General features: G+C 40.7%; 4 protein-coding genes across 4 annotated transcripts in view; 2 read left to right on the forward strand and 2 right to left on the reverse strand.

Annotated features, from left to right (window-relative positions):
* The first annotated feature begins 19,968 nt into the window (after window positions 1-19,968).
* On the forward strand, window positions 19,969-68,158 carry JAK2 (Janus kinase 2). Its single transcript, XM_084278166.1, has 23 exons — window positions 19,969-20,203; window positions 30,745-30,868; window positions 31,545-31,662; window positions 32,217-32,362; window positions 33,611-33,932; window positions 35,858-35,977; window positions 39,368-39,525; window positions 40,884-40,995; window positions 43,265-43,451; window positions 44,894-45,021; window positions 45,525-45,659; window positions 47,214-47,301; window positions 49,336-49,463; window positions 50,189-50,327; window positions 51,661-51,812; window positions 52,846-52,996; window positions 53,647-53,783; window positions 54,865-55,054; window positions 55,939-56,063; window positions 60,320-60,492; window positions 61,949-62,066; window positions 65,430-65,543; window positions 67,568-68,158. The coding sequence occupies exons 1-23, from the start codon at window positions 19,984-19,986 to the stop codon at window positions 67,673-67,675; spliced, it is 3,393 nt and encodes a 1,130-aa protein (XP_084134292.1). The 5' UTR covers window positions 19,969-19,983; the 3' UTR covers window positions 67,676-68,158.
* Window positions 68,159-86,271: 18,113 nt separating this feature from the next.
* Window positions 86,272-89,270, reverse strand: LOC311203499 (relaxin-3-like; the record flags this gene model as incomplete). Its single annotated transcript, XM_084278222.1, has 2 exons — window positions 86,272-86,639; window positions 89,039-89,270. 2 exons carry the CDS (start codon window positions 89,268-89,270, stop codon window positions 86,272-86,274), a joined length of 600 nt encoding a protein of 199 aa, XP_084134348.1.
* Window positions 89,271-95,255: 5,985 nt separating this feature from the next.
* On the reverse strand, window positions 95,256-121,522 carry PLGRKT (plasminogen receptor with a C-terminal lysine). The gene is made up of 5 exons (XM_084278785.1): window positions 121,464-121,522; window positions 121,110-121,196; window positions 101,970-102,100; window positions 100,873-100,982; window positions 95,256-96,216 (listed from the first exon to the last, which is right to left on the reverse strand). Exons 2-5 carry the CDS (start codon window positions 121,188-121,190, stop codon window positions 96,095-96,097), a joined length of 444 nt encoding a protein of 147 aa, XP_084134911.1. The 5' UTR covers window positions 121,191-121,196; window positions 121,464-121,522; the 3' UTR covers window positions 95,256-96,094.
* A 16,037-nt stretch (window positions 121,523-137,559) lies between these two features.
* The window catches only part of LOC311203908 (programmed cell death 1 ligand 1-like), a 10,307-nt gene continuing 3,687 nt past the window's right edge, over window positions 137,560-144,179 (forward strand). The window contains exons 1-5 of the mRNA XM_084278700.1: window positions 137,560-137,654; window positions 139,455-139,523; window positions 140,140-140,493; window positions 141,414-141,695; window positions 142,894-143,013. Of these exons, the coding sequence (XP_084134826.1) occupies window positions 139,469-139,523; window positions 140,140-140,493; window positions 141,414-141,695; window positions 142,894-143,013 (811 nt within the window). The 5' untranslated portion in view covers window positions 137,560-137,654; window positions 139,455-139,468. The remainder of the gene's footprint in view (window positions 137,655-139,454; window positions 139,524-140,139; window positions 140,494-141,413; window positions 141,696-142,893; window positions 143,014-144,179) is intronic.

Here is a 144,179-nt window from a genome sequence, read left to right on the forward strand (position 1 = left end):
GAAATTTTTTCTATTAATTTGTGACAAAAAGGATTGTGTTTGTATCAGTGGCTCAGCATAGACTTAAGCAAATAGCTTGGATCCTCGTACTTCTGTTACATCTGGAAAATAAGAAAGGTGACAGTGTTTTATGTAAAGTAGTACTGAGGCAATGCAAACTAGAAAGGTGTTGATTACTTTGCGTAGTTACGAAGTTGTGCAAATAGGCAAAGATTGCCTAGAGTAGTGGAAATGATCTCATGGCACTGAGGCTGAGTTTGTCAGCGACAAAAGCATTCTCTGTCTTCTACAGCACAGCTGCATTGTTGAGTTTTGTTTTAAAATAAATTTGATAATAAAGAATGCTATCAGTAATCTAAAAAAATTAAGGCTTCTACTGTTGCTTGGGTAGGGCTCTTTTAACACTTTTTTTTTATCTGCGAGCCCATCAGAGGGATTTGCTTTAACAAAATGAAACTCAATTATTTGATGAATTGGCAGACAAATATCTTGATGTTTAGTTTGGATCTAGGTGTGGGTCAGCTGTTTCTTGTATGTGCTAATGGTCAAAGTCCTTACTATGTATCAATTAAGGAAAAAAAATACTTTAAAAGACCATTTACTGGTAGGTGAGCGGATGCGGCAATTGCTTAAGGGCAGGAGGGAGTGGAGGGGTATCCATTTTTAGATACTGGAATGCCTGGTCAGGAGTACCCCCTTCAGACATTTTTTAAGTTCCTGCTTAGGTTTTTTTTTTTTTTAAAAATGAATTTAGTTTACTTGGAATACACATTTAACAATTCCACTAACTAGTAGTATTTTTAGTGATTTGTAGTTTGTTAGGGTCTACTTTCAGAAGCTCAAAGCGTGCATAAAGAGAGGAGAGACCACAGTCAGATTTAAACTTGTAGTTGATTTCAGTGGGCTCAGCAGTTTGTCATATACCTGAAAGCCTATGTGCTAAAAACAATTAGTTTTTAGCTAGTTCAGCTGAAGACATATCTTCTTTGGTGTAGTTTGCAAGTTGTTTGGCTGCAATATGCTATGTTTCCCTTGTAGTCTAGACTTGGTTCGAGTTTATCTAATTAAAGTACTTTTATATTCAATAAAATAAAAAGTGTCAAAGAGTAGAGTATCTTCAACAGGACATTTTTGGGTCTAGCTGGATTTTTCCATTGCTTCATGGTCATAGCTTGTTTTTGGCATCTCTCTGTTAGTGGAATACTTAATCTCCTTTTTTTTGTTTGTTTGTTTTATTTTGCATTGGGAAGTAGTTCTTGAGGTCCACAGAAGTCCATGCAGCTGCAGCTTCCAAACTCTGGCAGAGAGCTGTGAAATTCTTAGTTTGGCAGAGTTGAGGTGAGGCTGCAAATAAATATGTATAATATGCTGAAAGTTCTGTAGAAAACTGAGGTGGTTTGTGAGTTTGATCTAGGAAAAAAGACCATCGTCTTCTGTTGTTTAGAGAGTATTCTAAATTTGTAACAGATCACCTTTGGTAGATTTGAATTTTCCATCCAAAAACGGTTGAGAAAATACCAGCTGTAGGCAAGATTGAAACAGTCTGATTTTTCACTTGGAGTGGGGTTGAGCAGAAAGAAGTGATGTATCTTGGTTTGCATTACTGAGTGGGTACATCCGCAGAACTTTCTCTAGAGTACTGAGAACTCATCTGAGATTGAAATGTAGAGGAAAGCCCTAGGCTTAAGGGCTCAGAGACAAAGCTTGGGTGGGAATTTTACTTCTGTAGTGAGAGACTTGAGTGTTTCAAGTTTTTTCTCTAGTTTTCTGTCATCAGATACTTTTGAGAATAGTTGAATAATTGTTTGGTGGGAGTTTTGTGATGTAACTTTTTTATAAGCAACTTATCAGTTTAAAAACACAGTCATGCTATAAATGTTTCATCTTTATTTTATAATGCCTTCTTGTAAAGGAACTGATAGTGGCACAATCTATAGCAGCACATTTTGAAATCCAGAAAAGAACACTCTATCTTCTTATCTAATCTATATATCACAGACCAGTTACATTTTGGCTTTCTTCCTCCACCAAGTTCAGCAACACAGGTTTATCTACAGTCTATTTTGTGACAGCGCATCTGCTCTTAATAGTTTAAAATCAAGAAGTACTTTCTGGACTTTCTGTTCCAGTAGTTATGTAGTCTTGTTTCTGAGAGAGGAAAAATGTTTCAAAACCACATTTATTCTACAGCTATTGCACCCCCTATTAAAATCATTATCTGTTTTTTTCTTGAATCCATGTCAGGTATTCTGCTTGAGTTTTTGATCTGTTGGGTCACAATTCTCATACTTTTGCTCTTTGCAATTTACTTACACTTTCTCAGGATATAATATAAAGAACCGTGAAAAAAGTTTTCTTATTTAGGAACTTGGGAAAATACGCCAGGGAGCTCTTTAAGGATATCTTAATTTGGAATATTTTTCTTTAAAAGTAAAACATACAGTTAACTTGCATAATCATACTCAAAACAGTTCTGTAAATATTGGGCACCCAGAATGGTCATTTGACTCTTCTCCAGTGGGGCAAGGGGGGGAACACCAGTCTCTCTTTCCTTTTTTTTTTTTTTTTTTTTTCCCCAAACATACCAAAGGAACATATAACATCTGAAATGTTGCTTTGTGAAGATATGGTGGTTTTAAGTAAACTTTTCCCCTGTAATTTTCATTAGAGCTTTGCTGAATCTCCGCTGATGACATGTTTTATGATGAACCTTTGTTTACTTTCAGAGCCCTGGGTTTTTTGCCTTGCTTTTTTTTTTTTTTTTTCCCCCCTGACAATCTGTGTTTATAGAGATAACGTGATCTTGGCAAAGCATGTAGTGCTGTATCTTTGCAAAAGCTGGCTGGTATTTAAGATAGGGAATGAGTGGAGAGCTCACAGGCCATTGATGAAGGAAGCATTAAGTAAACTATCAAGCAAGTACATTTTCCTGAATTATAAAGATAAAATGTCAACATTGCTATCTTAAATTATTCAACAATATAAAGTATTAAAATAGGGTTTAAAGAATGAATATTTCAAACCTTCTATCAAAGAATAACAAACCGCACTATATATATGGTAAATGAACTCTAAGTCATGGATAAGCTTGTGAACGCATTTATACGGTTTTATTTTTTAGATTATTAGTATTTAATTAAACTTCAGTTTACAGAAATCACTTGGCCTCTTATTTCTGTGTCACTGTCTCAGAAGGTTGTTGCTTGGATGTCTGAGGGTGTTTTTTGTATTTTGCTTTATTGCATTATGTGACCAAGCCTTAATTCTGTAAATTTTAGTTTGGGCACAATGCTCATTTGTAGCCTTGTTGAATCTGTATAGTATATGAGTTGGGAAGCAAGGAGGGGGAGGTGTGGTGTTTTTGTGGGGTTTTTGTTTGGTTTTAAGGCAGGGTTTTTTATTTACTGCTTTAGAGCTGCAGGCTCTAATCTTGCCTAGGTTTTTGGCTGCTCCTGCAATATCAAAGGGAAAATAAAAATGCAACACCTGTTCTATAAATTGCATTGTATGGAATTACATTTTCTACAAGCCAAGGTAATTTGTAGTTAAGCACTTCTAAAATAATGTTAGTGTTCCAATTTTCTGGAACTGCTGTGTTACTTGTAAGGAGCTAGCTTTGCTTCCCCTCCAAAACACCCTTCTGAAGGTGGTGGTGGTAGTGAAACAGCACCAAAATCCTCTAGAGACTGGTGAAACAGCACCAAAATCCTATAGAAACCTCCACACCATGGGGAGGGAAGTCATAACATTAAATTGCATCTGCCCAAGCCTATTCTAAACTGAAGCTGAAAAAGCATGAGGAGCTGAAGTTGAAGAGAGTCTTTCTGGAGAGTCCAAAGGAGACACTGGCATTACTGCTCTTGGCGGTTTGGTAGAGATTGCTGATTCACTCTGACTTAAATGTTATCCTGTTTACATGCTGAACAGTTATTTCTGTGAAGGGCTAATTTGTTAAAGCACATGTTTTCAGATTCTCTTCAGATCGTGTAAATGCTGGCATAGAAGGGGATAACTTCATCCAGAGGTTTTCACATTTTTGAGGACTCCGTCACAGATTTGTTAGTCTTTCCCTCCCCCACATTTTTCACTGAAAAAAATGATACAGGAAACAAGGCTGCGCATGTTTTATCATGCAGTGTGTTATGCAATGTTCTTGTCCAAGACCACTTTACCCTTTGCTTTTGTCCAGCAGTAAAAACACGGAGAGGAAAGAAACCAAAGTACCCACAAAAGCGGGAGCAGCAGGGGTAACACATAATATTGTAAAGAGGGTAGTAGATCTCTTTCTTTTTGTAGGCAGAAAAGGGTTTTGGGGTGGTTGTTATACTTTCTATGGTGCTTTACCTTGTATGGTAAGGTGTAGAGATTTAGAAGTTTGATGGAGTAGTAGTCTGTTCTGGTTGTTGAAACAGGAGATGCTTTTTCATCAAGAACAATATAGCAAAGAGGCATAGTGATACTTTGCTGTGTAATTATTTTTCACTATACGTAAGGGGACTGCAAATTTATTTAATCTGTCTGAGATTTGAATAACAATTTTTTCTTAAACTCTTCTGATACTTGGTCAGTAAACAGGATCTTTCTATACTTGATTCATTCTCCACCCTCTGCCCTTTTCTTTTTTTTTTTTTTGGTGCTACTAAATTCAAGCTGTGTTAAAGGACAATAAACTACAAAAGAAAAGTGAGTGACTTAATCCATGGTAGAGAGAGAATTTTTAAACTGTGTTTTAACACTTTTCATCTTTACTTTGCCTCTTCCTCCTTCTGTGTACCTCTTACTAGTGTTGTCACTGACCTTAACCTCCCTCCCCCACCCCCACTCAATCTTCTGCTTCTGGTTCAGAGGAAGAAAATTCTAGCTTTTCAGCCCTCTTGAGTTTCAGCACGCACCCAGTGTAAACACGGATGACAGTTACTGGAGAGGCAGAAAGTAATTTTACTGACCTCTAAGGAGGGAAGTTGCCAGACTGGGGAAGTGAGATAAGAGAGCAAGAAGGGAGATGACAGAATTTAGGCAGAAAGTCCCAAAGGGTTTTACCTTTTTTTAAGTACAGGTCTTGGGGAAAACCTTCCTGAACAACAGCAAGCCAGGCAGTTCATCCTAACAGCCAATGGCAAGTGGGAAGGGTTATGACTGGTTTTCCTCATGGAAATGATTGCTGTGAGAAACCCTTTATCTTCTGTGAAGGAAGAGAACCTTCTGTTTTCTACCAGAATGTAACTCCGCTTGATGAAGCCTGCATTTATTTATTTTTTTTTTTGCCTAGAAAATACGTTTTTCTGTAGACTTGGAGCTCCAGAGCATTCCTGTAGTAGAGAGGATAAAGAACTTTGTCGAAGGTCTGACGCCCTTCAGAAGTATCAAACAACGGCAAAGTGGTGGGTTTTGGCTGTTCTCTTTCTTCCACAGTTCACCTGAGACATCCCAGCCTGCCACAGGAAAAAGGACAGGTCTTTGGAGGCTAAGAAAACAGTAATAGTTTTGAAACCTTTTCCATTGCAGTGTGCCTGGTGTTGTCTGTCTGCTGTGCCACTCTGCAGCACTCTGCAACGTGAAATGTGTGTGACTTCTTACAGCTTAGTGCAGCCTGCATGGATCTTGACAGCATCTGCTAAACTGGCATCTGTTTTGTAACTGTTGATGCTATCCTTTGACAACATAGTACTATAGCAACAGCTGCTGGTTCGTGTTTTGACAAATGCCTCTTCAATTATGACACTGGGAATTGCATTTGGAAGAGGATAGCCTGCTGTCTTCAAAAGTCTCCCAGCATCACCTCCTTGCTATCTCAATATTGCGATGCTTAAGAGAGTAAAGCAATTTGACATACACTTTTGTTGCTGTTCATGTTGTACTCTTTGCTTCTGTGTGTACTTTCAGTATTTATTTTTACTTGGGAGTGTAGCTATAACTGTCATGTGTTCTCTAGAAGCTGGGGAAAAACCCTTCAACTAGATGGTGTTTTCAACCAAAATGCCCTTTAATAGAAAAACACTTCTTGTTCAGTGACGAATTTGGAATATTTTTTTCCACTTCGAAATGTGATCTCTTTATAACCTCTTATATTGTCTTTTAATTCCCTGGTAATGCACTGATGTTTGGGTTAGGGTTTTTTTTTGTTTTGGTTTGGGTTTTTCCATAGTGCTTTGATTGTTCAATGTAGGACAATATTTCTCCATTATATTGTAACCAAATTCACCAGGCACAACAGAACTAGTAGCTAGAACTAGACTTCTTTCTGAAATAAATCAAAGGATCAGTTAAGGAAGCCCTGTGCTCTGCTCTTTAACCATTGTTTCATGGTCTGAGCTATTAAACAGAAGTCAGTTTCCAGCACAGTTCACGTAACAGTCTAGTATGACATGGTATGCTTGTGAAAATACCCCTCAATCCTAGTTTCATGGTTGTTATCTTCTGTTGCATCATTTCAGAAGAGTGAGACACATAAGGGAACCTGGAATTGGTGATGTTTCTCAAATGCTTAATGCAAAAGGTCTTTCTGACCTACTGTGGTTACTTTTCCTGTGTCCTCTGTGCATACGAAGCTGTGCAGATAATGGTGCTCTGAATGGACTAAGGATACTCAGATGCCACTGTCTCCGGAGATAATCTTTGCCAAAACAATTGGGCAACAATTTGAATTGCTTGGAAATTTTCTGATGAAATAGTCTTTTGCTGAAGTTTATCAGCATGCTGAAATTGAAATGTTTTTCAGATAGGGACTGACTTTTGCCAAAGTTCGGTGGAACGTAGGCAGAGCTCTTGCTTATGGGCAGGTCTGTGATTTGATTGCTTTCCCGGTAACTCACCTACGTGGCAGGTTACTGTGGTGCTGAGGCTTCTAGGATGTGTTGTTTATTCTACTTTTCCAACAGCACGCCCAGGTAGCTTTCTTCCTGGGATAAGCTAGACTGAGGGCTTCATTCTGTTGTGAAGAACTTAGCAGTCACGTATTTTTGTATTACTAACCAGAAGGAAAAAGATTAAAATCATCAGAATAACAGTTTCTGTCCACTTGGTTGCTGTGTGCCATGCAAGTGGATCAGGCCAGGATCATTACTCTTTTTTTCCTTGTGCAAAAGTTCATGGACTCTTGCTGAATTGCTGATACAGGCAGTGGTTTGCCAAGTAAAAACTGTAAGCAAATGTTATCTTTACTTCTCCACTCTGTTACTTATGTTTTGTCATTGATATGTTAGTCTTTTATCTTCCTTCTGTATCTGCTTGTTCCCATGTGCATTCAAACTGTGATGTATTAAAAATCCTTGTGTGATATTAATGTACAGCTGGTGAAACAGCAAAATTCCCTTGGAGTCACTTTTTGCAGTTGTTTGTGTGAGCCGTTGTTTTCTTGTGTTACCTTGTGGAAGGGCAACTTTTAAATCCCCTAGCAGGCAGAGCATCTTAGATCGTGAAAACTGAGCACACACTCTTTCACCACGAAATATCTTTAAATATGTTTTAAGACAATAGTTAAATTTTTTGTGAAAGCTATTTTTAAGTCAGGGCAAATACTACCTGGGAAAAGACAACAAAGTTTTTTAATACAGAAGATGATGCATTTGAAGCACAGATTAACTCTGTGTGTAAACTAAGCAGTGGAAAAAGTTCTCAGATTTTCCAGATTGCTTAATGTTTTTAAATGATTTGTTGAGTACTTTGATAAAGTTAGTCAGAAGAATGTTTTCTCATGAATATGTGGTGGAAAGATGTGAATCTGTTGCTGTTAATTTTTTGTGAAGTACTAGCTGATATAGTGTGTTCTGACTGAAAGAAAAAAAAAAGACTTCAGAATGTATTCAGAATCACTGATCTGTTCAGGAGCTGATGTTTTTAAAAATACAGTATTTTATTGCCTCTCAAACTAGTCTATGCATTTGGTTCCTTGAATTGGTATAGTTGTGTTTAAAATAAAAAAATAAAACATCCCAAGGCACCAAAACAAACCTACATAAACAAAGCAAATCCAACCAGATATGCAAGGAATGCTACTTGCATACAGAGTATGAATACTGTTGCTGTCTTAAGTCTGTAAAGTTTTCATAATATGACAGGCCATGCTGGGTGTGTGTTATGAGAAAGCTCAGTTGTGCTTCATTTGTCTGTATACTCAGACTGAACTGTAAAGGCTATAAGTATATATATTAAGTGTAACTAACCAAGCAAACTACCAAAACAGTTAGTAGGAGGCAAGTGACTTGAATCTTCTTAGTCTGATCTTGGGTTTATTAGTAGAACAGTTTGGTGGCCTCGTTACAAGGCACGCAGTACCCTTGAACTTACTAATATTCTCTCCTCACTATTGATTGATGTAAGACCAGTTAGCCTCTTGCCTTCAGGCTTAACTGCCTACCTGCTGTTATGTGGGAAAGCTTTCATGATTGATGTTTACAATGATCACTCAAATTCCTTGAAAGATGGATATGTGTATAAGCAGATGGAAAGTGTGCGCGTTTTTGTCATCCTCAGTTTACACAAGGTGTCCTAGTCTGCTGGAAATAAATGTTAGGTTGTCTTCTGACAAATTATGTCTCCAAGGCCTTAGTTGTCAATGGAAAAAGCTATTTTGATCTTTCTCCTCCTTTGATAGTAATTGGAGTATTCAAGTTACTCTGACACAGAGACAACAAAAGATAATTCTATTTATAGGAATTCTGTAGGCTTGCTGAAGAGTCGCAGTTTCAGGTTATATCAACCTCCTTTGCATCATGAATACTGTATTGTCATCCTCTCTGCAGATAGTGACAACTTGGAGATGATGGACTAATTTATTTTGGCTGAGTTTCATTAAACTCAAAATTCATTCTAGAATTTAGATGTAAATCCTTGAAGCTGACTGAAGTGTAAGCTGGTGTAAGCTTGAACAAAAGAGAGGGAAGGAGGAAATGGGGACACTGGGTCGCTGGCAAATTGGTGCACTGTCAGATTGGTGCAGCCAGGAATGTACGGGATGTTCTTTGTAACTTTGCTTCTAAAATAAGTTGTCAGATAAGACCTACTTAGCTTGAAAGTATGTAAACTTAATATTTCTTTATAAGATGTTGATGTAGATCCTGTAAATAGATATGTCTGTAAATGTGTACAGCAGAAAAAGTGTCTGACTCTAAAAACAAAAAAGAGAGAAATATGTTACTTTAACCACCACGGTCCTGTTCAGCTTTGAGTTTTTCATCTTCAAATTTCCTTACTTTTGTCCAAGGCTATGAGCTGCTCTTTCATAATAAGCCACCAGTCATTTTTCTGTTTGTTATTTGAAGGATAGACTTGATATTATTAAGCCGTTTTATCAAATTTTTGCATTTGAAATGCTAGCTGCAACATTACTGATCTTATTCAAAATGTTGCAACCTTTATTCCACTGCACTCTGCTAGGCAGAGAGTAGAAAAAGGGCTTGAGTTATTAGCTTAACCTGGTTTGTCCCATCAGTTAATCAGCATCTGTCTCATATAGCTAATGATGTTATGCAATTCCTGTGGCGTTTATGGAAAAAACACACAATCAACTACAATCAGCTAAATTGTCATGCAGTTTTGCTCAAAGTCAAGAGCTTGACCAGGAAATGAGGAATGTGATGTGGTTCTGAGCATGGAACAGTACATTTGAAATAGAAAATAATTCAGAATACCCAGCAGTGCCCCTTGCTCTGAAATCTGCATGAGCAGGTGGTGGTTCTGTGCTTCGTTTGAAGTCAGTGCTTTCATTTCAGTGTGCATGTAATGGGTCAGTGATAAACTGTTCTGCCCCATACACACGCCCCTCTTCCCCTGTGGCACCTTGATGCAGCTTGGAAAACTTGTGTTGACTGTACTGGACCTCATGTCAGATCTTAACTGGCTGGCTAGGCAGCATTTGAAGGAGAATCCCTGGAGGTCCATACAAAATGCACAGCTGTCTGAGCAATGCAGAACTGCTTATCTCTAAAGCCAGTATTGCAAAGGGAGAAACGCTAATCAGAAGTCTGACTTCTGTAGGAGAAAAGCTGAATTTGCTGCTCATTGTGATGGGTTCCTCTTCTTTTGTGCTGTTGATTTGATGGTAGACTCTGTAGACACAGCAAATGGTGCTGAGGATATTGTTGATTTCTTTCTTAACAGTTATCAAATGTAAAACTTGCAGAGTTCTATTCTGGTGTCTGTGCCCTTTGAACTTCCATCATTGAGTTTTTCCTCCTCTATTCAGTTTTTAAATTAACTTTTGGTTCTCTGTCAGGCTCTTTCCTATGTTGGGAGGGTCACAACAGGAAATTTACCACTTTTTAATTGATGCAGGAATCTGCTGTTGTGCTAAAGTGTGTTCAAGTACTGTGGTGTTTCTTGAAACCACAGAAATGTTGTGCAAAGAGACCCGGGGTGGGTGTACCCTTGTCCTTCCTGTGACACATTTGAAACATGTGGCTGTTGCATATAGAATTAATTGTTCTGGATAAAGGGAGTGTTACTATATGAAGTGAACATACTGTGTGTCTTTCACAGAATCATAGAATGGTCTGGGTTGGAAGGGACCCCAAGGATCATAGAGCTCCAACCCCCCTGCCACAGGCAGGGACACCAACCTCCAGGCCTGGATCTACACAAGGTTGCCCAGGGTCCCATCCAACCTGGCCTTGAACACCTTCAGGGACGGGGCATCCACCACCTCTCAGGGCAGCCTGTTCCAGCACCTCACCACTCTTCTGTATAAAACTTCCCCCTAATATCTAATCTAAACCTTCCTTCCTTTAGTTTTAATCCATTCCCCCTTGTCCTGCCACTGTCTACCCTTTTAAAAAGTTGATTCCCCTCCTGTTTGTGTGTTCCCTTCAGGTACTGGGAGGCTGCAATGAGGTCCCCCCCAGCCTTCTCTTCTCCAGGCTGAACAAGCCCAGCTCTCTCAGCCTCTCTTCGTAGGGGAGGTGCTCCAGCCCTCTAATCATCCTTGTGGCCTCCTCTGAACCCTCTCCAACAGTTCCACATCTTTCTTGTATTGGGGGCCCCAGATCTGGACACAGTACTCCAGATGGGGCCTCACAAGGGCAGAGTAGAGAGGGACAATCACCTCCCTGTCCCTGCTGGCCACCCCTCTTCTGATGGAGCCCAGGATACCATTGGCCTTGCGAGCTGCAAGAGCACACTGCTGGCTCATGTTAAGTTTCTCATCCACCAGAATCCCCAAGTCCTTCTCAGCAGGGCTACTCTCCAGGAGCTCTTCTCCCAGTCTGTATCTGTGTCTGGGATTCTTCTGGCCCAAGTGCAACACCTTACACTTGGCAGTGTTGAACCACATTAGGTTCCCCCGGGCCCATCTTTCCAGCCTGTCAAGATCCCCCTGGATGGCTTCCTTTCTTTCTATTGTGTCAACTGTGTGTCTTTCTGTAATTAATGTTCCTTTTCAATTTCTCTTTTCTTTATGTAGTGTTATCAGCTCCTTTCTTAAGTCTATGCTGTATTCACAGAAAAGAAGAACATGCTGAGTGCCAAAAAAATAAGAATTTGGTAATTATATTTCAAGTCAGGTGTCTGTTTTTGTACACACAATATGGCTGTTTAAAAAAAACACAACAGATTTTGTATTTAAAAACCCTGTAATTTTAAAAGGTCTTGGCAAAGAAAATAGGAATTTGAGCAAATGAGATAAGGTTGGATTGCTCTATCTGAACCTAAACACAGAAGTGAATTCTTAAATAATGATGAGGGGTTTTGTAATATTATGTGTTTTTATTACAGATACATTATGTTCTGCCACTGCCTGTGTGCCGCCTGCATTGTCTGACCTCCTGTGGATACCAGCAGCAAGTGGGTGACTTGTGATGTGCTTATTTAAAGGGCTTCATCACTTTCATGTTTCATACAATTTCTCAAGTGATAAAAGGTAATTACTAGTCAGGGATATATCTGTAGTGAGAGAATGTTCTGATTTTTTAATTTCCAAAGAGCTGGAGGTTTCCCCAGAAACCCACCAAACAATGCAAAAAAACAAAACCAAACAACCCAACAAAAACCCAACCAAAATTCCCAACCAAACAACAATACCTGAAGGGGGGAGGGGATTACTTTCAAGATGAAAGGTTAGATTTTGCAAAAGAGGTAGTTCCCATTGCTCAAGTTGTCCATAAGAAGAAGAAAAACATTGTTCCGAATGGAACTATGAATGTTGCATATTATAAAATCATGAGGATTTTGTGTGTCCTTCACATAGAACCATATGAATTAGCACTTCCCAGTGTGGATGGTAAAATTAATCCTCAGGTGCATTGGAGGCATTGCATGTAAGCATGTTGCATTGTAGATGGTGGTGATTTTGGTTAAAGCAGATAATGAGGAGTGATTAATCTCATTCTTTAGAAGCTGTGACTTGAAACATTATCCAGATTGGGAACATTAAAATAATCCTATTCGATGTAATCCTCCATTCATCACTAGCAGAATCAGGTTGTCTTATATTTAGTAGCTTTGATCTCCAAATCAAGATGTTTATATTCCATCTAAAATATCCATCCGCCAACATGTTCTTGTTACGTGAATAAATAATAGGCCATTTTTCACTTTCACTGAGTCTTGATTATGTCAGACATTCACTTTCAGATGCATATGGGCCTGGTACATAGTTCCACTTGGGCAGATAAATACCTTTGTGATACTCAAATTTACCTACAGAAGTCCCATCCTGACTATATTAAATCCTTTTACACAGCTATGGGAATTTTTTTACATGAGCACTTACGTTCTTTACACAAACACAAAATTTCTTTTGAATTATGCATGCATGATACCATGCATTATGCAGCATAACAAATCTGTTCTCTATACCCCAGAAAATTATACTAAAATGTTCTGCTCCCAGGTAATGTCTGCCAGTATAGAATCATAGAATGGTCTGGGTTGGAAGGGACCCCAAGGATCAGAGTTCCAACCCCCTGCCACAGGCAGGGACACCAACCTCCAGCCTGGATCTACACAAGGTTGCCCAGAGGCCCATCCAACCTGGCCTTGAACACATCCAGGGATGGGGCATCCACCACCTCTCTGGGCAGCCTGTTCCAGCACCTCACCACTCTTTCTGTAAAAAACTTCCCCCTAATATCTACTCTAAACCTTCCTTCCTTTAGTTTTAATCCATTCCCCCTTGTCTTGCCATTGTCTACCCTTTTAAAAAGTTGATTCCCCTCCTGTTTGTGTGTTCCCTTCAGGCACTGGGAGGCTGCAATGAGGTCCCCACGCAGCCTTCTCTTCTCCAGGCTGAACAAGCCCTGCTCCCTCAGCCTCTCTTTGTTGGGGAGGTGCTCCAGCCTTTATACTTAGTCTTAAATTGCTCAATTTCGGAAGAAGCTGGTCATAAGAATAAGTCATATTTTAAATATTCTGGATGAACAGCAACTAATATTTTTTTTTGCCATATTTGTTTTTGTTGTACTGATGCAATGGTCTGTAGATGGAACAAAGAAGGCAAAACAAATATGTCCAGTTGGAGAGTTCTCTGCTAAGAAACATGAGTGAAACTACTTTTGTTAATCATAAAACACCATGTTGGAAGGGACCTCAAGGATCCTCTGCTCCATCCATTTTTGGCAAAAGCTCCATCTAGGCAAAAGCACCATTGAGACAAGATGGCCCAGCACCCCATCCAGCTGATTCTTAAGTGCCTGATGTTGGGGAATCCACCACTTCCTTGTGGAGATAATTCCAATGGCTGATTGCTCTTATTGTGGAAAATTTTCCTCTTTTATCCAGTTGGAATCTCCCCAGGAATAACTTGCACCCATAACCCCTCATCTTTTCCACATTACTCTTTATAAAATGGAATCTCTTATCATCTTTGTAGCCACCCTTTAAGTACTGGAACATGGTGATGAGCTTTCTGCTAAGCTTTATTTTCTCATCCTTTCTCCATACAACAGGCTTCCCAGTCCTTTGATCATTCTGGTGTCCCTTTTCTGCACCCTCTCCACATTGTGGGGTTTTTTTGGGGGGTTGGTGTTTTTATGGTTTTGTTTTATTACAATAGGGACCAAAAGTGAACACAGTATTCCAGGTGTGGCCTGACAATGCCAAGTAGAGTGGGATAATGACTTTGTCTCTGCTGGTGATGCCCTTGTCACTGTAATCATGTATTCTGTTGGTTTTCTTTGCCACTCTAGTACACTGTTCACTCATATTGAGCTAGTTGTCCACCAGGACCTTCAGGTCCCTTTCCACAAAGCTGCTCTCCAGCCAGGTGGATCCTAGTCTGTGCTGCACTCCTGAATTACATTTTTCCAGGTGCAAGACCTTACACTTGTATTTGTTGGACTTAGTAAGAATCTTGCTAGCATGCTCTTAGAGCCTAACGAGGTGACGAGTTCTTCAACACCACTGGTGAGTGATGACTATGTGTTTCAATTACTGCACCTGTGAAGCCCTCTCCACACAACTGGTATAGTTGGACATTAGGAAAAGGCCAAGAAACTGCGTTTCTGTTTTTCAGTGAAGAAACTATTTAGGTACATCTCTTGCTTTCACCTGTATTGTTTCATCAGCACTTTGACATGAAAGACAGATTTATGTAAATTGAAGTAATGACACAGTTATACAAATAGTATCTCTGGAGATTTTTCACAGTGGTTGTCACATTGAACCATTTTGGCACAACAAAACCTGCAGAGTATTCTGTTACCATATTTGCTTTGCCCTTTTTACTGTGCTTTAATATTTCATGTTCTTGGGTATGATTAAGCAAGGTTCCCCTCTTTAGTTTATGGAGTGAAACAAGGAGTGAATGAGGAGAATTTTTCAAGTGGCATATATATATGTGTTTGTAAATACACAGACTTTATGAAGGACTTTTAAAATTGATCAGGTTTTCAGTTAATTCTATTAAACAGTATTTCCATTTATTGTTGGAAAGACATAATATCAGATGATCAAGATGAGAGGATCTGCCAGTTCAGTTGAAGATTTGTGTTCAACAGGGGGTTAATACTAGAGTATTTTAGAAAAAAAATACTCTAGTTATTAAAGAAGGGAATGAAAACTGTGAATGTTTTGCATAAACATTAAGGCTTACATACTCTTGACAGAGGTAGTAAGAAATTTTTTTAATGCGATGTTTTTAGTGATGGTATCATTTTTTTTCCTAGGAAACATGAATTCTTTGATGGGTTATGAGAAATGCTTTTCTTGTTTTTTCATTCCTTGAGAACTTACTTGGTACCTATGTGCTGCCTTTGTACCTGAAATCATAAATCTCATTTAAAGGTGGCTTACTCTGGGAATGAAGATTAATGAATCCATATGAATCCATTAATGAAGATTTATGAATCCATATCTCTCTAGATCAGATCCCAAGAAATATTGTGAGTGACAGATACATCTAGAAATTGATTTGCATGTTTGAGATACACAGGATCTATATGTTGCTTAGTTTGGGAAGTAAATTACTGCACTTGTCTCTTGGTGATAGTGTCTTTTTTTCATATCTTTACACTAGAATTACCATAATGGTAGCATAATTTTATCTTCCTTAATATGTAATAGAATATTTTTCTCCACCACATAGCTCATGAAGTTAATGTTTTCCTCTTTTACAGTGTTTAGCCCTTTTTTTTTTTTGTACTGAGTAAATTTTTTGATCCATTTCTGTAGCACAAGTAATTTTCAGCCCGTTTAACTGTATGGTTTTATACTCAGACTCAGTAATTGTAAGCAGAAAAGAATAGAAAAATATGACAAAAAATTCTTTTTTCATAAAACAATATAAAGTCACAGAATCATAGAATGGTTTGGGTTGGAAGGGACCTCAGATCATCTAGTTCCAACCCCCTGCCATGGACAGGAGCACCCTCCACTAGACCAGGTTGCTTAAAGCCTCATCCAACCCAGCCTTGAATACTGCCAGAGAAGGGGCATCTGCAAATTCTGTGGGCAGCCTGTTCCTTCCCTCACCACCCTCTTAGAGAAGAATTTATTCTTAATATCTAATCTGACCTCCTTCAGTTTAAACCCATTGCCCTTGTCCTATTGTTCCAGTCCTCAATAAACAATCCTGTTACAGCATTCCTGTAGGCCCCCATTCAGGTACTGGAAGGCTTCAGTAAGATCTCCCCAGAGTCTTCTCTTCTCCAAGCTGAACAAGCACAACTCTCTCAGCCTATCTTCATAGGAGAGGTGCTCCAACCCTCTGATCATCTTTGTGTCCCTCCTCTGGACTTTCTCCAATAGCCCCATATTTTTTTCTACTAGGGACCCTAGAGCTGGATGTAGTACTCAGGTGAGCAGGGTAGAGGGGCAGAAACACCTCCCTGGACCTGTTGTCCATGTTTCTTTTGATGCAGCCCAGGACATGGTTGGCTTTTTGGAATGCAGGCACCCATTGCTGGCTCATGTTGAGGTTTATATCAGCCAGCACTCCCAAGTCCTTCTCCTCAGAGCTGTTCTCAAGCCCTCCTCCACCCCATCTGCAGTTGTGCTCGGGATTGTGCTGACCCATGTGCTGGGCCTTGTGCTCGGCCTTGTTGAACTTCATGTGGTTCACGTGCACCCATCTCTCAAGCCTGTCAAGGTCCTTCTGGATAGCATTGCTTGCCTCCAATGTGTTGACTGCACCATGCAGCTTGGTGTTGTTGGCTAACTTGCTGAGTGTGCACCCAGTCCCACTGTCCGTATCTCTGACAAAGATCTCAGTGCTTGTGCCAGTACCGACCCTTGAGGAATGCCACTCATCACTGATTCTTCCAGTCCCTTTCTTTGCCTTCTGTGTTGTGAGTGGTGTGGCTAGAGCCCTGGGTGGTAAACGCAAGCAAAACATTCCATAACTTAACTGCCTCAGCATTCTCCATATCCTGGGTATCCAGGTCTCCCATAACATTCTGGAGGGAGTCCATGTTTTTCCTTGTCTTCTATCACTGACCTGTAGGAACATTTCTTGTTGCCCCTGACATCCCTGGCCAGATTTAATTCTCTCTAGGCTTTAGCTTTCCTTACCTAATCCCTGGCTGCTTGGACAGTCCCTGTATTTCTTACAGGCCTGTCATGGTTTATCTTAGCTGGTGGCCTTTTGCTTCCAGCCTCTTCAGGCTTCCTTTTTGTGTTTGAGTTTTCTCAGGGGCTCCTTGTTCATCCTTGCAGGCTTTTTCATGTGTTTTTGCCTGACTTCTTCATGCTGGAATGCATCACTGCTGAGCTTGCAGGAGGTGATCCTTGAATGCTAATCACCTTTCCTGACTCCCTCTTCCCTCCAGTGTTTTGTCCTGTGGTACTCTACCAAGCAGGTCCCTGAAGAGACCAAAGGCTCCTCTCCTGAAGTTCAGGGTAGTGAGCTTCCTGTGTGCCTTCCTTGCTGTCCTGAGGATCTGGAGGATCCCCTATTTTATGGTCACTGCTGCCAAGGTTGCCCTTGAGCTTCACATCCCTTAGCAGCTCTTCCTTGTTGGTGAGAACATGGTTCAGCATTACATTGTTTGTCATTGCCTCCTTTATCACTCTGAGGAAGAATTTGTCATCGCTGCCTTTCAAGAACCTCTTGGATTGCTTGTGCCCTGTTGTATTGTCCCTTCAGCAGATACCAGTATGGGTGAAGTCCCACATTGTGGACTTTGTGAATATGAAGTTACTTTTATCTGTCTATAGAGGGCCTCATCCACTCCATTTCCCTGTTTGGGTGGCTTGTTGCAGATCCCCAATATAATGTCCCCTGTCCCTGTGTTCCCTTTAGTCCTCATGCATAAGCTCCTGGTGGGCTCCTTGTCTATCTACAGGCAGAGCTCAATGCATTCCAGCTGGTCACTGACAAAGAGCCGCACCCCCTCATTATCTTCTCTGCCTGTCCTTCCTAAACAGCGTGTACCCTTCCATTTCAACAAGTTTCTCCATAATGCCAATAAGATCATAGCCCTGCAGGCATATGCATGTTTTATTCCTCTTGTTTGCAAACCACCATAACATGGGGGACATAGAGGCATTTCAGTCTGGCCCCCAGTGAGGCTGACTTACTGGCTAGAGTAGTTGGAATTCCTTTGATGTACTTTACCAGTGTTTCCCTGTTGGCTTTTATCTCAAGACCCCCTGCCTCATCTCTGTGAGACTTTGAGTGTGCTGTCATGTCTCTGAGCAACAGGCTAAGGCCCCTTGCTGGCACCATATCCCTCATCCTTCCAACCTTTTTGTGTCATCCTGGAACTTGTCGCAGGCAAGCCTGTTTTTAGCATACTCCTCCCATCATTCAAGTCTAGTTTAAAGATCTTTCAATGAGTTCCACTAGCTTCTGTGCAAAGTCCTCCCTTTCTTCTTTGAGAAAGGTGAATCCCATCTGAATTCATCAAGCCTGGTGCTGTATAGGCCATCCCACTGTCAAAAATGACAGAGTTGTGGCTGTGACACCAGCCATGGAGCCATGTATTAATGGGTGGTGTTTATTCTCCCAACAATGCATAATTCAATACAAACAAAAGCTGTGGAAAATTGCAGTTTAAGAACATAACACCAATCTGCCTATACAAAACAGTAAACATTTTTAAGTTAAATATTTTCATGCTCAATTTCTTTATTAACTGTTCCGTATTTTCAGTGGCATAGTGGGACAACCATAGCAAGTTTGGAGATGACACCAGGCTGAGTGGTGCAGTTGATACTCTACAGGGAAGGGATGCCATCCAGGGGGACCTTGGCAGACTTGAGAGATGTCCCCTGGTAAACACAGGAAGCTTAACGAGGCCAAGTACAAGGTCCTGCACAGGTGTTGGTGTATTTGCCAGTATTAGTGTCGGCTAGGGGATGAGACGATTGAGGACACCTGTGAGGAGATGGACTGGGAGACTACTGGTGGGTGAAGAATGACGTGGGCCAGCAACATGTGCTTGTAGCCCAGAAAGCTAACTGTATCCTGCATTGCATCAGAAGCATGGCCAGCAGGTAAAGGGAGGTGATTCTCTACTGTAAGATCCCTCTACTCTACAGCATGAGACAGACCTAGAGCTGTTGGAGCAAGTCCAGAGGAGGGCCACAAAAATGATCAGAGGAGCTTGTCGTATGAAGACAGGCTGAGAGAGTTGTGCGTGGTCAGCCTGAAGAAAAGGAAACCTTGAGGAGACCTTGTTGCAGGTCATATTTTTATAATTGGTCTTGTCTTTATAACTGTTCTGCATTTTCAGAATATGAAATGCTGATTTCCAGGTGGTAGTTACTTGGAATCAGTTTTAATAAAAGCAAGCTCTGTAGACTGTGATCACAGCTTTTATTGTTAACTTGGATTATACTGACTAAAATTATGATCGAGTCGCAGAAGAGCAAAGATGTTCCTCGACTGGCTTTTGGAATACGCTGTCAATCTTTTTTCTTTTTTTCCTTTGCATTATGAAACACATCTGTGGTTATACATTGAATTATTAGTCTCCTTATTACAATTATATTTATTAGTAAGGATTTTTAGCTCGAGATCCTTGTGAATAGACTGAAGTGATTAGTTTGAAAGGGGGTGTAGGAAGTCCTCCCGTTCATAAACACAAAGCAACTCTGTGTTGTCTCTACTCAGCACATCCTTTCTTTGAAGTGTCTGCTTAAGACTAACTCAGTTGAAATGTGCTACTCCTGCCCTACTCTTCATCAGTGCCAGTCTGTGACCTAGCTAGTTGTCTTGTGTTATAAGTTCTCAGTGCAATTTTTGTGTGTAAATGGGAATATGAGCTGTCCCGATGTCATTAAGGGGATTATTTTTGCTTTCAAGTTTAACTAGCATGTTTCAGTTGGACAAGTGAGCACACACTGAGCAGTAATAAATCCTCTATCTGGACTCCCAGTTAACAATTTTGGTTTTCCTGTCATAAAGGCTGTTATTTTTCAGACTAGGGCTGAATTAAATCTTTAGTGAACCTCTTCAGCAATTTTCTTGTCCTTAGCTGTTAATGTTTTTCCAGTGTCAGAACAATACTATCATTAAATAGGAGTATTACAAGCAAACCCAAACACCTTTAGTCAAGAAGTACTCCTTGTGTTTCTTACAGGCAAATGCTCTGAACAGAACCAAAACGAAAAATGGCCTGTCTTACGATGACAAATATGGATGGTACAGCAACTTCTACTGTTCACCAGAATGGTGACATCCATGGGAACACCAGTGCACCCAAACAGGCAGAACCATTGCTTCAAGTGTACCTGTATCATTCTCCTGGGAAGACAGGAGGAGATTATCTTCAGTTTCCGGCTGGACAATACGTTGCAGAAGAGATTTGTGCCGTTGCCTGTAAAGCCTGTGGTAAGTATATACGTAATGGTTTCAGTGAAATTCAACTTAATGCAATATTTTTTAATGATCCAGAGCCCATGAAAATGAGGGCATTTAAACTGACATGCTGATATTTCTGTCCTTTTAGACATAGTCATTAACCAGGCTACAAAACTGTTCCTATCGGAATAGTTGTGAGACTGGCGTTAAAATCAAGTGACTACTGTCTTTTTTTTTTAAAAAAAGTATACTATGCTATACCTGGAAGTCATCATTTGTTGAAATAAGATAATTTGGATAGTTGAATCACAGCAGAAGCTGGAAATAGCTTGAATTGCTTTCTGAGGAAACTCAGCAAAGCAGATTGGTCCTGGAAGTTATGCATATGTAGTATATTACAAATGCTTCACCACTTTGCAAACAGATAACATTCTATTACATAGAAACTGTTTATTAGATAGAACCAGTCTGTGTGTGTGGTTAATCCTGGTTAAATCTAAAAATGTCTTCAAATTGTTACATTTACCCAGAGTTTAGCATGAGCAGGCGATGAGACCCATAGTAAAGTAATTCAAGCATGCATTTTGTGCCTGTGTCTCTTTCATTGCAAAAGTGGTTTGAGCTGGTGATTAATGAATTCTGGTCAACTTCACCTATTAAAAATTCCGTCTTTTTTGCTCCTCATGCTCATGTGCACACAGATACATGTACTTAGTCTATCCATACCTTCTTTTGGGTTGTCTGGTACAAGATGGAATTCGTCTTTTTGCTTTCCAAGTGCAAATTTGCATTTCAGTTGCAAATGTATTTAAAAGAAAGGCTTGAAATTCCAAATCTTTCATTTTCAGTGTCTGTCAGTGTTTTCCTGTGCTGTTGAATGTCTTGCAATGAGTTGTGTGCTGTGAGTTGGTAATTTGTGTGTCTATGCTAGTTTCACAAAGATTCTTTTAACCCCTGTTTTTCCTCGCAGTTCTTTAGGCTTGGCAGAGTCTTACTGAGATCCAAGTTTGCAGAGCTGCTCTCCATGTAGTATAAGAACTTTAGGCAGATAAGCACATGTAATGAGTTCAGCATAAGTACTGCCTGGGATACGTTCTGAGACACAACGAGGAGGTGGTATCTGGATATTTATACAGTTTTAGCAGTGTGAGATTCTGTTGCTCCAATGACCCTGTAGATCTGAGTTTGTCAGATGGACCTGGGAGTGTTCTCAAGGTATCTTTTTGATCATGACTCAAATTAAGATACTCCAGTTAAAGAAAAAAATGGAATTGTTTCCCTGCCTTAGGAAATACATCCGTGGTCATTTCTGTAATAAGGATAGATGCCTGTGTGTTTTGGGCTTCGGTTTTGCTTCTGTTTGTCAGCTTAGTTCAAACCCTCAGGTGTAGCATCTAGAGATGTGTAAGGCTAGTGGGGAGGAGAGACTCTTCACTTTCCTTGTTAAAGTGGTATTCAATTTTTAGGTTAGAAAATAGTGAATATCTTTTTGTGGAAATAAATACTGTTGTTGTCAGTGGATATTGCTGAGCATATTGCTGAGCATGAAATGGAGAATAACTTTACTAGACAGTGATAAGAAAAAATGCTTCTAGGTTTACATGTACCAACTGTCCAGAATATTAAACTGATAAGTGCTTCATTCAGTGAAACTCAGTATGATTAAAATAATGTGGTATTTGAAAGAATATACTGTATCATCAGCCATGAAATCAGGTTTACTTCAGGAATATATGGTATCATCAACTATGAAATCAGAAAGCTTCCCTTGCTACTTATCTGAGTAGTTTTTTTTTTTTTCTTTTTAAATCACAAGGGAATAATATATCGTAGAATCACAGAATGGTTTGGGTTGGAAGGGACCTCAGAAATAATCAAGCTGTAAACCCCCATGCCATGGGCTGGGGCACTCTTCACTGGACCTGGGTGCCCAAAGCACCATCCAACACACTGCCAGAAAGGGGGCATCCACAAATTCTGTGGGCAGCCTAAATTCACATTTTCTCTCCCCTTCCTCTTATCAGTGACATTCCTGTAGAAACTTTCCTTGTTTCCCTTGACATCCCTGGCCAAACACAATTCTTTCTAGGATTTCCAGAAAATCTGAAAGTCTTAATTCACTGGAGTAGTAACTATATTGGTAGTTTGATTAGCTGTTTCTACTGTTACTGCTGGTCTGTCCACTTTTTACTTCTGTCTTCTCTGGTTTGAATTTTCTTTTCTTCAGTTTTCAGATGTCTGTTCAAATTGTGATTTTTCTTTTTTTTCCCATTCCCCAACCCTGGGGAGATGCTTATGAGCCATAATAAAATTATCTTTAGGACTTCTTTTTGATTAAACTTAAATTGGTGATTTTTCTTTAGCTTGGGTGGTGTAACTGTTTTAACAGTTGTGCTGTCTTCTGCACTCTCTCCACTTCCCCATGAAAATGTGCAGCCCAAGCCTTCTGTCATATTCTCACCTACATTACCAATCTAAAAATTCCAGCTCCTGCTAATCCACACACAGAATTAGTCTTGTTTTCCATGACATCTGAAGACTTTTTACTCTGTTGCTTGTTATGTCAGACTTTGCCAATCCTTCTGAAGTCTTTCTAGGTTTTTCTGGGGTACTGCTTTGTGTTTTGCTAGTATGGCTCCTACATGTGTCCTTTCATACTCGACGGTTTTAGAAATAGTTTTCTCTGAATAGTACTCCTTAACAAGTTGGTTTTATAAGTTTCTATTGATTCACCATTCTTCAGAGTTTCTAAGGTGTATCAGTAGTGATTTATACTTCCTTATATAAATAAAATGTTTTATCATATTGAGTATTTGTCCTTACAGATCCCAGGTAGCTAAAGTCCTCTGAAGAGTGCTTTCTGCCTGGCAGCTACTGTGGCTACAGAGGTTTTTTCAAAGGGAATTTGTAGTTTCCTTTCTTTCTAAATTGGTGGGAAAGGCTGAAAGGGCAATGGCAGTGGGTTTTTGGTCTCTTTTGTAACAGTTATTAGTGCTTGAATCACAAGGTATTCCTAGTATTTTCTGTTTTTCTAGGTTTTATAGTTGTACGTCAGAGCACATAGGTCTGCAGAGCATATGCAGTCGAATAATATTTATGTTGGCAAGACTAACTCTTTCAGGAGTTAGATATGAATCAGCATGCTTCATAAAGAGAGTGGTGCAGGTAATAGGCACGTCTAAAATATAACAGATTTAGTAATTGTTAATGAACTTTCTCTGTGATCTGAGCAATTGTAAGATCTCTTGATAGCAGAGCTGGTTACACCAAAGTATGACTGGTTGTAATTGGTGGCAAGCAGAGCCGGATACAGGCAAACATCAGCCGTCAGAGACAGTTGTGTTATGCACCTTTTACATGGTTCAAACAAGTGAAGGTTTTCCAGTCTGCGCTGACTTTAGATCTGTTATGTCAGACTGTTGGCTATATAAATGAGTCTGTCTAAATATTATTCTGTAGTTGCATACCAGTCTGAGGCATGGCATGCAGAATCTAAGCCTTTTCTTAGTTTATTTAAGAAACAACTTCCCATTTTTTTGAGAAACATAGTATGACACTTTTTGTAGATGCACGTTTCTATATGGGAAAACTGTCTGAATGTGAAACTGAATACCAGGTTTTCTAACCAGAAATGCAAGAATAAATAAAGTGTCTTGAAATTAAGTTTAAATTGACTAGTCACTGTTGTGGTTCAGCTGTTGTATGTTAACTAATATACTAATTGTCATGTAAAATTTACAAATGTCACACCAAGAAATGAACGAAGTTTTTGCTCTCAGCCTAAGAAAGTGTTTTTAGAGGAACAAACTGATGGTGGAAATAAAATATGATGGAGAAATTGTTCTAGAGGTTACAGAATCATGGTCTTCTGATTTCAGTATGAGGCTTGGTTTTCCAAACCACAAACTTAAATCCTTTCATGATCTCCTCTCTCTCAAATAAGCTTAAATTAAATTTCTCTAAGCTGTTCTTAATGTGTTTACATTCAGTTTATAAAAATATCAATGAGTCAAGGCTATTTGAACACAACTTGTAGTAATATTTCAGGAAAGCCACCAGGCTATGTGAGAGAGTGATAACACAAGCTTTGTGTGATGGTTTACAGAATATCTACAATCTTTGTTCATACATTTTTTTAAATTTGAAGTGTAAATTATGGGAGAAAAAGGGATAATGGGAACATCTGAGAGCTTTAAATTTGAGTCTTGGATGTATTTATTTGCGTACAGAAAAAAAGATGGGTTTTATGCTATGTTGTTATAATTTCATTGTTCTAATCAGTTTGCAATAAGATATAGCTCACTGTTTTGTAAGTGGATTTAAAAGTCTTTATCATCAAATAAAGTAATTAAAAAAAAAAAACCCAATGGAGAAAAAAAAACCCTGTGGACTGCACACTGTACCTGATCAGAAGAATACATTATACATAATACCAGTATTACATGGGAAAAAAAAATTCTTTTAACTTTTTGTGGTGGTTTAGCCCTGGCTGGAGGCCAGACACCCACCAAAGTCAGTCTATTACTCCCCTTCTTAGTTGGACAGCGGAGAAAATATGTATTAAGAGGCTCAGGAGACAAAATAAGGACAGGGAGAGATCATTCTGTCAGCAATGACATGGGCAAAACAGACTCAACACAAAGTGAAGAAGAGAGAAACTACCTAATTTATTACACTACACTGCAAAGAAGAAAAAAAAAAATGGAGTTGGGAGCATGACCAGATCTTAAAACAAACGCAACCAAATCTTAAAACACTTTCCCCTCACCACTCCCTTTTTAGCAGACTTTAGTCAGGATTTTGCTCCCTTCTTCCCCCCTGTTTGCAGTACAGGGGGGGGCAGGGACTGGGGAAAATGGGGTTCTTGGTTACTTCTTCATGAGCTGTTTTCCTCTTCCAGATCTTAAAACACGTCTAACCTCCCCCCCAGCTCCCTTCTTAGCAGACTTCACTCTAGTCATGATTTCATTCCCTTCTTCCCCCCAATCGCAGCACAGGTGGGCAGGGACTTGGGAGATGGGGCCTTCGGTCAGTCCCTTGCAAGTTGGTTTCCTTCTCCGCCAGGGTGGGTGTGTGTGGGGGTGTGTGTGTGTGTGGGGATTCATTCCACACCCTCCTCCTGCTGCACTGTGAGGGTCTCACCCACAGGAGACAGTCCTCCATGAACTTCTCCAACTTGAATCCTTCCCCACAGGGCTTTCTTTATCTCTTTCTCACAGTGTCTCTCAGTCCCCGTCCTCCACAGGATTCCAAGCCTCCCCCCAGCAAACCTGTTCTGACACAAATATTTCTCTCTCATCTCTGTGTCTCTGATTCTCCTCATGGCTGCAAGTGCTGGCAGGGGCTTGTTCCAACGTAGGGTCACTGTGTCTTCTCTGTGTCTCCATCTGCTCCATCCAGCATGGAGCCCCTCCACGGGCTGCAGGTGGGGTCTCGGCCTTTTCCATGGGTTTCTCCACGGGCTGCAGGGGCATCTTTCTCTCTCCGGCACCTGGGCCACCTCCTCCTCCACCCTCTCCAGCCTTGGTGTCTGCCCAGCTCGTTACATCTTCTCGCTCCCTTCTCCAGTGGCAAAATGCAGCTGCTTCTGGGTTGTTTTCTCCCATATGTGATTCTCAGAGGTGCTCAACCATCTCTTGGGCCGCGACTTTGGCCTTGAATTGCTTGTTGTTTATAGTTTAGGCTGGTAGAAAACTCTAACTGCTGCTTAAAAAACCCTTCTCAGCAGCACAGCCTCACAAAACTGCAACACTTTTAAACTAATGATTTGTTGATTTATTCTAATGGCTGAATAATAATGCATAAAAAATATATACAACTTTTGTACATATAATCCGAATTGTTACTGAATTAATGTTAACAAAGTGAGGATATTTTTATGTTACACTAGGCAAGAGAGTTTGTAAATCACAGTTATAAGCAAAGCATTGCGTTGGTGTTAAACCAATTAAATTTGTTCCACGTTCTTGAAAATCTTAACAAATTAGTAGCATAGTATGTGGAGTTTGTGACTTTAAATGTAAGTGTAACATTTAATTAGTACACCATAAAATACTTTCGGAAAGGCAACTGAGGAGCATAGTTTTGTTTAGCATTGTGGTTTTCTGCTATGGCTTGTGCCCTTGGTGTATATGAACCCTAAATTTCTTTAGGATGTCTCTCTTAATCTGCATTCTGACTGGCCTTTCTTCTGATTTCCCCCTTCCCCTTGTGTTAGGAGCATTTAACTCTTAAAGCTTAATTTTCTAAAGGAGTCAGAATCCCAAGAGGAACCAGTTTGGTAATCCTGACTGGGTTGCTGAGTTACAGGCATCTAGCAATTAACAAAAGACCTTGAATTTGTTGGCTTCTCTGGGTTTTTGTTGGATTTTTGTTTTTAATGTTGATGTCCTGAAACTCCACCCAAGAACCTTTTAATTCTTGCCCATGTGATTTGCAAGTAAATTGGGAGTTTCATGGTACTTTCCTTGAAAACTCCTGGTGCCTCTCTGAAAGTTGTAAGATACGTTTTATTATACCAAAGTAAAAGCATTGTTTCAAAACACTTAATGTGACTAAGTACTGACAGTGTCTGCAGCCAATTAGTTTTCAAGGAAGTGACTGCGTTGCATAATGTGAAGCTGGTGGTATTCTCAATTATCTCTCTGATTGTATGGTTCAGAGGAGACTCCTTGTTAGTGGCTAGAGAACGTTCAGCAGATTTATCCTTAACATACTGAATTTCCAGAATTCACGTGGCTCAGACTTGTCATTGGTTTTAACTGCTTACTGGGAGTTTTGGGGAGGTTTGCTTTATTCTTATGTGATGGCATTTCCTGAAAATCCTTGCACAACCCCCTTCACTCCCCCCACCCCAAGGTGAGGAATGGATTAGTCAGAATACTGAACAATAGTGGTTTGCCAGGAAGGGAAACATGATTTAATTAACTGCTCAGAAAATGGTTTTTTGACAGAAGAGTGACTTTGAGTGTTGTGTGAGAGTTTGGTAAGCCTCCAATTTGTATGAAAATCAGGGTAAGGTACTATTTTCTTGTAAGAAAAGTCAACTGATTTTCCTTCTGGTATTTGCAAGGCCTTGTAAGTCTTACATAGTTTACTGGACAGCTGAGCATGACGACTAATATTTGTATGGAGTTTGAAAATCTGAGATTTAAAAATAGCTTTTAATCCATAAATTCATGCAACTATTTGTATTTGGTGATTTTATTAATATTCTTAAACTGACAGCTTCATTAAACACTATTTCTACTGTAGACTGTGCGTGGCTCTCATGTTTCATACTAGTGTCACAGCTTTTGGAGGGTCATTTCCTAATCAATACATACTGTTTGGGTGAAAGAGTACCTAATGTCAATGAAGTAGGAAATGTGGAAAAACTGTATTGCCTTAGCTACTTCAGGGTAAACGAAGTAGTGTGACTTGTCTGGATGTGGAGCTCTAAAACCATAATGAGGAAAAGAAGAAACTACTATGCAAATCATACTTCATTTAGGCTTGAGGTAGAAATTTAAGGAATAAAGTTCTGCTGTGTTACAGCCTTTCATGGTATTACTTGACAGTCTGCACAGCATGGTAAGGATCCTTTTTTTAGCTTTATGTGCTAAACAAAATACTTGCCAAGAGATAGTCATGATTTTGTCTTTGTGGTAGTTCAGAAAATTTATTTAATAACCCTTGCTGGATAAGTGAAGTAGAGAACAAATCTGCTTTATGATGTCTGAGTCACTGTCTCCTCTCCTAATTAATCATTGATTGATTTGATTGTGTGGTTAGTGCAATACAGAAATCCAGGGGAGTTTTTCAGTACCTGTTGTGAACAGATTTTTTTTTTTTTTTACTTGTGTTGAAAACGCATTTCTTAGAAGTTTTTGCTATTGTTGACAAGTCTAGACTTCACCAGAAGACTGATTCCCCACCCCCCCACCTCCACACCCAGTCGTTTGGTTTTCATTGTTTCGGGAGAAAAAAACACTTAAATACTGCAGTTATTCACTTGAAAAGTCCCTGCAACTAATAGTGCTGGTAAGAATTAGATGAAAAGAGATGTTTCTGGCCTTTCTGCTTTCGTCAGACTTCATGGACAATTTTCAACACTCTGGTTAGGGAATTTACTCCTATTTGAAAAATCATTTAACTTTTCCAAGTGTAGCAATGTTCTGGGACAAATACATAATTCTTAAAGGGGAGAAAAAAAGGAAAAAGTCTAACTACATTTCTTAAGAAGCATGTGATCTGTATGTCATTGAGCATTGAAACATACAGGTTAACACTGAGAATTACAAAAGCTAAAGTCTGAGGGATGGATGAGTACAGTTTATACATAGGAACACAGCAAAGAGGATTTCTGTTTTGTTTGATTGATGCCTATGTTTCAGCTCTGTGGAGGGAATTCTAAAATCATGTCCCATGCTTAGTTAAAGTTTCTTTTCAGAATGGTCGTGATACATGTTCTGGATTGGTATGTCTGTGGGGTTTTGTTTTTTGGTTTTGAGAGGTGGAGTGGTACCAGTAGTGTGTTCAGTAGAACACAACAGCTAATATTTGAATTTAAGAACATGACTTGAATTTTTTTTCTTGTTCATTGTCTTTACATGGGATTAGTAATAGGGAAAACGTATTTGTGAGGCTAGGTAAGTATTCAGCGTTGCCTTGAATTGTTTTTAACATCTGGCTTGAATCCTAAGATAGGTTGATGATGCACATGCATGACACTGTAATTGATCTGAAATTACTTAGGATACAGCAGTTTCAACGCTGTGTGGTGTCTAAGTCAGTTGTTACTGCTTTACAGACAACTGATCAGTAATGTAATTGAGTCGATCCCACTTCACCTCAAATAAGAACCATGGCCAGTTGCATGTATTAGATTTCTTATTAACTCCATAAAATGGATCAATTTCATATGTCTCAAATCTGATGGATCAGATAGGTCTACTGCACCATAAATTTAGGATATCTAGATTTACAGCTAATCCTTCAGTTACTAGTCCCTTCAGGGTTATTTCTGTGGGGGTTTTGTTTAGTTTTGGTTTCTGTTTGGTTACTTTACATAATTCTTTCCATTTCTGTAGTTTCCTGTAAGTGTGTGACTCCTTTTCTTAGAAAATCTTGTGTTATGACCTGTAGTTGTGGTATATTTTGGTGCTCTTTAGTTTAAACAAGTATCAGATGATTAGCCTGTAGATTTCAGTAGTTTAATGTGACATCTGCACAATAGACCTTTTGTTCTTAGCCCTCTTACTGACTCCCTACAGAGAAAAACCTCATAATGTAACAAATTTAAGCTAGTTGTTATTTAAGACTGAATTACTTTTTGTTCCACAAGCTTACTCAGTTTTATATTTGGACTTGATTAGTTGCTTCTAGTTGATTGTCTTACATGCACTTTTGATGTGATTACAGAAATTTGAGTCTGCTCTCTTCAGTAGTTACCTAATGTTTTTCAGAACAGAAAGAAATAAATAAGGATTGTTTTATATTTTTCTCGTGGTTTCTTGTGTGAATTTCTATTATTTCATTCTGTCTTTGGGGAGGGTTGAGTACATTGTCTTTTCCTAGAATTCTTTTGTCTCTTAACGTCATTTTAATTTACTTTTGTTGTCTTTATCTGTTATTTTTCTCAATACTTACTGCCTTCATCCCCCAAAGTGTATTGCTTTAATGTAAACATAGTTTTCTTTCCTTATGACCTAATGTGATTTTTAAGTTGTAATTTTCATCTGATTCTCTGACCTCTACACCTGTATTTCTTTATGTCGTCAAAATGTTTGTCAGTGGTTGAAGTTCATCCTTTTGTGCCATCAATGCTCAAGCGTTTAGCCTGTTTTCCAAGTCATTGCTGGCATCTCATGGATGCATAAGGCTGCAGCACAGTACAGTGCTGTGGGTTCTATTTTATTTTACACTGTACTTTCAGCTGGGAGCTCCAAAACCAGATGAGAATTCTGGTGCTGAAGAGTTGATGCTCAACTGATTTCCATAGTTTGTGATTAAGTAGCATTGCTTGGCAATTCTCATTAACACAGTCCTGAATTGCTGAGGGGGAAAAACTATTTTCCAGTTTTGTTAGATTAACAGTATATCTATGGTTTGGTTCTCAGCTGAGCTACTAAAATGTAAATGGAAGGTGGTTCCTACTTATGATAACTTTCTTCGTAATGCTTCACTCTTAATTTTTCATCGATCTAAAACCCTTGAAATCAATGCCCGTATCTGCTTTTGGGAGAGGTAAGGAAAAAGGCAACAGACTGTTGTAACCTGCTGCTAAACTGAGAGGCTAAGAACCATTGTATTAAAAGCCATACAGAAAAAGATCTTGTCATTTAACAGTAAAGTGTAGGGTTGCAGGTGAACACAGTCTGCAGCCAGAGAACATAACGGCAGAATGAGAATATGAACCAGTGAAGCCAGTCTGTAGTTGTGGGGTGATGATTGCAGTGCTGTTGATGGTGAGAGCGCAGTGAATAGTGCCAGTGAACGTGCCAGATCTGCTGCTTTTTTTTTTCTAATAAGGATGATTCTTTGTGAAAACAGTAACCTATATGACTTTGGTTCTCTATTCTTTGTTTTAGGTATCATGCCAGTGTATCATAACATGTTTGCACTCATGAGCGAAACAGAGAGAATGTGGTATCCCCCAAATCACATCTTCCATGTAGATGAAACGACTAGACTCACTCTCATTTACCGGATAAGGTAATCTAAATCAAATTTTATGCACTTTTCACAGTAAAACAAAACTGTGAGGTAAAAACAAAAACCAACAGAAAGATACTCAGTTGAACCACAGTTTCACTAAGAATTTATGGACAATTTGTTGGTGATGTCTGGATAAGAGGTAGATAAAAGAATCAGAATTAATGGAGTAGGTTTGAATAATGGATTATATCAACTGTCTATATACTGTGTGTTTGCCATGTCAGATTGAAGAAGCAAACAGTTAAAAATACAGTAGAAGTAAAAATAGTATTAGTCTTAATAATGATAGATCTCATCTTCTCTCTGCTTGCCCATTTGGAATTAATTAGTGTTAGTGGCAGTTCTGAAATACAGAGTAGTTATCCTGTGTAGTCAGGTGGATATCTTTAATAGGACCATTTTTCTCTAACCTGGTTTTGTAATGTGGACATCTAAAGCTACAGTCACCGTTTTCCTTAGGTAAAAGATTTTATTTACATCGCATAATGTTTTAATGATGTAATAATTTTAAGATGCCAAGAACTGGATCCAAAGCCTTCCACTGACTACTGGGGCTTCATACTGGTCCACCAAACTAGCCAGCACTAATTACATGTTTATGGAAATGATAATGTCTGGTGTCGGTAAGCGAAAGTATCTGTTTACTGATGTTTGCTTAAATGCTTCCTAACAGGTTTTATTTCCCCCACTGGCATTGCAATGGCACGAGCAGAGCATACCGGTATGGCATTATTCGAGGTACAGAAAGCCCTGTTCTTGATGATCTTGTCATGTCTTACCTATTTGCACAGGTATGATTTGCTTGATTATTTTTTAATGCAAATTGGTAAACTTTGTTAGTATTTATGCCCTTTTATGTCTTCTTGTAGTGACTGTGTAGGCTTTTTTGACAGCTTGAAGCCCACTCAAAACAAAAATTAAGGTCCTTGTCATATTTTGTATTTGGAGAGGTGAAGCTCAGATGGCAGTTGTGGGGAGAACAGTGAGTGTGTGACTCCTTTCTCGTGCCACCACCAATTGGCAATCTTTCAGCGTGTCTTCCATTTTGGACTGGCACAGTATAGAACAACTCGCTCCCCATATGGACCTTTTTGAGATTTGAAACCAAAATATTTTTAAATTCATGTGAACGATTGCAGCTGGCATTCATTATGAACACATGCAACTTTTTGTGGATGAAGGGTTTAATTCAGAAGGCGGCAGTCTTTAAAAAATAAAACAAAGAAAAAAAAAAAACCCAAACCCAAGACAACAACCAAAAAAACCACCCCACACTCAAAAAACTTTTCTTGATGAACAGCAGCGCTACAGTTTCAATTTTCCTTCTTGCATTCTTCTTTCTCAGTGGCGAGCTGATTTTTTGGATGGATGGATACAGATGCCTGTTACTCACGAAACACAAGAAGAATGCCTTGGAATGGCTGTTCTGGATATGATGAGAGTAGCCAAAGAAAAGGACCAAACCCCACTGGCTATTTACAATTCAGTCAGGTGAGGCCATAACTGTGTCAAACTTACCTGATTATTTGCAAATTAGCATCTGGGATGAGATGTTCAGCTGTTGGCATTTGATTTCTTCTAGCATAACAATTCCATAAACTTACTGATAGTATAAACTAGAAATTATGGAAGACCTAGTATCATGATGTCTATTCATGTTTTTGGGTACATGGTTTTGGCTCTTCTAGTGAGAAGTAAGGCAACAGCTATTCATGTGGGAAAGGTTATAAACAATAATTTGATTTGGGAGAGACTCTCTGTACATGTCCAGTGATGGAGATTTCACCATATCTCTGGTCAACTTCATCCTGTATATGATTACCCTCATTGAGGAAGATATTCTCCATATCTAATCAGTCTCCTCTGTGATACTGTGTCTGTTGCCTTTTGACTTTCACTGTGCATGTCTGAGAACTCACCTCCATAACTGTTTGCTAGCTGAAGACAACTAGAACACCCTACTTGAGCCACCTCTTCTCCAGGGTGAAAAATCAAGTTTCCTAACACCTCTTTTATCATGTTGCATGCCTCAGGCTCTTAACAGTCTCGGGCAGATCTCTCCTAAACTTGCTTGAGTTTACCAATTCATTTTGGTTTATCAACCTAATTGCTTTCTACTCCAGCTGAGTTAATTCTGTCCCCGCTTAGTGCTTGATGTGCTCGTCTTTTAATGAAACTGAGCAGGAGTGAAAAACAATGAGACAACGAATTGGCCAGCTGATTGCAGGAGGCAAACTGCCCTTTTTGCCTTTGATAGACTATGAACTGTGATACAGGAACTTCAGTGAGAACCAATCACTGATACAATCAACTCTATTTTACTGCCTATATTTTCACGCAGGAAACTTGTCCTTCATCTGTGTAATTGCCTCCATCCATGCGGTATCCTCTTTCAACTTGTACACCAAACAGAGCAACTGTGTAACTTATGCTGCCCTACCTCAGAATTTCAGTAATGACTAGAAGAGACATGTCAGGATTTATGGAAAATGCATGATGTAATATATGTTGAAACTGAGTGAGGGGGGAAGATGGAAAAAGGGAGAAGACAGGGGTTTGGAAGAATATGCTACAGATTGAAGAAAGGAGCCTTATTATTCTACAGTTTAAAGAGTAAGGTTACATTTAGAGGAAAAGATATTTTTCATATTGTCTTGTTTAGTACAGAACTAATTATTTTTGCTGGATATAATGAATAAAATTACTCATTTTCTTTTTTTGCTGGTTATGTATTTGCAGCTACAAGATGTTTTTGCCTAAATGTGTACGAGCGAAAATCCAAGACTACCACATTTTGACACGAAAAAGAATACGATACAGGTTCCGGAAATTTATCCAGCAGTTTGGCCAATGCAAAGCTACTGCCAGAAACTTGAAACTTAAGTACCTTATAAATCTGGAAACCCTTCAGTCTGCCTTCTATTCTGAGGTTTTTGAGGTAAAAGAACCTGGTGGAGATCCTTCTGGACAGGAGAGTTTTGCAACCATTGTAATAACTGGAAATGGTGGAATTCAGTGCTCAAGAGGAAAGCTTAAAGAATGTGAGACACTGGCAGAGCAGGTAATTCCTTTTTCTGTTTTAATAATTGTGCAGTTTATTACATAACAGAGTGGGTAGCTTATGTGAGAAGTTCTGATTTTCCCCAGGTAAATTTATTATGTAAATTTTACTTCACAGTGATGATATAATTTCTGTATGACTGAGGCTCACAGAAGTGTATTATTGACTTAAACAATGTAGGTTTGCAAATTTTTTTTTTGAACTATTAGAAGAAATTCACTACTTGAGTATATAATACTTTCGTGCTTGACAAGTGAAAAAGTCAATGTCGGAGCTTTGTCACTATTAAGAAATCAATGGGAAAAATTTCACAATCCTGCCCCCAAGTGTAGGTAAAATACACAAATCCTCAGATTCTCTTTGAAAAGGTTTTAAGGATTAAAAAAACCAGGTGAATTTCTTTACATCTCTTTCTTGCTGAACTTAGATTCCTACCAGTGTCTGAGCTGGCAAATTTAAAGTGATATTTCTGTGGCTGCAGGTTCATGTACTCTTTGTTCAGGAATTAGATGCTGTATGGTTCCAATAACTCGCAGTAATCATGTGCTGTTGCATTTTTACTTATGAGTATTATTAATTATGTGTGTGATTCCCCATTTTGTCACATTTATGAGAATCTGATACAAACTCATAGCAGTATGCACTGAGAATATGGGAATTTTCGAAAGGTACAATTAAAGGCAAGGTGGAGTACATTTTTGGTAATAATACTTAGCAGTTATACTTCTGCTTTGGCAGAAGCTAACATAAATGGAGATTTCACAATTTTCAGTTTTAGGTGTATGGATGCAGTGCTCTTTGAGCCTGATGACAAAGCCTCTAGAAAGAGTAGCATTGAAACTGATCATATTTCCTATGGAGATTGGCAAATTATTTTTTCATAATTAATGTCATCGAACTTATTGACAAAGACATGGTGTAGATTGCATGTATTTTCACTGCTACAGAAACTGTTTCAAGAAATGGTTATAAAAATGTAGTAAATTAATAAGGCTGCTTATAAATGTGATCATAACTCTTGTTCCAGTAAACTGTCCTGATGAATCTTTTGAAGATATCAAATTAAAACATGATTGTTTTTGAAGGCAAGGATGACACATGTTGGGTAGATTGTGAAGTCATTTCCAACAACCAGATGGACAAACAGGGGTTTAGGGACTTCAGTGCAGTTGAGCTACTTTATTCTAACTGATGATAACCCACTGAGTCTTACAACTTTGGTTATTGCACTTAGTTATAAATTAGGATATGCTTGCAGCCATATAAAAGGGGTATTTTAAGATTAATAAATTCACTACTCACTTTCCTTTGATAACAAGCTGCCCTAGCAAAGAAAAATGTGTCTTAGATTTCCTGTGTAATTAAGATTGATGCTTCAGGTTACCTCACCAGTGATGAACATGGCTGATGGGAGAATCTTCTCTTAGATCCTTTGTTCATTAATGCTAGATCCATCTCATTGGTAACGGATTCGCAGCTTGTAGCACTCTGAACGAAGCCCTGGCAGTTTTGGTTATTAACAGAGTTTCTAAACCTCTTTAATCAGAATGCTAATAGATAGTAAGTCCTCAAAAAAAACCCAAACACACCCACACACAAGGTTAAACAAAATCTTCCATTGCTAATCCTCACAAAATAATACAGAGAAAAAAATATCTGCAATATAAAAAACCCCAACCCATATGTGGGTATTTCCATTCATGGTTCCTGGATCTTTGTGCATTTTTTTTTAATTCATGCTTCTAGTGAGTATCACATAAACACAACACAAAGTCCCTTTGTTTTTTGTGGCATATTTAAGATTTTATGATCCCCTTTGTTGCTAGCTTACAAGTTCAGAGTTGTAGGAATTCTAGTGCTGAAAATAGATGTGGATTTTTAGTTGCTATTTGTTATTGACATTATATAACCCACATTTATTGCAGGATTTACAAACGTACTGTGATTTTCCTGATATCATTGATGTCAGCATTAAACAAGCAAGCCAAGAAGGCTCCAGTGAGAGAAGAATCGTCACAATTCACAAACAAGACAGCAAGAATCTGGTCTGTTTACTTTGCTCACTGTTTTTTCAAGTAGAGGTCGCTTTGAGCAGACTGCACGATGGCTGTGGTATTTATAGTGTTGTATAACCAATTACCATGTTAAATAAGCATGAGGTAAAACTAAACACATTTCAGCACTAACAGCAGTGTATCAGAACACCAGAGGTCTTTTGCATTCAAAATTCTGTGCATAGGCTGAAGTAGGAATAGGTGTTTGTAGCGGAAGGTAATTTCTGATAAACAGATTGGTTCTTTTCTTTGTTGGGAACCTTAAACCCGAGTCTGTGTTCTTAGCTATGAAACATACTGTTGTCATGCTGTCATGGCAAGCTGTCTGCCACTGACCAACACATTTAAAAAGGCTTCAAAATTCTCCAAAGGAATGATGATATACAAAAAATCAGCACTGGGACAAAATAATTTCTTTACTTTTACATTTATTTTACTGTCTAAAATTATTGGAAGTAGATCTTAAGAGAGTATTTTATACATTAATGTAAAAGGTTGTTTCAGTTTGAACTCCAGCATTGCACTTGAGTCAGGCTTTCCAGGAGGTGTTACCATCACCTAGTTGTGTGGTGGGTTGACCCAGCCCCCTTCCTCATCTGGAGAGAAAATGTAATGACAAACTCCTGGGGTCGAGATGAGGACAGGGAGAGATCACTCACCAGTTACTGTCACAGGCAAAACCAGACTCAACTCAGGGAAATTATTTTAGTTTATTGCCATTCAAATCAGATTAGAATAATAAATAAAGCAAAATCTTAAAACACCTCCCCCCATCCCCCTTCTTCTCGGGCTCAACTTTCCTCCTCTTTGCAAGTGGCATCACGCTGCTCCTTCCTCCTCACATTCTTCCTCTGCCCCAGTGTGGGTCTTTCCCATGGGGTCCAACCTTCAGGACCAGACTGTTCAGTGTGAGTCCCCCACAGGGCCACAAGTTCTGACAGCAAGCCTGCTGCAGCATGGGCTCCTCTCTTCACAAGCCCACAGGTCCTGCCAAGGAGCCTGCTCCAGTGTGGGCATCTCCCTGCTCTGCTGTGGGGTCCTCTATGGGCTGCAGGTGGATAAAGACATGGGAAAGCTCCCAGCAGCTTTTTGCAGCAGCCCCCCCTCTAGCCCTCCCCTCTGCCACCAAAGCCTTGCCATGCAAACCCAATACAAGTTATTTCCTCTGTGACTGATCTGTGGACCTTCAGGGCTCCGCATTTCAGACATTTATGTGACCAGGGAGCTTCCTTCTGTGTGTGTGTGAAAAAGCTGCATACAGCTTGTGTACTACTTGTCTAAAGTAGTACACAAAAATTACTTTTAAGTAATTTTTAAAAATTAAAAAAAATATATTTGAATAAGCATTAACTAGTTTCATTGTCTCACTAATGGCGCTTTTAAAAAGAGGCATGTGGTTTACTTTCATTTATAGTAGAATTGTGATTCACATTCATTTACTGGATTAATGGCAGAGAATTAATGACTTGTTAAGAATTGCAAATTTTTAAAGGCTTTTTATTGAAACAAAAGAATAACAGGAATATCTGTGATGTGCATCTATGATGCTGAGAGCATAAGTTTTTCAGATTGGTGGAGGAGCCTTCCTTAGTTTTGACTTACTAAATTTCTCCTGGAAAATTCTCAGCAGCCATAGTTAAGTGATTCAGAGGGTGAAACTGGTGGTTTAAGAGCCTGTCTAAATAAAGCTTCTGAAGATTATGACAGTAGGAAAAAGCACAGTAGCTGCTGCTTTGTTTGTGATTTGTGTGTGGACACTTTACACGCCAGAATTAGCTGATGTGTAAATTAGAATTTGAGTTTGTTTAACCTCTTATATAGCTAGTAGAATTCATTATAGAAATGTACTTTACACAGTTCTAAGATACATGGATTGAAGAAAATGACCGGATTTCTAGGTCTGATGTTTGCAGGGGGAGGTTCTGATCTTGTTGAAACCACTAGAAAGATAATTGTTTCCAGTTCCTGTTTTAATAAGGAGTTTGAGGACTACAAATTCTTGGTACATAATCAAAAGCACCAGCTTTTATTGTTGTCTAACAAAGAATTTGCCAAGGAACTATGTTTAGCCACTAAGTGCATCCCCAGTGTCATGGCCAAACTTACGCAGCATGTGCTAGAGCCTGTTCTGTTAGGCGGTGCTACAGAGTGAAAGTGAGTTTTTCATGGAATCTTCTGAGGTGGAAGGGACCCATAAGGATCATTGAGTCCAACTCCTGGCTCCACACAGGGCCAGCCACCATCCAGGTGCCTCTTGAACTCAGTCAAGCTTGGGGCTGTGACCCCTTCCCTGGGGAGCCTGTTCCAGTGCCCGACCACCCTGTCAGTAAAGAACCTCCTCCTAACATCCAACCGAAACCTGCCCGGTCTCAGCTTCACGCTGTTCCCTCGGGTTCTATCTCTGGTCACCAAAGAGAGGAGCTGGGGGCCTGCCCCTTCGCTCCCCCTCGTCAGGAAGCCGTAGACCGCCAAGAGGTCTCTCTCCCCCAGCCTCCTCTTCTCCAGGCTGAAGGAGCCAAGGGACTTCAGCCTCTCCTTGTAAGACTCCCCCTCCAGACCCTTCACCATCCTTGTTGCCCTCCTCTGGACGCTCTCCAATGTTTCCGCGTCCCTCCTGTGCTGAGGCGCCCAAAACTGCACACGGCACTCAAGGCGAGGCCGCAGCAGCGCAGTGCAGAGCGTGACAATCCCCTCCCTGTACAGGCTGGCGGCACCCTGCTTGATGCACCCCAGGATAGAGTTGGCCGTCCCAGCTGCCTGGGCACACTGCTGGCTCACGTTTGACTCGCTGTCACCCGAGACCCCCAAATCCCTCTCAGCATGGTTGGCCTCCAGCATCTCAGCCCCCAGTCTGGATGTGTAGCCAATAATTTTGCTGATAACTATTTAAATTTTCAGGCAGATACTTTCCTAGAGGGTGGGGTTTTTTTTTTGCTACATGAAGACAACCCCATACATCTTTGATAAGGGAAGGCTTTTCTTTAGGAAATAAACTAATATAGTGATGCCAGTGCAGTAGGTAGGTGTCTGCAATGCTGAGTTGTATCTACCTGGTTTTTCCCTTTCAAATTTTCCATCTTGTCAGCAGCATTCATCTGCTGTTTCCTGTATTTAGAGTAAGAGGGTGTTTTTTTACAGCATATTTGTTTGGTTTGGATTAATGTGAACATTGAACATTTGCTAAAAAGTTTTTGGTGGCACCAAGAACATAGAAGTATACAAACAGTAGCCATAAACAGGCTGGATATCTTTAATGTATGCATATACTTATATCTTTTATACCATTACCATATCCAGGAATTTTGTTTTGCCTATTAAAAATTTAAATTATCTTTCTCTCTTTCTTCCTCCACTCCCCTTCTCCCACGGCAATTTGAACAGGAGGCTGAATTTCAGTCACTAAGAGAAGCTCTCTCCTTTGTATCATTAATTGATGGATATTACAGATTAACTGCGGATGCACACCATTATCTGTGTAAAGAAGTAGCACCACCATCAGTCCTTGAAAACATCCAAAGCAACTGCCATGGACCAATTCTGTAAGCAATTAGTAACACACGATACTATTTTTGAAAGATGAACTTGAGTTGACTCTGAAACATGATGGACGTCTTGAAATGTGGATTTATTCAATTTATGTAATGTAAAATGCTTTACTTTTTTCTTATTTTCCATTTTACAAAATACAATGCCTTCTTGACATATTAGGAAAATAAACTGAAAGATTCTGGTTTGAATTTTCTTCCCTCAGAATTCTTTTTTCTTCAAGAACAGACAGCAAAGTCATGACACTGATTTTACAGAGTTGTATTTACTACCATGGCAGCAACATACAGTGTCATAGAGGATCTCATGTTTTCCTGCAGCCTGTAGCAATTATATTACCTGAGTTGTCAAGGAGAAAAAGGCAAATTCACATAACACCATTTGATATTTGAGCAAGGATTGCAGCAAACTACTATTCATTAAAAATTGGAGAATTTGTTTTTAAGGAATATTGCCTCCTTTTTTAGGGTCTTTGTAGAGGAAGAATTCAGTACCTTCATTGATTATGTTTTTTAGTAGTTTATACAGTGTTGTTTATTGTTTGCAGAAGCACACTTGGGACCTTAGAAATGTTTTTTTAGACAGAATAAAATGGGTATTTGTTTTGGATGCAGAAAGTTTGAAAGCTGGTATATGCAAGATATGTTAGTTGCATGAAACTAACATTGACTCTTCAGGTAATACAGAATAGGCTGTAAATTTCCCAAGAGGGATGGGTGCTATAACCTTTAGAAGAGATGAGGGAAGAGTGGGATGGAGACCTATACAATTCCAATCACGTTTCTTGTACTGATGATTAATGCTGTATATTGACCTTTATTTAGGGCTGTTTAGAAGGATTTTCAATGCAACCTTTCTATTTCAGTATATTTCTCATTCAGTGAGATAGATAGAAATAATCAGTCAGCAAGTCTTTTTTAAGGGAAAAATTTTAAAGGCTTTATTTCAACTCCTCTTTCTTGTTAGATCTGCATTTTTCACCGACACAAATATTTTGTTAATTTTAATTTGTTTATTAGGCAGTTTGAGAACAGCTTCTTTCATAGTGGATATTGAAAGTCATATCATAAGTCTAAGGGTATACATATATATTTAGGCTGTAAGATTTGTGATCAAATAATTGTGGTGTATTCAACGTTAAGCATTTTTATATATTGCTCTCTATTTAAGCAGCCACCTGAATATTGGAAAATAAAGGGGAAAAAATTAACTTAAAGCTTTAAAAAATTGAAAAATTGAGAGTTTGAATTGTCACTGTATTTAGATATCTGATAATAGTGCTCACTGGCCAATCTCTGATATTCCTGGATTTTGAAATTAGGCAATATTAAACATTTTCTTTTTACTACAGCATGGACTTTGCTATCGGTAAACTGAAGAAAGCAGGCAATCAGACTGGTTTCTACGTCCTTCGCTGCAGTCCTAAAGATTTTAGGAAATACTTCCTCACCTTTGCCATAGAGGTATGTATTCTACCTTAGATAATATCTGTATAGTTTTCATTGTGTTACAATAATAAGCATGGGATGTTCAGTGAATGATTATGAATTTTCACTTCAGAATGTTTGTCTAATGTGTAGCTACTGCTGTCAGATTGACCAGCTTCAGGGTTGTGGGAGAAACATGAAAATACTTGTATAGTGAAGAATTGCTAATGACATACCATATGAGTAGGAGAACAAAATAGGTGGAGAGAAGAGAGATGGAGAGTTCTGGGGATGGTGACATGGCTTTTCAGACAGTAGTAAAAGTTTGGGTGATGGGGTGGTTTGATTTTTGGTTTGGGGGGGGTGTTAAGGTTTGGGGGGGGTTAGCTGGATTTTTTCCTGGGATTTTTACCCCCACCACTACCCCACAAACCCAAATAGGCCTTAGACTGAGTATTCAACCCTTGGTGATCCGAGAGTGTTTCTCCTTCATGGGGTCTTCTGGGTTTGGGTCCTGTCCCCATCCCTAGTGCTGGGCCAGCCAGGTTATTTGTGTTGTTAGGTCAGCACAAATCTCCTGCTGGATCTGGTGACAGCTAGAGAGTCACCCTTGAAATGCCTGTAATTCCCATGCAGCTGAAGAACCAGATGTACCTCTTCTGTGAGATTGCAGCTAATGATAATAAAGTACTTTAATACTGCTCTTACATAATAGCACGATCTTATTCCAAGTATGAGCTTCTCTTTAAATAACAGAGCTACCTTTAAGTTTTTTAACAAGGGAAGGTAGTACATGGGGTTTCTTGCTGATCTGCAGCAAGTTAACAAGTTCATCAAATACTGCCAGAGATACGGACATCTCTGAAAATGACATAACAGTGTTGCTGTGTGCATGGAGAAGTAAACAGCCATTGTAAGATCAGTTTCATAAAAAAATTATGTCCAATCAGTGAGGTATGTTTGATAAGGAATTTTTTAGGCTAAGAGACCAGCTCCTAAGCAAGCTTAGTGAGTTAAAAGTCTGAGAGTTAAGCTTGTGAGTTAAGCCTGCCATTAACTGACCTAGCCATGTTTCGTTTTGTTTTTTTCTTATTCTGATTCTTTCTGGTCAAGTTGTTAGAAGGCTTTTGAGATTCAGAGTTTGTTGGAACATTTTCCACAGCATTGACATGAAGGACCTTGAAAGGACTATTAAGAGCTCCTCTTGTTTAAAAATGTTTAATAGGAACTTTTCAAGACTCATTATAAAAATAATGCAGAGTGAAAATTTGTGCTAGGGGCTAGCTGCTTAGAACTGCACTGTAAATGGGAGAAAAACAGAAATACAGATGAGATCTTGTTCTGGGTTCGGCTAGGGTGGAGTTGGTTTTGTCTCTGGCAGCTGGTGCAGTGCTGTGTTTGGGAGTTGGGTGAGAGCAGTGCTGATAACTCACTGATGGTTTAGTTGTTGCCCAGCAGTCAGGGGCTTTTCAGCTTCTCACACTGCCCCGCTAGCAAGAGGGTGATGGGCTCTCAGGAAGCTGGGAGGGGACACAGCCAGGACAGGTGACCCAGACTGGCAAAGAGGAAATTCCTATTCCATGCCATGATGTCATGCTCAGCATAAATTTGGGCTGGTGGGGGAGGAGCACATGGTTCCAGGACGTGCAGTTTGGGGGCCGTCCTGTTTTGGGACAGCTCTGAGCTGTACGGTCTGAGCTGTGTGGTTCAGTGAGAAACTGCATTGTGTAACATCAGTTTTGTATGTTATGCTATAAAAGTCCTATTATTGTTATTCCTCCCTCCCATTGCTGTCACAGTAATTGTCCTTATCCCAAGCCACGATTTGGCATTGTTTTTTTTTCCCTTCCTGCCCCCCAAGAGAGAGCAGCTGCATAGTGCTCAGCTGCTGGCTGAGGCAAAACCAAAATGCTTACCAAATCAACACAGAGCGTGAGCATTTGGGCTGATGCTTCCAACAACATTTTGTTTTGCTATTACCCCCTGTAAGAGTAAATAAGCTAGTATTACTACCCATGAAGGATTTTTTCCCAGGATCTGTTACCTGTTTTCTCAGATCCATCTTTGTGGATTTCATAACACTTGTTGTTCCTTAGCATCAGCACACTTAATTCCTGTGATGGGAGTGGAATCAATCATGTTTTCTCAGAATCAATATTACATGGTGAGAATAACAAGTTATATAGTAGTATTTTGCTTGAGTATCCTTTCTTTAGTTAGTAGAGTGCTATACACATTTATATAAGCTTTGAAATACTAAGTATTGATAAATTTTATTTTCAATGGAAAAAAAAAATCTCTTCAGCGTGAGAATACCACTGATTACAAGCACTGCTTAATTACGAAGAATGAAAACGGGGAGTACAATCTTAGTGGAACCAAGAGAAGTTTCAGTAACCTGAAGGATCTCTTGACCTGTTACCAGACAGAAACTGTCCGTTCAGACAGCATAATTTTCCAGTTCATCAAATGCTGTCCTCCAAAACCAAAAGGTAAGAGAAAGATGATTTCTAAGCAACAGGGTTTCCAATTTTTAAAGTAAAGATTTACAAATCAGTGAACACTGAATGTGTCTCATGTAGGCAGAGATGCATGTTTGAGTCGTTTGGGTTTTATTTTAAATTTCACTGACTTACCATTTTAGTCACACCTTTCAGTTCTATTGTCTGCCAAATTCCGCTTTCTTACTGGTGGTCCCCCAGAAAGAATCAAGGTAGCCAGTTTCATGATTAGAAGAAAAACTAATTTCTTAATTGCAGTGGATTCTGTGCTGCGGTATTTTCTCTTCAATGAAGTGTTTTCATGTCTTGAGAAGGAAAGAGGTACTAAATGTGTCATTTCTCACTGAGGATAATTCCGTAAGGAAGGAACCAACAGTGCCCAAGAATTTCTTTCATTGTTTGTTGACATTTTAGCTGAATTACACCAAGGCTGTGGTGTGATTTCCGTTTCTCTTTAGCCCGAAGAAATACACATGGAATAGAGCTCCTGCCCACAGACTGGGTTTGTCTGAAATTTACAGTAGTTTTTTTTTTCCCAGCTTTGTTTTGCATATTATCTTTCTCCTTTATGAATTCTGGTAACATCTGATTTTTTTTCTTATTATAAGTAATACTACTTACAGTTAGTATTAATTAGTCTTTGTCTCTATCCAAGTCCCTATTTCAACAAAAACTTGAGAGAACAAACTATTTGATACAATTTATACCTCAAATTTGATTGAGATTAGCCAATGGATTCAAAAGCTTAGAAAAGGGATTTGACAAGTAACAACATACATTACAGAGAATAAATTTGTAAACTTATTTCCATCAAAAAGGCATATGCATCAGAATTTTTGAATAAATGTGATCACACATGCATATGTGTACCCACAAATGCATTCCTGTCAGCGTTAGTTTACTAACAGAACTGCTCTACCTTCTGGACAGGCTTTTTTCAAAATCACTCAAAGAATAATTACTCTGGTAAACATAAAGCAAATAGGATCACTAAAGTGCTGCTGGGGAAAAAATAATGTAAAAGCTTTAAAGAGAACTCAGAAAGATACACGTGGCTTCAATAGAATGACTTGATTATATAGAATAAGGTGACTTACATCCCCTTTTTCCATCCCTAATTGTTATTACAAATGCTGCAGAAGTTAAAATATGAAAGGAGGCAGGTATATTTTCAGAATATTTTTCACAAGTAGGAGTACTTAAGAAACCCAAATTAGCTCAGTGAACCTAAGTGTTTTTGCTGATTAGAAAAAAAATCAGACTTTGAACTTGTTTAATGAAATACTCTGTGACATTTTGCATAAACTGATCTCAGTTTGGTATCGTCTTTTTTTTATTAAAAGCTTTTAATTAATAATCTTTCTGAAATAATTTTGGTTTAGTTGTATAAATTTACTTTGTTTTGCTTTTCCCTATGCTTTTTCTTCTCCCAGATAAATCGAATCTCCTAGTCTTCAGAAGCAATAGTGTCTCTGACGTACCTTCATCACCTACACTACAGAGACACAATAATGTCAACCAGATGGTCTTTCACAAAATTCGTAATGAGGATTTGATATTTGTAAGTCCATTAGTAATATTTTCCTCTGCAGATGGTTGGTTTAGTACATGTGAGATTTTTTTTAAAAATCAATATAAGTTTTAAAAAGCCTTATCTGAGCTATAATCTTTCCTTAGAGTTATGAGACAAAAGGTAATTTTTTTTCAAATTCTGTTAATATAAATTATTTGGTTTTAATGTACAAGAAGTGTCCATTTGACTGAAGCAGGTGTTGTTTTCTTTAATTCTAGGGATGTCTAATTACATCTTCACAGCAATTTCTTTGTCTCTGGTTCTTGCAGCAAGTTATTTTTTATTGACTCCTCAAAGATCCCAAAAATAAGCAAAGATTTAAGCTGTTTCTGATATAGATGCTTCTCTGTCCCCTTAGCCTGACACACTCAAGTTGGGCTAGCTGTAAGGATTTGCATATGCATTACTTAGGGTGGGTGCTTGTGAGATCTTTTGCAAAACAGGTAGAGATGGCTGATTTTTTCCACATCTGTGTTCTTCCTGGTTTTTAGGAGGAGAGTCTTGGACAGGGCACATTTACTAAGATTTTCAAAGGTATAAGGAAAGAAGTGGGAGACTATGGCCAGCTCCATCAAACTGAAGTCCTTTTAAAGGTGCTGGATAAAGTGCACAGAAACTACTCTGAGGTCGGTGTGATCAACTGCTATAGAACATTTGTCCATGCTATGTTGGGCGTTGCTTTTCTTACACTAAACGAGTATTTGTTATATGGCAGAGGGTTGTATGTTGAACCAAGCTCATTCTTGGCCTTGTGACTCTGGGAGGGTGAATTTGAGACTGGCTTTGGGAAGTACACCTATGTACTTCGTTTCCCTTCTCTTCCCCGTCCACCAGAGAATTCAGAGGTACCCATGGAAAGCCAGAGAACAGTTTCTTGGTAAAATAAAAGTACCAAGGAGAGGTGGTATGGCCACAGAATTACCTTTACCAGCAAATTCATTATGTATGGGTGAGGTTCAACTTTCATGTAAAATTACTTTCCTTTGGTAGAGTGTCTTCAGTGTTCTGGGATCATACTGGTTCTCCAGTAAAAATCAATGTTTTACATCAAGTCATAAAAAATAGCAGTGTTTATGTATGAGAAACACTTGCCATATGTAGAATCATCTGTATTCACTTTTCACTGTTTGAGTGAAGCTGTGAGCAAACCCAAAATGCCTTTATGTAAAAACAAATATGCTCATAATGTAATTTAGCCCAAGATCATGTATGTGAGAATTTAATTTGAAAGACTTAAGATGTAGTAATGCTTAATGTATTAATACAGCTTTATATGACTGTTTATTGTTTACTTTGAGGATATAATTCTATTTAATTCCAAATTAATCTAGCTGTATTAACAGCAGTCCAAGAGAACCAGTGCACTGTTTGCTGCATTTTTCAGTTATTTAACACAAATCTGTATGAAAATATAAGCAAAAAAGGAAAAGACATTCTGTTTAGCTAATGTTCATAAGCAATGTAGGCAGACTCTTTGGACAATTGAAAACAATTAAGAAGCTATAAAAACCGAATTTTAATTTTGATGAGTAATACATTCTACACTTAAATGAAAAACAGGTGTTAAAAGAACTATGAGTACAGAAATACAAAGAGTCACCTGAAGGAAAATGTGCTAATTTTGACTATCTTTTGGTGGGTGAATAATTAGTACACAGGCAAGTGTAGTTAAGGATGCCACTGAAGAGAATTTAAAAAATGACTAAAAATCAAAACATCAGAAACCTTCTTGGCAAGGTTAGGTGCAGTCTTGGAGTAGTGGATGAATGATATAATACTTCTTGTCTTTTTACTTAACATGCTATTAAGAAATAAATTGGAAGCTGAACATTTTGAAAGAATAAATCAGAAACTGAATAGCGCATCATGAATTTATCTGATGTTTACATTACTGAATTAACTGGAATGGAAGAAAAATTCTATTTGAGATGTGGACATATACCTGCCTGCACAAAAAGATTGCTAACCTCTATGCAATGTGGATTAAAACAAAAAACCCTAAAACAACTGCAAACAATATAAAATAAGTTACACGGGGTCTTTGCAGCGTGGTAGAATTTGAAATGTTTTTTAAAATGCATGTGGTTTTAATAAATGTATTAGAAATCATGTAATGTTTTGGGGTTTTGTTTTCACTGGGTTTTATTCGCTCTCAATTTCTCTCCCTTTTCCCTCAAAAGTCCTTCTTTGAGGCAGCAAGTATGATGAGCCAGCTTTCTTACAAACATTTGGTGTTAAATTATGGAGTCTGCGTGTGTGGAGAGGAAAGTAAGTAGAAATTAGTTACCTTTTTGTACTAATTTTATGCAGCTGTCATTAGGATTTGCCATTATTTCTGGGTAAAAGCAGCAAAAATCCCAAAACAACCTGTCATACTGGCTGTTAACATTACAGTAGTGTTACTACTGAGATCTAGTAATATGGTGATAAAGAAAATGAAAAAACTGTGTAAATAGAGTCAGTGTGAGTGGGAACCTCTGTAAATGAATCAGTCGTGTGTGTTCTATCTGCGGATCTCACTTTTGGGAGCTTCTGCTGAACTTCTGAAACTAGCTTTTGAAATGCCATAAAAACTACACCTCTACGTAGTGTCAGCTGTGGTTAGCTAGAAAGGAAAGTGCTTGGCTAGCCAAGAAAGTGCTCACTTACTGTGATAAGAAACACAGAAACTGCCACTCCTGACTTTGTGAACATGAACACAGTTTTGGCGAGTTTGGGTCAGAGGTCTCATTCTGAAAACGTGAGGTTCCATTACTTCAGTAAAAACATTGCAGAATGTTAACAGGAGTAAAATCTTTGCATTGCCTTCAGCAGCTTTTTCGGTGTAGCTTACTACTTTGTGATTATTCATAGAAGAGGCTTTTTTTTATTAACACCTGATACACATTTATAACATCTGGTAATGAAATCCTAGTTTTTGGGCAGTTGCAGCATGCTTGTTTGGGCTGTCCTCGGACATGGCCTGCGTAGTCTCGCACTGGCAGTTTTTCTTCTTCATTCAGACTTCGGGCTGAAATGTCAGTTTACCCTAAAACCATGTTTTCTCTGTGATTAAAAATTAGTAACACATGGAAGCATCTTCTAAAAACTGTGTAAGCATGTTATATAGATGGTTGCCTGCACCAAGAGAAGGAATTTGCAAAAGGAGGGGTGGATTCTGTGTCAGGACTTTATCCTCTGAGGAGGCTGTAAAAGGCACAGCACTGTGTTTGGCCAAGAGCTCGTTACACCCCTTTCTTTGCAAAAATGACTATGAGTGTTCTTTCTAGTTTCTTCATTGTTCCATGCACAGGGACTATATATAAAATTTCAGGTAGATCAAGTATATAATTTAAAAATACATTATCAAAAGAGATACATGGTTAACTATTTATTCCTTAGATCACAGTTGCCCTCTATAGATGGTTCTGTTTCTGGAGGCAGGAGACCTGTTGCAGTTTAGTAAGAGTCAGTTACTAAGAAATAGGAAGAGAGGCTGGTTTTTTGATTGGTGGTTTGTTTTTTTTTTTGTGGGTTACACATTTGATGCATGGATTTGATTAAAATCACATAATTCTTTAAAAAAAGTTGTCTATAAAATTATTTTTTAAAAAAATAATTTTGACTAAATATAGTACTACTAGTTTCCAGAGTCTTTAGAGTCTAAATGTGAAGCATTGAAATGTGAGCATCTAGCAGCTGAGGGCAGGAGTTCAGTCATGCAATTTGAAATCAATGTCTTGATGCTGATGAAGACTGCAGTACTGTGAAATGGATCTTGGTTCTTGGGCTAATCACTGGATGACTGTATGAAGGCATATATCATATAGATACATAGACACACACTTTTTAGTGCACCACTTAGTCTGTTTTCAAGAAGAGCATCTTTTGGCAGCAAAGCGTCGTATTTTTCACTAAGAATATAGATTGTAAACGACTGTGATGTGGATGACTTGGCTGACAGTATTGGTCAACTTACACTGATATTTTTCTATATTACTATGCTTTATCTGGAGTTATGTTATTTAGAATGCCTTTCAAGTGAGGGTGGAGGGATACTGACTGAACTTAAGGTGGAAACCTATCTCTTTTTTTAAAAAAAAAATCTAGTTATTTTGTGTTTGAGAATAAATTAGGTGAATTTCCACACCCTGAAGTGTAATATAAAGAACACAGAGTATTTGTGGCTATACTCAGATGTCATATAGTTTCAAATTCATGGTTCACCGACAAGGTATCAAGGAAAGAGATGGGTAATGACACTGTACTGAAATTCTGTTTGTTCTTGATTGAAATTGTTTCTCTTTTTACCATTTTAATCAGACATCCTTGTACAAGAATATGTAAAATTTGGATCCTTGGACACATATTTGAAAAAGAACAAAAATGTTATCAATATCTTGTGGAAGCTGGAAGTCGCCAAACAGCTGGCATTAGCCATGCATTTTCTGGTAAGTAGTTTGTCCTTCACTTTTGTTAATGTCTGAATTCAAGCATTTCAGCCTAATACATGTAGAATGACTGAGCTATTACCCTAGTTCTTGAAACTCTGAAGGGTATTTGAAAATAAGCTGGCCATATACTAAATAGTGAATAGCCAAGGACAGACCTTTGTATCTTGTGTAATTGAATTTCCCAGTCTTTTTTTAAGGTTTTATGTTTCAGTACATAAATAAAGCCACATTTCCAGTATTTATTTATATTTCAGTCCTTCCTAGTTTTCCCACTTCAACTCATGATGCTGAATGTTAACTACTAACACTACCAAGAAATAGTTTGTGCTAGGATGGTGTTCAAACTGTTAGTAAGCCTTCATATGCGTTAGGTCCCAACCTTACAGTATCTTTAATGCAACATAGAAGCTGTTGTTCAAGATACGTGACTAGACTCATCTTTCCTTTAACACAGTTTAAATGATCATATTGATGGATCAGTATGCTTCTGAGTTAATAAACATAAAATAGTTTTAAACTTCAAAGTTTAGGTAATTAAAGGTAATGAAAATTGGCTAGAAACTGTAACTCTTGAAATGTCTGAGATTTGATCAACTTGATCTGATATTTATTTTCTTTGCTGATGTTTCACTCCTGCTGTAAAATTTTGGGTTTTAAATACCTCTTCAACTGTAAGATTTTTTTTTTTTGGCAGTATGTAAAAGATGCATTTCTGTTCCTAGGAGGATAAAGGCCTTGTTCATGGAAATGTCTGTGCAAAAAACATCTTGCTTATCAGAGAGGAAGACAGAAAGTCTGGAAACCTTCCATTTATAAAACTAAGTGACCCTGGCATCAGTATTACAGTTTTGCCAAGAGATAGTAAGTCTTTGTCAGCTTTCTTGTTTACTGCTTCTGGCTTGAAAACTAAGTTTGGTGGTTGGTTTTTTTTTCTGACTGCTAACTAAGGGATTTCTGTTATATTAAGTTCCTTCATCCATCTGTCACTTTAAAATAATCTCTGCAGCCCTAGTCAGCAGTTTTGAGTGCATCTTCTTTACCAGCAAACAGCTACAGGAAATAAAGCCACATTTCTGTCGTGTGAGGGTTTTTTTCCTGTTGTTCTCTTTTTCAAGGTGGTTTTTTTGGTTTGTTTTGTTGATTATTTTGTTTTTTCCAGAGGTAGTACTATTAGTACACTATAATGTACCACGACTAAGTCTGTTGCATGCAAGTAGCTGCTGGAGTTAGTATCCTATTATTGATCAAGATTAAATTGTTGCATTTTATGGTTTGGAGGAGCTTTCAGAGCTGAAAGTAAATGCACTTTCGAAAGTGCTGCCTAGCAGTTGAAAATAATCATCAGTGGATTTCTTGATGAATAACTGAAGCCATTGGAAAATGTTAATATACTGGGTTATTATCTGCTGTTGAGGCTGTTCTAATGCTTTATAAACAGCAAAATTCACTAAATTAAAAGGAATGATGAGTGTATGCAAGATTGTTATGTTAATGAAACTGAAGGTGCCTTACTATTCTTTATCTAGTCTTTTTAATAATTTTGGAGAATGAACACACTTTATACTTGGCAATTATACATGCCAAAAAAAAGACTTCACCTAAGAGACTGTAAATAAGGCAGTGTAATTATTTTCCAATAACCTATTTAAAATCTACCTTTTATAATGAGAAGCCTACATTAATCTTACAAGATCTCATTTTAAGGAGCTACATCAGTACAATACCATCTTTTAACTTGTTACTACAATCAGTGTCAAAAGCTTGGAAATCAAATTGTATGCAATTCCTTGTTATGATGCCTTTTGCTGGGCAAGAACGAGCCAACCTCTAGCAAAGTACTTCTTACTCTTTGCCATCTAGTTCCTTTGTGACAGCTACTAAATCTTGGTAGTGCTGGGGGAAATACAGAAGTTGGAGCAAAAATATAATGTGGAAATGATACTAAGGTAATTTTATAGCATTAGGCTCATTTTGCAATAAAAGTAATGGTCATCCATTCTGAGTCATAAATACTATTTTTGTATCTATTCTGTAGCTTTTTTTTTTTTTTGTTAGGCAGGAACAAAAACTTGGAGGGGTGCTAAAAGCACATTCCAGAATGAAATACATACACAGAGTAAAGTAATTTTTACAGAATCAAATATATCATCTTTTATTATTCATCTTAACATGTTTCCTTTGTGTGATTGCACAGTTCTTCTTGAGCGAATACCATGGGTTCCACCTGAATGCATTGAGAATCCCAAACAATTAAGCCTGGCCACAGACAAATGGAGTTTTGGTACTACCTTGTGGGAAATATGTAGTGGAGGAGACAAACCTCTGAGTGCACTGGATTCCTCAAGAGTAAGTGTTACTGGGTCTGCAGTCACAGCAGGTCTTTTGACACTTATAATTTAAGACATCTGTTGTTACAACAGTATCAGCATATGAAGTGGTGTGGCCCATGACCACTGTAGGAAAAGGAGGCTTCTACTAGCAGATAATGATCAGAGGTGATGATTTGAGGTTTGTCTTTATGATGTTTGTTTTGATTTTTATGGGGACAAATTACAGTGTTGCCGGAATTCTCTTGTTCATGTTTCTGCTCTTTGTTGAAACAAGAAGTACTTCTAACAATGTACATGAATTTTAATTGGCATTAGTCTAGTAACTAAACATCTTAAGTAGTATAGGACTTTGTGCTGCAAACACTGTTTTAGCTAAACCAGAAATATTAACTTTGTCTCAGTTCAGGGCAAGGAGTGGAGGGGAAATGTGTTCCATTAAAATATTGCTTCTTATGTATTTGCTTCCTTGGTTGGAAGCAGAAAGATTATTTCCTTTACTACAGTAAAAGGAGACTTGCAGTGTTATCTTTATAAATGGGCTGGTAACCTTCTCTCAAAGCTTGATCTCTGAGGGGTGTAATCAGCTTGTGCCATAAGCTCCAAGGTCCACCAAGATGTAGCTTATAAATATACAGGTATTAAGAAGTTACCCTCCTCCTCTGTACTAACCTGCATGCTTTCATAATATTCATGAAGCTGCCTACAGCTGGAGGAGCTCAGCCAGCTCACAGGTGGATAGAATTTTCTGGACCCATCCAGTTGAGGTTTTATGAAATTACCATCAAAGACGACAACATTTTTCTCATCAGCATTCTTTACTCTCTTATCTTCCACCAGTAACTGACTGGGAATTCTGGAACTGATTAAATTACGCCAGTCTTGCTACACTGTCAGCCTTGGCTGTTGATGTAATTTGGTCAGATGTATATTTGGTGAGATAAGTTTAGGTTGAGAGCTGTATTTTTTGTCTGCCCTGGTGAAGAATGTTAAGGCTTCTGCCAGCTCTTCCTGGTTGTATCTGAAAATGGCTTTTATCTATTTAATTCCAGAAACTACAGTTTTATGAAGATAGGCACCAGCTTCCTGCACCCAACTGGACAGAGCTAGCAAACCTTATCAACAACTGTATGGATTATGAGCCAGATTTCAGACCTTCATTTAGAGCAATTATACGTGACTTGAATAGCTTGTTCACTCCAGGTCAGTCTGTGTTAAAAAAGAGCCCTGATTCCTAATGGTTCATTTTCATGTGGTCCCTTCCTTTTTCTGGTGTTGACCCACAGCCTCTCTATGTTAAGGACACTATGTTACCACTTTTTAGTCTGTTCTCAGACAGAACACATTAAATGTTAGCATTATCATTCAAAGCTGGTTTTTTATTTGGTTGATATCTATCCCAAACATTCTAGTCTCTTAACCGAGTGTGTTATGTTGGTGGCTGTCTTTTATAATGTTATTGAGAGAAAAAAGCATAACCTTTACTTCTTCCAAGAGGAAGATGCATGTTGTCACAGGGCTTCATGAAGTTTACATTTCTGTCCTCTGGAGTAGTGGAGCTGTTTTACAAAAGTTGCTAAATTTGAAGTACAACAGGCCTGCAAAAAAAAAAAAGAAAATTGGAAAATTAAAGCAAGACTTGTTATGAGTCAAGACATGTTATTTGGCTTTTTTGTAACATATCTTTGTCTTTGACTGCAAAAATAATTCATAGAAATTAATTGTTCATACTCTACTGAGCTTGGCACAAGCCAGCAAAGGTAGATGCCATGAATGTACTGTTTCTTCATTCTCCTATTTGCTTTTCTGTGCCTTCTGTTCCCTTTCTCTCTTCCCTTCTTCCTACCCACCAGATTACGAGCTATTGACAGAAAGTGATATGTTGCCAAATATGAGAATTGGAGCGCTTGGATTTTCTGGTGCTTTTGAAGATCGGGACCCAACCCAATTTGAAGAAAGGCATCTTAAGTTTTTACAGCAGCTTGGAAAGGTGGGATATTTAAAAATTCTATCTTTTTTCAGTTGTCTTCTGATGATCCCATATTCACCATTTATATTGAAACCCTTAGAGAAACCAATAATTTCAGTCATATCTGACCACAGCCTGCAGTTCCTTTTAAATCTTCTTTTTCAGTATCACGATGTCATTAGATAGAAAAAAGGCTGCTGACCTCCACAATGAATCTGGTCACACTGAAAGCCTAAAATCTTTTTTCAGTAATGCAGAGCTCTTGGGGTTTTTTTAATAGTTGGTATTCACTTAAAAATGTTTCAGAGCAGACGTACTGAGAAGTCTGAATGCAGAGTCCCTGCATTCAGTAGTATCTTCAGGGTGTATGTAGGTCTTGAGCTTTTTAGGCTTTAGAAATCAGCCTTGACTACTGGTTTTAAAAGTCATTGCAGCCTGGCTGTGTGAAAGCATGCCTGGACAGATGACCAAGTGCAGTTGGCAAATCTCCACCAAATACCATTTTTCTAGAATTCCTCTGGGTCCAAGCACTAGTGAAAGCAAGCCTGAAAGCCGAGTAGCATAAATGCTATTTGCAGATGGTTGGTTGTTGACTGGAAATGGCAGCATAGCATGGGGAGAGGAACAGAATGGCAGGTGATAACTACATAAAAGGAGATAGAATATATATAATGAAAGGGAAGAAGGTAGAACTTTGAAACAAATGGGGGAGAACCACCAAGAAACTGGAGAATTAAGAGCCAAAAGGAGCCAGAATGAAGGGAATTTGTAATTGTGGATAAAGGAGTATGCCAACGGACAGCTTGGAAGTGCAGGTGGAAACTTGTCAAGAGGGTGGGGAAAATGAGTGGACGTCACCGTCTCCCTTTTTCCTTGTTTCATCCCGTGGAGTTTGCTTCCTTCCATAGAATGCTTCGTATTCCTATAGAACTGCTACCTATGACCCTGTACTCTTTTTCTCAGGGAGGTTTTGTGCCATTTCACTCAATCCAGGTCTTCTTAATGTTAACAGAGTGAGCACTAAGGCAGTATGAGCAAGCACTGGGAAAGAGGCATGATGTGGACTTGTTTTTTAATTCAAGTATTTCCATTTGTGGTCTAGGGAAATTTTGGCAGTGTTGAGATGTGTCGGTATGACCCGCTGCAGGATAATACCGGAGAGGTGGTGGCTGTGAAAAAACTGCAACATAGCACAGAAGAGCACCTTAGGGACTTTGAAAGAGAAATTGAAATCCTTAAATCTCTGCAGCATGATAACATTGTCAAATACAAAGGAGTGTGCTACAGTGCAGGTATGTGCTATATTGGATATACCTTTAGATGTCCACCTAAGTATGCATACTGAGAAACTCGGGAAGGTGTTTTTGAAAGTCACTGACTTGTCCTAACTTTACCAATACTTAGAGTACAAATCAAAGAAACTGGTGTCAGATACTACTACTCAGTACAAGATGGACATTTTATTCAGTCAGTTCACCGCATAATTTGCTTAAGAGAAAGTACCATTTTGACTAGTTACCCAGTTTATTTATCTTAAAGCATAAAAGTGTTTCTACAAAAGAATTTAGGCTTAGGTGGGAAAATGCAACCATTTTTTTTTGTTTGCTCAATGTAATGTTCCAGAGTGAACATTACCAAGTCTTGTACAGGCCATTCAATAAAAGACTAGACAGGTAAGAGTTTCAGAAACAAGCGTGTTGGAGTTGTTGATGCTGTTAAAGTTGTAGAATGAAAGTATCGTTTATGCTGCTATAAAAAGAACAAGTCTTGGGTTCAAAAATCAGATCAACGTTTTTAAAGATGGTAAAATTGGTGACTAGTTGATGTCAGTTGCCATTTTGAGTTTCAGCTCAGCAATGAAGAGAAAATACATAAACACAGGTATACTTTTGCTTTGGCGAGCAATAGTAGCTGAAGTACTGTTAAGATGATCTTGATTAGTGATGCTCTGTATATCCAGTTTATCCATGTTACTGTTGTGTTTGAATAAATGGCATTTCCTGAGCAAGTGCAGTTAACTAATATATGAAAAGTTGCATAGTGATGTGCATGTAATGAATTAGTGGTTTTGTATTGGGATTATTTTCTGTTAGCTTTTGTAAATATTTGTATTTCAGAACTCATAATTCAAAATGACAGAAAAATGTGTATTTTTTTGTTGTTCTTGTTGTAAAAGGTCGTAGGAATCTGAGATTAATTATGGAATATTTACCATATGGAAGTTTACGAGATTATCTGCAGAAACACAAGGAGAGGCTGGACCACAAGAAGCTTTTGCTGTATGCATCTCAGATATGCAAGGTAGGAAATTGCAGGTTATTGTTATTTTTCTCAACAGATTTTTGTATCTTTTGTTCTCATCTCATTTGTCTCAGAACAACAATCTTTGGGTTTTTTTGGTGTATCTTCTATAGTACTGTTAGAATGCTAGTACTGCGTAACCTTAAAAAAAAAGTAGCAATACTCCAGACTCACATACTCAAGAACTGGACTAATTTCTCAATATCTTAATTCAGGATGCTGAGATTGGCCTATCTGCTGACTGAGGCAGAACATACTTGATTTATTTTTGCTTAATTTTCAGTTTGCTTAGATTAGCTTATATTTCATTCACAAGAATTAAAACCTTTCTTCTCCCTAATGAGAGCTAAAATAAAATTTTGCAGAACATATTAACACAGGCAGAACTTCTACATTCAGCTAGAAAACCACTATAACAACATATATACATTGAAGTTTGTTTACACTGTAAATAATATTAGCTTATTTAGCAGAAAGGACAAAGACAGGTGACTTCTCTATTAAAAACTGGAGGCCATGGAAATGCCTAAAGCTGCAATAAATTTGCTAGTCTTAATGACTGGTACTGAACATCATGAAATTCTGAAAAGGGGGGAAACATCTGATCTTTATTGAGATACCTCATTTCTCAGAAAGAGTGCTTATGCCTACCCTGGTTTTATTCTGTTACTATGCTTTAGATACAAGGAAGTACAGACACCTGATCTTTCATTGCATGTTCAGTGGTTTGGGATAAGAAAAAAAAAGGGGGTGGGGGAGGGTTGTGCAAGGGAGGTGAGGAGAAGAGAAAATGAAAAACTAAAGAACACCATGCCCCACACCCTCTCAAGGCGTGTACCAGAAATACTTTTAAATTCCTTTCCCCAGTACCCACATCAGAGACTTGTAAACAGTAGGTTACTTAAAATTAATGAGCATTCTTCAGGGTATGTAGCCCACAGCCTTATGTCTGGTAGTTGTGCCTTGCCACATTCAGAGCAGAAGACTTTCCCTTCTGCAATGTCCCCAGAAAAGACCTGATGCAAGAGAGTCTCTGCCTGAGACGAGATACGCAGGCATTCAAACTTTTACCTGGTGAACAGAGCTTGGTAGTTCCCTGCTTGAAACTGGACTGACTTGGTTAACCTTGTAGCTACTGAACCTGCTGCATGCACCTTTAATGTACCACACTGAAGCAGGTGAGTAATCTTCAGCAAAAACTCCTTGATGGCCAAGCAATGTGCAGTGAGCCTGGAAAACAGAAAATATTCACAAGTCGGCAGCAAGTGTCCATCTTTTCACAGAAAGGAAGGATGAACCTGGGACCACCTGCTCCAGGAGGGTTAAAAAGCCCTCTGATCTGTGCCTCCTAAACAAGAAGTCATTCTCCAGTAACAGGCATAAGAAGTTCTCTCTTATTTCTGCAGCTGTTATTACAGTGCTAGTTAAGTCACTGAAAGCAATCTTCCTTGAAGCAAAGAGCAGGAGGAGTCTAACAGCACCACCTAGGAGGATGGTCACAGTGAGTCTTTCACAGAATAAGGATGCAGCCAGGATTTTTGAACATGCAAAGGCTGTTTTATGCTGTAGCCATCTTAGCCTATGAAGGATCTTAGGTTGCCTACCCTGCACTGTTATAAGCAGCTGTGCAGTCCTCCAGCCTTACCTAAAGCTTTATCCAAAGCCTGAAGGAACAACAGTGACAATGTATCTTAGGATCCTGGTCTCTGAGGCTGAGACTGGAAGGTAGGTTTTGTCCTCTGTGGGCAGTGCAAGTATAGTAGGAAACTTTGGGAAAGGAATTGTAAGTACAAATAAAAAGGTTCTTCATATGTGTGTGTATACACATGCATGAAAGAAGCACTGAAATATTACAGGTCTTCAGAATGGTGATGAAAAATCAAAATAGCAGACGAAATCACTGCTTCCTAAGTATCAAGCAGCAACCAAGAGGAAGGGAAGGTAAAATACACCTTCTGCAGATACTTAAGTAGGAAAACATCCTGCTTCCATGTGACAAAGCATGGTACACAGAGTATGACAAAGTAGAAAGTCTGTATATAGGACTTGCTTTTAAAGAAGTGTATTTTCTTCATTTCTAAGGGAAGCAAAATCTAAGATTTACAGGTGTGAGTTGCTTTGCACTGTTGTATGACCTGCAAAGCAGTGGTTCTATTGCTCCCTTTAAGACTTCACTCTAATCTCCAGGATTCTGTTACTTCAAAACAACGTCATTAATAACATAGTGAGTACCTAATATTACATAACGGGAATCTGAATGCTTTTCCTTGTTCTTTTTAACTTGATCACATTTCCCCCTTTAGCTACTTTTGCTTCTCAGTGTTGGCTCTCCCAGCATCTCCTATCTTTCTGCTGGCTATTTCTGTCACTTTGTTATTTTGTTATTTTTTTTTCCAAAATCTTTCTCCCTCTGCCTTGCTGCTCTTCTCGGAATGTATGAGAGAAATTAAGGTGTGCCCATACCTGAGGACTGAGCCTGTTTGCTCTCTTGCTGTGTTTTGCTTCCTTGCTACAATACTGGGAGAGGATTCCTGACCTTTTTGGGTGCAAATCTCGTACTGTGAAAAGTAGAATTTTCAGAAGTGACATTTGCTCTGTTGATGCTTCTGTAGATGAAAATTAGTGCAGTTCTCATCTGATGCAGATGATGCTGTTAGTACAACTTGTCTGGTGGCAAGCAATACGACTACATTCGATTTTAAAGAATTGTGACAATAGAATGTCAAATAAGGAAATTAAATTCTCTGTGCATCTGATTTTTGGGATGCTCTTTGCTTTTTTGGCCCTGCATTTTGTAAATGTTGACTGATAGAAGATGCTAAAAATAAGCATTAAATGGTGGAAAAACAGATTTAAAATGCTTCAGGTGTCCTTGCCGAAGAGCCCACCTTTAAAGCAGAAGCATTTGAAATCACATAATTAAACTCGACTCCACCCTTAGAAGAGTGTCACAGTATCCTCTTAGAATTTGCATAATCTCAATGAAGTACCTCTCTCAGAATAGGTATTTTCCACTTCTCTGCTCGGAGACTCTTTAGGACTGCTTTCAGTACAGCATGTAGGAGTAATACAGAGTTACAGCATTCAGAAGTCCCGCCTGGAAAAAGCCAGGTTGGGTGTTGGTGGGGACAGCGGCTGGCAGGTGGGTGCCGAGGAGCAGCGGGTAACGGGGGACGGGGTACGGAAGAACAGCGAGTAAGGAAGAATCGGGCACTTTTGAACGGCCTGGGAGTGCGATGTGAGCGAACTGCAATGCCACCTAGCGCTGCTGGGAGGAGGCAACAGGTCTGAGAGCCAGGCGAGGATGGACTCGACTTCTTCCTGGCCTTTCTCACTTACAAAAGATAAACGGAGCAGTCTTTCCACCTGAATAGTATTGTGTTGATGTTCAGAACTTTTGAGTTCAACGATGCTCTTAGCATACCTTATTGCTCTTCAGCTGTGAAGAGTGAGATGTTGTCCTATGAAACTCTGACAGTGACAGCTTGCTTGGTGTTTTCATGTGTGAGCGGGGTATGTCTTGACACTGTGCATTGTCAACTTCTGTTCTACCCTTTATTGCTGTCTAGGTAAGATCCTTTTTTTTTACTAATGCCACTGCACACACTGGCTTTTCCCAATATTCCACTGTTAGGAAAAATAGTTATATGCATTGGTAAGAAGGGATCATCAGCAGCAAAAGGTGAGATCGCTTCAGAGTGGTGTTCTGTTACAGCAACCCATGGAAATAAAACAATAAGTAGAAATGTGTTGGTGAATAATGTATCATACAGAAAAGAAACAAGACACACAGGTAGGACTACAGCCAGAGAATAGTTGTGAAATTCAAGGAATCTAATAAAAAGTTCCATAAAGCAAACAGGAAAGCAGACGTGCAAAGTGAAGAAAAAAGATCAAATGAAATGGTTAAATATCAGTCTTCTCAGGTGCCCTGGACAGTGTAGCTTAGCCCAAATATTATTTTCCTTCTATCACCAGCAAACTATTTGGCCACAGAAAGGAGCTGTAGCAACTATCTACCTATGTAATCCACAAACGGTTGTCCCTGATAGGTGCTCAGTCTCCCTTCCATTAAGGAAAGTCGTTATCTTTGGAAAGAGTAACTCCTCAGAGAAGACAAACGTTTAAGCACACAAATCTTGGTAACTATCTGTTTGGTTTTAACTTTGACCTTATTTCATCCCTTTAGGGAAAGTGCAGCCTGTTAGTGGCAAAAGTAACTCTTTTCCTATTGTGTTTGTGTACTTCACACCTAGGGCATGGAGTATCTGGGTACAAAAAGATACGTTCACCGGGATTTAGCAACCAGAAACATCTTGGTGGAGAATGAGAACAGAGTTAAAATTGGAGATTTTGGGTTGACAAAAGTCTTGCCACAAGACAAAGAGTACTACAAAGTAAAAGAACCTGGTGAAAGCCCTATATTTTGGTAAGTCTTCCTTTGGTATATGAAATCATGGCATGTTTTCAATTTGTGCAGTTCCAGCAATTATTTTTACATGTTGTGGAATTCTTAAGTTCAAACTCCAAGTCAGTTGCCCAGCATCGTGAAAGTCACATGCATGTTGTTTGAATTCACAAAGCAACATGTAGGACTTTTCAACATCTTTTCCAAACACACACACACACAAATTACCACAATATTTGAAAGAAAAGGTCTGCAACAGGAAAGATAGTGAAAGTGTAAAAAATCTAAAAGGGACCATTCCACAGGATGCTTTCAAAGTTTTGGACCTTTCAGCTCCCTGAACACTGGTTGCCCATGTCTTCTAGCTGAGATCTGTTGGATAGAATCACAGAATCATAGAGTGGTTTGGGTTGGAAGGGATCTTACAAATCATCTAGTTCCAACCCCCCTGCCATGGGCAGGGACACCTCTCACTACACCAGGCTGCTTAAGGCCCCATCCAACCTGGCCTTGAACACCTCCATGGAGGTGGCATCTGCATCTTCTCTGGGCAACCTGTTCTAGTCCCTCACCACCCTTGTAGTGAAGACTTTTTCCTAATATCTAGCCTAAACTGGCCCTCAGGGATAGACCTTCTGTTGACCAAGTCAGGTTAAATCCCATGGGCTGTAATTATGAAGATGAAGTGCTGTGTTGAATATTTGGGTAGATGTTAATATTAGAAGAACATCTAAGTTAATCCAAAATGCACTTTGCTTGGAAGGGGAAAGACTGCATTGTGTAGCCTGTGGGAGACTGAAGGATTATGAAATGGAAATTGACAGACTGTATTCAGAATGCAAGAGATACACTTTTATTCTATACAGACTTGCAAATACCTTGGAAAATACTCTGACAGATAACTGTGACAAAAGCTATTTTAATTCCTCATAGCAAAAGAAAATGCCATTCTGTATATGAAATTTTAGTCTATATTTTAGTCTGCCTTGGCGCTGTAAAAATGTCATGTCTGAAGGATAAGTAATACAAAACGGCATCTTAGTAAATGTTATTGGGAGTTGTAAAATTCAAGTCCAGAATTACCTGGGACACAGTTCAGGCCTCACTGAAAGTGGTGGAAGGATACTTACTGGCTATAGTTACTCTTCTTTCCAGGCCTTACCACATCAAAATCTTGTTTACTTGCACTACAGATTTAAAAAAAAAGAAAATCTACAGATTTGTTGTGAGGAAAAAGCAAACTTGGATATAGTTATCACTATGTTTAAAGTGGTTTGTGTTTTCAATACAGTTAACAATATATTAATAAAAGAATATTTACTAATGAAGGTAGTGGAAGGAAATGAGAGCATGCTAATACCTATGAGCAAAGAACACTTATTAATGAAAAAGACCCCAGTCCTACTAAAGGAAACATCTTTAAAAACAGAAATACATGTGTTACTCAGAACAATATTCCTTTTTCCATGTGTTACAGGTATGCTCCAGAGTCTCTGACAGAAAGCAAATTTTCCGTGGCCTCAGATGTGTGGAGTTTTGGTGTGGTCTTGTATGAACTCTTCACGTATATTGACAAGAGCAAAAGCCCACCAGCTGTAAGTTCACAGTTAATGGTTCTTGTTTACATTTTTGAAAATATGTAGATTGTTCCTATACATAAACAGGTTGATATTTACTGATCCTTTTCTGGAGGTATCTTAGTGTTTACAGGCAGCATCCAATCAGAAGCGGCAACATGCTAAAAAAAGTATTAGTATTGAGTCATAAGAAGGAAAGGATGTCTGAAAATAGTCTGATGGTCTGTGCAGATCTTACCTGTCCTGTAACTCCTAACTGCTTAAAAAAAAAAAAAAATCTCTCATTATCACAGAATCACAAGGTTGAAAGAGACCTTTGAAGATCATCAAGTCCAACCATTCCCATCCTATGCTAAACCATATCCCTAAGTACATCATCTACCCTTTTTCTGAACACATCCAGGGAAGGTGACTCAGCCACCCCCTGGGCAGCCTGTTCCAGGCCCTGACAAGTCTTTCAGTAAAATAATTTTTCCTAACATCTAATCTGACCCTGCCCTGGCACAGCTTTGTGCCATTTCCCCTTGTCCTATCTCTTGTCACCCGGCTGAAGAGACCATTGCCCACCTCTCTACAACCTCCATTCAGGTAGTTGTAGGCAGTGATAAGGTCTCCCCTCAGCCTCCTCTGCTCCAGGCTAAACATGCTCAGCTCCCTCAGCTGCTCCTCATAGGATTTGCCCTCCAGCCCCTTCACCAGCCTGGTTGCCCTTCTCTGCACTCGCTCAAGGACCTCAATGTCCTTCTTATGGTGAGGAGCCCAGAACTGGACACAGTACTCAAGGTGTGGCCTCACCAATGCCCAGTACAGGAGCACAATCACCTCCCCAGACCTACTGGCCACACTGTTTTTGATACAAGCCAAGATGTCATTGGCCTTCTTGGCCTCCTGGGCACACTGCTGGCTCATATTCAGCCTGCAGTCAACCAACACCCCCAGGTCCTTCTCTGCCTGACAGCTCTCCAGCCAGTCTCCCCCAAGCCTGTAGCGCTGCATGGGGATGTTATGTCCCATGTGCAGCTCTCTGCACTTGGCCATGTTAAACTTCATCCCATTGGTCTCAGCCCATCGGTCCAGTCTGTTCAGATCCCTCTGAAGAGCCTCCCTACCCTCAGGCAGATCAACACTTCCTCCCAGCTTAGTGTCATCTGCAGACTTACTGAGGGAGCATTCAATCCCTTCATCAAGGTCACTGATAAAGATGCTGAACAAGACTGGACCCAGGACTGAGCCCTGAGGGATGCCACTCGTGACCGGCCTCCAGCTGGATTTAGTTCCATTCACCACCACCCTTTGGGCCCGGCCATCCAGCCAGTGTTTAACCCAGCAGAGGGTCCACCTGTCCAGGCCAGTGGCAGCCAGTTTCTCAGTCAGAATGCTGTGAGAAGCCATGCCAAAGGCTTTCCTGAAGTCCAGGCAGACCACATCCACAGCCTTCCCCTTGTCCATTAAGCGGGTCACCTTGTCATAGAAGGTGATCAGGTTTGCTTGACAGGATCTACCTTTTGTAAACCCATGTTGACTAGGCCTGATCCCCTGGCCATCATGCATGTGCTGCATGATAGCTCCCAAGATGACCCTCTCCATGATCAGACTGACAGGCCTGTAGATCCCTGGATCCTCCTTCCGGCCCTTCTTGTATATGGGTGTCATATCTGCCAGCCTCCAGTCGAGTGGAACTTCCCCAGTCTGCCAGGATTGCTAATAGATGATGGAAAGGGGTTTGGCAAGCACATCTGACAGCTCTCTCAGTACCCTGGGGTGGATCCCATCTGGCCCCATTGACTTGTGGGTATCTACCTGGCCAAGTAGGTCGCTAATTGTTTCCTCCTGAACCATGGGAACTTTGTTATTCTTCCCCTCTCTGTCAGCCAGTTCCTGAGGATGAGTACTCAGGGAATATCCATCTTTACTACTAAAGACTGAGGTAAAGAAGGAATTAAGGACCTCAGCCTTGTCCTCATCCCTTGTCACTAATGTTCCCCCTATGTCCATTAAGGGCTGGAGATTCTCCTTGCCCCTCCTTTTACTGTTAATATACCTATAGAAGGACTTTTTATTGTATTTCACAGAACTGGCCAGTCTAAGTTCCAGTTCAGCTTTAGCCCTTCTGACTTTCTCCCTACATGATCTCACTAAATTCCTATAGTTGTCCCAAGACACCTGCCCCTTCTTCCAAAGCTCATATTTTTCCCTCTTTTCCCGAAGATCTTCCTGGATCAAGGATTATAGATTGTTCTTTCTGGTTCTTCATGGAGAATAATCCTGGATGCAACAGTTTTGTTGCAACATTGCCTCTTTTTTTAGTAGTATTCCCTCACACACACACTCACACACACACAAGTTGACTTAAATAAGGTAACTTGAAGTTATTTTGTTATATTACCAGTACCCAAGTTACTCAGTTTTTAAAGTTCAGGAAAGGAAGGAGGTGGCTTTTTGCAGTCTGTTGACAGGCACCTTTAAAGACAAATGTACAGCAGATGGAAAAAATATGACTGGTACAGTTCTGCAGTGGGAAATGAGATTCACGATCTCCTGTGCAGGCATATGGAGGAGAGTTAAGTCTTCTATATTTACTGGAGCTGTCCTCACCTGTGGCCAGTATCTCAGTCCTGACAAATGTACTTTTGAGAGCTGAACAGTAATGATTGTACTTCGAATTGTACTTCGAATATCTGCATTTTCCTCAGCAGAACCTCTTAGTGATTCCATACATTAACTGTGCCATCAAGGGATAACTTAAAAGTAGGGGCATCTCTTTTGCATAACAACATAAACTTCACAGACACCTGAAGTTCTTCAGGATTACAAAGTGGAAAGTGGTAGAGGAAGTGATGGGTCAGGTGGAATATGCTTTGAATAAATGAACTTTACATATGCATTCACCACTTCATTAGGTTTGTTAGCTTACTGGTATGTATCAAAAAATATTGTTTTCACCAGTTAGCCAAAGCAGGTTGTTTAACTAGCCCTAGTCTTTATAGTGATACATTGTTTCCCCAAATTTGTCCATTTACACATTCTACAAAAACTTGTTTTCACATTTTTGTGTCAAGGATCATTAAAAATATTAATGTAGCATTGGAGGAAAAATAATTCCTTTATGTTATGCTTAGAAATTATTTTCAGTGAATAGTACTTACTCATTTACTTTTGATGCCTGGCAATATCAGTGAGATATTAATTGACTTTTGGGGTTATGTTGATTTTTGGATAGCAAGATTTGCAGAAGCCACTTTTGCCAGCTTTAATTATGCTGCTGTTTCTGGCCTGTAGTTACTGGTTAATCTTTTTAATACAAATTCTTACTAAGAATATTGCAGCATCTTTTTTTTTCTCCTTTAAAAACTATTTATGCAAGTTGGCCTTCTGTTTCAGGAATTCATGCGCATGATTGGCAATGATAAACAAGGGCAGATGATTGTATTTCACTTGATAGAGCTTTTGAAGAATAATGGGCGACTACCAAGACCAGATGGATGCCCTGATGAGGTGAAGTATTGTATTAATATGTTTTTACATTCTGAAGGGACGAGTACCTGGTAAATGCAAACCTTGTATTTCGTTCTGCTTGGATTACTGAGGTATTTATACCAGTGGAATGGCTGAGCTGTTATTCTATCAGTTGCAAGATGTGTGTAATCACATGTCTCTCCTGATTCTTTAGACTGCGTTCCCTCAGGAGCCTAGAGTGTAATCTTTCAAAATATGTGAAGTAGGACTATTATGACTGACTGCTCTACAGGGGCACTCAGGCTTCTGTTTAAAAACCTAAATTTATTAAGGCAACAAGGTTAGTATACAGGACTTGTTCCATGGAATCCCACACAGGGGTTCTAGTTCAAAGCTGTTGAACTGTGGGTTCTTGTGAAGTCTGTGACGTTTAGCAGAAGTATCTTCATATCTTTGTAGGGCTTTTCACTTTTGATTCTGATATTTAAATAACTTATTTTGGTTATTTTCCTTCTCTTCCTTTCCCTCCCCAAGCATAGGAATAGGCTTTCAGATTTGTATTCATACGTTCTTCGTAGGTACTGAAGTGTGTGTGTACATAAAGCCATCCTCAGGGCACACAAATTAATTCAGTGGTTTTGGGGGTGTTTTTTTTGCTAGTACTCCAGATGTTTTAAAAAATACAAGACTTAACAGTAGTATGAAAGCAGTTCTCTGTTCTTCAAAGCAGGGGCACTTCATCTTGAGTCAAACTGGTAAGTCTGGGTAGGTGAATAAATAGGGAAAGAAGGGTAGTAAAATAGTTATGCTTTTTAACATGTATAACTTCCAGCTCAGATTGATCACTGCATCCATTTAAAATCAAGCACACTTGGCAATAAGTTGAGAAATAATCTGTTCACAAGCAGAGACAGAGGAGAGCTGAAGTCTAGCAGAGAAAGAGTGATACAGCTGGGGCAGGGAAGCCATGGAGGACAATGTGGTCTGCAGTGTATCAAGTGAGAAGTCTCTCAAGTAACCTTTCCTGCATTATATGTATGAGCACAGCTGTAATTGAATTTCAAAGGTTTGGCTTTTTGTAGATAACCTGAATGTCACAGGTGTCAGATAATTCCTAATCTGTTCTGCTGAAACCGTATCCAAACTAGCAAAGGTTTCAGTGTCTGACATTTCTTCAGATAGCAAAGCAAGATGGAAATGTGTCTCTCTTGTCAGAAACTCTGCTCTTCCAGTTTTGATCCTGAAAGGCCAGTCATCACAGATACTAAATCTTCCCAATGCCTGTAGTTTACATTGAGACCTGGGACTCAAGCAGCTTGGTCAGTGCAGGACTTTGGGGTATTTTTTTCCTGGGAGCTGTGCAGTTTGTTCTTAAGCAAGATGTAAAAAATTGTTGGAAGTATGAGAAATTGGTAACAATGATCTAGGTTAAATTCGTGAGAAGAGTACAGGTGAAGAGCTATCATGTGCATGTTTGGGAAAAGGTAAAACTATATTGAAGATGAAATATATTCCACAAATCATTTAAATCTACTGGAAGTGGGTTCGGTTTCCACAGTACTTTTCTGGCTTATTAAGAAATTCTTAATGACTCTTGGTATATATAATCAGAAATAACACAGACGTGGAGAAATGTATGTTAACATTGCAGGGGCAGCTTAATTTAGAATTGCTGGGTTTTAAATCTAATTTTTTGGTCAGACTTACATAGCATTTTAAACATTTTTGAGCTTTCAAAAAAAAATAAGAGCAAGCAAGGAGATTAAACCATAGCAAAATAATGTGTCTGAAGAGTTTCAAAACACAGATGAGTGAATTTCCATAGTAACCTTTAAAAAAGTCTACTTTTATAATAAGGGTTTTTGCAGAGCTAACTGTCCTCACTTCTCACTGTCACTGGGATCAAACAGATAAACTGACTGGTTACAGCAAGACTTCAGGCACACTCCTCTGCCACTGTTGCTTGGAAGAAGTCGGGTGTTCTTTGGACCAGCTCAAAGTAACTATTAACTGTGTTTAAAATCTGTTTACCTACTACCCGTTTTCTTTTGTTTCTTCTCCAGATTTATGCTATCATGAAAGAATGCTGGAACAATAATGTTACCCAGCGCCCCACCTTTAGGGATCTTGCTCAGCGAGTGGATCATATAAGGGACAACATGGGTGGATGAGAACTTCCATCAAATCCTTCAGAGGATGTGTTGGAATGCAGAACAAAATGTACTTGGCCTGCTGTGTATAATTGACATATGTACACATGTGCATCTTACCTTTGCTGGAAGTAAAATCTGTGTGGCAAATGTCCTATCTCAATCTGGATACTGAGGAATCCTGCTGGGTTTCTTTAACGGGATAATTTGTTGCTATGAGAATGTGATGAAATTATCAATAGGGAGAAAAATTATTTTTCTAGATAAAATAATCTAATATATGGTCAGTGTACAACACCGTTACTTGCCTTACTTGGCAATGCAAAAAAAGTAGTGACTTAAAATGTGGTGAGATTAAGATATTAGAAGACAGTGTATGTCATTGCTGAAATGGGGATGATGCACAGAAAAGACTTCTGAAGGTCTTTTCACACTGAGTGTATAGTGACTTGGCACCCTGTTCCGTGTGTTGCACAAGGGCTTGTGTTTCATTAAAACAGATGGACAGTTTTTTCATTGTTGATGCAGAAGTGGCTTTGCTGTATAACAAAATAGAAGTGGTTATGTAACCCAGAAACTTTTAATGTGCCTGTCTGAATCAGTTACCAGCCAGCAGTTTATGCAAAGAGATTTAATAGGCCGTGTGATGTTAAGTATTTTGAGGGAAAAGGAGCAAATTGTTCTTAGTTTGGAGAGCCAGAAAACCTACTCGTCCGTGAGAAAATTTCAATTTAAAATGAAAAGGCAAACAGGAGACACAGTTTTCCTTCCTCTTCCTTTCCTCTGTTGAGTAAGTATGATTCCCTCTGTATAATTGAAGGTACAGTGGTAACAAGCAGAAATTAATCCGTTTTACACAAGGCAGTATCTTCATTTTGTTTCTGAATATGAGAAAGCTAAGCATACTGCTTTTAAGCTCTGCCCTTTTATTCTTTCCATCTTTGTAATTTTCCTGCAGTCATAAATGTATCTGTAAATCGGGAACTTTTTAAAGGAGAATCAAAAAAGTAGAAAATGCCCTCGATTTCACAGCTCCTCACTTCGCTGTTGAGAAGATCACCTTATACCTTCCTTCCAGTGCACAAAAAAGAATGCTTATGGTGCAGTATCTGATACAGCCAGTCACAACTACATCAAGTTTATCTTGTAATGAAGTGGCCCAGGTTACCTCCTGTTTCTTCTGTGGTAATACCAAACGTAGGACTATGTGGAAGGAGGAATTACAAGTGCAATTGCTCCGCACTCAGCAGGGGGAAAGGACATGATCCCAGTTACTGAGAACTGGAAGGACATCAGAGCTACCTGAACAGAAAACTTACGCTGTGTAATTCAGCTTTTGAAAGAAGTCTAACACAAATTTATGGACAGCTCTTCGGTTTTGCCTTCAGGCATAAAACTTGGGGATAATCTCGTATCTCAAAGCAGTACAGGTGCAAGTTTTGTGTATTCTTAGTTCAAATGATTTGTTGTTGGTTTTACTTATTTTTAAGCATTATTGTTTGCAAAGTACAATGCTTGTTCTTCTTGGACTTTTGCTGAGAGAAGTTCAATTACGGGGATATACAACTTGGCAAACTGACCTGACATTCAGATTTGTATTTAAAATTAAGTGTTCATTTTTTATACTTGTGGCAGTGAGTCAGTAAAACAAAGCAGTTACTTTCACTGTGGGGTGTCATTCAGATTTGTGGTTAACTACATCCATCTTATCAGAAGTTTAGGTACCTCAACTTCAAAACAAACAAACAAAAAAACATTAAAAAAAAGTCCTTACTTAGTGTAACGTAGTGCCAGTATAGCAATGTTTTGTACCACTATGATGCTTCTTGCCCACAATCACTTGCACAGATTTATGATTCTATAGTATGGGAGATTGCTAAATAAGGGAGGGCAGCATTGGCCCTCTTTCTGCCCATTTCATTTTATATCTATGTTGGTCTTCTTGCCACCAAGCACTTGCATATATAATTTTAAAACTAACTTCACAATCAGTTTTTAAGCTGCAGAGAACTTCAAAGTGCTTTGTTCAACCTAACAGTTGTTTTCTCCATTTCTATACGTTGCTTTCAAGATTTAAAATTTTGTCTTTGCATTTGTAGTCTGTTGTGTACATGGGTTTTGTAACACAAGAAGATAAAGCTTTAAAGCATTGAAACAGCATTTTAGCTGGATAACATATGCAGGAATTATGTAAAATTTGCAGTGTATGACACTCAGTATCTATCTGGTTTCCAATATATAGTAGACTAAATGTAATTTATGTAAAAATCTCAGGGAAGTTTGTGTAATGCAATGAAGAAATCTTCCAGTCTGATATTTTTTCAAGTGAATAAAGAGTCTTTTTCTTGTTCTACTACAGTATGACTGATTACATAGTCTATTTGATTGCATAAATACAGTGTTCAACTCAAGGATAGTTGTCTTGTGGAATATTTTTTTACTTTAAAACTTTATAATTTGTAGAGAAGTACACACTTTTACACTGCAGGATGGTTTTGTAACAAGTCTGTGCAAAGGGCCTGGTCATTCAGGATGTGTATCCTTAGCTGGGTGAACGGGACCAAGTGGTACTTGCAGCTCTGCAGAGTTCATGTTTGGGTCCTGGAGCAGATGAAATGGTTTTCTCAGAAAGCTGTTGAGGATGTAAATGCAGTGATGTTGCTTAATTTGTTACTGCCAATTGCAGTAAACATTGAAAAACCAACCAAACAAAACCCAAACCAACCAACCAAACAAAAAAACCCACAATTCCCCCCCTCCCACACCCACACACACCCCAAAAACCACCGTGTTTGGGAAGGTTTCAGATCTATAGTACCATTGTATAAAGCCACGTTTATATATCGCCCTTGCATTAGCAGACTCAGTTCTTTGTTTTAGAAACTTTCTTCAGTTGGCATTGCATTTGTCATACTTTGATGTAACCATCATTCTACTCAAAGTGCTATGATTTATATTTTTTAAGAAAAGTTGCTGTTTTATGCATACATGACTGCTGCTACAGTGTAGAATTAAAAACATTAACAACTGCTTTGCACTTATATTTGAAGTGAAAGAATTTTTCTGTAAGTGCACAATATATCTTATAGAATCTCTGCAAACAAGTATTGTCTAGTGTAACATTGATTTGTTGTCTACCAGTATAAAAATGTTAATTTTCAAAATAGTTTTTATGTAGATCCCACAGTCTTGCACCAGTCATGTAATAAGCCAGAGAAGGAAAAGAAACCCATATTCTTCTCAAGTCCCAGCACCGATTAAAAGCTTCCATGGATGGGATAATTGTTACTGAACTGTAAAAAGCTATGTAAAAATTATGTTAGGGTTTTTTTTCCAGAAACTGAGTTTTTTTTGTTGTTGCATTTAGTTGAGATGTTGACCTACTGCCTCAAAATGTATGGGAAAGGATGTTACTGTATGATAAGCCTGAAGAAACGAAACTCTTGTGTAAAGAAAGCAAGCTTTTCAGGATTGTATGATCACAAACACCAGGAGGATAGAGTTCTGGGAGCAAAAACAGAAGTGTAGAAGAACAAGATTGATGGGAAAAGGCTGATGCTCAACACCAAAGAAGCTTTCTGAAATGCGAAATGCACCATGTGTTACGAAGAACTGATGCCTACTGGAAGTGCCATCCCGTGACAGATCTGTGCTAATGTATTTCTAAACTGTGTTACATCTGCCTGAAATCCAAAATACTCAAGAGACCTAACCTGGCTCAAAATTACCAAGAATTACTACACCAAAAGACACTGCTAAGTGTTGCACCGTGCCAGGCAGCAGTTCTGAAAAGGTGTTTGGCTCAGAGTTCTTTCCTGAATTTTTCTTTTTGAACAAGAGGTTTACAGTACTTTATATTAAAGTAGAAAAAGTCCCTTTAAGGAAGGGTGAGGGGGGCGTGGTGCAGGGGGAAGAAGACACCTGTTACTTATGGTTGGGCTGCAAACATTTGAACATGTGGTTTATTGAAGAGAACGTGAAAGAGGTATTTTTTAGAAAACTGTATATCAATATGTGAAACTTAACTGTGCATTTCTTTTGAGTTTGGATAGTAAAAATAAAAGAACTAAATACAATGAATGGCACATGCCTGCCAAGGTTTTCTTTTATATAAAACCTAAAATTAGTTACTGGTGTTAAATTGCTGCTGAAGAGGGCTGGTCAGTTGGAAGGTGCAGAATAGAGCACGGACCACTTTGTGACCTTCCCTGAATGTCATGTTCAACCTTTGGAAGGAACTTGCATGGAGCACAGTCGAGGTGGATTAGGGGTGCATCCAAACTGTAAGACTGGGTTATTTTAATTTTTCATTAGGCTGACTGTTTTGGGATGAATACTCTCAGTATTTGGAAGGAAGGAAGTCTGTAAGAGGGATGCCTGCAGACTGCCTGTGAGTCGACTGCAGTTCTCCAGAATTTCTTAACACAAACTCTTGAATCCACTTTTTGGTTTGCCCTTGCATTACTTGTGTTGTCTTTTCACATGATTTTGCTGTAACTACAGGAAAATTACCACCACTTGTTTTAAACGGACTTGAACACTGCTGTTAAGTTCTGAGGAGCACAATGGCAAAATGGAGAGTATGCATATAAATACAAGCATGCAAATGCTTACTTAAGCTGCTTTACTGTGGTGGAAGTAAAAATTAAGCTAGTTTACTTAGCCTTCCCTGCACATCATGGGCAGCTCATTCTCAGAGCAGGTTGCCTTTAGATTTTACTTTCTCCTGTGTGACAAAGTATCATCCCAATGAGGTTTAAAGGAGGCTTTAAGTAGTATTCCTTCTGTTCCTTCCAGCACCTACTGATGTAACTGTGGCTCATTAATTGTTACGGAGAACAAATTTCTGGGAAAATGAATGTTTGAAGAAAAAAGTGCTGCAGGAGATGGAATGTCAGGAAGCGCGTTGTCCCCATGTCATAACGTATGGGGCAACATAGCCTTCAAGTCACTTTCATGTTTTGCAATAATGTGAAGTTCTAGATCTGATGGGATAAATGTGGTTTTAATGAATTCTGAAATTCGGGTTTAGAAACCTGCCAAACTGCAGTCAGACCAAGTGAAACATTCTTTGTGGATAGTACTAAGGAAAGAAATAAGAATGTCCCGTGTTTGCAGAGATCATCCCAAAATAGTATATGTTGCAATTTCAGGATGGCATTTAAAAGGGGGAGGAAAAAAAGCCCAACTGATTATGTTAATTGAGATTATGATTATTAACTGAGATACCATCTCAGTTAACTGGTTATGTTAACTGAGACAGCAGATAGTAATTCAGGTGTTTGCCTCACAGAGTTCTGACACAATTGAGTCTGCCTGAGAAATGCAGGCAGATTAATAGATATTACACCAATTACTGGGAGCGAGGTTATAGCCAAGAGCAGAAGAACAAGGTAAACTTAAAAGGCTTCAAGTGACTGAGCAATGCAGAAACATCCAGGAGTGGAGGCAATTCAAGAACTTAAAGCTAAATTAATGCGGCACCACTGCACGTATTGAATTCTGGTCAATGGTGTGGGGTTTCTTTTGTGGTTTGTTTTTATTCAGGGAGTGAGGCTGAATGACATCCTAAACTGAGTTACTACCTTAAACCTATGCAAGGTTGCAATAGCTGATTTGCTGTCTATCTTTTTCTCTGAGTTGAGTTGCATTTTCCATACAGCACTGTCATACCAAGCTTCAGCTCATTAAATAATGGTCCAAAAACTCAAAGCAACTTATAAAAACAACTCTGCATCACTTGTTTAGCCTACATATGTTTCCCTTTCATGTTGTGAGGATGTGGAACTTACAAAACAGGTTTGCATCCATGTAAGCTCACTGAGAAGTCAAATAGTGGTCTCTGCAGCAAAGTAAGATCACTGTCAGGGCAGTAATGGAATTGTTCATTTGGGATCTAGTTTTCATATTTGCATTCTGCCCAGGTCTTAGCTGAGATTTGATTTGATTTTTTTCTTGACCGAGCAACCTACTTCTCAGAATTACACTGTGTCTGCAGAGGAAGATCTAACTCAGCCGAGTTCAGCCGGGCAACTGTACTCCGGTTGTTGTTTGTTCTGTGCGTGGCGGTACGTCCTGTTCTGGAGTTACACCAGAGGAAGGCTGGAGAAGGTATGTGCACGTACACCTTGAGTTGCCTGATGCTTTTCAGAGTTCCTTATCAGCCTCCCTCCCGTGTGCCGCTGCGCAGCATCCCCCTGCGGCGCGGCACAGGCGCTGGCAGGACGCACGGTGTGGGGCAGGAATGCTGGCTGGCAGAGCGGGCAGAACAAGAGCTGGGTGTCGGTGGGAGCTTGCGTGCCCAGCAGTGCTGGGTCACGGTGGTTGCTGTGGGGTCAGTGTGTGCACAGCTCCCAGGGTGCACGCAGGGACCTGTGCTTGCTCTGGGAGCAAGGCTTGCGCTGTCAGGCACAACTGGGACGTGTAAGGGAAGGAGGATCCTGAGTCTGTTGCATAGCTGTGTGACAGCTGATTGACAGCACATTGTTGTGGGATCTTCTTGTGAGCCCTACACTCACCCATCTGGAGTGCGTCCTCTGGTGCCATGGCTGTTGTCCTGGGTTGAAAGCAGTGCTGATAACTCACTGATGGTTTAGTTGTTGCCCAGCAGTCAGGGGCTTTTCAACGTCACACTGCCCCACTAGCGAGAAGGTGGGGGACACCCAGGAAGCTGGGAGGGGACACAGCCAGGACAGGTGACCCAAACTAACCAAAGAAGATATTCCTATTCCATATCATGATGCCATGCTCAGCATAAAGAGGGGCTGGTGGGGGAGGAGCACATGGTTCCAGGACGTGCTGTATGGGGACAGTCCAGAGCTAGGGAACACAAGCAAAAGCTATAGAAAGCATATCTGAGCTTATAAATGCAGATCACTGGAGCATGAACTAGAGTTCAGGAGCATGAGGTTGTACTTAGAACATGAATACCCCGTTTGAATGGAGAGCCAGAATGAAGCTTCCCTACTTTTTGCATCCATACTCCTGGCTATTATTCTTTTCTTAACAGAAGAAACGAGTGATAAATGGAAAACAGAATCGTACCGAATAGTGAAGGTCTTTACCCAGGGAATTACAGGCTGGTGAGCCTCACCTCTGTGCCTGGGAAGATCATGGAACAGATCCTCCTGGATGACATGTTGAAGCACATGAGGGATGAGTGAGTGATCCGGGACAGCCAGCACAGCTTCACCAAGGGAAGGTCGTGCCTCACCAATCTGGTGACCTTCTGTGATAGAGTGACAGCATCGGTAGATAAAGGGAAGGCGACCGATGTCATCTACCTGGACTTGTGCAAGGCCTTTGACACAGTGCCCTACCACATCCTTATCTCTAAGTTGGAGAGATGTAGATTTGATGGGTGGACCATCCAGTGAATAAGAAACTGGTTGACAAAACGTAGACAAAGGGTGGTGGTCAATGGGTCTATGTCCAGGTGGAGGCTGGTGACAAGCAGGGTCCCCCAGGGGTCTGTCTTGGGACCGGTGCTCTTTAACATCTTTATCAGTGAAATCGATGATGGAATTGAGTGCAGCCTCAGCAAGTTTGTGGATGACACCAAGCTGAGTGGTGTGGTTGACACAACAGAAGGAAAGGAAGCCATCCAGAGGGATCTTGACAGGCTGGAAAGGTAGGCCCGGGGGAACCTAATGAGGTTTAACACTGAGAAGTTTTAGGTCTTGCACTTGGACCTGGAGAATCCCAGACACAGATACAGACTGGGAGAAGAGCTCCTGGAGAGTAGCCCTGCTGAGAAGGACTTGGGGATTCTGGTGGATGAGAAACTTAACATGAGCCAGCAGTGTGCTCTTGCAGCTCGCAAAGCCAATGGTATCTTGGGCTCCATCAGAAGAGGGGTGACCAGCAGGGACAGGGAGGTGATTGTCCCTCTCTACTCTGCCCTCGTGAGGGAGGCCCCATCTGGAGTACTGTGTCCAGGTCTGGGGCCCCGAATACAAGAAAGATGCAGAACTGTTGGAGAGGGTTCAGAGGAGGCCACAAAGATGATTAGAGGGCTGGAGCACCTGCCCTACGAAGAGAGGCTGAGGGAACTGGGCTTGTTCAGCCTGGAGAAGAGAAGGCTGTGGGGGACCTCATTGCAGCCTCCCTGTACCTGAAGGGAGCTTATAAACAGGAGGGGATTCAACTTTTTAAAAGGGTAGACAATGGCAGGACAAGGGGGAATGGATTAAAACTAAAGGAAGGAAAGTTTAGATTAAATATTAGGGGGAAGTTTTTTACAGAGAGAGTGGTGAGGTGCTGGAACAGGCTGCCTAGAGAGGTGGTGGATGCCCCATGCCTGGAAGTGTTCAAGGCCAGGTTGGATGGGGTCCTGGGCAACCTTGTGTAGATCCAGGCCTGGAGGTTGGTGTCCCTGCCTGTGGCAGGGGGGTTGGAGCTCTATGATCCTTGTGGTCCCTTCCAATCCATGCCATTCTATGATTCTATGAGATGTATCTTAATTTTTCAAGTCTATGGAGAAGATATAAATGAAGAGTACTTGCACATCACCAGGGTACTTGGACATGCCCTTCATTTCTCAGGACCAAGTGAGATTTTACTACTTTGTGGTAAATCATGTCATTCAAAGGCTACAAGGAAGTGGATGCAGCAGCATCATTTCCTCCTTACAAAGGTTTTTTGGGCATTCCATTCTGAAAGTGTCCATGTAACCGTGCTTTTACAGAAACAATATGCTGTGGAAGACAGTGGCTGCCCTAGAGCAGCTTTAATCTCCTCTGTTGGGACTGTTGGGCCCTTGGCAAACTGTGACTCCAGAGCTGGTCAGTCAGCAGCTCCCTCTAGTCTGCTCGGTGTGTAAGCATACAGAGCTTTGGGGCAGGCCAACCAGGATTGTGACCGTGCTGGCAAAGGTGAAGCCTTGCTTTGGGTTGGGAGGGGAGCAGTGCAGGAGTGCACTGTGCTGTGATCCAGCAGAGGCACGTGGAGGGAGCGTGGAAGTCCAGCACTGCGCAGACGCGGGATGCGGGTGGGGTGGAGCTGCTCCATCTTGGAAATGAGCTGCCACTTAAGGCCCTACAGTCAGGCAGGTGGTCCCCTGGGCTTCACCCTGCTAGCCATGGGGGTGGTCTTGGGTGACAGTGTGTGTGAGATGAGTGAGTGGAAAGCCTGGCTTGCTTGACACATTAAGTAGTTCTGTTACTTCCCTCCACCCAGGCAGGAGTAACACCCATATTTCAGTGTGTGTTTTCCATTACTGACCTTATCCACCAAGACAGACCCATCAGGTGCCATGTAGGAATAAAACACTTCCCTGGATCTGCCATCTGAAAGAGCCACCAAGCCACACACTAACAAAAAGCTCTGGGGCATCAAGGAAAGCTGCAGGAGTGCAGGGACACTTAAACAGGAGTATCTATCTGTGACACTGAGATGTCTTAATTAAGATTCAGCTAAGAACCAGTTTTAAAGACTTTAAGTTTAGAATGAATATGCTAACAATCTTTTACAAAAGTTCCTTTTTCCCTGAGACAGAACTTTTGGTTCCCTCTAAAACACCTTTTTATTCAAATCGCCATCTTTACCTTGCTCCCTTTGTCTTTATTTTCAGACGCTGAACAAAGAGTAAGATGCCAAGCACACTCTGCTGGCATTACAAATGATGGAATGGAAAAATTAAAATTTTCAGTCAATCTTAGGCCTGTGGAGGTAAATCCAATTATGCAGAGATTTCAAAGAATTTGTTTCTCTGTAATAATGAGCAATAATATGAATGTAATAGAGTGTCAGATGACTTCAATAAATACATTTACCACCTTCTCTCAGGAGAACTGGAAATGTGAAGACAAGCAAAAGGTGGATTAAGTATGCCAGAATGAAAAAGGGTATTATTGCAGAATTGTTGTACCAGAATTGCTGCACGTCAGTCCACCTAAATAAGGATAGCAAAAAAATCCCGCTCCAAGTCTGAAGTGTGTGTGATCCATAGAAGTTTTAGGTACACACAAAACACCTCTGTAAGACAACTGCAATCATCTTGCTGATTTCTTAAAAAGAAAAAAGAAAATCCTGCAACTGTAGTAGCTATTAGTGATTTTGCTTTGCCACTGTAATCTTGCCTACTGTTTTACTGAACCTGGGCAACTCATTTAAAATACAGTCTTTCTAAAATCCCTATAAAATTATTAAATATAAACCTACATTAACAAACCCAATATTAACAGAACAGATATTTAAATATAACCTAGTATGTAACTCAAGTGTATTGCAATTCATTTAAAATTGCAGTAATTTGCCCCCAACAAGAACTCCAATTAGCAATCATCTGGTGCATTACTGAATACATCCAAATTGAATGACAGAACAACAAAAGCTGAACAATTACATTAGGACTAGTTGAAAAGAACAGCTATTAAATGTGGATGGTAGATGTGTTGCCCGAGCTACAGTTGATTGAACTTTAATCAGATCAATGGGCTTTTCTAACTATGTTGTTAAAAACTGTCAGTCAGGTCAGTATTAGAAGCAGCTTCTCTCCTCAGGAATACTGATCTATCAATTAAAATCAAACTTGGTATCTAGTCCATGCATAACAGCTTCTCTATGGGAAGTGTGGAGCTTACAAATAAGCACACAAAGGTTGTTACCTCTGAAGGAACCTCTGAAAATACCTTGATTAAAATTGAAGGTTAAACCCCTAAGCTTGGCTTCAGCCTTCAATAGAAGAGCATCTGACATAAAGATATTCCTGCTTAAAAGGATGTTTTGACAGCAAATGGAAAGAAACAAAATGTATTCCAAGGGCTAAAAGAAATTCTCCATTAAGGACTGAACAGATTGGAATCCCACCACAAACTGAATTCTTATGAGGGAGATGAGATCTGCGGTGGTTTGACCCTGGCTGGAAGGCCAGACACCCACCAAAGCTGTTCTATCACTCCCCTTTTCAGCTGGACAGGGCGAAAATATCTACTGAGAGGCTCAGGAGTGAAGATAAGGAGAGGGAGAGATCATTCCGCAATCAGTGTCACGGGCAAAACAGACTCAACATGGAATCAAGGAAAGAAACTCTCTCATTTGTTACACTACACTGCACAGCCAGTGACACCAGAGTTGGGTAATTCAGCTCTTCACCAGCTGCCCCAGCGTGGGTCACTGCAATGGGGTGCAGTCATTAATCATAGAATGTCTCCCAGTCTCTTGGGCCCGGACTGCTCCAGCCTGGTCGCCCATGGTGTCACAAGCCCCATGCCCCACCACCCCACCACACCTGCTCTGACATGGGCCTGTCTATTTGTCTCTCTCTCTGGGAGCCACAGGTCCTGCCAGGGACCAGCTGCCAACACTGGGCACAGTGTCCTTCACATGTCTCCACTCACTCCAGCGTGGGGCCTCTCCACGGGCTGCAGGTGGGGTCTCTGCTCCCCCTCATCTTCCATGGGCTGCAGGGGGGCACCTGCTTCACCATGGTCTTCTCCACGGGCTGCAGGGGAATCTTTCTCTCCAGCACCTGCAGTGCATCCTCCCCCTCCTCCCTGCACCCCTTTTCCCTGGCCTTGGTGCCTGCACAGTTTCTCACATCTTCTCACTCCCTTCTCTGGTGGCAAAAAGCAGCTGCTTGTGGGTTTTTCTCCTAAAGGTGATTCCCAGAGGTGCTGTGACCATCGCTGATGGGCTCGGCCAGCAACAACTCCGGCCTTGAGCGGTATGGTGTTTGTTCTCTTGAGCCTAGGGGAAGTTTCTGGCTGCTTCTTGCAGAAGCCACCCCTGCAGCACCCCCTCCACCAGAACCCTGCCAGGCAAAACCACAACACACCTGAAAGCTCTCTTGTCCTCTTTGAATTCCCGCAGGTAGCTGTTGGTGATTCTGCAGTCACAGCCTGGGGGAGGCAAACACCCAGCTTGACAAGCCCACACTGCATCCTTCTTTCCTTAGCTATGACTTCACCCCCAGTCAGACCTTGATTCAGGTTGACTAAGGAGCAACAGCCATCAGACTCGGTGGGAAACTAGAGACCAGAAAGCGCTTGGCTCTCCTCCAAGGGAGCAAAGGTGCCTTGGAAAAATGTTTCAAAAGGTAGTTTTGAAACTGAGAGAATGCAAAATAACCAACATGCAGGACAAGATATCAGAGATGGAAAAAAAAAAGCCATCTGCCTTTTCTGTGCCATTGACCAGCAGCTACTTTGTGCTATAAATACTCACATCAAGATGGGTACAATCACAGGTCTCCCTGAACTGCAGCTGGACTGCGTGCAAGGTGACTCTCCCCTTCAGTGGGGTTTGAGATTCCTCACCTGAGACCAGGAGATCCTTCCTTACACAGGGAGGGCCCTTATGCATGACAACAGATCCTTGGTAAGAGACTGATAGCATGCTGAATTAATACTAATGAAACATTACTAATCCATACAGCTACCTAATATTATTATAAACATTATATAGATCATTCCATTAGGCATAAACTCTTGTCCAAGTCTAAGAGACCACACCAAAGGTCCATAAGGAGTTTAGAAAGCAAGGGGGTCCTTGCTGAACCTCTTGACTCAACAAGAGAATCTTCCTCTTTGTGTCCCCTGCCTCTGTGTGAACCATTCTAACTCAAGTCTAACTCAACTTTTCCTTGTATGCTTCTTCCACTAAGTAATTAATAAGGTGAATCATGCATTCAAACTTACTGAGCCTTGTCAAATCACTGTTAAACTTTGTTAAATTCCATCAAATTTATTGAACTAAGTCAAATTACTATTTTTACCTCCACAAACCATGTTGCTGCTTCTCTCTTTTGAGTGAGGTGCATTCCACTCAACCATGACATTAGCCTAGTCTCAATTCTCAGCCGGAGATGCTGGTGCAGTTCTGCTGGTCACTTGCACTTGGTAATTTCAGTAAATGCTGGAGCATGGGAGGAAGTATTAGAAAGTTTATTTTTTCTTTTGTGTCATGATCAGTTTAAATGCTCCATTCTTTACTAAGAAGAATGACTAAGTCATGGTCGTTCTTTCTTATGTTGCTTACTGTGTCCTCATTCTCAGCCAGATCTTCTTTCGTGGTTGTAATTAAATAGCACATTCCCTTCCAGTTGTTTTCTCCATCTTCTGCAGAATTTTATGGTAGTCTGTGTCCTTCTGCATTGCCTCTTATCAAAATGGTAATTGAAATTTCCCATTAATATGAAGTTTTAATGCTTTTCATAAGTCCTTTGGTCACACAGAGAAAGACTCATTATCTTCTTTATTTACAGCCTACCGTAGTCCGATACAGGAAGCAATATTGCTTTTACTCAGAAGTGTTTAGTCACTTAGCCTCAGATAGCCCTTCTGGACTAAACAGTAAGCATACACATTTCTCAAATAACCTTTTAGTCGTAGCTATCTTTCCTGAACAGACCATACTTGTCTGTATGAACTATCCAACCCAATCTCTATCATGCCAATTAAGACATTATTTTAAATATGATTTAAGACATCTAGCGATTCAATTCCTATTTTCCTATCCTCATCATTACTATGTAATAAACTAATTATAGTGTGTATATATGCTAATTATTATATCATTGTGTAATCAGCATATTAATTATTATATTAATGTATATTTAACAATAGGAGGGCTATGAAGATGATTAAGGGCCTGGAGCATCTCCCCTCTGAGGAAAGGCTGAGTGAGCTGGGATTGTTCAGCCTAGAGAAAAGAAGACTAAGGGGGGACCTCATTAATGTTTATAAATATCTTAAGTATGGGACACAAAGGGGAAATGTCCAGCCCCTTTTCAGTGGTCTGTGGAGACAGGACAAGGGGCAATGGCTGCAAGTTGTAGCACAGGAAGTTCCACACCAACATGCAGAAGAACTTTTTCCCAGTGAGGGTGACAGAGCCCTGGGACAGGCTGCCCAGGGAGGTGGTGGAGTCTCCTTCTCTGGAGATATTCAAGACCCATCTGGACGCCTATCTGTGCAATATGAGCTGGGGAGCTGCTTTGGCAGGGGGGTTGGACCCGATGACCTCTGGAGGTCCCTTCCAGAATCTCTGATTCTGTGACAGACGTACATCTGGAGCGGTTGAAGTGTATGACTTGCCTTAGAAAACAATGAAAGAAAGTGGGAAAGCTTAACTGTGACAGGGTCTACTTCAGGGAAACAGATGTCTGCAGCACAAATTGCCCCTAATCATCATATCAGTTGTACTTTTAGAAATAAATAATTAAAGCACTGTATCTCTTTGAAGATATCTACATACTTGAAGATGGCTCTGCATCTCCAAGAGGCAATTCAGACTAACAGCTGAGGGGATGATAGGAAAGTCTACCAGCACACTCATCAGTGCTGGGCTAGAAGTCAAGTAAGTTCCCAAAAGCAAAGCCGAGCATGTCTCTTTTACACCAAGCGGATGAACGTGAGGAAGTTAAACCAAGGTTAAAAGTTAAACAAAAAGCCAGACTGGCAAACATTTGCTGGACAGCTGGGACAAAGCAGAAGACTGTGTCTTCTTCCAGAAAAGGAGCAAACAGCTTGGCTGTTTGTGCCCAAGATGATACAGAAAAGCTGTGTGATGAAAAAAATGCATTCTACACATGATGGTAACATGGTACAAATGAGACCACAACCCTCTTTCAGCTATGTGCTGGTACTGGTGAGTGCCTGTAGAGCAACAGATGGGATACACACCTATGCAGGTTCTGTTCTGCTGAGTAGGAAAGGCGTCCACTTTTTCTGTTGAGTCTCTGCTGCCAGCTGAGAAGAAAGGATGGTAGTCTCAGAAGGTCTTCCGAAGCCTCAGAGTGCTAATTCTGGGCTAAAATGTAGAAATAAATGTTAAAATTTTTTCCCTGCCTATCAGGAGAGGTTAGAAAACCACAAACCCCACAGCTACATGTTGTAGATTCGTGTGGCTGAGTTCTGGTGGAGAAAGAGGGGCTGAAGGGGTGTCTTCTGCAAGAAGCAGCCAGAAGCTCTCCACAGGCCCACAGAGCAAACACCAGCTGGCTCAAGGCCGGAGTCATTGCTGACCAAGGCCGAGCCCATCAGTGATGATCACAATGCCTCTGGGAATCACATTTAGGAGAAAAAAACTGCAAGCAGCTGGTTTTTGCCACCAGAGAAGGGAATGAGAAGATGTGAGAAACTGTGCAGACACCAAGGCCAGGGAAAGGGGGAGGAGAGGCTGTGCCCCAGGTGCTGGAGAGAAAGATGTCCTCACAGCCCATGGAGAAGACCATGGTGAAGCAGGTGCTTCCCTGCAGCCCATGGAAGATGAAGGGGAGCAGAGACCCCACCTGCAGCCTGTGGAGAGGCCCCACACTGGAGTGTGTGGAAATACGTGAAAGACAGTGTGACCTGTGCTGCAGCAAGCCCCTGGCAGGACCTGTGGCTCCCAGAGAGAGAGAGAGAAATAGAACCACACTGGAGCAGGTTTGCTTGGGTGGGGCAAGGGGGGCTTGTGACTCCATGGGGGGCCAGGCTGGAGCAGTTTGGGCCTGAGAGACATTGTATAATTTTATGACTGCACCACATTGCAGTGACCCACGCTGAGGCAGCTGGTGAAGAGCTGAATTATCCAACTCTGGTGTCACTGGCTGTGCAGTGTAGTGTAACAAATGAGAGTGTTTTCTTTCCTTCATTCCATGTGGAATGTTTTGCCCATGACACTAATTGCTGTAAAACCTGTTGTATATACTGCTGCGGATTACTCCCACATCTCTGGGCATTGTTCAAGGAGGTCACAGACAGACCTGAATCAAACTGCACCCACAGTGAAAAGGAAAATATCCCCCAACCACCCAGGATATAAGCTCTCGCAGGGCACGTAGCAGTGCTGTATGTGAATGTGCTGATGTATCATTTTTCTACTCACAAACTCAAAATTAACTGTTCAGAAGATGGCTCACTCAACAGATTACCCAGAAACTGGATGCTTTCTGTGGGCTCAGACTGCATCCATGAGACTGCAATTTCTGTAAGTAACAAGTTGCTAAAACAATGCTTTTTTCAATAGCTAATTGCTCTATTAATTAAATGGCTGGGGGGAAAAAAAGGAAAGGCTTTCTTGTGGAAGAGTGTGTTTCTGTACAGTTGTGATGCTCGACAGCACGTCACTGTGGACGGCTGTGCTCATGTTTATGTTGCTGTGCACGTGTGGCTGTACTCCTGGAGGAGCTTTCTGCTGGCTGCCCTTTTGGTCTGTTGCTTGCTGCAACATGCTGGTGCAGTGATTATTTCACACTTCGAGCTGCCTGCTCCAAAACATGTTTGTAGTCGGACAAAACATGTAACCAGTCGGACACCTCCTTTGGCGTAGAAGGTTTGCTTCTACCCTTAGAAAGGGAGTTTGGTCTCTCAGTCGTGTGAGCAGGAGCAGGATGCATCCTCCAGACCTGTTGCAATCAACTGACATGTAATTGTCACCTTTGGCTACTTGGCAAACAAACCATGATAAAACATGGCCTACCCACACAGAAAACCTGATAGGTCTTTGAAAACTCAATTTGCTTTAAAACAAAGAAAAAAATTTTACATGTTTAGGTGTGTTCTCAGACACAAACACTTCTTTGCTCTGAAACACGAAATCCCAGTCTGTGCCACTTATCTGTATCTGGCTGACCTGCTGAAACCGTTACAGACTGTGACATGGGCTGTTAAGAAACCAGACCAAAATACAGATTTTGCCATCTTTCTGGTTTATACATACTGACGTATCTTGACTCATACCTCTGAAAAAAAAAGAGGCCTGTTTGCGTTAGACAAAGACTAATATTGCTATTTATAACTCTGTCTCTGTATGAAACAGTTTATCTTGAACACTAATTTCCACATAAAGTATTGATAGTTTTACCAACAGGTTACATCTAACCTGGAGAGTTAGAATTCCAGATTGTTCTGTACAAGGCTTAAGCTGGTAAGATTTAAGATTTTAACTGCATCTTTGTTTCACTCAGGGTGTAAGAAAGCCTGCTTACTCTATATGCAAGCTGTGTACCAGGGCAGACAAGCGCTACTGGAGCAAGGAAGTAAAATAAACAAGATATTTTTCACCAGAAGTTTTCTAGCAAAACCAACAATGTATTCAGGCTAATTTTCAGCTTCATCAAGCACAGCCTTTTCACATTTTCCTTTCCTTAGGGTTTCTATGTACCATTTAGTCTTTACCTTACTAACTTCCAAAGCCCTGGATCCTACTCAAAAAATAAGGAATACTTGCTCTCAAACTCCTCCATTCTACTAAGAAATCCTGATCTAAGCGAAGAGTCTCCAAACCCAGAACTATTTGTGAGGTGGTTTCAGGAAGCTAAGCTTCACAAGTTTAGCATGTTTGTTGCAGAGAAAACCACAGCAGAACTTTACAGGATTATCTTCTCCACTCCTGAGTGACAAAATGCACATTAGCTTCGCTACAAAGGTGGGGAAAAAGATAAGGTTTAAGAAGAAAGGCGTTGTTTCAATGATGAAAGAGATGGCACTTTTCAGCTGGAAGATAACAACATTCATAGTGAATGCCCATTCTGCACAGCCTCTACTGAATAAAAAAAGATTGATAGATGCCTCCTTGCTGGAATAACAGTAGCGTTTTGTGAAAATGGATAGAGAAGTGGTGCAATAATTTCACTAAGCAGTAGTTCAAAGGACACTTTTCAAAAGACAATTTGAAGAATGAAGCACCCTCAGCTGAAGGTAACAACTGCCCAGTCTGAGCCAGGTACTGCTACACAGCTCAGTTACCGTGAGCATCGTGAAGGTCAGGAAAAACCCCAGAACCTCACGCCATCAGTAACATAGCGAGAAATACTTGTTATGGCTGAGAAAAACAGCCAGGAAGGAAAAAAAAACTTAGAAATGACAAAGATTGAAGTAGCTAGTCATAAATACAGCAGCAATTATAAACTTAGAAATACATCTGAAGTCGTATAGACCAGCATACAGTGGAGTCCGGGCAGGGAGATGTGTGTCTGTAGCGTAAGTTACTTGAAGCACATCTAACACTCTCCCCTTAGCAGTGGTAGGAAGAAAAATGGGGAAGGTAAACAAAGAGTAATTGAGGTGTAAATACTTCAAATCACCAACTATTTAAACCCATCCAGCGGTGTGAAGAAATATTTAGGCTGCAAGTGTTGCAGTGTGGAAAAGTTTCTAGAAAGATGATGTTGCATAAAACTATTCTGCATTTACAAGGAAATGGAGAAGGTGTGTTCAGAACACGCAGCCAGCAGAGCCAGCGTTGGATGGAGTTTCAACTGGCAAGATACCCTTTCTGTACAGCTTTGTACCATGAATTGCATTTCAAGAACATTGCTGGATGTTCCTTCTGTCAGCAGAGAAAGAACAAGTCCGTAACATTTAATATAATTCCACTTTAATGAAACATTGAAGTTCTTTCTAAAGTGTTATTATGAAGATATAATACATTTGTAATCTAAGTGTAAAGGCTCAACAGTAAAATGAAAGGACTCAGTAAAAAATACAGATTTAAAGTTAATGCAGCAAAACAAAATCATTACATTTGTGGATATGTATATAGGGTTTGTTTTTTTTAAAAAGAAAACCAGCAATACTGACTGGCACATACAGAGAAAACAAAATACAGTGAGAGTTTTCTTCCTCCATACAGTATTCAATCAAGTAGCACTGCAACAAACACTGATTTCATGCATAAGTGCAGAGAGGATTTTAAACTCTGCATATAGTACTGATTTCAGCTTTTGTACAGCCCCATTTACAACACATTCCAGCCAAACCCAGAGATTCACGTTTTCTTCTGGGATACCTGGCCCACAAGTAACTATTTGATCCCACGGGGTTTGCAATTCCTGTTCCTCCCCTGTCCTTCTGAACAGCTTCATCTACCTGGCGAACAAGTTCTTTGAAGTCTTCTGCAACAGGTACGTAGTCATTATAGTCATTAAAACTATTCAAGTCCTTAATTGTCTCCCATCCAAGAAATGGGCTGCTTCTCTGCAGTTGCTCCACTCCAGGACCCAAAATTGATTGCAGCTTGAAGTTTCCCAGTAGTTTGTTACTTGCTGCTTGTGCAGAATCTGTTTGAAGAGAAGAGGGTTTGGGTTTTTTTTAAATTCAGACTGCAGGAGTGCCAGAAGGAGCACATGGGTCTCAGAAATAGCAACAAAAACCATTCAGATACAACTAAGCGGAGCGCTGTTATCCAGGAGAGCTGTCAGCACTGCAGTCTCGAGTCTGTGATTTACTTACAGCTTACTTTTAGGGGAATCTTTGTTTTAGAGACTACGCTGCCTGTTAGGCTTGGAGAGCGCATGGCTACAACCATAGGTTGTACATAGGTACAGAGAACAACCGCAGTATTAATGATGCAAAAGTCTCACTATTTCTATTATTTGATAGGAAAAAAAAATCTGTTGTAAAGACACATATCCATAAACCAGAGAGCTATGTCATGTGGCTCATGGATTAGACTACTCCTGACCCATGCACAGTCACACAAACTAGCATCATATGAAGGCCAAGTGCAGGAAGAACTAAATAAGCAAATGTTGTATGTAAACTGCTCCTTATAGATTGTATTTTTCCACAGCTATTGTCGGCCTTCCACCCATTTCTTTCTGTAAGCTTTTGCTAGGCCTTAAGAAATGAGTTTGCTCAGAAACACACTGTCTCACTGACTGAAGTGTTGGCAAAAATCTAGCTCTACTACTGTTCACCTCACCCTGTTTCTCCTTGGGTTTACTTGTACAAGGGAAGTGGCACTGCTTACTTCAGCAACTGTGAGGAAAAACAGCTCCTTCCATCCTTAGGTTAAAAAACCCCAAACAAATAAGTGCTTGTCTTGTGGTCTAAATGCTGTTAATGCTTTTGTTTGTTTGTTTCAGAAAGCTGAAAGAACTTGAGAACATCCAGTTAATGTTATACTCACTGTAATATGGCTAACAGAGGGAAGCTAACTTTCAGATGGAACAGTTGCCTGAATATGTTAAAAAAAAGTTATCACAGCTACTTTATTAATTAGACAATAACTGGTATTTAGTAGTCTTCTGGGGCAGGGAAGACTTTTAGATAGCATGCAGCACAGCGGGGGTTCCTTCGTAACTGATGCTCTCAGAAGCTACGGACTGTTAATAAAAAGGAGAACAAGTTGTCCAGGAAAGAACACAATCCCAACAAAGGCTGTACATAGGCAGCTTGGTATTACACAGGTAACTTACCTACTATTCAACCAGTACCAGTGCTACCCAGCTACCTGTCGGGGAAAAAGACCCAAACACACACACACACACACACGAAAAAACCCAAACCCAGAACAAAACAAAACGGGGGGGAAAAACGTACAAAAACCGTCAGAAGAAACCCAAAATACTGGCGTCGTTCGCTGCACGAGGTCCAGTGTTATTTCATTGGCGGCACGTTTAAGCAAGAAAAAAGGTTCTTCCAGTGCACATTTCAGCCCCAGTTCCATCTGCTGCCCTCGTTACAGGTGTTATTTTTCACTATTCGAAACAACCACCTAAGTGAGTCTTCACTTTATTACCGTCGTTTGCAAACACAGCTCAAAGCCCATCTATGCGCTTATTATTTCTTAACATACTGGGCTACAACCATGTGACAGTAAAATTACCCAAGGACTGTTTTTACCCATTAACTGTTTCTCCAAAGACCCCTGAAGCAGCTCTTGCCGTGTAAAGCGGCACCAGAGCCTCAATCCACCATCCAGCGTGTGCGGAACAGCACGAGTTAGTTAGTTTAGTTAGTTAGTTAGTTAGTTAGTTAGCCATAAAACCCCGAACGATTCCACATCCACTGATGCCCCTGGCTCGGCCCGGGAAGGGCACATCCTGAACAGCTCCTGGAGAGGAGGGAAAACTGAGCCAGGTCTCCGCAGCCCGGGGAGCTACGGAGAGTTGGGAGAGAAGCCCCTACCACTTCCACGGGCGCGTCGCACCTCCAGATGTGGCCAAGGAGGGAAGAAAGCGGGATGTATTGATGAGGGTTCGGTGGGCTTGCTTTAGCTGAAAGAACTTAGCCCGCCGCCAGACCGGCTCAGCCCCAGCGCGGGGCAGTGCCCCCGCACACACCGGAGACTCGCAGGTTACCCCGGCAAGTAACTCCCTAGCGACCGCCCTGCCTTTCCCTCCGAACCCGCGGCTTTCCTTCCCCAAGTCGCGGGAAATGCCGACCAGCACCGGGAACGAGCGGGAAAGAGAAAAGCGGGAGCGCTCCCGCTGCGGCTCGGAGCGGGAGGAAGGAGAGGCGCTGCCCTTCCCTGCTCCCTCCCATCGCCCACCCGCCCCCATTTCTCCTCACAGGACTTCTGCCGAGCGAGGCGAGGCGCCCCGAGAGCCCCCTCCGCCCGCCGGGCCGGGCGGGCAGCAGCGCCGCCGCCCCGGGCCGCCTGACAGGGCTGCCCCGTCCGTCGTGGCGGCTGGCTTCGTCCCGTCCAACCCCGGCCCGTTCCTCGGAGACTCACCGGCCGCGGGCGCCGGCTCCATCGCCAGCAGAGAGAGCCGCTTCCAGCGGGACCCGCCGCAGGTGAAGATGACGGCGCGGATGAACTCCCGACCGCACAGCTTCACCCCGTACCCGTCCCCCTCTCCCGCGGGGAGCACGGCGGCCGCCGCGTCCCGGGCGCTGGGCTGCCCCGGGGGCGCCGCACAGAGCAGCACCGCCGCGGCGCAGAGGAGTCGCAGCTTGGCCCCCATGGCGCCGGCCGGCCGCCCTCCCGCTCCCGCTCCCGGTCCCGATCCCGCGGGCTTCCCTCCGGCAGCCCAACCGCCCGCGATCGCTGCCTCGAGCCGACCGCTCCGCGTGCCGCACGCGCTGCCACCGCCCGCTCGCCCCGCTCCCGCCTTTTAAGCGCTGAGGGCGGCGCTGAGTCACCGCCCCGGCCCTGGCCCCGGCTCCGGCTCCGGCCCCGGAGGGGGTGCCCAGCGCCGTGGCGAGCCCCCGCCCCCCGGCCCGGTCCCGTCGCTGCGGCCGTCAGCTCCTTCGCCAGGCGTTCTCTGCGCCTGAAGCTGGCGTCAAGGCGCCCTCGGGCAGCACTCCCGCCTCTCGCTGCCCCGTCCTTGCTGTCGCGCTTCCTCACGCCTCGGGAAAGACGCACCCCGCTTTCGGCCTCCCCTGTCGGGCTCCCGGCTCCCCACCGACATGCCCCGTCCCCTCCTCCAGGCACGGCGTCTCGGCTTTTCCTGTTGAAGGCCAAGTACCTGCTGCCGATGCCCTCTCAGTGACTTTTAAAATGAACGTGAGGAACTTGCACTGCTCTGCTGTTTCATTTGCAGGTCTCGAATCTCTGTAACTGAGCCTGCATCCTAAAAGTGTTGGCCGAAAGAAACAGAAGCAAGGAAAATTAATGTGCTTCTGCAGAACTACTTAAGCCATGGGTGCCTGAGGTGGGATTTAAAAGCCCGAATTCCTCTGGACTTCATTTGCCCTTTGGGACCCCCACGTTCAGTGACAGCCATAGGCATCCAAACGTCAGAGACACCTCAGCTCTGACACGCGTGTCCTGGAGAAGTGAAGCTCCATGGCTGTGTTTCACCAGCAGCCCCCGAGCAGGCTCTGCCTGACAAGCACGGCAATCTTCAGATGCAGCTAGCAGAGCTATCAGCCCTGCGGAAGTAAACCTTGACTTCGTTCGTTGTTTATTGCGGGGTTTTTCCAGCACAATAGGAGAAGTGGCCACTGTCCCCTTTTATAAAGTCATACTTGCAAAACCAGAAAAGTTTTATCTGTCTAAAAAACACAATGAACCTGTTGTCTATAGATCCTTTTGCTTGAGGGCTTATCTTTCTACCCCTTGAATACTGTTAGAGAAAACCCCTCAAAACTCAGTATAGGAAGAGCAGAGAGAAGACGTGCACCCACCGCCTGGTGTGCAAAGGTGAACATTACGTCTGTGCTGGAAGAGAAGATAGAGCTGCCAGTCACCTTTTCAAGGAGGACCTGGATGTTTTACACTGAACTGGATCTAGAGAGGGGCTAGGGAGGGCTAGCATACTGAGCAACCTGTAAAAGTGTTGCTTTTTGTTCCAGCTTTAAATGTTTTAGACAGTGGTACTGAGTAGGCACTCATTCATGCAATCTGCAGAAGTGAAGCCTACCAATCTGAAATTCTCAGAGGAAAAGAACCATGATGTGTTTCTCCCTCAATTAAAGTTTTAATTGCCATCCTGTTACAGACAAGTTGTGCAAGGGTAATGACTGTGGCACTGTATCTGACTCTCCCTAAGCAAAGGCATGCATTACGATGGCCACCATTATGGTGGCTGGCTTGAAAGCAGTGTCTACAGCTGCTACATGCAAACAGTCAAGAGACTGAAAAACAGAGTCCAAAACAGCTTTTCTGACCTCACCTGCTTCTTCGTTGGGGCTAATGAACATGAAAGACAATACTTTCTGTGCTTTCCATCGTGCTTGTTGGAAAGGGATAGAACAGTTGTTGTCAAAGATGCCTTGGAAGGAATGTCTTTTCTAGACATTCGTAATTCCTCAGGGGAGCCCACACTGCAGCACTGTTCATCACTCTTTTTGCTGTTGCACAGGCTACAAATGCTCTTGTGCTAGGACTAAAGACTGCAGGAACCGTCAGCAAGTTAATGAGTTTTATTAAGGGTCATATCTGAATGCTGGCAGTAGTCTGACATTGTCTGACACTACTATGGTTAATCCACTTTGACTAGCAGGGTGTATTGCCCAGTACTTTTCCTCCAGACATATTTTAGTAACCTTGTCTTTGCATCTACGGCTTTCAACTACATCTGCTGTGATTTGAATAGTACGTTATTAAGAAACTTACTATGTTAGTCATGTAACTTTAAATCATACATAGCTGGCAATCTCTCTGTAATTTGCATTGAATTTAGATCAAGTCAGAGGCTAGGCTTGCCTCTGTTCATCACAGCTGGAAAAACTGTTTTAAACAGCACATGCAGAAGAAAACAAACAACTGAAATGCAACCCATCTGGAAGAATTACCCACCTTCCTCCTGTGTGTGTTATAAAGACAGACACCAGCAAAGAAATGAAATTCAATTCATGATTGGCAGGATCTTGCAAGACAGACACATCCAATGTACTGTCTCAGTGCAAGCAGTTTGTTTTAGTTCCCTAAAATAAGGTAAAGATGATTGTACCATTTCTCTCCCTTGCACTGATTTTTGAATCTGTTGGCCAACAGCAATGAAAGATCATAGAGGGTAGAGGGTACTTCATGAAAATAAAGAAGACATCCTTTAACAGTACCTTGATAGCCTTGAATGCCTCGAACAAACAGCTTATTCACATGTTCAATGTCAGACAATCTACACAGCAGATCAGACACAGGACAGAAATGTACAATCATCATTATTTTTTTTTCAGAGACTTAATTTCAAATTCATGCAACTCACTGCTGCAAGAACGACTTAGTTTTTGGAAGCTGCCCAAATGGGAATTTTAACTATTTCCCAAGGTTTCTTAGTAGCAGACAGGACTCTGCAGCACATGTGAAACGCCACCACACGCATGTGATTGGTGGAGTTTAGAAACCAGGTCACCTTTCAGAAAGCTAAGGTAAAAAAGAACATCAAACATCATCTATAATGAATTCTAAGACTAAGAAATTAAATAATAATGCAGAAATTATCTCATTTGTCTATGTCCACAAAAGTGCTTTCTCCATTGACATTTAAAAGCAGCGATATGCAGTCATAGTCATAAAATCACCTCCCATTTAGGAAGAGGCTGTGAGAATCAACTTTCCCTATCATAAGGATGGGGTCAAAAAAACTAAGGCATTCATCTGAGGAAGGAAAGGACCCAAACTGGATCCCCCAAAGAGACCTTTCTTGTTTCTCAACAATACTCATGTATCCTGCAAAATCAGATTAATAGAAGTGTGACCCAAGCAGCAATTGCTCACAAGCAGCACACACTTTCTTGGATTCTAAGTAAGACATATCCATAATGAGAACGGATTTTAATTTGGACATCCTAATCATGACATACTTCTCACTTTGAATCCTGCTCCAGGTGATACTGATTCAGAATACATGGCTATCAGACATTACGACTAGAAAAAAACAGCATTAAAGGTGATAAGAGGACCACCTTCAGGTCAGAACAGGCTCCCCCTACAGTTATTCTTCTCTTTTCCCTATGATTCGTGAAAACAAAGACAGTTGCTGTGATATATTACAGTCAGTCTTACAGCTGAAGCCAGTTGAGCATCAATGACAGAAAGGAGCAGGATATTTTAGGTGCTTTATTTATTTATTTCTACAAATACAACTGATATGATGATTAGGGGCAATTTGTGATGCAGACATCTATTTCCCTGAAGTAGACCCTGTCACAGTTAAGCTTTCCCACTTTCTTTCATTGTTTTCTAAGGCAAGTCATACACTTCAACCGCTCCAGATGTACGTCTGTCACAGAATCAGAGATTCTGGAAGGGAACTCCAGAGGTCATCGGGTCCAACCCCCCTGCCAAAGCAGCTCCCCAGCTCATATTGCACAGATAGGCGTCCAGATGGGTCTTGAATATCTCCAGAGAAGGAGATTCCACCACCTCCCTGGGCAGCCTGTCCCAGGGCTCTGTCACCCTCACTGGGAAAAAGTTCTTCTGCATGTTGGTGTGGAACTTCCTGTGCTACAACTTGCAGCCATTGCCCCTTGTCCTGTCTCCACAGACCACTGAAAAGGGGCTGGACATTTCCCCTTTGTGTCCCATACTTAAGATATTTATAAACATTAATAAGGTTCCCCCCTTAGCCTTCTTTTCTCAAGACTGAACAGCCCCAGCTTATTCAGCCTCTCCTCAGAGGGGAGATGCTCCAGGCCCTTAATCATCTTTGCAGCCCTTCTCTGGGCTCTCTCCAGGAGATCCCTGTCTTTTTTATACCAGGGAGCCCAGAACTGGACACAATACTCCAGGTGGGGCCTGACCAGGGCAGAGTAGAGGGGGAGGATCACCCCCTTCAACCTGCTGGCCACACTCCTCCTGATGCACCCCAGGATCCCATTGGCTCTCTTAGCCCCCAGGGCACAGTGCTGGCTCATGGCCAACCTGTCATCCACCAGGACCCCCAGCTCCACATACCTATGTGACAGGTATGACTGGGCTTGGCACATGCAAATAGTTTGATTAATACACTGAAAGTACAATAACTACACAGTAACAAAGAACGAGCATCTGCAATACAAATTATTTATTTGTCAAGAAAAGCAAAGCTCTCAGTAGAAAATAAAGGCAGTAAAGGTGACTAACAGTCAACTTCTCTGATGGTCTTTGGCACATTCCATGTAGTCTGTGTACATCCATTTCTGAGTTTGGCATTAGACCTTCCTGCTTATAGCCTGGTTTTTTTCCTTGGATAAATTCGGTAACTTTCACTGATACTCACTATGTAACACTGAATTAAACTTGCCCCATTTCCATTACTTTTTAGTGTGGAGTCTTGCAATGAATTAATGCTATTGATCTAAGTTTAACCTTTGGTAGGAAAAAAAAAATCAAATATGGATGGAGTAATAAACAGCTATCCTATCATCTCCTAAAACTGCTATCTGGGTCTGGAAGCCTGCTTGCTGCCTTTAACACCGCTTTTTGATCCAACACCATAGCCACCAAACTATCACAAACACACAGATATTAATTCCTAATTCAGAGCCGATAGGATTAGGGTATTTCATAATTTTCTAGGCTCTGTCAGTAAAACTGCTGTACAGACTATGAAAACGGCTCTCTTGTAAAAATGCCTTTCATGTGAATAAAAGATGGTTTAAAAGGCACCAGTGCAAACACCAAAACAAGCTGGTTTAATTGTTTTTCTTGGATGAGAGAGTTTCAATAGATGACATATCAAAACATAAAAGGCTATTATAAACTCTTAAAAATTAAAGCAAGGTGAACTTCAGAACTTGGGGGAAGGTAGTAGATTATCTGTTATTCGAAGCAAAGTGAGTAACCAGAGATTCATGTGTCCTAAGAGTGGCACATAGTATAGCAGCAAGTGGTGAGGGACAAGTGTTGCAGGACAGGTAGAAAACGTGAGGTGGTCTTGGGCTGCATTTTGCGCTCACAGAACGCAGGTAGCACCATAGGCTGAGTTGAGGCATGTCTTCCAGGACCGCTGCAATCACTGCCTTAAATCCTAAACGGCCCAAGTGTAGGCCAGGCTATTCCAACCAAACAAGCTATTATAACCCATTTTATCACTCTGCATGTTAAAATGCATCACATTTCAAATCTGTTGCAGATTGTATACACCATTAACATGCTGATGACAGAACCAATTACAGAAGTGATTGAACACAGAAGAGTGCACTTTCAGAGATCACAGAAACTGTGCTATTAATTTCTTCTACGTTGAGAAGCTTTTGCTTCATTAATATATTCACCTGCCCTCCTGTAACAATATTTTAATTTTAGTCAAGTAGTCTTCAAAACAAGATTTGGGGCATTATCTCCTGCTGGAATTTAATTTTTAATTCAGACTGGCAATATAGTCTTAGGCTTAACTCGTTATTTGTTGGTTTTTGGAGCATTTGTTTTCCATTCTGTAATTACACTAATGCTAGAAGAGTTTCCATCCAAAACACAAAATAATCTGGTACTGAACAAGAATTCCAACACAGAAAGATGCATTTTTTTTCCCCAAGTGTAACATCAGAACACTGAAATACACCAAAATTATATTCTCAGTATCCACCACGCTAGAGTAAAGGCATGCAAAAAATTCCTCAGTTTTTCAGTACTTGTGAGACCCCTTGGATCTACCCATTACAAAAACATGTATTAATAATTTTGCTTGCTGTTAGCTACAGTTAACATTCATCTTAGTAGTGAAACTCTGATTTCATGTAAACAAATTATCCTGAGTTTCTGAATGTCAAACAAGCATGAAAAAGATTCAGGAAATAGCTACATAATTTGTTCTCTCTTTTTGAGAAATTATCTCTGCTCATATTTTAATACAGTTTTTCCTAAGAGTAAAACACACAGTTGGCAAGTGACGTGTTTACTTCTGAACATACTTCTGATAAAAGCTGTTTATTCCAGAATTTGAAGCAGAGATGGTGAGTTTACTGCCTAAAGAACAGCAAATAAATAGTGCCTTATTTTTCAAAGTTCACTGTCTATTCCTGACTTCAAATTGAGCTGTGCATCCTTAAATAGATTTGAAAATTATAAAATTGTATAAAAATGGTCATAACTACCAATTAACTTATTTTTCTTGATTACAGTGAGTTTGGTCGGTACCAGACATTTTTGCTAGAGGTGAAAATTATTTTTCAGACTCTAAAGAGACAGTGGAAATTCAATATTTCATTCTAGACAATAAAAGTATACTACAGCAGTAATGGGTTGGTTCAAGAGATACGTACAACATGAAAATTGCTCCTTTAAAAAGTACTGATTAAGATAATTAATTATATTTTGGTTTTATAAAGGCTTGTAGCTTTCCCAGATTATAATAATTCAGTTATGCCCAACACCAGTATTACAATCACATTTCCAATACTAAGCTTTAATACCATCTTCCTATTTTTCTATAAAGAACTTGCTCTGAGATCTTCTGATCTTCTCCAGGCCTTCATATGTGAGCTGTCCTTTTGGCAGTTCAAGCAAAGAGCTCTGCGTGTCTATTATGTTCTCTGCTTCACCTTAAAACAAAAATAAAGAAATTAAATAAACTTCCCCACCTTTACTATGAGAAAGCAAAGAAAGTTAAAAAAAACAACCCAAACAAATGGATTAAGCTATTCTTGTTTGGGCCAGAATAGCAAAATACCAGGTGACAGCTATGTATTTTACAATTAAGCTGATGCCAGTGTATGAGGAAAGTTGTCTTTAAAAACTTTGGACAGGTGGGATAACTGCACATGGAAGTGTTTGGTCTGAGCCAAATATCTGCCTCATGCTGCTTTTATTTCAAAGTACTTCATCCAAAACAATCAATTATGCTGCTATTTTTGCCATTTCTGTTAGCCCTATTCTCCTAAAAAATCCTCTGAAAACTAGGTGAGTTAATGTTTCATTTAGAGATGTACTATGCTTTGGATGGGAGGGATGAGATACAGCAAGGACTTAGCACCACTACATACTTTGCACCAACCTCGTGCTATATTTGACCAATTAGTAGTCTGAGAAGAGGGTGGATCAGACATACCCAAAAAGTATAGATAAGCTTTAACAAATAAACTCCCTGTCAGGAGTATCCTAGACATGTCATATTCAGGCACAATTTTTCTTCTTGTTTCTAGATTAGGCTAAAAGATGTCAGGCTACAGGCAGAAAGTGGGCAGACCAGGACTTGCCTACCCACTAAACGTCCTAAAAACATTTACTAAGGCAGTTAACTAATATGCAGTTGTAATGGCATAGCAGGGGAAAGTTGTGGGGTGCAGAATGTTCTGGGTAAGACTGGAATGAAAACATCTAGGACACAGAATAAAAAAAAAACCCAAAGATAAAGACTGAACATGGTATGTAAGTTGTGGTGGCCTGACTGTGACACAAGAAAGGATGAAGCTTAGGCAAAGAATGCGTTTGTTTTGGCTGATGCAATTTGGTATAATGCCAACAGTCTTATTTACCTAAGTCTTTAGCTCCAAAGTGATGATGGTTATGGCAGTGATCCTGAAGCTGTGTTTCTGTGCAATGAGCCTGACAGTCCTGTAATGCAGTCACGGGTGCAGTCTGTACACTAAAATCTCCAAGTGCAAGTCTGGTACTATTTCAGTGCTCGGCATCTCCACACACCAGTAATATCTACCAGGATGACACTGATTGCCACTCCCAGTAACTGACAACTCAGTGTCAGTGAGTTGCAGGTAGCATCTAATTATGGAACAGCAAGAGATCTTAGGTGACAGAGATATTATAGATAGTGGAATCTCTATGCCTGTCACTCATGCACGAGAGCAGATTGGCCAGTCACCATACTTCTCACTTGGCCCAGGAGACAAGCAGTGGTATCTAAAGCTTGGAAAAGGTAGCCAAAGCTTCATAGCTTAATTAAATGCTGCACAGCTGGTGGCTGTCTATACAATCCCACCCTTCATCTCTAATAATCTGTCTGAAAAACACCAGCAATACGTACCTGGACTGGGAAAAAAAACAGAACAGCAAGGCCAAGAAGACAGATAGCAGGTCCACAACTGATTTTTAATATCCACAGCCATTCAGAAAAGAGTGCACCTGATGGCTGTTCTGTAACCCTGACATCCCCAAAAGATTCTGTTCTGACAAATGGCCCTGGCACACTTAGGGCTTTTCAGAAGCACAAGTGGACCACAAACTAGGTTATTTCCTGCTATGTTCTCAGTTTTTGCTTTAATTAGCCCAAGCTATAGGACAAGGAAAAACCCCTTTGATTTTGATTTGGGAGAATACCCAAGCTATAGGGTAGGGAAGAAACTGTTTGATTTTGATTTGGGAGAGTAAGCGAGTCATGAGAAAACGTTTGGACAAGCAGCCTAGAGACAGAAGAAAAAAAAAACCAACCACAAAACTGTAAGCAAGATCAGAGACAGAATGCCTGGTGAAGGAGAAACAGAGAAACCTTCCAGCAGTATAAACTGATTGCAAGGAATGAAGGACTGCAGATGCAGAACTATTTGATCAAGGTTGTTCAGATACAAGGAAGATTGTGCAGTAAAGATATAACTGCAGTGTAGTTGAGGAGAGGGAACTGGCCATGAGGCTGGAGATAGGCATACCCTGGGGAAAAGAGACCAGTTAAAGAGGGAATAGTAAAGGTAATAGTATATACATTATTACACCACAGAGATGTAGTATGGCATGCACTAACAGAATGCACAGGCAATGAAAGTGGTTGAGAAGGTAGTATAGGAGTGGACACAGCCATCAGTTGAGTAGTAAGAACAAACATTGTGGCTGCAGGTCAGTTGTGTTGTAAAACCATCTCTGTAACTATTTAACTTTGATCTTAAAAAATAACTCCTAAACCTGATTCCTCATAATTATGAACCTTATTCTGATTTCCAGCCCAGATTCATTCAGGCTAGTCCACTTCTGTTTATTCCAGTGCTGATAATTTGCATTTCCTTCTTTTACCTTCTTTTATCCCAACCTGTAAAAGTAGGATTTGTAGATGCAAATCTGTCATGGCTTTTTACAAGGCTAAACACACAGCCTTTCTCTCCCAAGGCAGCTCAACATTCCCTCATAAATTTAACCTTTCTGTAGGTATAGATTCTTTATACAGAAGTGATCAAAATTATGTATAAATCTCCAAGGGATTTCCTATCTGTAGTTTCTATTGTGGCTGTGTCAGTTCTTGGAGATATTCAAAAGCCAGCCAGACATTTTCCTGAGCAACTGGCACTAGGTGATCATGCCTGTGCAGGGAGGCTGAACCTGACAGCCTCCAGAGATTCCTGCCAGCCTCAACCACGCTGTGGTGCTAAGAAAACTCTCTTGTGTCAGACTTTATCTGACACAATTTCATCACATTAATGGATTATACTCATTCTGTGATCGTCTAATACATTCAGCTTTTACTTTCTATCGTTTCCAGCTGGTAGGAGAGCTCTGATGGTAGAAATCCCTGTTAGTCTCTAGCTTCTCACTGACCTTATCGAATTGAATCCTATTTTATAACCTCAGTTCTTCAGGTCATTTGTTTTTCTTGTACTACAGTGTATTTCTTCTCGATGACACCAATCAAGTTTGTCATCCACAGATTTAATTAACATAACCTACTATTAATGTAACCTATAATTTCAAATACAAACCAAAAGCAGGTCCAGATCAAATCTTGAGGAGTATCACTAATAACCCTGCTAAAGCCCAGCCTTCCTCTCTGAGCACAAACCTTAACATCTTCTCTTGCTCTGATTCTTACCTGTCTACTAATTTCCATGTCCATCTTGCTAACACAATCTTCATGGGATAACACACTAAATGCTTTCCTGAGTTTATAGTAGATTACCTCATTTCTTTTGGAAAAGATAAATTATTTTCCTGGAAAAAATGTTGATTTGGATTTTTAATTCTATTTTATTCTCCATTTGGCTTCACAGCTTCTTGTCTCTGAAAGTCTCCCATGAACTTTCTCGCGTACTGCAGAAGTCACCCTAATGGATCTGGCGTTAAAGATGCCTTTTCTTATTTGGTAAGCAACAGGATGCTACATTGCTCCCCTTCAACCTGTGCAGGATAACAGAGTCCACAGCAAACATATTACATACTCTTGCCATGGGGTTTGCATTATGATATGCTCAGTCTTTCAAAATTCTGGAATGAAAACATCCTCATTAAAAAAACCAAATTAAAAAAATCTTAAATTCCATGTGTTCCTTCTGCACTGTATGTCCTAACCTCTTGTTCAGCACCCTGAATGCCAAGCACCACGTGGTTTTTCTCCCTGTGCTTAGCTGCCTCTTCATATTAGAATCCAAAAAAACATATTCAGTTTAGGAAATGTTCATAGATACACATTGCTGAATCACCTAAGTACATCTGCACCTGTATGCAGCAGGAAACATCTCAGAGTTTGTCTAAATAATATATGATTGTTTCCAATCAAGCATGCAGACTTAGGAAACCCAGTGCTTAGATCTGGAGGCTAAGACCAAGAGCTGAAACAATTATTTGTTTTGTTAGTAGAAGGTGTGAAAATCAAGCTAGTTAATTAAGATGATTTGTGAAGGTGACAAGCCATGGCCCAATGCTGTCCTCACGTACAGTGAACACCCTCTTAGCATGCCTTCTGCACTAGGAATCTGAGCTAAAATAAATGCACCTCCACGATCCTCAACCACCATCATTAAATCAGATCTACCACTGGAAATTATAGGGCAAGTCCCACTTTCTGGGACTCACCTTTCTTTTTTCCATCTTGGCAAGGGACTGTGCCAAAATGATTAGAGCACAACTGTGGTGGTCATGAAGGTATAAGGGCATGATTCTTGTTGGCATCCCTTTACCTGTTCTTAATGTCCTCACTCCTTGCCAGAACAGTAGCATCGGAGTGGAATATGCAAGAAAATTACTAGATCTGCCATTTCTTCAAAATATGAAATGCTTACTTCAGCTGTATTTGTAGCCTTAGAATTCACATTTTTTTGAAACAAGAAAGGAGAAATTAACAGTCTTAACTGTAAAAGTTGAGTGAGTACTTCCAACTGGATTGTGACACAGAAGAAAATCTAAATGAAAGAGTTAAGATTTTTTGTCCAGAAGGGAAAAGAAAATCTATGGAAAGTTTTCTCCCAGCAATTTAAAAAGACAAGAGGCTATCGAAATACTAAGCTTGGTTCTAAGTGTAACTAGACAGACTTACATACACATACCTTTCATCCTTTGCAACAGTGTCCCATAACCCATATCGTATTGATACGCAAATATGAAGCTTAAAGGAACTATTGGCAGTAAAAGTCCTGGGTTCTTCTTTTTTATTGCTCTGTTTAAAAAAATAAAAAGAGAAGGAAAAAGTATGATTATTTAGGACACTCAGCACATCAGCACTGCTAGTTTAGGTTGACCTTGACTGTCTAGGACTTGTGTATGCTTCTACACTCTCTTATCAAAAGAGATTAGGTCTTAATTTCCTCAGAAGCATTTGCCTTCTGGTTGCATTCTTGCTCAACTATCAACTCCTGTATATTAAAAACAAATGCTTCAAGTGAGTTTTGAATATATCTAACTAAAATGGGATTATCTAACAAGTTAGATAATGGATGTGCACATGTATATATCCATCCGGTCACATGCAACGTATAGCAATCACAATATGTCCAGTTCCAAATGTATCTGAATCCACAGAGAACACATAATGCACAATGTGCATTTATTCTGTATTATGTACTCCAAACCACAAGTATTTTCTACATTCCCTCTAATCCCAATAAAGCACAAGAAAAACACATTACCAAAAAAAAAAAATTCCTGTATGGCAAGTCCTTCTCCATTCAATTCAGCATTATTAGTCAGATTTTTGGGTGACTTTCGAGAGTTCAAATTCTAAGTGAACAGATTTCAGAGTATGTCCACTAGTTTACTGACATATTAAAAAAAAAAGATGGTGGAGGATTTGTTGCTCATTAGCAGGTCATTAAATCACACTACAGACACCAAAACAGCATGGCTTTTTTAAAAAAATCCCTCCTACTCCACAGACCATTTTTATATTTCACTGAACTTTTGTTACCTGACCTGTATAATCTTACTGTCAGCTCACATGTCTCTGCTTTTACATAAGTCTGCAGTATAGACACAACCAAAACACATCTGGAAGCAGACAGAAATCAGAATCACTCTGTCATCAATCAACCTCTGAGCAATTACTGGATAGAAATAACTACCTGCTATAATGCAAAAAGAAGACCATACATCATAGAAATATAAAGGTAATATATTTTTATTTTCTGATAGGAAAGACGCTTCATACCCAGCTGTTAAACCTGCGGCAGCAAGTCCAAAAAATGTCCCAAAATATTTGAGAAATTCCCGTGTCCAAGCAATCTGCATGGCTGTTTGTCTCTCTCTCATCTGGTTCTGCATCAGTAGTTGCCTTTCCAGCTAAAGAAGGGAGAGATATTAAACAAAATTAAGTCATCCATTTGTTTTAAAGACTGAGTCAATCTCTCATCTGTCTATAAATCCAAAACACTGAGAAGGTTGCTTTTTTGTGCTTTCACTTCAGTCATTCATAGGTTTGACTGAGAATGGTCTTCTTCAGTAACAACTCAGAATACGTTATATCAAGAAAGAATTTAGATCACTTAGGAAATGCTTTGATGCTCCTACTCAAGGGAAAGAGAATCAAAATACCAGTGCTAGGTTTTGAGAGATCCCTAAGTCTCAGCAGCACTCCCTAGGTTAAAGTTCTCTAACTTTCACATTTCCATGGTGATCCAAAGAGTAACATTTAGCTGCTTTCCAATTTACTCTGATTGATTTTAGCATACTGGTACTTTTCAATTAAACAGAAGCAAATTTACTGTTTTTTAAAAGTTCCTCTATACTATGCAGAACACCACAAAGAACAATGGCCTTTCCTCCTTTGAGTGATGCAAAGAATAGGAATTGTGCAAGAAATAAGCTGTCTGACGCCAGAGGTTAGTTAACACAAGAAGTCTGCTTCTTCCTACTAGTGTTTCTAAGTCATTTTTTGGGAAAAATCCCAAAGTACCTCAATTGGTACGTCTAGCCTAGCTAACAGAGTTGCATAAGAAGTACAACAACTACAAGAAACAGAGTATCAGCTACCTAAAAAAGTGCTAGAAAAGAAAGAACAAAGATAATTCAGAAAGTTCTGTTCCCATGCATCTATAAAAATAATTAAATCTGTTCTTTTCTCCTGCTTTCTAATTCGAGAATAATTTAAAGGATTTGTAATTACTTAAGGTTTCCACCCATTTATTCATCTCCATTACTATTGATTTAGCCTGAACAGAACAATTTCTGTTAAATTGTTACTAATTATTTCTTCAGACTATGTTGATCTTGCTATCTTATTTACAAGCTCATTCAGTACCTAGATAAGTAGAATTAATTTTTTAGACAGCATAATAAAAAAGGACAGATCTAATTACATATAATTGTACACAGTAGGAAAAACAACATTCACTGTAGTCTCACAATACTGTTTCATCTGTTTCTCCTTCCTCAAGACTTAGATTTGCAATTGTTGCTCTCACAAAAATATCAACAGGCTCTACCTTCCTGGTATCCATAATTTTCAGATTGCTTTTTTCAGAGGAATTGTATAATGGCTAACAAACCACTTAATAAAATACCAAAAATAATTAGATTTTGTCACCTATGAGACGCTTGGACATTCTAGAGTAAACAAGCACACCGCCTGCTAATTAGCCCCATTGCGGTCCCCAATATCCTAAGCCTGGTAAATTGCTGAGGGTTGACGTGACAAGATAAAATAATGACATGTAATATGAATTTAATGACCTCTATTTTCCCCTGCGATTTGATTATGTGTGTAGTTTGCACACGTGTGGAAAGCATTAAGGGATCCTTTGTTTGCTGTCAGCACAGACAAGGAGCCTACGCTTCCAAGATGCACAGTATTACCCTAAATGAGCTTCAATTTGAAGTCAATGAGGAGGAAATGGGACAAGGATATGCTGATGAAATGTAGGTGTTGCTAAAAGGAAACTTAATGGAGAAGAAAAACAGACAGTTTCATATACACAGAGCATGGGAAGAAGTAAGCATGGAATAAAAGGAAAGCTTTAAGTTTTGAATCTACAAGTGCAAAATAAAGGATCCTAACCTGATTTCTTTAATAACAAAGAAAATCACAAGAAGGAAAAAACCCAACCACAACCCACAGAAGTTCTTTTAATAGCTCTTTAAAATCCAAGTACTCAAAAAGATAAAAGACAATTGAACTCAGTCACAGGCACAGAGTTCAAACAAACACCTCTCTGTGGAAGACTTTCATATCAAATTTCAGAAGTCCAGGGATACTTTTTGTATATCTACAAGAAGTTTTTTATATAAACTCAATGAAAATGAAAACAACTGTCGTATATTATAAGCAGCAGCCAAATAACACAATCAAGTATTTTTTTAATATTTTTTCTAATAAGGACTTTTTTAAAATCTTCTGCCCCACACTTAAAAAAAAACAGCCCTCAACTTTCTACATGGTACCTCATTCAAAAACAAGGCAGGGGGAGGGATGAAACACCTAGAAAAATGCTCATAATTCCTTTCCTTCGAGCAAGTGCCTTCAATGCAGATGTAAAATCTTACCTAGACAGAATAGGTAAGATATGTAGAATACTGTACTTAAATTATGGTTTTTTTTTCTAAAAAGATGTGTTGGAGGGAAGCTTTAGACTGATGAATCTTTGAGATGAGTGTTTTATGTGTACATGGGGAAGTGTGGCATAACCAATAAGAAAAGCTTTCAGAGAAATCTTGGGAGGCTGGGAAAAGTAGATTTAGTGACATTTAGCTAAATTAATAGCTTAATTCTGCTGTGACTGAAGTTGCATGATGTTACAATGAATGGCTTACTATACAATATCTATTTTGTCCATAAACTTATATAGCACCAGGAAAGCACTGAGATATTTTTAGGGATGCTAAGTAATGCCCAGTAATGCTGCACATGCTTGATTTTAAATCTATTTTTCTTTAGTCATAAATTATATACACAAAACCTAATACAACACACAAACATCATTAAATATGTTCTAAATCTGTCTGAACCTATGCAATCTTATGCCAAGCCAGGGAAATACCTCCCCCAAATGCCAGGAAGGCCATTTGTTCCGTTCACCTTTAGTCTGGAAAAGAACCCCAAACTTCATTCATGCTTTCCATCTCTAACATGGGTTTTATTACTTGGCACTAGAGTCCTGTAGCTGTAGGACTCCACTGGAAATCTACATAAGGAAAAGATTTAGTATGGTGTTGCAGGACAATTCCACGCTGACTACACTGGATTTCCTTAAGGAAAAGGAAATGAAAAACTAAGGAATAAGTACAGCTAAAGCTCTCCCAGAACACAGCTGTTTTACAGCACAACTTAAAACTTACTGGAATAACTGTAGAACAGTTTGGAGTATGCCTGAGCTCTTTTCAGAGCTACTGCACTGCTACAATGACATGGGTCAATGCTGGCATCACGTTCCTCACGTGGGCTCCTGTAACGTGTTCAGCGCAGCCCAGAGCAGACATTAGGCAGGGCACTCACCTACCCTGTGTCATCAAAGACGTCTTTAAGATGTTCAGACCCAGCATCTGACCTTCTAAATAGGTTTATGAGCAATATTTGACAAAAAAGTATAAGCATTTATATTAATTTTGGATAACCTACAAAATTAGGCTCCTACATGGGCACTCAAGCAACTGATATTACCTCAATCTCTCAAACTTTAAAAAATTAGGGCCAATGTACTTGTGCTTAACCATTTAACATGCCAATCTGAATTGAACAACTTGAGCTCTGACAGTTTTGAATGACCCAAGATACCCTGATACATAAACTTCACACTTGTAAACAACTATTGGTGGGTCATAAGGTGAAACTTTCTCATTAAGATTGTTAACCTTAAGCAACTCAAGATTTGAAAACCGATCTATGTAGATAAAGTCTCAGGAGTCCACCACAAAAGATGATTCCTAATTACATGAAAGATAGAAAATCAAATCATGTTCAAATCAATATCCCATTTTCAGCTGTTAATTTCATTGTAATTGTGTCTTATTTTCCTCCACATGTGTTGTACAGAAAATGCCAGCCACACTGGGGTAGTGAAAGGGTGGAGTAGACTTCTGACCTATAAGCATGCAGATTTCATGACAAAGATTAGGTCCTATTCCCTTGGGACTTTACAATGACATTTAGAATGACTTCCATTTATTGCACATCAGAAGCAAGAATTAATAACAGTAATCTTATAAGTGGTAAGATTTTTAAAAAAATTGTATCATTCAAACTTAGCAGAGATGTGCTGCAATTTATTTATAATAATCTCTCTGATGGGAGAAATTGATTATTGAGGAAACAAGCCACAGGTGCACATCCTACACAGCAGGTGAATCATAGTTCACTAGCCAAGTAACATGCCTTAGGGAATAAATTCTATTTAATTTTAAATACATAAACCTCCAACATACGTGGCCAGAAAAACTTTGATAGGGACTATGTTTGCATGACTGTGCTTGCATAAAAACTGCAGGCAAAGTGTCTTGGGTGCAAATTTATCCTGGGACAAAGTGAGAGAGTGTAGTCTTCCCAGCCAGTTTGCTGTGCATGGCACAGGAGTGCTGAAAGTGTGATGTAGGTGCCTGGGTACACATGCTCTCATGCTTTTTTATTACTGTTAAGAAATCATATCCTACAACTATCAGACTGTGTTTTAGAGACATATATAAAAGTACAGTTCATATCATATTCTAAAAAACCCTGCAGGCATTTATGCAAGTTTAATTCCACAGCAAACAGATTTTCTTAAATGACAGTAGCAACTTCTTTACTGGCATTAAATAATAATCACCTAATTTTAAAATTTAAGTTTAGTACTTCAAAATAAAATGAGTACTGGTAGGAAGCAACATTTTATATTTTGTAACACTCTCAGGAGGACCCAATTAGAAATAACTTTATTTAAACTTTTCTTTAAATACAACTAGTAACTTCTCAACACCATGTGAGAAGCTGTAAGGGCTGATTAGCATTTGAAGTCTGACACATACCGACTGTTACAGTAAAAGGAAATCAATCTGACAAAATGAAACATGACAGATGAAGAGAAGTGAGGCAGAAAGGGAAAAGGTCAGTTACTGTGAAATTGATAATGCCAATAAACTAGTCAGTGGTAACCATCCTTATCATTTCTATTGATTATTCTTCAGACTGCCACAATGATGTCAAACCATAGAAAAGAGCATTTATACCACCAATTCATTGATTAAAATCCAGTGATAGAAAATTCTCATCTGAAATAATTTAATCAACTTTGACAACTTGCAAAAAATTAAACAGTCCTCTCTGGATTACAAACCACATCAGCACCGGAAAATTTCTGATACTTTTAGACTCTTATCTTGTTTTCTCTCTTTCTGCCTTTCTATTTTATGTCCAGATGCTGTAGGAAGGAACAGATGCTAGTTTTGTTTTGCACCAAGCAAAACAAATGGGATGCAAGGTGGTGTACAAAGGTTCAACAGAAATGGAAAGCAGAACCAGTGGGAAATGCTGTCTCTTCACTGTCCATGTGTATTAAACACATTTTTTTTTTGGGGATGTAGTTCATGCAGGAGAAAGGAAGCCATAGTAACCACCCCTGTATAAATACATATGTTTGCAACCTGATATATTTAATAGCTTTTCTGGCAGATAAATTTTCTCCAACTCCTCTAAACAGTGGGCAGGACAAATATGTGGCTTGAGCGTAATCATGGCAGTAAAACTATTTAGGAAACAGTATTTTATGTCACCACCATTAAGAAATAATTATGCTGACAGCCTGGTAAATAAATATTCAGGCAGAACAGGAATTAATCTACCGGTAAGACAAATGTATACCATCTATCTCACCGTCTCTGCTTAAATTCTGGAAGTCACTATCTAAATCTAAGAATAGAGAAGTTGGAATATTCTTACACTCATGTTAAAAGAGCCTACAGTTTTGTCATAGACTAATATCTTGCACGTCTATTACAGGCCACAGCTACTGTGCCTATAATGAATTATTTTCACTTACCATTTTTCATGATCGGAGACTCTGAATGCATTCTTTAAACAAACAGTAACTCTCAGAGGCACAATGAAAATAAGGCTTAATTTGTAGAAAATGTGACAGTCACACATATAAAACCCTGCAAATCACAAAATATGTATAAAAGTTGGTGTGCAGGTGGTATAGCTAAGTAACTGCACAAAACCCTTTTGCAGTGACAATGCACCTGGCATTTCACAAGCCAACAAAAAATTAAAGGATTATGTGAGTCATCCTAGGTGTTATCTTTCCTAATCAACATGCACAACTAGAAGCTGCTGCATGCAAAGCAGAATAGTGATACCTATGTTTACACTCCATTGTAAGCCACCAGAGTGCAATACAGAGATGGTAACTTGTAACAATTACGTGCTGTCTACTCGTTTCCAAGACCAGTCTGCACACAGAAGAGTGGGGAAATGGGCCTCCAGATCAAGCAGTTGAACTAAATCAAGCTTCAGTGTTCTATCCTGCCACTTCAAAGCTGGTTTGCAAATATTTTTCATATCAAGTATACAGAGCAATTAAAATGATTGCCACTGCAAGAAACTACTGTCCCTGAAAAGAAAACTAAGTTTTTAAAGCTTCCAACAGGAAATATACATTAGAAGATATCTACAAGCTAAGTGCTATCAAAAAAAAGAAAGGGGTTTCACAGTATTAGCCACAAACCAGAAGGTAAACTGCACTAAAAAATAAAATTTAAAAATATCCTTTAATCCTTTATATTTTTGTTGTTGTCAGTAAGGTACCAGAATTGCATAACATATAAGAAAATAACAGAAGCACTTAAATCCATTTGATTTTTAAACTATGCAATATAGAGGCTCAATCCAATGGACTGTGTTAGGAAAGTAAGATTTCTGGCCCATAACCTAGCATTTTGATGCTTCTGCAGTGTGGGCTTTGAGCAACAAACATATGGCAGAGTGAAGAAGGGTGTCTTCCACCGTTCAATAGTATCTACACTGTAAGCAAAGTTTTAGGATACTGTTACCTGGGTTTAGAATTCTTAGTTTTATACAAGCTCTATAAATATGAAGCAGTGTCAATGGATAGCCAGTTATGTAAAAACAGGTATCCATGCATTCGGAATAGTAAAACAGACCAAGCAGTGAAAGGCAGAATTAACACTATAGTCTCAGGCCATTTCAAATTCTAATAACTAAGTAAGAACTATTCCATTTGTTACATCCATCCTCCAGTAAATGTCTCTGGGTACACTTCCCATGTGCCCCATAAACCTGATTTTGAGAAAAAAAGAAATAAAGTCTCAGAGCATTACCTCAAAAGTCAAAACCAGAAGAAATGGCTGTAATACGATACTGTAGTATTAAAGGGTGTTAGAATATCAACAAAAACCTGCAAATATGATGTTTCTTCCTATGCATTTCAGATTTTCACTTGAAAAAGTACTGTGGCTCTCTACACCATTTTTGTTATGTAATTAAAACAGGTGTAATATCTCTACTTATGGTACTCCCTGGGCTCTGCTCAACACACAGCTCCTCCTGTCCCGTCCTTTCTCCTTTTTTTTTTTGTTTGTTTTCAACTTAACATTCAAGAAATAGTATTTCATAGAAAGGAAAGTGAATGGCCAGATTCTACTTTAGTAGACAACAGCAAAAGGCTAAAACAGTAGGCTTGCTCTACCAAGGAGGAAGGAATTATGGAAAATTCATAGCATTAAAGGAGACAGCTTCAGAAGGCAATTTTCTTTGAAGTCAGTTAAATCCCCCCAAGAAACCAGGCTGTACCTTAGCTGCAGGTACACCTCCAAGCAAGGCAAAGGTTTTACCTAAGCAAGCTGCATTCACAACGTGTACTAGTCACAGATATTCCCCAGCAAAAGTACTTGATTCCACTGAACAGATTTAATTAATATTTGTCTCTTACTGGTGGAGTCTGGTTTACATCTTTTGCTGGTAGTGCTTGCATGTTAGAAATGGCTATTAAAAACTGCTCTTTGTAAACCACTGCATTTATTTCTTCACAGTGATCAGACAAGAGTATACAATCCCCCAGCTAATACTATCTGAACTGGCTTTTCTCCTGTGAGATAGATTGTTCTAATCTTCCTCAATTCGGATATCGTTCATCTTGTTCTGTTCCATTTGATGCACGCAAACTAATAAGGATATAGAATTGTTACCCAAGAGCATTTATTTCCTGAATTAAGCCCAGATCACCTAAGGGGCAAAACATTTTTTCTAATGCTTCAAGACAAATGCATTAGAGATGCCGTAAGCACTACTAATATCTTGTCAATAGAAAACAAATATAGCTATTTCCCACCCCAAGGGGAAAGGACGGTAGTAGTCAGGGAAGGGAAAGCCTGCTTACATTTTACCTCATATGGAAGAAAGGGAACAATTGTTTTCACTCTAATAGAACTGTTAAAAATCCTTCTGACTAATTCTCTGTGAAAACTTTAGATAGGAAAAGGTTAGGGTCTTAAAAAACACTGCAGAAAATTAGTCAGTATCTAAGACATTAGGAAAAAATAAAATTTTCATGTATCATTATGAAGGTGGCTGATATTTTACTATCAAAGATAAGCTGGAAAATCTGCAGATGGAAAGAATGTAATCACACAAAGTTTCATTAGGCACAGGAAGGACTCTACAAAAAGCAGCCTACGCAAGAGCATGTGTCAGTTCACTTTCTTTTTTGATCAGTGAAAGTGATAAAGCATGGAAAGAAGTTTTGTTGTTCCAAAACTCAACAGAATTTTAACATTAGCCATTCTTCCTGCAGAAAGTCAAAACATAGCACACATACACCTTTCAACAGACACCTAACTTTGTGATCAACCAAGGCATCATCAATAGTATTATGACTTAGCAATGGGTTAATATAATTTATTAAGAAAAACCCCAACTGTTTGCAAATACACTTCATTTTCAAATAAAACAGCGACCACCCACCCCTGCCCTTACTCAGGCATATATAGACTACACAGACAGCTGTATAATTGAAGTTACAAAACCTTTTAATCTTTGCTACAGAGAAATCTCACTGGTAACATGATATAATGTAACAGCATTCACACAGGAACCAGTGTTCCATCCTGTAAAAAAGAAGGTTTTTCTGTATTTAAAGAGAAAACAAACAAACAAACCAAAACCATACCCCCAACACTTTTACTTACCTGTTTGATCTGGTTAGAAATTGTGAGGTTAGAAAAAAAGAAGAAACTGTATTAAGTGCAAAATAAAACTAGGAGAAAGAGTTGTTACACATTAGCCAGCCCGACTGTTAACTGGACCTGCATTCTGCTCAGGTACTTCAGCTTCTGTGTTTGCATAGTCATGAGGATCAGGCTTGAAAGCATATTTACAGGTCCTTTAAAGTTAGCTTGAAACCAGGGAGCTGCAACAGACATTTATCCTAACGAAGGCCACCAGAGACAGCTTTCACTGCCTTTCTTAGTAACACATATAATGACAGTTAAGCACTCAATCTCCTAATATTTATCCCAATTCTTGGTTGCTTGCTTTTGCAATGGAAAAAGACACAGTATCTCTAGAAGGATGTAGGAGAAAAATGAGTGGATTAAAAAACACCATAAACCCCCATGAATTTAACATTTATAAGGATCAGACAAATATGATTTTTTCATCCTTTCCTCTAGGTTCTAATGCCTTCATTATTCTTACTACCATCCTCTGAACTTCTCACAGCTTGCCTGCTCGATTAAAAGAAGTACCAAAACCTTTTTCCCAGCAAAGTCACCAGTTGTGTTAATTGGGCAATTTCATCCCCTGGTTAACAGATCCACTATTACCTTTGCTTTTAGCAAGAATCTGTGCAGTCCACTCAGCTTATATCTCATCAGTATATAAGTATGTGTGTATGTCCAGTACACTGATATTTACGCACAGGTGCATAAAATACAGGGGTTTTTTAAGCTTCTGAAATCTAATCACCTATTCTCAGTTAATCTAACTCTTCCTTCTTGGACATACTGCTCCAGATTGCTATGTATTCTATTATCTATTCTACCATTGCCTATTATTTCAAGCATTTTCTAATTCATCAAGACAATCAGAATACTAAACCAATCCTCCAATATAAATTTTACACAAACAACATTTCACTGAATTACAGCCAGATTTTATTTTGAGACATTGCCAAGTGTCTGAATATAAATTGAAATGTTCTGGTCCCTTTCCATCATTTATAATAGGCTTGACTATTTTTTTTTTTACTATTATTATTATTACTTTAATTCAGAAAAAAATCCAATATAATTTGGTCATAAGACATGGTCTATTAAGAAGCTTGCTACAGGGTACTTCTATACTTTCATTTCAGATTTAAGGACAAATTGTTGACCATGAAGAGAAAACTGTCTCATTCCTTTCATTTATTGCCATTGAATGCAAACCTCTTAAGGCAATACAACCCTGGCAGGAAAGTAATGCAATCATGGTATGTTTTGCCTCTAACCAAGTGCTGACAGTGCAGAGAAAAGAAAAAATAGGGTATTTACTTGCATTTATCTATGGTTTCACTGAGCTTTTTATGTTTTTTCCAAATACAAATACTTTTGGCACACTTATTTCATAACATCAAATTACAGCCTAATTAAATTCATGTGTACACATTAAAATTACGATGAAATAATATTCCAGGCAGATTCTTGTGAGACCAAGAGCATCAGAGCCATTTGTAGACAAGGAAAATGCTCAACAGCAGTTTCATTTCAAGCTGAATCACAAACGCATGTGTCACAGCTCACACAATGTAAAACACATACATCTTTCTCCACAGGCAAAAGCTGAAGAACAGATGAAAGCACAGAACACTTAAAAGAGTCAGTTATCTAAGCAGAAATCTTGTGATTTATAATTTGAATTAATTATTTCTACAGGTATGGAAACTGCAAGAGTCAAATATGGCTTTGGCTTTTCTGTGCTGTCTCCAAAAGGAACATTTCATTTAGAGTAGAAACCGCTGTATTATTTATCACCTTTAAACATTCAGACAATGTCATTCAGACAATTCATTATTGCACTGGAGGATGAGTTTCTCCAGCAATGTTTTATATTACCTGCCCAGCTATTAAACTTTGTAATTTTTACTAACTGGTGAAAAGGTATCTCTAGTTTTTTATTTCCCATATTATTTTGCATCACTGCTTCAGAACAGCTTCAAAAGTAGTAGTTAAATATGAAAAAAAACCCCACTAAGCACACCACCAAGGGTGTATGTGTGTGTGTGAGGAGGTGTGGGGAAGAACAGAAAGACCATAAAAGTATCCAACTAGGTATCAAACTGCAGAGGAGCTTCAATACCACCACCTGGCCCTCATCAGAATAAGACCAGCTAGACTTCCCATGGCTAAAAATGAACCTATATGACCATGGGCACCCCAAAAGAGGGAAAAGATTTGAAAAACAAGGAAAGACCAGGACAGATTTTCACAAAATAAGATGTAATTGCACTATATTGTCAAAACAGAGAAGTCAAGCCTTTATTTTCCAGCTTTACTTGATAGTGGCTTTTTTTCCACCCCCTTTCCTGTACAGACCCAGGGAGCACAGCGGGAGCACATCTATGAACTCCCAAAGACTAACTGCTATGAAAGCAGATCTATGGCTGCTTCCTGTCTAACCAATATTACCTGGGGAGAAGAATGCACTTTACAGTCTGACATAATAAAAAAGGAACAGAGGAGGGATGTCAGGAAAAGGGGAGTGAGACTATCCAGAGATTCATATTGCAGACAGGAGGTTATAATCAAACATTTTTATTATGGGTAAATACAAGATTTGTCAGAAGTATATTATTTTCCTAGCCTGTTTATTTTCTCAGAGGTTATGTGGCTCCCATCAAAGATTAATTTGAAGGATTATCTCTGACTCCTAAATGTAATTACGCTTTCCCACAGAGAAGATTATCCTTTCGTCTATTATAGGAATTCTCTTTGCTGGGGGAAAAAATAAATTAAAAATCACAACAAAACAAAAAACAAAATCAAAACCTGACTGAACAAAACTCTGAATCACTCTGAACTGTTATCCCAAAACAACAACAAAAAATCCGTTAGCCACAAAAATTATGATACACCCTAACCACTAACTAGTCTCTTTTCTTTCCAGCACTTTCAGTGACTTTTGGCACCTACTGTATTACTTTCTCCTAAAATTTGCATTTTTCAAGAATTCCAGTCCTGAAGAATGTCAAGAATGCCAGCCTGATCTGCCCTGCAAGTCTGGCAGAGTAAACCTGCTGTAATCCTGTCAAAAACATCCTGCTTTAAGTTTTGCTTAATAATCATTACAGCTTTTTACTGGAATTGCTGATTTTGACTGATTTGTGTATGTGCTGCTGCTGGGTATGTAATATTAAGCAGAACTGGGAAAACGTACCTGTGAATATTGCAGTATATAAAACTTTCAAATTGCACAGAAAACTGTACATTTCTTTTTAAAGTAAATTCTTTCCCCAGGCAACCAGGTTTTTGCTTAGTTTTGCAATCTGACATTCAGGGCACCCTTCAATTCTGAACTTCTTTCCTCATGATACTACTTTTGTATCAGTATCACTTACACACACCTAAAGTCTATCTAGCAACTATCAGTTAATAGTTAGACAAAGTGCCAGCTTGTTTCAACAGGTTGCTGCTGTGCACGTGGTGCTCAATAGGAGTACAGACATCAAGCAGTAATGCCATTTTTCACAGCCTGGGAAGAAGCAGATGTGAGCAAATTCTCTCTCACAGGATCCACAAAATAGAGTGAGACATTGTGCTTGCTTCCATGGTGCAGGAAGTATGAGCAATATGGTATAACTGAGTTTGGACAGGATCTCCACAGGTCCTGTGATCAGACTGGATTGTTGACAGTTTATCTTGACAGCCTCCAAGGATGGAGGTTGCACAGCTCCCGTGGGCATTGGTTACACTGCTGGGTTGTCCTAGTGGGGGGAAAGGTTTCTCCTTACATTTAGTTTGAGCTGCTTCCTGCATCCTGTTTCAATGTACACCCAGTATCTCTGACATTCCTACAATCCACCACTATGAACACTCTGGCTTTGCTGTCTTGACATACTCCTCACAATTGCTGGGAGGCTACTGTTGGATCCTGCACCCAGAACGCACCCCTCTTCAACATGAATAAATCCAGCTCACTTGGCCTCCTCTCAAGAAGTGTTTCGGCCCTTGACCATCTTGATGGTCCTCTGCTACACTTGCTCCTTTTCCTCTATCATTTTCTTGTACTGGCAGAGGAGACTAGGGGAAAAAACTGGCTGCAGTATTTAAATATAAATAACAAAGCACACAACAGAAGGAAACGGTCATTTTCCTCAACCTACTGCTTATAAAGCCTGTGTTGTCTGTCCTTTTGACTTCCTTAGCTGCCAGGGCACATTGCTAGCTTGTGCGCTGGTTGCTGTCTTCCAGTGTCACCTCCATCTCTACAGAGCTGCTTCCCAGCTGTCAGTCTGCAGCCTGTATTGCTGCCAGGGGCTCTGTCTTGCCAGTCACACTAGGAGGAGATTGTCCTTAAACATGTCAGCTCTCCTCAATGCCTTTACTTTCCAGTGCTGTCTCCTATGGCATGTCACCTACCAGTTCCCTGAAGAAGACAAAATCCACTCTCCCAATGTCTAAGATCTGGACTGTGCTATCTGCCTTCCTCAGGACCTTGATCTCACCACCACAACCAAGACTGCCTTTGACATTATACCCCCATATGAGTTCTTCCCTATTTGTGAGTGGCAAATCCTGCTGCATGTGAGCCTTGGATGGCCCATTCAATACCTATCTGTATCAAACTGTTCTCTCTCACATTTTCCAGAAATGTATGTCCTGCTTTATGGCCCTTCCAGGGGACTGAGGTCTCAGGAGAACCAAGAGTAAGAGGCTTTCTTCAATTGTTTAAAGGCTGCATGTACTTTGCTACCCTGATCAGTGGTCTGCAGCACATTCCCACCACAGTCTCATATTTTCTGGCCCCTCCTCTGACATTAACTCACAAGCTACTCCTTCACAGCATGAGCAGCACTTCCACTTGTCTTCCCTACCTGTCTCCCCTGAGGAGCTTGTACCTGTCCATTACAGATTTCCATTTGCATATGCTACCCTACCATGTCCCAGTTAATTCACTGGTGTTTGAGTTTGTGACCAGATATAAGTCTTGTTCTTCCTGCTTCTCTCTCAGTCTGTGTACATGTGTACTTGTGCATATACAGGCCTCCTTTCTCCAGGACCATCAACACTGCAGAAACTCCAGCACGCTGTCACTCATAAAAGTTTCTGCAACTCTAGATATGTTCAAGACTCATTTACATAACCTCTGGTGCTACAGTAAAATGCTCCTATCATGCTACTATTCTAGGAACAATTTTTTTTCAGGATGGGGGAATGTGATTTATTGTTTCATTTGGAGACAACACAAAGGCTTTTAATATTTCTGTGGGGCTTTTTTGGGGGGTGAGTTTGGTTGGGTTATTTTAAACACCATAAATGTGCTCTGCAGTAGTTTAGAGAATATTTTTCTCTCTGAATTATTGGAGAAAGAAGTTAATTGTTTAGAACCTGATCATTACCATATTCTGCGATTCAACAAAGCTAAGCATTGATATCTTCCACATGGCTTGAACTTCAGCTACACAGTTCTTGCTTTTTGAGCTGGCAGGCCCTTATTCACTTCGCTAGGTAGTCCCCTACTCCACAGATTTTTCTTCTTCATTCCTCGACCAAAATCAACATTTCTTTTTCTTCTTCTCTGCATTGATTTCTTGTAGTTTTCCCACAACAGGTGAAAACTTCAATAACAAGACAATAAGAAGAACGTGCATAATCCCTTGGGTATCATTGTTAAACACAAAGATATCACAAACAAATCAAATACTGCCTTCCCATTTTTGTCATCTCATGTCAAAATAAAAGAGTGATATAGCAAAACTTAATCAAGATTTCATTATTAATGATATTGCACACTAATACATGAAAGAGTAAAAATGTTAGTCATGAAACGACTCAGTACCAACAATTTTTTTGTGGAGTTCCAATGAAAAATTTCTTTAAGTAAGAAAACACCTTCTACATTGAGATATAACTGAAGACAGTTACCAAGGATTTAAAATGCCACAAGGACTTATCTTTTTTAATCTCACAGACTAGAAACCACTATTTACTATGCAGTATTATCCCCATGTACATCAAGATGCCTCCATGTCATTCAACTCCCATAATTCTATATGAAAAATACAGCCCCAAGCCCCCTCATAAGCCAAAACCTCAGCCACCTCCTCATCTACAGGGTTATCTTTCGCATAGTTCACCAATACTTACAGACAATATACAGGAAACCTGGGATGTGACTTTGTATCCCTTGCATAAGTGTTTCCCAAGCAAAGCAAGGAAAAGCAACACTTTGGCTCCAGAAGCAGTATTACCTCGATAAATATAAATAACAGGGGGGCATAAACTAAAATGTAACAGGGGCAAATACACACGACAGACTCATGACACAGGACATGACAAGGAGGGAGAGGGATAATACTGGGTTGGTGGAGTTCCATTCAAAACAAAATAAAGTGGTTTTGATTACTCTACATGCCAGAGAAAGTTTGGTGAAAATTTCACAGAAGAGGTTAGGCTTTTTAAAGCCTATGCCCTGAAGTAAAATTGTTTGTTTCACTTAGATGTATTTTACAGACACATTCTTTTGTAGAGAAAAGTTAACTTAGTAAGCTTTGTTCTATTTAGTCCTAGAATCAAATTCTTTAACAGAAGAAATGACATTTTAATCTGTACCATGCCCTTTCACCATGATTTTCCTTCTTATCACTCTAACTAACACTATGTATAGAGTATAAAAGTTTCTGTAATTATTCAAAGAATATATATTATGCACTAGTCAAACTTAACCCTGTCTCATCACAATACAGTTTTTAGCAAGGCTAAAATTATTTTAACTTCGCCAGTTTCCTATGAAGACACTCAATTGCTGGTCAAGGAATGTCACTGTCTAGAAACACCAAAAAAGTAATATTTAAAATGTTCTAATTCATACCAAGGAATGAACGAACAATCAGCCACAAATATTGCTGCATTCTTAGTTGCCAATTTCAAAATGTGTATCATTTTCCAGGTTGCCTTGTACATCTGAAAATGGCTTTCTTAGTAAGCAGTTACCGAAACAGCTTTTTTAAGGTATATATTTGGGTTGCTGAAAAGAAATTGCAAGGAATAAGTCTAATCAGAACAGAAAGTACAGAACACAGCACTTCAAGGAAAGAAATAAATGCAATTCCTGCTTTTAATTGTGTTAAAAGCCCCCAGATAGCTCATGAAAATAAGTAATCTGGTGTAAATGCTCTGGGACTTGGAATGTCCTTTTGCCCATTTAGCCACACTAAAAGCACTCAGCAAGGCCACATGCTAGGCCTAAACTGTAGATCTGATATATTAAGTGTTTGGAAAGAATTAGGAGCAGGCTCATGATAAAAACGAAGCCTCAACAAACTTTCCACTTGACACAGACGGGTATTTCATTCTGGAGCCATACCAAGACAACACAAACAACTGGCAAGTCCTTCAGCGCCAAGGCAAACTGACAGCTGAGATTTTATTGTTCTTCCCCAAAACATTAAGATACAAGTTAGAAGGCCATGATCCCTTCTTTTCATAGTTATGCCAAGCAGAGTGTCGCTGAAAAGACATGCACACAACTTGACAACATCTTATTTTGAAGTAGTTGAGCTGGATTGGGTGCCCAGCACCCATCAGAGCAACTCTAAAACTGACTAAGCTTTACCACGCACCGAGGCTTGGGATTTGGAGGGGTCTTTACCAACTTCTGTCATGTTACTTGCCTTCCTATTTTTGCAATGGTCTCCTTCCAACCTTCAATCTTCTACAGAAGATAAGTCAATGACTGAACAGCTTTGTATCTTCTCTCCATACAAAGGAGAGCAAACACTTTTTTTTTTCTTTAAAAGAAAATGTAAGCGATGTGTCATGGAAACTGATAGCACAAAAATTATGTTCCAAGAACCTTACAGTAACTTTATGACTCCTCACCTAAAAGGAATAGAAGCATTCACAGATTCTGACTACCACCAACACCTGCAGTGTTTTGCTCCAGATCAATCCAAAGACTTACTAGTTCACTTCTCAGCACTGTCACACTATCTCTGCTAGACAGGAGGGCATTGTAGGAGATACAGTTTTGAGGACTTCTTGATACACACAAATTGGCTTGGAGTAACAACAGTATTCCCTCAACGTTGTCATCACTGGACACTCCAAAAGTACATGCAAAGCTATGAAAAGCTCCAAGAAACTTCAATCCTGCACGTCGTTTTGCAATAGGTTTACGTATAAAGCAAATCAGTATTTTTGAATCTCTCATAACAAATACATCATATTGCTTGAAGTGGAAACTTCTACTTTATGAACAAATACGATGGTTTTCAGAGGAAGCCTGGAGAACTGATAGCATGCAAATCCCAGTCTTGCACTGTAAGAGAGTATCCAGTATTTTAGGTTAAGCTATTTCATTCTGGTTCTAGCATGACCTAATTTCTTAGGGTATTTCTAGTTACAATTTTTGTCTAAAAGCAAACAAATCAGACTATACTTCTTTCCACAAAATAGCCTGAAAGTAGTTCATCCAACAAATGATCAGAGATATATCACAGATTTTACTCAAATATGGAAAAGAAACTGCAAGCCTCTTCCTCTTTCACATGCCCTTCCTAAACTCAGAGCAGAGCTATTTTCTTCCATCCCCATAAGCCACACAAATTAGCCTTCCCTTTGCCCCACTGCATCTTTTGCACCTGATGTAACTGCCCATTTTATGCATTTTTAAAAGATGTGGGTTTTCTAACATGGCCTATGTCTACAAACATAGTACAAATCTGTAAAGATAAGACATTTTCAGCGTTGGAGAGAAATATACTACATTGGCTGCTACTACTGACAAAAAGAAATACACTACAGGAAGAGGACCTAAAGAACAACTTGCAAATGTTTTGTATGCAATCTTGGAAGGGCTTTTTAGTAACTGTTCTCAAAGTATTTTATTCTTGAGCTAAGCATTTCGGCTAGAACCAGAGATGCTAGGCATCTAGGGTCAAGAGATGAGGCTGTCTGTCATTCAGAGCCCACAGCGTCCTACAAAGGATAGCCTGAATTCAAGCTGTTTCCTCAACTCTGACTTTTGTTTTGCACAGCAGAGAAGCAGATCATGAAGCAGACTCCACTTTAATTTCACCACCACTCTCTCAAAATCATATGGATTTCCAAAACTTTAGCTGTGGAATCAATTATTTGCATGCAAAACTTGTGGTTCTATGTGAGAAACGTACAGCCCAGAACAGACAGAAAAATGTTTACCAGTCTGACAAAAGGCTGTTCTTATTTAAACAATTAATGGTTATGCATCTTCTATCATCATTCCTTTTGTCACCTATCTCCTTCCCAGCCACGCTTCCAGGGTCATCTCCAAAGTTCAGTTTCCGGCTGATCCTACAAAACGTATCTGCACACTACTTTAAAATCTAGAATATGCCATCTACTGGCAGTCGAGTGAATTGGAAGCGCATCTATTAATACTTTTAAGCATTTTAGATTTTTCTGTATTTAATTAAATGCAAAATCCAGCTAAATCCTTCAGATTGCATCTTCATACATAGCCATGTTAGAGATTGCAAGATACCCAACATCAAAACAGAAAGCAAACTTTCTGAACCTTAGCCCAACAGGTTTTCCTTCTCTTCCTCTGCTGGTATTATGGGAAGTAATAAACAATCCCCTATGCTCTATTTAGTCCGAGGTTTCTAGAACAGTGAACAGCCGTGTAGTGCCTTCCGAGTAACATGGAACAACTGCAGCTACCCAACCGCACAAAAACAAAGTTTGAAAGACTTTGTAGAGCCGAAGAGTTGAAACATATGTAACTCATGCTTTAACAGAATAGTATCCATGCTTCAGTAACCATGCTGTTACCAAGTCACTTTAACATATCCATGTTGCTGAATACCAGAGTAGCCCCGTTGTGCTTCAGCCAATTGTTCAAGGTAAGTTTCCAACACTGCATTTTGGGGGTTTGTCTACAATAAGGATAGCTTCTGCCTCTACAACTTGTTAACACAGGCTTGGGGGGAAGTTAGATCCAGAGAATAGACACTTTGCACACCTGAACCTGCTGTTACATGACCACACGAGTACTGGTGGAGTGTGTAAACGGAGCACCTTTAACCCTGGTAGGCAGGCAGACCTCACGGGGTGAAGCCACAAGCCCACCTCTGCACAGACAGCAGGCCGTAGGCGACCTTCCTCCACACCGCCACGGCGTATGCATTACCTGAAGCCGTGAGTTCATGAGCATGAACTCCTGCTGAGTTTTCAGGCTGTCGTTCACGGATTTCGAGAAGACGAACCCCATCGTGCCCTAGGGCGTTGAAGCAACAAGGCAAGTGAGCTGAGGCCGACACGGCGGGAAACGCGGGCGGTACCGCGGGCGGCTCTCCCCGGCCTCGCCCGCCCCCGGGAGGAGCCTGCCCCGGGACTGGGGCTGCGGGCAGGCCGCGGGACACCGGGGCCTTTCGCGCACGCCTCGGCTGCGCGGACCGGCGCCACCTGCGCCCGCCTCCCTGCGAGCGGGGAACCTCAGCCCCGCCCAAGGCAGGGGCCGCCGGCCCTCGCAACCCCACCTCACCTCCAAGAAACGCGCCCACCGACCGCGAGCAGAAGGCGACTGTTATAAGCGCCGCGGCAAGCGACCAGCCACTCCGCCTGCGCCAGCGAGAGGCCGGGCGTGGCTTAAAGGCCCGGCGCTGGGCTTCCCAGCTGGGCTGCCCGTTCGAGCTGCCGGCTGCGCCTTGCCCCGCACCTCCTGGCCTTCTCGGCTGCGACCTCTGTGCTCCGCGACCTCGCAGGGCGAGGAGGGGCGGAGCTCGCCAGTGCTGCCTGAGGGAGACCAGCGGCCTCCCGCCCGCCATTTCCAACGCCTGCGGGGAAGCGGCGGCGCTGGCGTGTGCCGGCGGCGCTGGTTTCAGTCGCAACCAGGAACGCTCTGCCCTCTTTTAGTTTTCTTTTAATCCGATTTCAAGGAAGCATCATAAATCCTGCACCCGTCTGAAAAAAACGCGGTTTCGTTCAAGTGGGGCTTGGCCCGCCTATGTTTCTAACCAGGGAGCATCGTGGCGTTGAAAGGGCGTCACAGCCGCGGGCCGCTTCGGAGCCTGAGCGCATGAAGAAGCGATCGGTTTCGTGCCGGTTCTTGCAGCCTGGGTACCAGAGAAAGCACCGGGTGGGGGATGCCAGCCCTGCAGTGGGCTGCATGTCGGTCGGTTTTCTTACTTTTTTTTTTTTTTTTGCTTTTGCTATAGAAACTGCCCCAAGAAACTTCCAGGAGCTCTTGCCCGTTTTAAATGTATACACGGGCCCTGGCAAGTCGTCAACTTGGGCCTGACCCAATAAGATTTTAAGTAAAAATTAGCAAAGAAAGGATTGAAATACTTTTGACACTTAGGCTTCTTGTCTTACTCTGCCTTTCATCACATGTCAGAACGATTTCGTGGCATCATCACCTGTAATTAAAGGCTGGCTTTGAAATCCATAGGAATTTTTATGATTAAAGAAGTGTTGAGATAAAAATTAGGCTCTGCCAGTGGCTTTTTAAGCAGTGATACAAATACTGCATTGGATTCCCAGGATTCTTTTGGCACTGAACACTTATCTCATTAAAGATGCCAGCACGCATCCGTGAAAACATTCAGCACCTCAAATGCCATCTCATAGCAGAATTTGACATTTCACCACAGGAATTAATCTTTTTCCAGGAAGAATCTTTAAATTTAAAATTCAGGTGTGATGCGTGCCATTTTTTGCTCATGTCTTGACCTGCAAATAATTCTTCTTGTTAGTATTAATTAGTTCTCTGAATGCACAAATTTTCTTTTTCAAAGGTTGTGGTTTGGGAAAAAAATGCCTGAGAAGTGTCATTGTTTAACTCAGCGCTAAACCACACATCCGTTTGCTCACTTCACCCCACAGCGGGATGGAAGAAAGAATAGAAAAAGGTGAAACTTGTGGGTTGAGACAAATACAGCTTAATAAAACAGAAAAGGAAAAGAATAATAATTGTAATAACAACGGAATACCAAACCCAAGTGAGTCACAGCACAAATTCTCAGCACGTGAATCCAATGCTCAGCTATTTACTGAACCAAACCACCTTCCAGCCAAGCCCCCAGGTATATACAAAGCATGCCATCATATGGTACGGAATATCCCTTTGGCCCCCTCACAGCTTCTTGGGTGGCCCCCACCTTCTCAGCGTCAGGCCAGTATGAGGCACTGAAAAGTCCTTCACTGCTTGGCAACAACTAAAACCATCAGTGTGTTATTAACATGATTCTCTTACTAAATCCAAACCACAGCACTATACCAGCAGCTAGGAAGAAAACCAACTATCCCAGCTGAAATGAGGACAGATGACAGTTGCCTTCCCCCTTTTTCTTCCTTCCCCTTTTCTAATAGCACAACAAAAATAAAAAAAGGAAAAAAAAATTGTGGAAAACTACTTAGCAGTTTTACTACAAGTCTTTCCAAGAACTTGATTTTTTTTTGGTGATATTTTGAAAATACCTGTGACTTTTAGAAGTTATTCTACCTCTTGCCCACACATAGTTGGTATGGAGCTACAAACTTTAAAAACATGATGGTAGAATGTAATTTCAGCTCCAGAGGTTTGACAGACTGCTCTCTGTCAAACTCTTACTGTAAATTTACAGTTGATTCAACTACTTATAGATGTAAGCACTTGCAAGCAGGAAGGCCTGTGACCTGTGATTCTGCATACACGTTTGAAAGGGAGGGGGTTTCTCCACACTTAATAGCTTTACTGAAGGCATTGTATTGCTCACTTAAATAAAAAATCCTGCATGACTCTCAATTTATCTAAAATAACCAGCTGCCCATCACAAGAAAGATCATTGAAAACCCCTTTGGGTTTTAATGTGGGCACAAGATCGTGTCTAGAATCAAATCATTCCCTGTCATAAAGATACAGTGATTGATGGGAACAACCAAGGGAGGGAGAAAGAGGGAAGCTGGCTCACAAAATTATGAGCTGGTGCAGAGAACTGGAGGATGCATTGGCCTATAAGTACTTAGTTCTGATTGCTTGCAATCCAAGAAGGTAGCAAAGTTTTGTGGGAGGATACATAGTAATCTGTTAGATGCATGAGTGATGGGTGGTTGTGTAAAATGTTATGGAAAATGCAGGTTAGCATAGTTATGGGGATGGAAAAGATTAGTAAGTGATGTACTGAGAGGGATGGAGGGAGGAGTGCTGTAAAAAGGATCAGAGAGTGGGGAGGTGGAGAACAGAAAAAAAAAACTAACTAATGGATGAAATTATGCACTTCTGGTAACAGAGCTTTCCGCCCTTGAGTAAAAGAATACATCCTCCAAGTGCACTGGAGTAGTGGCTTGTGTGACGATAGGCACGAAAGCATCACTCATCTGGCTCCCCGAAGTCTCGCCTGCCACTGCTGCAGCAGAGATCAGGGGAGAAATTTCTTGCTATGCTCCGGGTCCACGCAAGGTGGCAGTACTGCACTGGCACCCAGTGACAGGCATGTCCAACCAGGCTTCCTCGGAGAAAATCGTGATCACTTCTCACCGGTAAATTTTAGAAAATGTAATTTTCCGTCAAAGCAGTTCATCAAAGATCTCATCCGTGCCCATTCACCGAGCCATCTGCAGTGAAGCAAACCATTTTGGTCTGTCCAAATTTCTTCTTTTCTTGAGCAGAAAAGATACTTCAGAGGGAAGCAGACATCTGTACTGCAGCCCTGGTAGACAAACCTCTGTAGTGCAGAGATCTGGTTTCTGCGTTAACATGACAAGGTGGAAGATTTCAGTAATGTAAGATTATAGAGAACAGGGGTGAGAGGGGTAATCTGGGTCATTGTTAGGGAAATGGGACTAATTTTTGATGAAAGGATTTAAGAAGTAGCAGAGAGAATGGAGGCTAGTTTCACATTGGACATAAAGGGCCACTTTGGTTTCTGCATGTGGAGGGGATGCAGGTGTGACCTACACCAGACTGCAGACACTGGGGAGGAGCCCACCTGCAGCAGGGGCTGCAGCTCTTGCCTCTCCTTGCTGCTACCTGCTTGCTGCTCCAGCCACAAGCTGATTTCATGGGTACTGTGAGTACCCATGGCACCAACAATGACTGTCCTGTGCCCCCAGCCATGCTGCTGCTCATTTGGGTGGCTGTTATGGGAAATCAGAAACACCTCTGAAGAGTCACAGTCAAATCCAGAATCTCTGTCCTGCTTGGCTGATTGATACCTCTTACCCCTCCATCAGTGTCTTGCTACCACCATGTTTCAAATGCATAATGAAGAACAAGGGCTGGGTTAAGTGGTGCTGCCAAATCTATTTCAGTACAGTGCCTTAATCATGATGTGATGACACAATATTGGCTGTTGTGTCATGTTGGCCTGCAGAATATAAATCCTATATATTCTCTGGTGTAAAACACAGGCTTAGACACAGGCCTAAGTACTCCAGGCTATGTCCTGTTGACCATCAATCTGTCAGGTCATGTTTTGGAGGAAAAAAAAATCAGGCAACTTAACATATTGCATGGTACTGCTGGATGGTTGGCATTTCTGAGGTCAGGCAGTGTTCCACTGGTCCCCTAAGCTACAGGGAAAGGAGGCTACATCTCTATCAGTCTGCCTGATTGCTTCCACTGAACTGGAATGATTATCTACAAAATTAAAGGCAAAGATCTATCAACATTTTCCTAAATGGAACAGCAAATGCTTGTTTAATACATCACTTTAAAGTCTGTGACAAGCTGTGGGTTGACGCATCAGGGTTGGAGGGATGGGGTTCTAGTGGGGTCCTTCAGTGTGTTGCCCTGGGGCATGCTAGGGACACTGCAGCGCTATGAAAGTCTTACAGAGATGAGCCAGGGGCTCCTGAGGTGGTCAGAGTCCACAAGGAAACACCTGTGAAACACCTCAAGGGATGTTCCTCTAGGAAGGTGACAGCCATCAGCCCAGCTGAAGTGCCTTTACACAAATGCAGGCAGCATGGGCAATAAACAGAAGTTGGAAGCTACCATGCTGCTGGAAAGCTATGACCTTGTGGCTGTTACTGAAACTGGGTGGGAGGAATCCTATGCCTGGAGGGTGCCTATCAATGGCTGCAAGCTGGTCAGAAGGGACAGGCGAGGAAGGAGGGGCAGAGTTGTTGCCCTCTATGTTAAGGAATGGATCGAGTGTGAAGAGATGTTTCTAAAGAATTGCCAAGAGGAAGTTGAGAGCTTATGGGTAGGAATTAGAGACTGAAGCAGCAAGGGGAACCTTGTGGTTGGTGTCTACTACAGGTCACCTGGTCAATGGAGGCTACTGATGAAGCATTCTTACTCCAGCTACAGGAGGCATCCTGCTCCAAGGCTCTTGTCCTGCTGGGGATTTCAAACATCCTGACATTTGAAAAGGCAACATGATGAGCTGTAGGCAATCGAGGAAGTTCCTGCCTCAGTGATACCTTCCTAAGTCAGGAAGTAGATGGACCTACCTGAGGGGATGCAGTACTGGACCTGATAGTCATCAGTGCAAGTGAGCTCATCAGGGATGGCAAGATTGGAGGCAGCCTGGGCTCCAGTGATCACACACTGGTGTAGTTTGGAGTCCAAAGGAGTATATGTCAAGCAAGGAGCATAGAACCCTGAATTTTAGGAAAGCAAACTTGCAGCACTTCAAGGAGTTGGTCAGTAGGCCCCCTGGGGAAACTGTCCTCAGGGACAAGGGAGCAGAGCAGAGCTGGCAGACCTTTAAGGACACCTTCCAAGGAACAGAAGAGCTCTCGATCCCCAGGTGTAAAAAATCAGGCAAAGAAGGGAAAAGACCAGAATGGCTGAGTTGGGACCTGCTGGTCAGACTTACAGGCAAGAAGGAACTGCACAGGCAGTTCAAGCAGGATTGGGTATCCTGGGAAGAGTACAGAGATGCTGCCCAGTTTTGTAGAGATGAGGTCAGGAAGGCCAAGGCACAGCTGAAGCTGAACTTGGCCAGGAATGCCAAGAATAACAAGAAGGTATGTCATCCAGACAGGGAAGGTTAAGGAAAGTGTACCCCCCATGATGAGCAAGGCTGGCAAACTGGTTACAACTGACAAGGAGAAGGCTGAGGTTCTCTACAGCATTTTTGCCTCAGTCTTCTCTTGCCAGCCTCTCTCCTCACATCTCCTGAGTCAGAGGAAAGCAAGATGGGGTCCTGGGGGACAAAGTCAATCCCACTGTTGGTAAAGATAAGGTTCATGACCATCTGAGGAACTTGAATGTACACAAGTCTATGGGACCTGATGAGATGAATCTCAGAGTCCTGAAGGAACTGGCTGATGATATTTGAGAAGTCATGGCAATCAGGTGTAGTCTCTGGTCACTGGAAGAAGAGAAAAATTACACCTATTTTTAAAAGGGTAGAAAGGATGACCCTGGGAACTACCAAGCTGTCAGATTCACCTCCATGCCTGGGAAGATTATGGAACAGAAGCTATGCTAAAGCCCTTGTGGGACAGGGAGGTGAGTTGAGAGAGCCAGCATGACTTCACCAAGGGCAAGTCCTGCCTGACCAACCCAATGGCTTTCTACAATGGAGTGACTGCACCAGTAGACAAGGAAAGATAATGGATGTCATCTGTCTGGATTTCTGTAAGGCCTTTGACATGGTCTCTCTAAGTTTTAGAGGTATGGATTTGATGGGTGGACTGTTCAGTGGGTAAGAAATTGGCTGGATGGTTGTATCCAGAGGGTGGTGGTCAGTGGCTTCATGTGCATATGGGGAGGAGTGACAAGTGGTGTCCTTCAGGGACCCATACTGGGACCACTGTCATTTAGTATCTTCATCAATGACATAGTGTGATCGAGTAGACTCTCAGCAAGGTTGCAAATGATACTAAGCTGAGTGGTATAGTTAACCCATCAGAGGGACAGCATATCATCCAGAGGAACCAAGACAAGCTAGAAAGGTGGGCCCATGCAAACCTCCTGAAGTTCAACAAGGACAAATGTCAAGTCCTGCACTTGCGTCAGAACAATCCTTGTTATGAATACAGGCTGGAGGATGTTAGAAGCAGCTGTGTGGAGGAAGACTTGGGGGTACTGATGGATGAAAAGCTGGACATGAGCCAAAAATGTGCACTCACAGCCCAGAAAGCCAACAGTACCCTGGGTTGCATAAAAAGAATTGTGGCCAGTGGATCAAGAAAGGTCATTCTGCCGCTCGGCTCTGCTTTCATGAGACTCCACCTGGAGTACTGCATCCAGCTTTTTAGCCCTCAACACAGGAAGGACATGGATCTCTTGGAGTGAGTCCACAGCAGGGCCACAAGGCCACAAGGATCAGAGGGCTGGAGCACCTCACCTGCTTGGATAGGCTGAGAGAGTTGGGCTTGTTCGGCCTGGGGAAGAGGAGGGTCACAGGAGACCTTATAGTGGTCTTCTAGTACCTGAAGGGGACCTGCAAGAAAGCTGGGGAGGGACTGTTTGTGAGGGCATATAGCGACAGGACAAGAGCAATGGTTTTAAACTACAGCAGGGTAGGTTTAGATTAAATATTACGAAAAAATTCTTCACTATGAGGGCGGTGAGACACTGGCTCAGGTTGACTGAAGAGGTGGTGGAGGCCTCATCTCTGGAGACTTCAAAGGTCAGGCTTGATGAGGCTCTGAGCAACATGATCTAGTTCAAGATGCCCCTACTTGCTTCAGGACTAGGTGACCTTTAAAGGTCCCTTCCAACATAATGCATTCTATGTTTCAGTGTTTCTATGAAAGCTGCTGAATCAAAACCGTTAAATAGCTTGAAAGAGGTAAAAATCAACGTCCTAATCTTAGAGCCTTTAGGAAACTGATTTCCCTCTTTTACCGTATCATATTTATCTCAGTAAACTCTCAGTGTACCTACTGTAAATATGAATTACTGTAAGACTTCTTTAACCCCATGACAGTTAATTGTTTAACTTGTGATAATTGATTATTTTTATTTTGGAGAGTGTTCAGAAAAAAATCCAGAGTTCAACTATCCTATGTTAACAACAAAAAGTTACTACATCCTTGTTGATTTGGGGGTTTTGTTTTCCTCTTACTATTTGAATTTTGAAAAAAGGAAGTGCGTAATTTTTTTTTATAGAGAAATGAACTTTGAAGATCCAAGCATGTACACAGAGTGAATATAAACCTTTAGCTTCGACATAGCATTTAATTTGGTTGCAGTAAGGGAAGTCCCAGTTTTATCTAATCCTCTTAGTTACCTAAGTAATTTATTTGCTTAGTATAGTTGCTCTTGAACTAGAGCTTCCTCTTCATTTTGGGAATTTTTCTGCAGTTTGTTGTTTTTACTGGAGGTTCTCAGACTGGTTTGTGATTGTTTTGTCTGGGTTTGTGATTCTCTGGTAGCTTTGTGTTTATGTATGCTTCCTCACTGTATAAGTAAATGTGTCATTTACAAATACGATGTTAACTGCTAAACAATATGAAGCTTCTTAAAAATTAGCTGAATTAGTTGCACTGGTATCCTTTATGCCTGGAACCATTTCCCATGACCAGTGTGCTATTTACTGAATTGCAGGGGCAAAACTTGTCATTTTGATTCCTACTTATGAAACTCCTGGTTTTTTAAAATCAAAATCCAATTCCATTGTTAATGTAGATGGTGAAATCTGCAACTGGAGAGGAACCCACTGGTTAACAATACATGGAACAGATTTGTTCAACCCTTGTGACTTCAAAATGAAGTTACTGAAGAGATATGCTGCTGCCTAGTAATTCCCTGGGATAATGATTGCTCGTTTCATATTTCCTCATTTTGTTCCATTTGGAAAAATATTCTTGCATCACAAGTACTGTAAACACTAACCAGGTGATACCCACTCCTGTGAGCTAATTACCTTCTTTCTTTTTAGTGGGGCTTGATTTAGTGTTTACTAGAAAACATTTTCTTTGCTGTAGATAGAGAAGCATTTAACATTTCTTTTTTTTGCACTATCCTTCTTATGTTGTGACATTTTCTTAGTCTAACAGAACCTTCCAGTACCTGGTCATGCTTGATACCATTAGAGAGATTCCCTAACACTTCTGAATTATCATTATAGAATTTGTATAGATTGCTGTCCTCTCCTTTATGATATATGCAGAAGTCACAGGCACTGTTCCTGATATCACAATAGGCTCTGCTTACCATCTACAGCAGTCTCCTCACAGCTCTCAAGTTGATGGCCCACAAGACGGGGACCAGGGAGACCCTGCAACTGGGTCAGGACAATCCTTGTTATTGATACAGGTTAGAAGATGATGTGCTTGAAAGCAGCCCTGAGGAAAAAGACTTGGGAGTACTTGTGGATGAGAAACTGGGCATGAGCCACCAATGTGCATCTGCAGCCCAAAGACCAACCTCATACTGGGCTGCATCAAAAGAAGTGTGGCCAGCAGAGCAAGGGAGGTGATTCTGCCCCTTTACTCTGCTCTGGTGAGGCATCACCTGGAGTAGTGTGTCCAGCTTTGGAGCCCTCAAGACAAGAAGGACAAGGACCTGTTGGAGCATGCCCAGAGAAGGGCCACAAAAATGATCCAAGGGATGAAGCACCTCTCCTATGAAGACAGGCTGAGAGAGTTGGGCTTGTTCAGGCTGGAGAGGACTCCAGGGGGACTTTATAGTAGCCTTCCAATACCCAACAGATGCCTATAAGAAACCTGGGGAAAAACTGTTCACAAAGACATGTAGTGACTGGACAAGGGCAATGGTTTTAAACTAGAGCAGGGTAGTTTAGGTTAGATATTAGGAAAAGGTTCTTCACTATGAGGGTGGTAGATCACTGGTTGCTTGAAGAGGTAGTGAAGGCCCCATCCCAGGAGATATTTAAGGTCAGGCCTGATGGGGCTCTGAGCTACCTGATCTAGTAAAGACGACCCTGCTTTACTTCAGGGAGTTGGGCTAGATGACTTTTAAAGGTCCCTTCCAACACAATACATATGATGATCCAGAGAACCAGTGCTCTGAGGCACAGTCTAGTATATACCGGTTGACTATACTTTTTAGGCCTTCTGGTGATGAAGGTAGTTTCATAAAGCCAGGTGTTAACTTTAGTCATCGATCTTCTGTATCATTTGCAGTCCGTAGATCTGCAAACACTGCACATTAAATACCAAATGTGACTAATATGCAAACTACATATGCGAGGTATGCTACTATACACTGCAATTACTGCAGCCCAAGGTACCCTTGTTCCCAGGTAGCCTTGTGATACTGTATCTCCTGTCCTAGTAGCAGATCATAAGATTTTGTCATGGTTCTGACCAGGCCAGAGTTAACCCCCCAAGCAGTCAGCCCAGGTGAGCTGAGTTATCCCAGGCTGTTTCCACACCACCTGAAATCACTCCCCCATAAAATGGGCTGGTCAGGGAGGGGTGTCCTGGGATGCCTCCAGGGTAGTCTGAGTGTGGTTGGAGGGGAGGCAGGTGGTGTTGGGTTGTACAGCACTCTGTGTTATCAGGTCAGTAAAGTACTCTGGGTTATCACTGGGTGTGAGTGTAATTTGCCATGGGCTGTTACTGTTCCCCTTTCATGGCGATTTTGTCAGTAAGCTGTCCTTACCCCAACCCATGGAGGCTCTGTCTGTTTCTCCTCTGGGAGTGAGTGAGGGGTGTGTGGTGCTCAGCAGCTGCTTGGGGCTGAACCAGCACAGATTTGTACAGAACTTGCATGGCCTTAGGACTGAGGTCTTTCAGGCCTGCTGTACATAAACTTTTCTTGATCAGCCTGCATCTTGGTGTTATTTGCCTTGTGTCTGGCAGCGGTTTCACTAAGGGATCAGTTTTCTATGGCTAATTAGTTTTTTTTTTTATCTTTATATGTTACCACCATGATGCTATGAGTCACATGATTATGTAGTGTAAACAAAAGTATGCTTGGTATGATAGCAAAAAAAAATCTCAGTTTTATATATAAGCTCTGTCTCCTATTTGTCCATATGTAACACTTTAAGTGTACCTGTCATTATCCTTGCTCTAATCTGTATTCCTCCTTCACTGTACTGAGGCTAAATGCACCTTTTTATACAGTTCCATAGGATTACTTGTTTGAAAACAGGGGAGATATGCAACAAAACCAACAAAACCAAATGATATCCAAAGATAATGCAGCAAAACCAAATGTGACTATCCAAAGATGCTCCCCTGTGCTCTGGAAACCTCAGGAAGGACCACAGAATCACAGAATGGCATGGGTTGGAAGGGACCCCAAGGATCATAGAGCTCCAACCCCCCTGCCACAGGCAGGGACACCAACCTCAGGCCTAGATCTACACAAGGTTGCCCAGGGCCCCATCCAACCTGGCCTTGAACATCTCCAGGGACGGGGCATCCACCACCCCTCTGGGCAGCCTGTTCCAGCACCTCACCACTCTCTCTGTAAAAAACTTCCCCCTAGTATCTAATCTAAACCTTCCTTTCTTTAGCTTTAATCCATTCGCCCTTGCCCTTCCATTGTCTATCCTTTTAAAAAATTGAATCCCCTCCTGCTTATAAGCTCCCTTCAGGTACTGGAAGGCTGAAGGATGCAACTGTATGATGCATAAGATGCTTTTAGTTCCCAATATGGAAACAATGCCACACCACCCTCATAGTAAAGAATTTCTTTGTTATATCTAATCTAGATCTATCCTCTTTCAGTTTAAACCCATTTCTCCTTCCTCTGTCACTACACTCCCTGACAAAGAGTCCCTCTCCAGCTTTTCTGTAGGCCCTTTTCAGGTATCCCTGCAGCCTTCTCTTCTGCAGGCTGAACAAGCCAATCTCACTCAGCCTGTATCCAGACACCTATCTGATTCTCTTCACAGGCCTCCTCTAGACTGTCCCCAACAGCTTTATGTCTGTCTTGTACTGGGTACCCTGGAGCTGGACACAGTACTCTAGGTGGGGTCTCCCTTGACCCGCTCTTTGTAATACAGCCCAGGCTTTCTGGGCTGCAAGTGCACATTTCTGGTTCAACACCCTGAGTCTTTCTCAGGACTACTGCCAATCTGTTCTCTGCCCAGACTGTAGCTATGCTTGAGATTGCATTGATTTGGGATTATTCTTTCCACTGAGTCTTTTATTTGGGCTCCCACTTGCCTTGGGGGTCTTTGTACTCTTGTGGAGGTGGGTCTCTGATGAGCTGGTATCTCCTGTGATGAGCCTGCGAGCACCAGGGATAGAGTGTTCTTTGGACTGCCCATCTATCTGTGAGGGGTGCATAACCTAACATTCTGCAACCTCCTTTCTGAGACACTCTTACGATATCAGGAGATTTGAACCCAAGTTGGTGAATGAGTCAAGCATCTCCAGAGAAATGTGCTGTATCAACAGAAAATCTGTTGACTTCCAGATAGGGATATTCGTATGGAATTCAACATGGAATAAAATGCATCTATTATCCAATGAAAAGAGAGTAGGATAATGAGAAATAAAACCAAATCTTAAAACACCTCTATCTTCTCCTCCCTTCTTTCCAGGCTCAACCTTATTCAGAGCTTTTCTACCTCTTCCCCCCAAGTGGCATGGGAGGAGAAAGGAACTGGGGGTTGTGGTCAGTTCATCATGAGTTGTCTGTGCTGCTCCTTCCTCCTCAGGGGGAGAAGTCCTCACTCTGTTCCCCTGCTCCAGTGTGGGGTTCCTCTCATGGGAGCCAGTCTTCTTCGAACTTCAACATAAGTCATTTCCACGGGGGCTTCAGTTCTTCACAAACTGCCCCAATGTGGCTTCCATGGGGTCATGGCGTCACAGCCTCCTTCAGGTGTCTCCACCTGCTCCAGCATGGGGTCCTCCAGTTGGAATGTCTACTACCTGTCATCTTCCATGGGCTGCAGGGGGACAGCCTGCTTCACCAGGGTCTCCTCCACAGGCTGCAGAGGAATCTCTGCTCTGGTGCCTGGAGCACCTTCTCCCCCTCCTTCTTCACTGACCTTGTGTCTGCAAAGTTTCTTTCATCTTCTCACTCCTGTGTGTGGCAGCAACAAAGCTGCTGCTAGCTGGTTTTTTCCTTCTTAAATATGTTATCACAGAGGCGCTTCCACCATCGCTGATTGGCTCAGTGTTGATCAGCAGTGGGTCTATCTTGGAGCTGGATGGTATTGGCTCTGTTGGACCTGGGAGAAGCTTCTAGCAGCTTCTCAGAAGACACCCCTGCAGGTCCCTCCCCCCAGTACCAAAACCTTGCCACACAAACCCAAGATAACATCTCTGCCACGTACATCCTGCCATAGGTTACAGTTCTGAATTTGCTTTATATTCCACAACATAAATGCACTTGCTAGTAAACTGTTCTCACAATGGCTCCTTGGCAGATTAACACCCTGAGTAATACTCTTATATTGAGGTTGCCTTCTTTGGGGAAATCTATGGCAGAGGTCTTACTAGAAAAACATTATCACAGTGATATCTATCCACTTCTCAGAGACAGAAATGTGTTTGGGCTAGTGCATAAACGTTTAATTCTGGGGCAGATCATTAATATCCATAAATATGTAAAGGGCAGGTGTCAAGAGGCTGGAGCCAGGCTCTTCTCAGTGATGCCCAATGATAGGACAAGGGGCAATGGGTGCAAGCTGGGGCACAGGAGGCTCCATGTGAACACAGGGAAAAACTTGTTCACCGTGAGGGTGACAGAGCCCTGGGACAGGGTGCCCAGAGAACTTGTGGAGGTTTCTCCTCTGGAGACATTAAAAACCCACCTGTATGTGTGTTTGTGTGACCTAGTCTAGGTGATCCTGCTCTGGCAGGGGGGGTGGACTAGATGTTCTTTCTACATCCCTTCCAACCCCAAATATTCTGTGATTCTGTGATGTAGTACTGTGCATTGGCAAACAGCTCTACACCTGCAGAAGAGCCCAAGGACTGACGAGCCTCATGCTTTGCTCAGGAGCATCCTTGAGGAAGAGCCGCGGGACTGAGGAAGAGGAAACCTCCTGCCCAGCAGGTGCCAGAGCTGGGGCTTTGCCTGGGAGCCCCGAACTCGACAGGAATGGGCAGGAACTGGGGGAAAGGGGAAGGTGGCAGGGGGACATGGGGACTGCCCGCCCAATTAAAGGACTGTGCAAAGGACCCACTCCCCCCAGTATCCCCCTTCACGGAGCATGTGTGCTAATTTGAGTATGCTTGACCAACAGAAGACGATGCAGTAATTACTAACCGATTAGCGTAATTTGATGCGGGCTTTTCTCATCCTCTGGCACGCGTGTGAGGGGTGGCCGCGGTTTTACCTTTCGGTTTCGTTTCCTCGGAGTTTGCTGCTTTCAGGAATGAGGAGGTCGCCGCCGGTACACATCCTTGGACGCCTCCGGCTGAAGCGCCGGGAAACTGGAGGATGGGAGGGTGTCGCTGGGGATTTTCGGAACAGCTTTCCGCGAAAGGTAGCAGCTGGGAGGACTTCCCGAACGCGCAACGGGGGCGGGCGGGGAAGGCCCGGGCTGGGGTCCGACGCGCGGGACAGGCCGAGCTGAGTGTGGCGGTCGCCGCCGCACAGAGCCCAAGCGGCCGCCGGGGAGGGCGGCCCGCAGCGCTCCGAGGGCCTGCCAGGTAGGGGGGAGCCGGCCTGGGGGTCTGCGGGAAGGGTCTGTGCGCCATCGCTTCACTGGGTCCGCTGTTTGCCGGGGCGGGAGCCGGTGTTACTTCGTCCCCCGCGCTGCCCGGCCCGCCCCGACCCCTCCTGCCCCCGGGCTGGCTGGTCCTGGAGCTGAAGCCGGCGAGGGGCGCCGGGCTCCCGGCAGCAGGCGCTCTGTCCTGGGTCTGCAGCGATCTCCTCCTGCCCTGGCTTGCCCGCGGCGCCGGCAGCTGCCGGAGCTCTCCCCGGGGGTACTCCGGTCCTACGTTTTGTTTAGGAGTACCCGGTGATAGGCAAGACTGAGGCCCTTGTCTGGGAGACCTGGTGCGGAACAGAGGCAAAACAGGCGGCAGACCAGCCGGTCAGCTGCAGTATGCAGCTACGCTGTGAGGCTGTGTGTGTATATAGATGTGTGTGTGTATAAGCAGAAAATCAAACCCTAAACAATGAAACCCCACCTGCTCCGGTCTTCTATTTGCTACTAAATACCTATATGGAAAAGCACCCTTGTCACCTCTAGGCAAGGAATGAAAAAAGAGGAAACTAGGTTACTGCCGATGGAAGCCGGCTACGTCAGTCACTTCTCTGGTCTCGTAGAAGCCTTCTGTGGTCTCATACAAGTATTCTAGATTATTTTTCTTTTTTTTTTTTTAAAAAATTAAATCTTTTTCAGAAAAAAACCCAACTAGACCATGGAAAAAACGAGTAGAAAATAACATTTGTCAGTCTCACCTGCTGTGGAAATTTCTACGCCCTCATAAGGTAGACTCAGACTCATTTCCACACCCTCACAACCTTTCAGGCTTATGTACCACGTCTCCCCACATATCAAGTAAAAAGGTTAACGGTTTTCTGTATTATGTGTTCTTTTTTTCCATAACAGATACAGAGAAGGAAATAAATCTTGAAAATGCTTTGGCAGGCATTTCTCACTTAAATTCTGAGAATCTCAACATGTTTTTGAGATGTGCAGAGACCACGTAAGTGAGAGAACTTACACTGAACCATACGCTTAAAGTTGTATTTTTTGCTGTTGACCAGGTCTGCAAACTAATGTGAGTACCACTTTTGTCTTCAAGTATGCTTGGGGTTTTATTTCTGTGTTCTTGAATGACTTCTAGAATGAACAGAAATACAGTGCTCTTTATTTTTTGCTAAGCTAATGCCTAGGCTTAACAATCCTTCTCACACTACACAGCAGTAAGGCAAGGGTCCGTCATTGTGCTCGGATCTTGGGGAGAGAGTTTCTTTTCTTATCTTAGGCAGGTAGGCAATGCTTTTCACCTTGGCAGACGTGAGTACATTGTGTAGAAATTCCCAGTCTCTGTCAGCATCTGTTGGATACCACTTGAGACTGGTACTGTAGGGACCCTCAGTTTGTGTAGATGGATTACTTCTTGCTACTAGTGCTCCTAGGACTGTTGCTTACATATGGCGTTGATCAGATGACATGTTTCTTACAGTGCCTGTGGTATTTTGTGTACAAATCTTCCCAACACAGCTGTCTCTGGTTACAGTGAACCGCTGTTAGCAATAGAGAATTTTCCCTAGTGGGAAATTTTCCAATAATGGGGAAGTCTCCTGAAGAAGTGGGTGGAGCTGCATCAACATTTAAGTTCTGTGCTTTGGACACACAGTTCTGTTTTTCCTGTTGTCTTCAAATGACTTGGAGGAAAACATGCAGCAGCAGTACTGAAGAGGATTTTCAACAGTGATTATCTTTTTGCTTTTGTAAAACTGTGTTTGCCATAGATGTCAGAAGCTGGCAGGAGGGAAGAAGGGGTGTTGTGGTAGGCTCTATGAGAAAAGTAATGAGAAGATTACAGCTTTGGCAAAGGTCTGTGATTGGAATCTAGGTCCTAAGTTGCTCCAATTGATCCAGCCCAGAGGATTCTTCTGCTTGGGGTGAAGCAGCAGAAGGGTCTGTAATGGTTACTCCAGCACATATTTTTCATACACATCTGGATTTGATCTGGACCTACATTTTTTTCTAACTGAAAGTGAAAAATTGAGTACAGCAGCAGACTTCTCAGTCTTGAAGAATTTTGTAAGTAATAGTCATACTTATTTTGTGTATAGTAAGGCTTGTTTTCTCCTGCAGTGGGAGAAAGCAAGTTCAGCAATTGTAGGATACAAACGTGGATCTTAGAACCTCAGAAGCTTACTTGTTGTCACTCTTTTAGGAGTTACTCAGAACATCTCTTCTGGAGTTCATTCTGACATTCAGATTTCCTGACAGAAGTGAGTATGGTTTGTATGCATGAATATTGGTATCCTCCAATGGCTCTAGTGCACATGGCATTTGTTTCGAGCAGTCTCTCAGCTACAGCTTCTACTTTTAAAAGTATTTTGGGTCTGAGTGTGCTACAACTCTAGTCATTCCAGCACAGGGAATGCAGAGAGGTGCACACTGATATCCCTCAGTGGCTCATCCTTCTGCAGGCTTGCCTCATGAGTAAGCATGATCAGAGCATACTTGTGAGCTGAGTATGCCTCTGTCTTGTTTGAGAAGCTTTACTCTGGAGCTTAGTTGGTGCTTTGGACTGCTTGTTACTTAGGCAGTGGCATCATGATGGGGATGTTCTCATACATGCATATCACCAGAAACTCTTAGGTGCCCGTGGGGTTAGGCAACAGTTTATGCTTTTAAGAATACCACTCGTGGCTAAAGCATGAGCTGGATTCCTCACCATGTTAAGAAGCCTGGGATTTATTTATTAATGAAACACATCTCTCACCCTGAGGGTCTTATTTGTATTTCCCTGTCTCTTTTAACAGAACATAATTTCCTAATTGCTCATGCCTGCCTAACAATCTATTAGATTGGCTCCCATCTGTGTTCCCTTCTGCAAACCTGTTACTGGGAACAGGCAGCAGCAATCTGAGGAGAAAAATAGACTCCTCATAAGAATTCAATTCAAGCTAACTGTCTTAGGCAGCAAGACTGTAAAGGCTCATGTGTCCTGTGATTTAGGACAATATTGTTACTTTATTGTCATCTTAAAATTGACAACCAAAATAAAAACAAAACACTTTACCAAAAATGGTAAGACTTGCAATACAGATAGAATTTCATCAGTTAGGAAGCCTAACGGGTATTACAGTTGCCTAATTTCATACACAAATGTTGAAACTACCACAAGAAAACTGTTGAAGGCACATCTTTCCTTACTTTGTGGCTATCTGGGCATCCAAAATGATGACTCTATTTAGATAATATTCTACAGTTCTCTGTACTCACAGAAGACTTCCATTATAGGGAGTCTTTTCTTTAGAGTAATTTGAAAAATGATGGCAGTGTTTGATATTGGTATTGCTCTGACTTAAAATGCAGACTTAGAGCTGTGGGTGTGTGAAGGCTAAGTGTATGAAATTATGTCAACCAGTGGTTTGTAATGTCAGTGTTCTGCAGGAGGGGGAAAAGCTTCTGACAGAAAATTGAATTAATGTATGTGTATAGAGGAAAAGCAGCAGAAATTCAAGAAAAGAAACTTTGTAGGCTGACTGCTTCTGTCACTGTTTTACAAATGCCCTACCTATTGTGTAAATACTCCCTAAGTTATTAATTACCACATGAATTCTTTTCACAGTACATGTAACTTCCTGACTCCTGTGGTGTATACTGTGAGACAAGGCATTATTAAGCAGTATGTTAAAGTTAGGGAAACAGATGGGAAATAGCTAAGTTCTATTTCACCTGCTGAACACATACAGGAAACTCCTCCATTCTCCTTCTAGCAGGAGCAACGCTCCCTGCTACAATTTGGGTAACAATTGGGTATTTGTGAGCATTTATTTAATAACTGACAGACAAAAGTTTGAAGCAAATAAAATTAGATGTTCTTCCTGTACCCATGCAAGAAAATTTCTGCCTCATCACTTGCTGTAGTTAAAGGTGCAATTTTGCCACGTTTTTGTCTTACTATGGAATTCATTGTCCTCTGTCAGGTTCTTTGTGTGGAGTGACTTCAAACTGTATTATACAGCACTAGTCAGAACATAAGCAAATATTTTTATATGTCTATTATTTTATCATTTTAGGTTCTACCTACATCATGGAAAAACCTTTGCGTTTTTATGTGTTTTCATTCTACTGGCATTTCTTAAATGGTAAGAGGCTGAGTCATAAGCAGAAGAACTGTTTAATTACATTTTCTTTCCATGTACAAGCACAAAAGTGTTTATACCTCAGTTTTCCTTCAGGTGCTAGCATTTGGCTTTTTTTTTCCTTAATATTTTAAATAAGAAGGTGTTAATGTGCTTTTAGAATGAACTAAATATATCTGTTTAACACGTGTGCTTTGATATGGGGCCAGGCTGGAATTGCTGGCAGTGTTTTGACACTGTACCGTGGTACCAAGACCTGCATTACACGCAAAATTTGATTTGCACTGGTAGACTTGGGAATCATCATGTAATTTTTAACATTGTATGTTCACATAAATAAATTGACATTTATGCAAACAGAACATTCCCACCCGAGGCACTAATGATTGCCTGTGACAGTGTTCTGAGGGGCTGTGCACACGCGTTTGCCTGCAGCGTCACACGCTGCGTGTGCACAAAGCGTGTGTCTGCAGGTGTAATTAGCCCACTCTGCTCCTGACGTGGGCAAGTGCATGCAAAAATGTGTAACTTTTCTGTGCAGGGCAGACGCTTTTGGTCCAATGTATGAATTTTAATCACAATTAGAAAGATAAGTTTTCTCCAAAATTTTGTTTTTCAGCTTTATTCACAGTGGAAGCTCCCCAGCCACTCTATACTGCGGAACATGGGAACAATGTGACCATGGAATGCACGTTTCCAGTGAATGGGAAATTAAGGTTCAGAGATTTAAATGTGAGCTGGGAAAAGACAGATGAGTTAAAGAAGCAGGTTTATGCCCTTATCAAAGGAGAGGAAGACTTCAAAAGTCAGCACCATGACTTTAGGGGAAGAATAAAATTGCTGAAAGAGAATCTGAACTTTGGACAGTCTCTCCTCCAGATCACTGATGTGAAGCTCAGAGATGCAGGGTTTTACCGCTGTGTTATTGACTATGACGGTGCCGACTACAAGACAATCAGTCTGAAGGTTAAGGGTGAGTGTGCTGCTGCAGGAAGTTTGAGACTGTCTGATACTGTTAAAAAATTTCAGAGGAGTCCCTGAAGTAAGACACGTCTGGTTTAGCGTTTAATGACTCCTGCACAGTTGTACAACTTTGTGTTTCTGTCTAGGTTGAATCCATCTTCTGTCTTTCCTGTACCATAATGAATGACATGTGAGGCATGGTATTGCAAAACCATTTAGATGAGACAAAGGCCAGAAGACTAAATCCTTTTTCTAGAGAGCATCAAAATTGCAATAAATCCTGTAACCCCATTTGCTATGAAGAGATGCAGTAGTGATATTTACTTTTGCTATCAAGAGTATTTACAAAAATCCAAGCTTATGTATAGAAACTTGACACCAAGGCTGGGGATAAAGAAAATCTGTCTTGCTAATATCATAGAATAGCATCACAGAATCCTTAAGGTTGGAAAACACCTCTAAGGTCATCAGGTCCAACACTACCATATCAACTAAACTATGTCTTGAAGCGCTTTGTCTATGTTGGGTTTTTTAACACCTTGATGGATGGTGACTCTACTACCTCTCTGGGCTGACTGTTCCAATGCCTGACCACTCTTTCAGTGCAGAAATTTTTCCTAATATCTGAGCTAAACGTCCACTGATGCAACTTGAGCCCATTTCTTCCTTGTCCTTAGTAGTAGTTACTTGGGAGAAGAGGCCAATACCCATCTCATTGCAATCTTCTTTCAGGTAGTTGTAGAGAGCCACAAGATTTCCCTTCAGCCCCCTCCAGGCTAAGCAACTCCAGATCCTTTAGCTGCTTCTTGTAAGACTTGTGCTCCAAACTCTTTACGAGCTTCATTGCCCTTCTCTGAATGCACTCCAGCACCTCAATATATGCTGTTCTCCTAGCTTACTACTAGTAAAAATACTTCATTGTTTATTTAGCTCCTTACAGAACTATAACCAAAGGAATTGTGAGCACAGGAGGCAATGAATGGAAGTTGACGTGTCAGTCAGAAGGTTACCCACAAGCTGCAGTGATATGGGAGAACAGAGAATATGAAGATTTGACTGATAAGGCAAGCACGAGTTATGAAACTGGAAGTGACCAGCTGTATCGTGTGACAAGTACACTTACAGTCAAAAGTAGGATTGATGAGAGGTTTTCCTGCATATTCTGGAATAAAGAGCTGCAAGAAAATACTTCTGCCACTTTACACATAGCAGGTAACATTTCTAAATATCATTTATGGTAGTATACTCCAAGGTACTATGTCATTTTGTCCCAGTTGAATCAGCCACGATTTGTTTTTATTTCCTATCTAATTTTGAGAAAGTTTAAAAGAGATACCTGTGTTAATTTCTGATATTAGTGCACACTTGCTTCCACCACACTCACATGTGGATAGGCATTGTGCCTGACCTAAAGTTATGTGAAAATCGAGTGTGAGAGTGAAAGTTCCATTATTTGAAAAGCATATAGTTCAGAGCCTAGAAATGAAACACTCCCATATAAGTTAAACACACCTTACAAGAATGTCCTGTCTTGCTGATAACTGTCAAATAAACTTGAGCAATACAGTCTCTTTCTGACACTACAGCCTTTGCTCTGAGCATACTTAAAGATAACAATTTTTTACACAGGGTTTTTTTTTTCCTTATGAAGTCTGTATTGAATGGAGATGCATGAAAGGAGAACAACAATACCATTTCTCATCAGACCTTTCAACTGGGCACCACCCCTACTGCTTTTGCTTTTGATTACTGTGTACCCTGATGTGTTTGCCCAATCGAACTGGAGACCGTACCCATATCAAAAAGAATATATGTGTTTATCAGACTGGTACTTGGTCAGGTCATTTCCGTGGTCCTGTTCACCATGCAGTTTTAAAAACACCTGTACTGGCACATATTTTGGGACTGAAAAGGGGTGGAAACAGGCAGCTGAGAGTAAGATAGCCAAGTCAGGTTTTCAAGGAGTGGTAAGTGAGCAAGTTTGGTTTTAACAAGAAATGCCTGTGGAATTTAAGGAAGCCACTTATCCTTTGTATTCAGAGCTTTACCAAATGAAAGGGACTCTCTGTTCTCTTACTCAATCAGCTCTTTCCTATAATCCTGACAGGAAGCTAAGCTAGATGTAATACTTTGGTGACAAACAGGATTTCTGATGAGAATCACAGGCACTATCACATGGGATGCAGGAAGCAAAGATAAATATGAGTATGTCCCAATTATTTTTTTTTCTTCCTGTACTGGGGTAATGAGGTATGAAGTGCATCATCATCGTCTAACCTTACAGAAAATCAAAATGTGCTGTTATCCTGTTTGAACAGCTCATACCAGAAATAGTATGGTGAAAATGAAAGGACAAGGGAGAGGTTTGCGCAACTGTCTAATGTCTTTCCCCTACTTGTTTTTCTGGAAGATTCAGCTGATGGTGTTCTGTGGACTGACAGCAGACGGGTTGTTGGAGCAGTTCTCATTGTGTGTGCTTTCTTTGGATCAGTGCTTCTGTTTACGCTCTGCATGAGAAAAAGTATTCAAGGTATTTATTTCAGTGTATCACAGTTACAGTCAATGTGTTCGTGGATTCATCCTCTCAGAGGTGGAATAATAAAAGTCTGCCTTAGAACTTCCATCCTGAAACCACTGAATTTTTTACCACATTTCTTTACCTGACTTCGCTAACTTACTAGTATTTAACTGAGTAGAACAGCTGCTCACAAACCACTTATCCATTTATCTGTTATAATTTTTCTTTTAAGTAATGATGCAGAGCAGTAAGATTAGTGCCTAATCTATTCAAACATCAAAACACATCTTATGCACCTACTGGAAATGGAAGTTTCCTATTGTGTGTCCTCCCTTTTGATTGAGGACTGGAATGCTGGGAGCAGACAGGGCACTTGAGATTTTTTTTTTTTTAGGGTGGTTTTTCTCCCTGCATTCTCTGAAAAATTTCACTGAACTGTGAACACATGTTTTTTAAAGTGAGCTGATTGTTGTGAGTTGTACTTAACATCTTTATTTTCGTGAAACACCATAAAACTGGTGGACTACATATGAAGTTTTATGTCCAGTGTTTTGAGTCTGAAAGACTCTTCACAAGAGGGAATATTCCTACTGTGGCTTCATACCACTTGATTCATTTCCTTGTTATGTTTTGAGCTTTTCCAGTTCACTAACTTGAATTTGACACTTTCAGCATCACAGTATGCTGAAGAGCTAAAGCATTGGTGTTGACTTGTTTTCACTTGCTAGCTAAGCAAAGAGAATACTTGGAGAAATAATTTTTGGGGTGTCTGATCACGAAAAGAATACATTTTACCTCCGGATTGAAGAAAAAATGAAGCATGTTGCTTAACCTGAAATACATACAGCTATACTTTTTACTTTGGTTGTGTTTTGTTTATTTTTTTCCTTTCAGTAAAGGTAGGTGTATTTGAGGATTTTATATTCATGGGCATTTTTTACTCTTAATGTTACATATACAGTAAAGTCACGCAGATCTCAATATCCATGGGAATTATTTGAAAATGCCAAAAGGAAACTGTTTTTGCTGAACATTCAGGGTTTGGTCAGAACTCTTCCTCCATATAACAACCTTGTGGATTTTTTGGCTGATGTGTAGCAACTTCTTTTTTTCCAGATAATTTTGGGGGGTTAAATTGTCTGCTGAGCAAAAGCACAAGAGGCACTGAAGCTGATAGC

This window comes from Gallinula chloropus, assembly GCF_964237585.1.
Source record: "Gallinula chloropus genome assembly, chromosome: Z".
Classification (NCBI taxonomy): Eukaryota; Metazoa; Chordata; class Aves; order Gruiformes; family Rallidae; genus Gallinula; species Gallinula chloropus.

Bases quoted from the DNA above. Each gene is read 5' to 3' on its own strand.
- JAK2 (XM_084278166.1), top strand. From the start codon at position 19,984: ATGGCCTGTCTTACGATGACAAATATGGATGGTACAGCAACTTCTACT. The intron at 52,997-53,646 runs GTCAGTCTGTGT...CCTACCCACCAG, and splicing joins GAATAGCTTGTTCACTCCAG to ATTACGAGCTATTGACAGAA. The intron at 65,544-67,567 runs GTGAAGTATTGT...TTTCTTCTCCAG, and splicing joins CAGATGGATGCCCTGATGAG to ATTTATGCTATCATGAAAGA.
- PLGRKT (XM_084278785.1), bottom strand. From the start codon at position 121,190: ATGGGGTTCGTCTTCTCGAAATCCGTGAACGACAGCCTGAAAACTCAG. The intron at 100,983-101,969 runs GTATGAAGCGTC...TTTTTTAAACAG, and splicing joins GCCGCAGGTTTAACAGCTGG to AGCAATAAAAAAGAAGAACC. The intron at 96,217-100,872 runs GTATGTGTATGT...TTTTGTTTTAAG, and splicing joins ACTGTTGCAAAGGATGAAAG to GTGAAGCAGAGAACATAATA.